General features: G+C 39.4%; 1 protein-coding gene across 1 annotated transcript; it reads right to left on the minus strand.

Moving 5' to 3' along the window:
- Window positions 1–59,696: 59,696 nt before the first annotated feature.
- LOC128664608 (keratin, type II cytoskeletal 2 epidermal-like) lies at window positions 59,697–112,508 on the minus strand. The gene is made up of 4 exons (XM_053719424.1): window positions 112,501–112,508; window positions 78,704–78,756; window positions 72,469–72,714; window positions 59,697–59,909 (listed from the first exon to the last, which is right to left on the minus strand). Exons 1-4 carry the CDS (start codon window positions 112,506–112,508, stop codon window positions 59,779–59,781), a joined length of 438 nt encoding a protein of 145 aa, XP_053575399.1. The 3' UTR covers window positions 59,697–59,778.
- Window positions 112,509–144,179: the final 31,671 nt, after the last annotated feature.

A 144,179-nucleotide genomic window follows, 5' to 3' on the forward strand; every position in this document is an offset into this window, starting at 1 on the left:
CGGCGATTTGCGGTCGGAAGATTAGGGGTTAATTATTTTAAGTAGCTTGCGGCGACGTTGTGGGGGGCAAGTTAGGGGTTAATAGATATAATACAGGGGTCGGCGGTGTTAGGGGCAGCAGATTAGGGGTACATAAGTATAACGTAGGTGGCGGTCGGCAGATTAGGGGTTAAAAATTTTAATCGAGTGGCGGCGATGTGGGGGGACCTCGGTTTAGGGGTACATAGGTAGTTTATGGGTGTTAGTGTACTTTAGGGTACAGTAGTTAAGAGCTTTATAAACCGGCGTTAGCCAGAAAGCTCTTAACTCCTGCTATTTTCAGGCGGCTGGAATCTTGTCGTTAGAGCTCTAACGCTCACTGCAGAAACGACTCTAAATACCGGCGTTAGGAAGATCCCATTGAAAAGATAGGCTACGCAAATGGCGTAGGGGGATCTGCGGTATGGAAAAGTCGCGGCTGAAAAGTGAGCGTTAGACCCTTTAATCACTGACTCCAAATACCAGCGGGCGGCCAAAACCAGCGTTAGGAGCCTCTAACGCTGGTTTTGACGGCTACCGCCGAACTCTAAATCTAGGCCTTAATGTTTTAGGATCAATACATTTCTGATATTTCTGTTATTGGGCATAAATTGTTCTAATAAAGTTGTCTGGTCTGTTTTAGGTCAAGATAAACTTATCAGGAGGGACTTTATGATTACTCCTATTATTACTCCTTTTATCCATTTTTCTTCGTTCTCTTGGCATCTTAGCAGGAATGCAAGCTTAGGTGTCAGCCCAATTTTAATTCAGCACCCTGGGTAGCAATTGCTGATTTGTGGGTACATTTAGCCACCAATCAGCAAGCGCTACCCAGGTGAAGAACTAAAAATGGACCGCCTCCTAAGCTTTACATTCCTGCTAAGATACCAAGAGAACGAAGAAAAATTGATAATAGGAGTAAATTAGAAAGTTGCTTAAAATTTCATGCTCTGACTCACGAAAGAAAAAAATTGGGTTCAGTGTCTTTTTAAGTAGCTGCAATCTTAAAAGAACACAAGTCAAAATTAAGCTTTTATGATTCCGATAGAGCACAATTTTAAACAGCTTTTAAATTCACTTCCAATATCAAAATGTGCACAATCTTTTATATCCACGCGTTCTAAATCACCGGCTCCTACTGAGCACTTCACAGTACATATGTTTATGCAGGGGGATGGAAAGTGGTATTAACTTTGAAATGTGTCAGAACAAAATCTACTACTCATTTGAAATTCAGACTAACCACTTTTGCATTGTCTTTTTTATTATATATATATATATATATACAGGGGTCAAATCCTACAACAAAAAGTGTGGGAACTCACCAAGACTTCTACCCTCCCCCTCACAATAAAATTGTTTTATATAGATAGATAGATAGATAGATAGATAGATAGATAGATAGATAGATAGATAGATAGATAGATAGATAGATACACACACACACACACACTGTATTTATATGTATATCATCTATACACTTTGGTTAATAAAAGCAAATTAAATCTAATGAAGTGTTGAATAGTTGCCTTTGGGCCGGAGAATCATCCTCTGTCTCAGAGTCTCAGAAGCAATAGTATTATTTCTGCTGAGGGGATCTAAATAACCCCAGAGCAAGCCACACAGAAATGTAAGCACCATATGTTCCCCACAGTGCAGGGTGATTGTACAGCAGAACCGCTAACAGGCTTGCATTTAGTGTACTGTAGGAAGTGTAACTGGCCATTACTAGAGGATCTCACTATCCAACTAACCAGACTGTGTTCCAGCTACTCCCACCAGCCGCAGGAGTGTTTACTGAAGTGTTCTCTGTCTAGAGGGAACTTAGTTCATCCTGCAAAAATAGTGCTGGAACTCCGTTCCCATGTGTTCCTGCTTGACTTGACCCCTGTGTGTATATATATATATATATATATATATATATATATATATAAAACAAGCGAATATAAGAAAAGCTCAGACCTCTCACTTAAATATATGCATAATCAGCAGTCTTGGTAGTATAAGCACAAGTCTTGATGCTATATGTAAATAATACTGTGTGATTTCAGGACTGATGTCAGTCACAGTTGCAACTGTATAGTTAACCCCCTTCGTTGTGGTAATTGTGAAGTCAAGGAGTAGATAAACGTCCGTGTCGAGACCGCAAATGCTGTAATGAATCGCAGGCAGACGTACTTCTCTGCTTCTCCGTGTCAAGCAGGTAATGCTGCGGGAGATGTGTTCCAATCAGCCAATAGAATGCAAGGTCAATCCTATTGGCTGATTGGATCAGCCAATCGGATTGAACTTCAATCCGATTGACTGATTACATCAGCCAATAGGATTTTTCCTACCTTAATTCCGATTGGCTGATAGGATTCTATCATCCATTCGGAATTCAAGGGACGCCATCTTGGATGACGTCATTTAAAGGAACCTTCATTCTTCGTTAGGACTTTGTTTGAAGGGGATGCTCCTCGTCGGCTGGAATGAAGATGGACCCGCTCCGCTCCGGAAGGATGAAGATAGAAGATGCCGCCTGGATGAAGCCTTCTGCCGTCTGGAGGACCTCTTCTGCCCCGATCGGATGAAGACTTCGGACCCTCTGGAGGACCACTTGTGCCCGGCTGGGTGAAGACGGCTCAAGGTTAGTGTTAGGTTTTTTTAAGGGGGGATTGGGTGGGTTTTAGAGTAAGGGTGTGTGGCTTGGTGGGTTGTAATGTTGGGGCGGTATTGCATTTTATTTTTACAGTTAAAAGAGCTGATTACGTTGGGGCAATGCCCCGCAAAAGGCCCTTTTAAGGGCTATTTGTAATTTAGTATAGGGTAGGGAAATTTTATTATTTTGGGGGGCTTTTTTTATTTTATTGGGGGGATTAGATTAGGTGTGATTAGTTTAAAATTCTTGTAAGTCTTTTTTTATTTTCTGTAATTTAGTGTTTGTTTTTTTTCCTAATTTAGTTTATTTCATTTAATTGTAATTAATTGTAGGTAGTTTAGGTAATTAGTTTAATTAGAGTGTAGTGTTAGGTGTAATTGTAACTTAGGTTAGGATTTATTTTACAGGTAATTTTGTACTTATTTTAGCTAGGTAGTTATTAAATAGTTAATAACTATTTAATAACTATTGTACTTAGTTAAAATAAATACAAAGTTGCCTGTAAAATTAAAATATATACTAAGATAGCTACAATGTAACTATTAGTTATATTGTAGCTAGTTTAGGGTTTATTTTATCGGTAAGTATTTAGTTTTAAATAGGATTAATTTATTTAATTATGTTAATTATTAATTATTATGTTTAATTTAAATTATATTTAAGTTAGGGGGGGTTAGACTTAGGTTTAGGGGTTAATAACTTTATTATAGTAGCTGCGACGTTGACGGCGGCAGATTGGGGTTAATAAATTTAATATAGTTGAGGTGACTTTGGGGGGGCAGATTAGGGGTTAATAACTATAATGTAGGTGTCGGCGATGTTGGGGGCAGCAGATTAGGGGTTCATAGGGATAATGTAGGTGGCAGCGGTATCCGGAGAGGCAGATTAGGGGTTAATAATATAATGTAGGTGTCGGCGATGTCGGGGGCGGCAGATTAGGGGTTAATAAGTGTAATATTAGGGGTGTTTAGACTCGGGGTTCATGTTAGGGTGTTAGGTGTAGACATATTTTTTATTTCCCCATAGGAAACAATGGGGCTGCGTTAGGAGCTGAACGCTGCTTTTTGCAGGTGTTAGGTTTTTTTTCAGCCCGCTCAGCCCCATTGTTTCCTATGGGGAAATCGTGCACGAGAACGTTTTGCCAGCTTACCGCTACCGTAAGCAACGCTGGTATCGAGATGAGATGTGGAGCTAAATTTTGCCCAGCACTCACTTTTCTGAGGCTAACGCCAGCTTGCAGAAAACTCGTAATACCAGCGTTGTTTAAAGGGAGCGGTAAGAAAAAAAGGAGCGTTAGCCCCGCAAGCCTTACTGACAAAAACTTGTAATCTAGCCGTATATTAGCAAATTTGACAGACATACGTTACTGAGAGGCACATACAAGAAGGATAATTTTAATACAAATCACAAAAACATTAGTGACAACCAACAGTCAGTATTTCTTGACAATATAGTTTTTTCTACTTCATATAGTCAGCAATACCAGGAAATCTGTGATATAGTACTTAAGTATTTATCTATCCTACAGAGTGATAATAAACTAAAGTCTATATCAAGGAAAAATATTAAATGTGTAGCCAAAAAGGCACCCACTAAATTGGAGACAAAATTAAGAAACATTTCTTTAACAAACCTGCACAATCTTCCCATTAGCTTTCAGCATCTAATGGTTTTTTTCAAATGTGGCCACATTTGCAAATGCTGCACCTATACCAGTAAAACTGATTATTTCATCTCTTCACAAACAGGTCTTAGCTACCATATCAGACACAGGATAGATTGCATTAGTGTCTTTGTGATCTATCTCGTCACCTGCCAGCAGTGTTCTTTTCAATACGTGGGGCTCACCTCCCCGACCACTTAAAGGGACAGTCTACACCAGAATTGTTATTGTTTTAAAAGATAGATAATCCCTTTTTTTTACCCATTCCCTAGTTTTGCATAACCAACACAGTTATATTTATATATTTTTTACCTCTGTGATTATCTTGTATCTAAGCCTCTGCAGACTGCCCCTTTATATCAGTTCTTTGACAGACTTGCAGTTTAGCTAATCAGTGATGGTTCCCAGGTAACTTCACGTGCACGAGCACAGTTTTATCTCTATGAAAAACATGAACTAACACCCTCTAGTGGTGAAAAAGCTGTTAAAATGCATTCTTAAGAGGCGGACTTCAAGGTCTAAGAAATTAGCATATGAACCTCCTAGGTTAAGCTTTCAACTAAGAATACCAAGAGAACAAAGAAAAATTGGTGATAAAAGTAAATTGGAAAATTGTTTAAAATTACATGCCCTGACTTCCGGTGGGTGGAGCTACAGTGTGGAAGCATCAGGACTGAGCTCCGTACATAACTTAATATAAAAGTGATATCTAACTTCCACACTGGCTCCCAAACTTCTCCTTGGCTATTATATCAACTAGCCTGGAAGTACCGCATACCCTGGATGTGGCTGTTTGAGAGGCGCACCATCTACCCTTGCCACTGGAAGAACTGCCTTGCAACTGCCGATCGCCATCTTGTCTGCCCACGTGGGGACCGCGATCTTATCTAGCTGCCATACTGCTCACCGCTGCGCTCTCAAAGTCCCTAGACCTTATCCCACAGAGGAGGGTGAGACCATCTCAAGTAGACAGGCGGTCTTGCCAAACAACTAACAGCCGGACGTCTGGGGGTGAACCGGAGGAGCAGGACTGTGCTCTGAAGTGGGCCTCTGCTATTTAGCGTGTCATACGGCTGCAGCTAACCCCAGAGGACTTGGGCAGCGCGGCGGAAACACACGCAGCGAGGACAGAGCCAGTACTCTACTGGTGAGTCTCCCGGATTCAAGGGGACCCTGACTAGTCAATTTAGTACCTTGCAGCCCCCACCCATAAGGCGAAACATAGGCCGCCACACTGCATCCTGACCCTGTTGCCGACTGAGCTGCATGAGACCCTGTCACAGATTCCGGAATCCCCAGCCCTTGTTTGTCCCCTAATTCTGCTCTGCTTACACACCCAGACAATACCTAAGACCGCTGCAGCATTGAAGCTAAAGCCCTGAAACCGCTATACGGTCACACACTACTGAACAGCCTATGTATTAGAGCACTGAAGAACCATAGCCAAGCATCACCCTGGGGCCTCTGCTTAGTTCACAACATACTTTTTGATGGGACCCATACTTTACATCTCTGCAAGCATATACTGCAGCTTACCAGACCACAACTCTTGATCTTTGATTTAACTTATATTTTGCATAGGCATTTTAACTTGCCTCTTATTGCTAACTGGAGTCTGCCTCATCTCACGGACTGTGATAACAAGTGACAGGACTTCTGGGGGCCCAGCGACAGTGTCTCCCCTCCCCCTTTCCCGCTCTGTGCCCTAGAGCGGGTCATAGCCTCCTTCCCTTTACCGTCAGTGTCCAGTGGTGACAATTTTCCTGAGGGGAGACACCCTACTGCCCACCAGCACACTGGCCTCCTTCTGACTGCCTTATTTATCTATATGGACAAATTTCTCATTGCCCCTAAAATGTCAAATAGGCACAAATCTCAACAGGAGAAGAAGCACAAACAACCCCCGGACGTGCACCAACATGTTTCCCCCACCCACTCTACTGCTGCCCAGGAGACTGAAACTGCCAACTCGGGAGAGCAACACTTGAACTCTTTATTACTGTCTAAACTGGACATTTTACAAAGAGGTATGGATAACCTCACATCTGAAGTGAAACAGTTTAACTCCAGATTGACAGGAGCGGAACAGAGAATATCTGACTTGGAGGACAATCACCACACCTCTTCTCTAAAGATCAAAGAGCTACTCCAAAAAACCAAGTATTTGAACCAAAAAGTGGATGATCTGGAGAATCGTTCACGCAGAAACAATGTGCGCCTGGTAGGGCTCCCGGAGTCTGTCCGGCCTTCAGAATTACTGTATTTTGTTGAGCATTCTCTCCCTAACCTCCTAGGTATCATGGCAGAACATATCTCGATGAAAGTAGAGAGAGCCCACCGAATTGGCGGGGATAGACCACTGAAGACGGGCAAAGATGCCCCCCCTCGTAGGGTGATGATTAAGTACCTTAACTTTCAATCTAAAATTCAGCTCCTTAAAGCATATCGAAAAGTGGAACTGTTACTATATGATGAAAAGAGACTCTATATCTTCCAAGATTATTCCTCAGAGGTTGCCAAGAAAAGGAAAGACTTTGCCCCATTGTGCAGCTCCCTGCATAAAGAAAAACGCCAAGCCGTCTTGCTATTTCCGGCACGTCTGAAACTACATACTCCGCAAAGATTCAAATTTTTTGATTCACCCAAGGAGGCGCAAGACTTCTTAGATCAGGAAAGAAATGTGCCTGACTGTCCTTCTCCAATCCGAAGAGACACCCCGGGTTGATCCGCCTGATATCTTAGCTGCCTAACTTCAGGCCGCTTACCCTGGGTACTGAGTCTGTACCATGGACTTTTCTTTTGAGGAACTCACCAAGATCCCAAAATGGATAGGTATTGTATTGCAGTGTTCAGGACTACTGTTCTTAATGTCCTGATTGTTATTTGCAGATTTGTTTTATTTTTGTTGTTTTTGATGTGTATGCTATTGCAATGCTATTGTGTCTCTCAAATACCACTAGGTATCAATGCTAACTCTTATCGAGTGTTTCTCTTCCCCCTCCCTGTTATAGCAACTCTTACAAGGATGATGTATCTGATACTGATGTGTCCATATCTTAACACCCTGAAACTGTTTTTTATTGCACTGTTCAGGACTACTATTCCTGGTGTCCTGATTGTTATTTGTAGATTTGTTTTATTCCTGATGTTTTGATGTATGTGTTATTGCTATGTATCTCCTAAACACCACTTGATACAAGTGCTAAATGTGATCGAGTATCTCTCCTCCCCCCCCCTGTTATAGCAACTTTTGTAGGGATGATGTACCTGATACTGATGTGCCCATATCTTTATGCCCTGAAATTGTCTCTGACATATACCTCATTGTTATGGGTCCTACATGTACCACTCTACACGAATGCTGAACTGTCTTACTTGGGGCTGATGTGTCTATGCCTAAATGTCTTGAAATTGTTATTGATGTATACCTTACTGTCAGGGGTCCCCCATACACCACTTAAAACGAAAGATGAGCTATGTCAACTATGCCCCCCCCCCCCCCTCTGCCATAACAAATGTCATAGACACGGTCTGTGTAGGGCTGACACACTTATGCTCTTTTAGGTTAGGAAGTAGGGTGCTAATAACTGACCTGAAGGATTGTCAACATGTCTCCCCATTAGACTTTAAATGTCCATAAAAATAGCTTCGTGGAACGTAGGAGGAATCAATTCCCCTATCAAAAGAAAAACTATATTAACCCATTTGAAAAAATCACAGGCTCATATCATGCTACTCCAAGAAACCCATCTGACAGTGGTAGAACATGATAAACTGAAAGTTAAGTGGGTCTCGAAGGTTCTTAGTGCCCCTTACAATAGTTCGAGTAGAGGGGTCGCCCTTCTAATACGACAGGGACTGGACTATGAGTTAGGGGATGTAATAGCGGATCCGGAGGGCAGGTTCCTTATTGTTAAAGTTAAATGGAAGGGAGACTGGTACACCTTATGCAAGGTGTATGGCCCAAACCACAGAGCACCCTCATTCTGGAATTCATTAACCTCCTTGCTGGTCCAACATTTAGACACTAAGCTTATCCTAGCGGGTGACTTTAACCTTACGCCAAACCCAGTTCTAGATAGATTCAGAGACCCAACTAGCCCCAGATTACCTCAGAAAAAGAGAGCCATGACAGCCTACCCTGTTAAGGTGTTTAACACTCTATACAACACTCTGGGGCTCCAAGATATATGGATGAGACATAACCCTGCATGCAGGGACTATACTTGTGCCTCGCGCGCGCATAATTCTCTATCGCGCATAGACCTTTTCCTCACCTCCTCCTCAATAGAATTTCTGATCACGGAAACCAAAATTGCCAATGTCACTGTTTCTGACCATGCACCTATTTATCTATCTCTTGCACCAACACCCCCCCCCCCCCCCGACAAATAAGAGACTATTCAGGTTCCCAACCCATCTTATAAAATCTCCTGACTTTGTAATGTACCTAACAAGACAATGGGATGACTTTCTAGTTAATAATGGAGAACACTTGTCAACTCCGAACCTATTCTGGGACATGGCTAAAGCGGTCCTCAGAGGGGACATTATCCCTTATTTAACCAAACAAAAAGGCTCCAAAATAGCAAGGACGAACACTATAACACCCAGCTAACTGACGCATATACTAAGTATTGCCAGGCCCCTACTGCACAGACTAGATCTTCTTACTTTGCGGCAAAGAAGGAGAGGGACACATTTCTGCTACAGAATACCATACGCAGAGACAATAGCAATCAGGGTTTTTATTTAAGGCATGGTAATAGGTCGGGCAGATTCTTGGCCTTGTTAATCAAAATCAAACATGCTAACAGGGAGGTACCGGTGATTACAACCCAGAACCACTTAACTAGTGATAGGACTGTTATAATCTCAGAGTTCACAAAATATTACACCACCCTATATCAGTCACACCCACCTCAGTTAGATGCCCAAAGTAAATTCTGGGAGGGACTAGTCCTTCCAAAAATCTCCAAGGAGCAACTTGACACCCTGAATGCCACCATAACCCCGCAAGAAGTAGCCCATACTATAAAATCTCTTGCCCTCGGGAAATCACCTGGTCCGGATGGGCTCCCAACCGAATTTTACAGGATGCTCTTGGACCAAACTGTCCCAGTGCTCACCAATCTATTTACCCACTATTTCACAGGCCAGGGTACCCCAGCGGCCAGCTTCTCGGCAGCTAACATTACAGTGATACATAAAGAAGGTAAAGACCCCACTAACCCTGCGTCATATAGACCGATATCCCTTTTAAACGTTAACTACAAAATTCTAACTAAGCTCCTGGCTAACCGTTTAAAACATATACTCTCTTACGTCCTACACCCAGATCAGACAGGCTTCACCCCTAAACGCTCCTCTGTCACGAACATCCGTAAGGTCCTCCATGCAGTGTCCCACCACTGGCTGGCTAGGCAGGAGGGGACTCTCTCGTCTCTCCCGGAGGCCTTCCTGCTATCCTTGGATGCAGAGAAGGCCTTTGATAGGGTGGAGTGGGCACATCTCTTTCACTCCATGGAAACTTTCGGTATCTCAGGCCGATTCACTGCCTTCCTCAAAGATATATATTCGAGCCCCGTAGCATATCTTATGGTCAATGGCCTTCATTCTCCCCGATTCCATTGCACAGGGGAACCCGTCAGGGTTGCCCCCTTTCTCCTCTTCTTTTTAATCTGGCGCTGGAGCCATTGGCAGCTCGCCTTAGAGACATCTTTCCGGGTATCTGTATTAACTGTCATAGACTCCAGATGTCTTTGTATGCGGATGATATGCTACTTTTTATTTCAGACCCCCAACTGCATGTCCCTAATATTTTAAGTATCATTGAGCTGTTTGGACAATTCTCGGGATATAAAATTAATATCTCGAAATCAGAAATATTATGGCTAAATTGTAAGTCTCCTGCCCACAGGGACTTATATCCCTTTCAAGCGGTAGACTCACACTTAACCTATTTGGGTGTTCACATCTCAAACCCACGACAATGGTATTCCCATAATTTTTCCCCGCTGGTTAGACAAATCAAGCAAGAGCTGACCACTTGGCAAAAGTTGCCGCTGTCCTTAATGGGCAGAGTCCACGTCATCAAGATGATGATTCTCCCCAAACTTCTGTACCCCTTACAGATGCTCCCCATACTGCTTAGACGGAAAGACCTGGCCTATTTGAATGCTTTGGTCCGAACCTCACTCTGGAAGGGTGGTAAACCGCGCATTGGAATTCATAAACTGTACCTCCCCTATTCGAGGGGGGGACTAGGCTTGCCAAACTTCTTATATTACAACTGGGCCTCTTTGGCAAAACTGGCACTAGACTGGAAGCTTAATACGCAACATTTCTCTGATGCTCACTTGGAGCAAGCCTCGCTGCCTCAGCTATCACCTGTCTTTCTGCCTCATGCCGCCCTATCCGAGCTGCCGGTGAGCGTACAGCATCATCCGATGTTTAGAGATGTGCTTTTGGGCTGCAGAGCCTTGGCCAAAGCTCTGGCCTGGGATCCTACCCACACAAAATATCTACCTATTGTTGGAAACTCGAGATTCCAACCTGGTGTGCTGTACTCCATCTTTAGCACTTGGAGAGACCGGGGCATAGACAATATTGACAAACTACTAGATTGTGCAACTAAGTCCGTCCTTCCTTTCGATGCTGTCTGCAGGCAATACCTAATTCCCTATACCAACAGATTCGCCTATTTTCAAGCCTGACACTACATTAGTCATATATTGCATAATTGCAAATCGTTTTGGTTACCCTCGCCCCTGACCCGCACTATTGCACACTTTCAGGCACATGACTTTGCAATTTTACCCATCTATCAGGAATTATTAAATATTAAGGCCTCTGTTATGCTCACCGCTCACCCCTTTAACAATTGGCATAGGAGACTGCTCGGCCTATCCTCAGGGAAAACTATATTAGAGAGCCTCACTCTCACCTGGACGGCGACACTAGCGGCTGACCTTAGAGAGTCGCAGATAAGAGTCATATATCAAGACTACATCACCCCTAGGAGACTGAGTAAATGGAGAACGCACTTCTCAAATGTCTGTGGTAAGTGTTCTTACCCAAACCCAGACTTCTTACATTACATTTGGTACTGTCCCAAGGTTCGCAAATTCTGGCATCAGGTTTCATTTTGGCTTTCCACAATCATAAAAACTCCTATTGCACTTACGCCTCTGCAGATATTATTTCTAAACCAATTGCCAGCTCCAACACACGATAAAAAGCACCTCATAAATATCATATTACCAGCCAGGAAATGTATTTTTAAAAAATGGCTTCAGAACACAGCACCATCTATTAGCTTTTTGAAACAGCTGCTATTGAAAATGCTGTTGTTTGAACAATATGACACTTTATATGATGTTGGGGAGAGAATAGCTCGCTTTATTAGGAAATGGAGACTCTTTCTAGAGACTTTAGATACCCCGACCCTAAGACAGATACTCTACCCATTCAAAAATACCATATACATGCTAGAGGCAAACCTTAGAGGCGAGTGGAATATCTGGTAGAGGGGGGGGGGGACAAGAGGCAGATGGGGATGGAGAGTTGGCTTCTCCCTCTCTTCTAAGCTGACTTGGCATCCTTAAAACTAGACCTATTGTTCGACATGACACATGGCACTGTTTGTTTTGATGTTCGTTTACTCTTCTTATCTTGCAGAATATTGTAAAAAGTGTTACCCTGGGACCTTTGTTAGACCCAGGTTTTCTGTTGTTTCGAAGGTTTTATGTAATAATTAAAAAAAAGTGACACAATGGGTACCAATGTTACTAACTGCACCCGTAAAGGGAAACGCCCTTCAGGGCCTTTATCTGACTGAACATATTTCATGTACCTTTGTAACTATGTAATTGAATTAAGATGAATATGTTGGTTGGAACATACTGTTATGTACCTGATGCTGAATAAAATAAAAGTTTTAAAAAAAAAATGACATGCCCTATCTGAATCATGAAATTTTTTTGGACTAGACTGTCCCATTAAGGATCGTATTAGAGAGCACCTGTTGTCTCTTGACGAGGACATCCCTAGGACACCGGTAGCTAGATATTTCTGCTCCCATGGCACCCACATAAAACGTCATTTTTTAATTTGTAGGTATAGATCATGTAAGGAAGGATATTAGAGGAGGAGATAGAATAGGTAAACTATTGAGACAAGAAGCGTTCTGGATTTTTACCTTACAAACAAAACATCCCAGGGGCATAAATAAGAGACAAGATTTAGACCTATTCATTGATTAGGTTCTCTGACTTCCCATTGCCCCTTTATTTTTCCCCTCCATTCTTTATTGTAATCAATATTAGTGTTACTATTTTCCACCCTCTTCTCACTCCCTATTTGAAGTAGTTCTTACCTTTTATGTTCAGTAGCTATGCAACTTCAGTTATGTAGGTACTTTCATTTCTTATCATATTTTACAGCATCACACGTTATTATCATATTGTGTTTTCTTATCATACATATGTGAATGTCTTTTGTTTTCCCTTTTTTTAGTTTTATGTATTTCAGTGTTCTTTTTAGATAGTTCTTATCTACACATGCTCTAGAATGTATATATTTTATATTTTCTTTTATCTTTATTCTTAATTGTCATCCGTATCAATTATTATTATTATTATTATTATTTGGGTTGCATATACATACACTTGTATTTATTACTTCAAGCATTTAACCCAATAAGTATTCATTTAATTACATTTAGTGCAACATATCTATACACCGGAATATATTTTAATGTTTAGTTCTTTTTACCTAGAGTTAATCTAGCAATATAAAGTATGTTGCATTTATACATAAGTCAGCATGAATAGATTTTCCTTAGCACCTATATTTGTTTTCACTTTAACTTTTTTTTTTTTATAATAATTTTTATTGGTTTTCAATACAATGGTAACATTTTTGAATTTGACAGGTTGATATACAATAAATGCATAAACTGAGTCATCTCATCATTAAAGAAGAGATTCTTTGTTATTATGTTATTGATACCTCAATTGAGTTCATATCGTATTCTCTTTATAGTCTTGAGTTTCGAAAGTCTCAAAGCAACAAGTGCACCCGGGTTGTTGTCACAATCCATTACGTTTTCTACAGAGCTTTCATATAGATTGATGAAACCATATAAAACTGAGTAACAATAACAAATTAACAATAACTTTGGTCAAATAAGTAGAATACATTGCAAGATTTAGCATGACTAACTTATAGTTAACAGTGTGGCATGCTCAGAGTTGAAGTAAAATGTAGAATTTAATCATAGTATGCCTCCCAGCTCTAGTGGTTTATCACTTCCGTCTATACCAGTGTGTATACATTCGCTCATTACCTTTTAAACGTTTATGTCGTCTGTATCTGTCGATTTATTTATTTATTGTTTCCCAGTAAAATTTCATATCCAGGAACATAGCTAATTGGTGTCTTTTGTAATAACCGTATTGTTCTAGGGGCAGGGTCTCAGAAATTCTCGAAAACCATTGTTGTTTAATGGGGATGTGGGATGATTTCCAATTTAAAGCTATTAGTGACCTAGCACTGTTGAGGCATGTTTGTAATAAATTTTGGCGAATTTTGCATCTACAATTTGAGGGGTGGTTTAATAATGCCGTTACAGTTGTGAGTACGAATTCTGTACCACCTATTTCCTGTAGTATCTGTTCAACTAACTTCCAGAATGGAACAATTTTGGGACAACTCCACCAAATATGTGCCATGGTTCCCGTTTCTCCGCAACCTCTCCAACATAGTGTTGTGGACGCGGGGTATATTCTATGAAGCCTATGCGGTGTTAGGTACCATTGCATCAAGATTTTAAAATTAATTTCTATTAACTTAGTGGATGTTGATGATTTAGAAGTGTTTTTAAAGATTTTTTTCCAGGCTTCTTCATCTAATTGAATGTCTAGGTCTTGCTGCCAATGAGACGTGAATGCCGGCAAACAAGCCGGTGTGGCTCTTTCCAATGCTTTCATGGCAATAGAGAGGGTTCCTTAGATGGGTGTTGTCATAAGGCATACATTTTCAAAGTTGGTAGGGGGCCTAGTTAAATCTTTACGATAGTGGATATTGTGTAGGAAGTGTGTAAGTTGGGAATATTTTAACCATGATGCAAAGGCACCATTCATTATATTTATCATATTCTGTTTGGACTTAAGTACTTGATTATCTAATAAATTAATGATTGGTATTGAGTCTGGTAATTCCCATGTGACTCTAGTATTCTGCAGAGGTTCATACCCTCCTGTGAGTTCCATGTTAGGCGAGATTGGGGTAAGTGGGGAGTATATTGAGGATAGCATCGGGTGTTTTTGGACTAGGTAATCCCACATCTCAAATATATGCTTATAGAAGTAAGAGGTGTGGCAGACTGTGGTTCTAAGGCTTTTACTAATCCAACATATGGAGCCTGGTTTTGGGGCCCTAATAATTTGAGAATCTAGAGATACCCAGGCTTTAGCATCTTTTTTCAGATGCCAATCTAGTATGTGTTGCAAAATTGTTGAGTGATAATAGGATTCAATTTTCGGAACACCCAAACCGCCTTCTCTGATTGATCTATGCATTGTGGCCGCATTAATACGTGGCTTAGTCTTGCCCCAAATGAAGGAATGTATGCTTCTTTGTAAGAGTGTGAGGAATATCTTAGGTAGGGTGATGGGAACTGTTTGGATGATATACATTATCTTTGGGAGAATCAACATTTTCAGTTCATTTACTTGGGGTGTATGCCAGAGGATCGGCGGTGCGCCCCCCCAGACAGAGGCAAAAACAGAGAGTAAAAATAGAAGTCACCGGAAGTGACATCAGATTGGAGTTTTCAAGGAATTGGAGTTCTCGATTGGTTTGGCTCTATAGACACACCTCTCACTGAAGCTGTATCCCTTGTCTCCAGTCTTCCCTCCACCAGAACTAACTACCTAGTGCTCTTCAGTTAGTTGCTCCACTAACCTACCCTTCTCTACCAGAATGGACTTTAGCTCCTCCCACAAACCGAACCGCAACTCGTGGTCAAACCTCTTTCAGCTGATTCTCCTTGCAGGATCTAAGACACCGGTGTCGAACGCTATAGCTCTCTGACACTGTTGACATGTACCTTTCTCCTTCAATATACAATTACCAGATGTTATCCACATTACTCTGTATATTTGACTTTCTTGCTACAGTTGAAACTCCTGTGAAACCAGCCACACAAGCACTACACTATGCATCTTCTTACAGCTCCTGCACACATTCAGTTTGTCTCACTGAAAATGTATTTAACCTAAACCAGTAGTTCTTACTTGTTGCTTTCAGTTCTGGTTAGATTTACACTTCTCATATTTTTTTTTTTTAAGAATTCTTGTGTACTCTGCTACCTATCACTGAGACATCCACATTGACTCAGCATAATATAGCAGATAAAAGCAAATTGCTACATAGTAGCTACCGTATTGACAGTTTGATTACTGGTTGCTCCCACATAGCTACATTTCATACTTCTTTTTCTGATAGTTATATAATAACTACCTTATTCTTTTACCCTGCATACATCCACTAACCTCAGCATATTACATTTACATGCAGAACTCTTATTAGCGAGATTATCAGCTCTCAAGCTAAATTTGCCTTTCTACAATTCTTTGTTGGGACTTGCAGTAGTGATGTGAGGTATTATACAATGTCGCCAGACCAGTTCTGCTTTTAACAAAGGAAAACTTTCTTGAAGCATATCAGTCTGATTCCGCCAAGTAAGGTCAGTCCAACACTGAAATACCCGGCAATTCTCCTTTGAACAAGGAACATGACAACCCAAGAAGATCATTTTGGTCTCCTATTGGCCTCATCAGTGAGGTGCAACCATATTCCTCCAAGCTTCACTGGGCAAGGAGTCCACGTCTGGTTTCCCCTATCAGCCTTAGGGAGACCTCCCCAGGGTCATTATTGAAATGCATACAAATGCCTATGTTTTGTATATGTAATATGACCCTGGGGATAGTTTCCCCAGGGGCGATGGGGGAAACCAGAGGTGTACTCCTTGCCCAATGTGCTTAAAGGGATATGGCTGCACCTCACTGACGCGGCCGAAACGATCGCCTGGGGTTGCCATTTTCCTTGTTCAGAGAAGAATTGCCTGGTATTTTGGTGCTGGACTGACCATGTCGAAGGGATCAGACTGATATACTAAAGGAAAGTTTTACTCTGTGAAAAGCACAATTGGGCAGAAAGAAGCTTCTTGGAAAAAAAGATTAAACTTCTTTCGCTATAAATCCAATAGCAGAGACCAGCACCACAGATGAACACTAGTTCCCTACAAAGTAGAAAAAAGATATTTAGAACAGTGAAAACAATAACTGTGGGCATCCCTATCATTTCCCTATCATTTTTTAAACGATCTTTTCTATATATATAATAGGATATAATTATCTCAAACATTTGACCTGCCCTTTAAGGCGCCCACAGTATTTGTTTTCACTGTTCCAGAAAGAAGCTACTCCCAGGTGGAAACCGGGCCATAGAACAAGCAATTAAGCTGCTGTTCATTCCTGGCAGATTGCTTCTCTTTCTGTTTTGCCTATGTAATATGACCATGGGGATAGATTCCTCAAGGGTGATGGGGGAAACCAGATGTGGACTCCTTGCCCAATGTGCTTAGAGGGATATAGCTGCACCACAATGACGAAGCCAAGAAAAGGCTGAAACAATTGTCTGGGGTTGCCGTTTTCCTTGTTCAGAGGAGAATTGCCTGGTATTTCGGGGCTGGACTGACCATGTTGGCGGGATCAGACTGATATACTACATGAAAGTTTTCCTCTGTTAAAAGCACAATTGGACAGAAAGAAGCTACTCCCAGGTGGTAACTGGGCCATAGAACATGCTATTGAGCTGCTGTTCGTTCCTGGCAGACTGCTCCTCTTTCTGTTTTGCATATGTAATATGATCCTGGGGATAGTTTCTCTAAGAGTGATGGGGGAAACCAGATGTGGACTCCTTGCCTAATGTGCTTAGAGCAATATGGCTGCACCTCACTGACGAGGCCCAGAGAAGGCCAAAACAATCATCTGGGGTTGCCGTTTTCCTTGTTCAGAGGAGAATTGCCTGGTATTTCGGGGCTGGACTGACCAAGCTATTGAGCTGCTGTTTGTTCCTGGCCAACTGCTTCTCTTTCTGTTTTTCACAAATAAACAAGGTCCCTCTGGCTAGCAAAAGGTATGGATAACTAGAGAGAGTCACAAGTGAACTGGCTTCCATAGAAGGTAATGAAGCCTTCTGGAATGCAGAATCTCACAGTGGACCAACAATGTGACAGAAATATTTTTTTGTAGCTCATGCAAGTCAAATTATGCTGTTTTCAGTGTAATTTACCTTGTATTCATTTTTTGTTTTGAAAACATGTCTTTTACATTTGGTTTAACAGGCACATTGCATATTTGTTTATATATATATATATATTTTATTAGGTTTTCATGTTACATATATTTGTGATATAAAGACAACAAACAGAATATTTGCAGATTATACATATGTAAAAAATTACAAAACAATGGTAAATACAGTAAGACTAGAAGCATTTGGTTAGATATCGTGGGTATATTCTCTGCGATCTTGATATATCATATGTCTTTTCAATCCATTGGATCATATCAGTCCAAAAAAATAGAATATGACAATGACTGGAATCATTAAGTAGATCTAACCTACAAGGTTTACGTTTTTGTAAATCTGAGCATAATAATTTATATTGTGACACTTTTATATCACGAAAATGTTTATGTTGATAAGGTAAGTAATAGAGAAGTAAGGATATAGGGTTGTATAAAGGAGATAAGCTGTGAATGATCCCTCACTATGTCTGAATCTTCGAGAGTAATTCAGTCTAAAGGGAAACATAAATAAAAGATATAAATATATATATATGTATAGAAAGGATATAAAAGTATATTAAAGAGAAGAATGTTGGTACAGTCTAAATGGTCATTGGACGAAGTAGAGAAGGAAAAAAAAATAAGGAAGGAGATGAGGGGGTTAAAGAAAATTGACAGAATAAGAAGATTCTGAAAGGATGTCACTTGACTATTGAAGCTTATGTACTTTAAATAGATATGTATATTGTCGCTGGCTGACCCTGGGAACCCTCCCACTGCATTGCCTCCAGGTCTTCCAACATAAGCAATGAAAAGATCTATTTTGCGTGAGTCGGCAAAGAGACCGCTTTCCATAGTTTCCAGGTATTCCAATGTAGTTATCACTTGACCCTATTTGGGGCACTGATATTTATACCAGTTCCTGGCAATGACCACTTTAACAGCCATAAATATATATAAATATATATATGTGCATAAGTTCATGACGTGTTTAGGGGTTGAATCTGGGAAAAAGTGAAATAGTCCCATATGGGAATTGACTGATCCAATGACTCAGTTTGGAGCAAAAGAAAAAGGCCAGGGACCACAATCTATGGATTTTGGGACATTCCCACCACATATGTAAAGGAGTACCAACTCTACCACAGCTTCAACAGCACAGTGGTTAATATACACTTGAAATTTGGAAAAGGCGGAATGGAATTAAATGCCATTGAGTATGTATTTTGAAGAAGAGTTACAAAATTGTTATACTATGGATTGTTTGCTTGGTTGTATTGATAGCCTTAGTTCACACCTCCATGGGGGCTTCAAAATGAAGCGTTGTCCACCATTGATGAATTTAAGCAAATTTTTAAAAAATGGGAAATTGCAGCACATCTCTGTAACAAGAAAAAGAGATTTTGAAGTTGGTGTACCTATAATCCATCCTGTTTGTTGTCGAATTGGGGAGTGAAGAAAACCCCAGGAATTTAGAAAACATTTTAGTCTGTGAAAATCGAATTGTAGTAGGGGGTTGTTGGGAATATTGTCTAGAATTGAGATAGGGTATACATAGAGCTTTGTGAGAAATGATCACTTATGGTTTCCACTCCTATTTCCATCCATAAGTTGGGGTGGGAATCATAAAGTGCAACTAGTAGTCCTCTAATGGAATGAATTGTAGAAGGGTGTGGTAAAACACCAAGCAAAGTCGAATTTTGTCCCAAAATTTAAGGTTAGAGGCAGCAATAAAGTTCTCTGCTAAGTTGTGTTTCATGGAGTGTTTAGGTATCCATATCAACTCCTTAAGCGGTATGTAAACAGATATAAAGGATTGCTCCAAGATTGCCCATTTACTTGTATGAGCGGGTGGAACCCATGACAAGATGTGTGCTAACCGGGAGGCATGGTAATATGCGGCATATAATATGATTTTCATGGCAACTCTAGGTTGCTTTATTTTCCATATGAATGCGTTGCACGCAGATTGGAAATGGGTTATTAATGCTTGGGAACCGAGGCGGCGTACTGGGAGGGGTAAACATCTAAATAAATATGTAAGTTTTAGGTAATAAGTTAATTTTAATAGACGCAAACCTGCCCCAAAACGAAAGGTTGGGGAAGACCCATTTGGACAAGCTTTGTTTAAATTTGCATACTAGAAGGTGAAAATTAGCAGAGATAATAGTATGAAGGTCATGGGAGAGAATAACTCCTAGATATTGAGTTGAGTAGAGGACCAGGTGAAAGGAAATTGGTGCTGCAACTCTGTGAAGGTGGCGTGTGGGATATTAATAAGAGCGTAGGCCTCAGTTTTCGTGAAGTTGAGTTTGTAGAAACTAATGGAACTGAATATATTTAATAGAGAAAACCACGCTGGCATAGAAGAGCATGGATTAGAAAGGCAAACAGTAAGGTCATCTGCGAACAACGCCACTTTATGGACGGAATTATGGAGGGAGATTCCCCCAATCAATGAGGAGTAATGGATTGCCTCTGCCAAAGGTTCCATTACTAGTATGAAAAGTAAGGGAGAGAGGGGGCCCCCCTGACAAGTGCCATTAGTGATTTGAAAAGAGGAGCAAGAGAAACCTAGACCTCTAACTACCGCTGAAGGATATGAATATAAACCCAGGACTTTGTATATTAAAGTGTGGGAAAAAACTAATTTATGAAGGACTTCCGTTATGTGCGACCAGTTGACTCAGTCAAACGCTTTCTCAATATCTAAATACAACAAGGTAAATGTGTGCTAAATGGAACCACAGCAGGCAAACAAGAATTGAGGTGTACCATTTTTGTTCTAATATATGCTTTTTTTGATTTTAGATATTTATTTTAGATATTAATTTTAATTCAGATATTTAATTCAATGTAGATATTAAATATGTTATTGTTTTATGAATGCTCCTTATCTATATATGTTCTATTAATTACATGTTCAAAATAAAGTTGTTGTTTTTTAATGGACGTCCCTTTAAGGACATGATTTAAAAGGACTTTATGTGACTGAACTTACTGAGCTTGATAAAGATATTGAAATGTGCTGCTCAATTCTTTGAGACTTCCATAGTGGAGCAAACCCGAAAGACCTCTGGTACTGTTTAGGAGTCTGTTTGTGGAGAGCCTGCCAGCTTATTGGTAACGTAGAAGATAAAGGTAGGCCCAGCACTCACTCCAAATTAGGGTGCACGCTGCAGGGGTCTCTGCACCAACCCCAAAGTAGACAATGTAGAAGCAAAGAGCAGCAGCACCACAGTTTAAAGTTTTTCAACTGCTTTTAATGAAGAAACATTCAAAAGGACAACGACGTTTCGGTCATCAACTGACCTTAATCATGTTGTATGAGAGAAGTAACTAAACACACTCCTTAAATAGCTATAAGGGGAGGGGTTACAATTACCTGTATAGGTGTGTGGACTTATAGGTAACACTTTCATGTACAATTCAAAATACAATTCTCAAGCTCCCTCTAGTGGGCAAAGATACTTCAATTTAAACTTCTATAGTGACCTGTAAGACACAATATAAATATATACATTACTAAAACATCTATATACAAGATGAATATGTTGCATAAGGAATATATATTATCACCTTATTTTTAACAACCTAATCAAATCCTTATATCTAAGAGTACAATTCATTTGTTGGAAAATCTTATTCATAATGTTACTTGCCAGTCTATTTTACTTACAGTTGATTTCTTGCAGCGTGACCTTGATGTGCAGAAAGAGGAGCTATTACGCCTGGAGACAGCCTTGAGAGCAATGATGTCCGTTGATGATATGGACAAATTACTACAGTCGGTGAATACCAACATTGCGGAGATGAAGAAAGTCATTGAGGCACGGAAACGCCAAAAGTTCCAGAGGGACGAAGATGATTACCGCAATGGTATGGTGTACAGATGGGCATCAGATCCAACCCACGACGATAGGAGGTGACAGGGATCGTCCAATTGGAGACGGCAATGTCGAATGCGCGACACGGGCGCATCACTTACGTCATCTACCAGCGACACGTCAGGGGACTCCGAAGGAGACACAGGGGCGGGCGGAAACACCGCCTGAAAAACTACGGACACCAGCATCAAGGAAGCCAGACCACAGAGGATGACACGGAACAAGAGCAAGCGGACCTAATGGTGAATATCTCCGCACACACCTTAACAGACACAGAGAAACAGGTAGTCAACAAAGGACTGTCATTCTGTCCCATATCAAAATGTGACTTTTTTCAGTTACAGAAGGAATTACATACTCTGTTTCGCAACATTAAATTAAAGACATACTTTGGACAATTACAGACAGTCCAAGGACGCAATATAAGTGCGGATATTGAATACGATAACAATTTATTGTCTTTAAAAAATTTGGGTCTCAGAGTTAAAAGCAATTTTAATCCCCATGTACACAATACCAGTATAGACACATTTATACAACTTTTTCTCAGGGATATTGATATACTGAGACATAAACAGATAGTCACAGATAGGGATAAGAAAGCCTTACAGAGTAATTTCACTGGATTAGAAAATAGTGCATTACTGAGTTTGAAGAACAACAGTAATATTATTTGTAAGCCAGCGGACAAGGGCGGAGCTGCCGTCATTCTTGATAGGGAGTATTATATTCAAGAAATCAGGGACCAACTACAAGATAGAGCAGTGTATAAGCCACTCAATAGAGATCCAACTTTTGAGGTACAACGTGAGTTGGTTAAATACATCAATAAGGCAATGTGTAATGGGGTGATAACTGATAAGGAACAGAAATTTCTATTGATTGAGGAGTTTGTTACACCTGTATTGTATACACTGCCAAAAATACACAAGAATAGAGATACTCCCCCTGGCCGCCCAATAGTGGCAAGCACTAATTCTATCATGACTAATGTCTCTAAATATCTTGATAGGCTACTTAGACCTTTGGCTATGGAATCTATGTCCTATATTAAGGACACTGGTGATTTTCTGGTGAAACTAGAGGAATTAAGTGTGCATAGTGAGAAATTCATCCTTTTTACCCTCAATGTAAATAGTCTTTATACATCTATCACCCACACTAGTGGTTTGGGGGCCATTAGACAGGCCATCCAAAGTAATGACAAATTTTCTAACATCCAATGTGAATTCATTCTAGGATTACTACAATTTATCCTCTACTGCAATTTCTTTCTTTTTCAAGACCAGTTTTACCTACAATGTCAAGGTACTGCAATGGGGTCTAATGTCGCCCCCACATATGCCAACATCTTTATGAATGTATATGAGGAGAGGTTTGTATACACTAGTAGGTTGTTTCAACAATATGGACTGTGTTGGTTCAGATATATAGATGATGTTTTTGGCATGTGGGGGGGCGACATTGACTCCCTGCAGGAATTTGTGGCTGATTTGAATGTGTCTACCAGACATATCAAATTTAAATTAACCTGGAGTGAGGAGTCAGTGGCTTTCCTGGATACGAAGGTTATTAAGGATGGGAGGGTGTTAAAAATTGATCTATATAGAAAAGAGAGTGATAGAAATAGCCTACTTAGGTATGAAAGTGCTCACCCCCCCCCCCACACACCTTATCAAAAGCCTTCCTAGGAGTCAACTCCTTAGGGTTAAGAAAATTGTCTCAGATGATGACATTGCACAGACCAGATTAATGGAAATGGGCAAACTATTTATGGAGAGAGGTTTTTCCAAACAACTTATTCAGCAACAAATAGAAGAAGTCAGCAAAATTCCCAGACATTCTATCCTGAGTGGGTATAAATCAAAGCAGAAACAAGATAATAACCGTATGGTCTTTGTCTCACAATACAACCCCCTTAGCAGGAATATCAACAGTATTATTAGAAAACATTGGTCTATTATTAAAGATCTTAATCCCTGAATTAAAGAATTTGAATTACCACCAATGCCAGCGTACAAAAGGTGTAAGAATTTGAGAGATAAGTTAGTAAGAGCAGACTTAGGTTCTGGAAAGAAACAGATGCAGACATATATATCTACACCTAAATTTGGATGTTTCCCTTGCTTAGGGTGCTGTAATTGTAATAGCATGATAAAAGGTGATTGTTTTTTGCATCCCCTAACCGGCAAGAAATATAATATCCCTGGTTACTTTACATGTAACTCGGAGTATGTGATTTATTTAATTAAATGTCCATGCTCAAAAATCTACATAGGTGAATCTACATGTAGAGTTAGGGATAGAATTGTTGAGCACAAATCTAACATACCATGTGGGAATAGGGATGCTCCAGTGTCCAATCATTTCTTGCAGGCAGGTCTCACAATTGAGATTCCAGGTCATTGAACAAATTAGGAGACCTAGGAGAGGTGGAGACAGACAGTCTATGCTTAGGAGTAGAGAGACATTTTGGATCTACACATTGCAAACACTTACCTCCTTAGGAATGAATAAGGAAATAGACTGGCAAGTAACATTATGAATAAGATTTTCCAACAAATGAATTTGATAAGGTTGTTAAAAATAAGGTGATAATATATATTCCTTATGCAACATATCCATCTTGTATATAGATGTTTTAGTAATGTATATATTTATATTGTGTCTTACAGGTCACTATAGAAGTTTAAATTGAAGTATCTTTGCCCACTAGAGGGAGCTTGAAAATTGTATTTTGAATTGTACATGAAAGTGTTACCTATAAGGCCACACACCTATACAGGTAATTGTAACCCCTCCCCTTATAGCTATTTAAGGAGTGTGTTTAGTTACTTCTCTCATACAACATGATTAAGGTCAGTTGATGACCGAAACGTTGTTGTCCTTTTGAATGTTTCTTCATTAAAAGCAGTTGAAAAACTTTAAACTGTGGTGCTGCTGCTCTTTGCTTCTACAGCTTATTGATAACACCAGGACCTGCAAAGAAATCACTGCGAGATAGCAGCAATTATCTAAGCTGAGGATGTCAAAAGCTTTGAGTAACAGCACACCGGTAGTGAGGTTACATGAACAGAACATCCTGTTGACAGTTTCAGGCGAATCTGCTTACTTTCATCTGAGTACGGATATGCTAATATTTCATATTCTGTGACACTGCCAAATGAGTTTTCCTTCTTCTCTGATTTACAGGGAAACGGCTCACAGTGGATTACCAATTACTCCAAGATCGTTGTTTGAGCTGGAGCCAAATGTTATTTTGTGTACTTGTAAGGAAGTTGAACACACGTAAGTGCAAATGTGTATACATATACCTACACATATCTACCAGTCACATGTGGAAAGACAATGTCAACAACACTCTGATAGGCTGATTATTGGAGAAGGGAAACATGTGAAACAAAAACTATGAACTTTTCATGTGATAATTTGGCTAATGTTATCAGGAGGCTAGACTGATCATATTATATAATAAGTGGGTATAGGCAGTCCGCATTCATAGGTGAGGGTTCATTGTGACTACGCTCATATTTGGCTGTAATGTGAGCAACATCTAGACACAACATTTAGAACTCTACTCCACTATCTCGGCTGCTGACAGCGGAGCAGTATCTTTTGCGATTAAAGCCCTACTTCACATTATGATATAGCCCATGCATAGTCAAAGTATATGTCACGGTTAAAACTTGAAGTTCAGCATCAGAGGTTATCCCTAATTAATAGTGTATAGAACTATTTAGGCAGAAAAGAACCCCAGTATGGGATACACTAAACCAAATTGCTACCCTTGAAACCCAACACAAACAGAACCTTGAAGATGATCTGATTAGTAGTGAGCATCTAAAAAAAAGACAAGATATGAATACACAATTACTGCATGTATATAAACAAAACACTTTATACCTTAATCCAAGAACGATCCACTGTGGTAAATTCGTAAAAAGTTTATTGTGTGTAAGGTGAGTAGCAAATCATACACCACCAACCAGTTAGGAAACACAGGATGTGTTGCTGTTGATACATTGTAGATCCTGTAGCAGTTGTTGCAGTCTGATATCGTACATTACGCTACTGGGTGTTGCTTATCACTGCTTGGACTCAAGTTGAGTTTACTGTAAGGTGGACTTATGATACTGTTTGCAACGGCAAGAGTTGTCTCCTTTTCTAGGCAGTGACATTATATGAGCAAGCGTTTTATGCCTTAGACAAATTTATTTTGATAGTGAAAATAAAAGTAGAAGATTCTAAGCCAGGAAACTACGTAGGCAAAACTAACAAAACATATATTATATCAATAAAAAATGCAAAAGGGCTTTAATGTTATAATACTTCCTCGATAGCTACAGCTTTTAGGGATTATTTTGAGGACCTATATAATTTGAAAGACACTGATCCCATAGCCTCTTCCCAAGCAAAAAATATACAAAATCATACCTCAAGATATTTAGCTAACCTTTGGATTCCACCACTTTCAAAGGAACAACAAGACCATCTCAACCATCCAATTCAAATGGAAGAAATAATTAATGTTATTAAACATTTACCTATCAGTAAAGCACCTGGTCCAGATGGATTCTCTAATTCTTACTTTCAGAAATTCCAAAAAGTGTTAGCCCCTCAGTTGTGTAATCTTTATAATGGGATAGATAAAAATAATCCTTTACTTTATCAAAGAAATATCAGACATGTCACATGCCATGGGAGACCAGCAGTCTCAGATAGTGGATCTAGAAAACAACATAGACGATATCGAAAATAGAACACGGAGAAATAATCTCCGCATACGAGGCATCCCAGAGTCAATAAAGAGTGAAGACATAGTGGAACACTTACAAAATTTATTCCAAGCACTGGCTATTTCAGATCAAAGAGTGATTGATTTAATACCAATTGAGAGGGCCCACAGATCTCTACGGCCCAATCCCAGTGATAATCAGCCTCCAAGGGATATTATTGTGTGCTTTTCAAGTTACAGAGACAGAGAAAAAATATTTCAGATGGCACGCACTCAGCCCACTTTTTCATTTATGGGCGCGAAAATTCAAATTTACCAAGATCTCTCTACTAGAACACTTCTGCTCAGGAAGGAATTTGCCCACTTCACCACCCATTTAAGATCTCTCAAGATCCCTTATAGATGGGGATTCCCTGTATCGATACAAATCATAAAGAATGGAAGACGTTATGAATGTTCTTCTACAGGGGATATAGCGGACTTTTGCCAACTTCTGGACATACCAGCTCCTGAGACAACGTTGTCTCCATCATCTAAACCTACTACACTCCCGCCAAAGCCTCAGAGAAGACTTTGGTCTGAAGTCATCAGCAAACAGCGCCTTAAAAAGCCCTGTATTGACAATACAGGAACTCTTGCAAAAAATGCGAACAGTTGAACCTGATCAATGGAGGTCGTGAGTATATAATTTTATGCATCTCCTAAATGGTGGCATTTATTGCCCACCAACATTGACTCTGATTACTACAGACCACCCTCAGCCACGAACGATAGACTCTTTCTAAAAATGATATTATGTACTGTTTAAAATATCTATAGATCTCGAAATAACTGCCCCTGGTTACCTGAGGGGGCCCCGTCGGGCCACATTTTTCCTCCTTTTTTCCTTTCTCTCTAGTTCTAACCTCACTTTAGCCTTTATCTTCTCCTACACAACCTACCTGTAAAGATTCTCCCACCCTCCCTTTCACCCTCCCCCTCTGGCTTTTTCTTCTGTTCTTTCCTGCACATTAGGATCTTAACGATTACTGTTGTTATTTGGTCCAAACACTGTTTAAAGGTATCTCATTTTTGCTTGTTGCAATTTACTTGTTGAATTGTTGTTGTTCTCCCCCCCCCCTTTTTTCTTTTTTTAGTTTTCAGGATATAACGCATTGTAATAGACCGCTAAGGTTACTTGCTGTTAACAGATTGAAAGTCATAACAATATGTCAGAGCATCCCCAGCCTAGCCAGTTTAAGCTCTCTACACAAAATGTTAAAGGTTTTCTCTCCCCACAGAAACGCTAAATAGCCTTCCATGATTTTTATTAAAAAAACATTGATATTATAATGATACAAGAGACCCATTTCAAAAAAACAAATGAACCCACCCTCTCTAGGCTCTATTATGACCAACACTTTTTAAGTTCAGGCCCGACAAGACATAATGGAGTCTGTATATCATTCAGAAAAGGTTCCTCCTTTGAATTATTAAACAAATACTCTGACAGGGAGGGTCGCTTCTTAATTATAGTGGGATTGTACTTTGGCAGGCCCATTACTCTAGTGAACGTATACGCTCCTAACTGCCCCAGACCCTCCTTTTTTCATACAGTGATTAACCACACTATAGACATTTCGAAAGGCCCAATACTCCTCAGTGGAGACCTAAATTTCCCTGTTAATCCTATGTTAGACACATCCTTGGGCAGGTCGTATATTAGGAACTCCCAGATTAGATCCAACTGGAGAGCAATAAGCACTCTCCCTCTCTTTGACACTTGGAGAACCACTCATCCAAATACCAGAGACTTCACTTTTTTCTCAAACCCCCAGCGCTCCTATACTTGCCTCGATTATATTTTTTGCGAACAGCAGTTACTTACTTCACTTATAGATTCACGGCTCCATCACACCTCCTGGTCAGACCATAGCATGGTTTGTTCCACGTTTTTGTGGTCCGCTAAACCGCGACATCAACACTGTTGGAAGCTTACTGACCAAATCTTATTAGACCCCTTGATAACCACTGATCTAGCCGAAAAAACTTCAGAATTCTTCTCATTTAATAATTCCACTGCTACCTCGGCTATTAATAACTGGGAAGCATATAAATGTTATATAAGGGGGTGATAATGGGTCACACACATAGACAACGCAAACAACGCTCAGCTATGCTTGATTCTCTATCAACTGCGTTTAAAACCTGCGAAGATGCACTAAAGAGTAACCCTAGATCAACACTACTGCTGCAGAAATCACAACAGGCTAGGGAAGACCTAAATCATTACTTAATTAAGAACGCGCATATGAGGGCGCTTACATCCAAATCAAAAATTTTTGTCGAAAACAATAAAGGGGGGAGTTTATTGGCGAGATCTTTGAAGAAGAAAAGATATAAAACCTACATACCTAAAATTATAGACTCCAAAGGTGTCACCCACACTGATAACGCAGCAATTGTTGACCAATTTGCAGCATACTATACCTCATTATATAACCTTCCGAACACACACTTGGAAAATAAACACAATAGTATAAATACATACTTGGAACAGACCCTGCTTCCAACATTATGAGACTCAGATAGAGCAGCACTAGACGCACAATTTTCAATTCAAGAGGTCCTGTTAGCCATAAAAGATCTCCCACAGGGCAAAGCCCCCGGCCCAGATGGCTTTACTCCCAAATATTACCATCTTTTCAAATCCCTTCTGGGCCCTCATTTGTTGGAGATGTATAATACCTTTGACCAATGTACGCACCTACCACCCACGCTTCTGGAAGCTACAATCTCCGTAATCCCCAAACCAGGTAAACCCCCAGATAAGGTCACTAATTACCGCCCTATTTCCCTAATCAATGTAGATATTAAATTATATGCTAAGCTATTGGCAGTGAGAATCAGTAAATATCTACCGTCCCTAGTAAATGCTGATCAAGTAGGCTTTATCCCAGGTAGAGAGGCTAAGGAGAACACCATCCGAGTATTACATACCCTATACTCTGCTACAAACTCTAACTCGCCCCTAGTCCTACTCTCCACGGATGCCGAGAAGGCCTTTGACAGAGTGGACTGGGACTTTCTCTGGTCCGCTCTGTCAAGGTTTGGATTCTCCCAAGTAATGATTTCACGTATTAAAGCCCTATATAGCAATCCCTCGGGAAAGGTTAATGCGAACAACACCCTTTCACAAAAGATTATAATAAACAATGGCACGCGGCAGGGATGCCCCCTTTCGCCCTTGTTATTTGCCCTGGTGGTAGAGGCACTTGCCACCAGGATAAGGAGTAACCCTCTTATACAGGGTGTCACATTTGGAGAGATCCATCAGAAGTGTCTGCTATATGCGGACGATATCATATTCACACTGAGCTCCCCCTGTACATCCCTAGCAGCCAACCTTGAAGAGCTGGAGGAGTATAGAAACATCTCCAACTTTTCAATAAATATGGAAAAATCAATGATACTCCCGGTACATTTAAACGCAGAAGACACATACTACATTAAAAACCACACCTCTTTTCAACTAACTTCAAAAATTAAATATTTAGGAATCGATATCTCTCCCACACATACAGAATTATTTAATCTTAACTATGTCCCACTTCAAATAGAAAGCGATAAATCATTGGAGTCCTGGCACAAGCAAGGCCATCTTTCATGGATGGGACGTATTAATGCATTAAAAATGAACATCCTTCCCAAATTCCTTTACTTATTTCAAGTTCTTCCCCTAGATCTTCCTATGCACTACCTGCTGAAACAACAGAGGAAGTTTGACCGATTTATTTGGTCATATAAAAGCCCCAGAGTTAACAGAAACACATTGTTTCTTAATAGAGTAGATGGGGGCCTAGGGTCCCCCAATCTGGTTAACTACTATAAGGCAACCCACCTGGCACGAATAGTCGGGGGGGTTGGACTTGTCAGAACAGTGCTGGACCCCACACAAAATGAGGTCCCCTGACATAGGGAGTAATTACTATACAATTGCCACGTTGCGTACATGGGATAAATCCCTAGTAGAAGATAGTCTGATTTCAACACCAATCTCTCCTCTTACCCCTCTGCTCAATGACCCCCTGCTACTACAAAACCATACCATTCAGACTCCGCGTATTGCAGGAGCCTCCTCCAATGTACCAACACACATGCTGATACACAATTGCTTGATGCGCCCGCAGGCTGAGGTAGGCCAATTAATAGGTTCCCCGTTCCACCTATGGTTTCCTTACTTGCAGGCTAGACACGCCATTTTCTCTAGTCCCCACAGACCAAACTTGATAAGGGCACTAACCCCATTTGAAACATTATGTGAAACCCCCTCCATGGCTAAAGCACATATCTCTATAATTTATAAACTACTAAGAGGATCTTTTCCCATTAAAAGACCTACATATATCGCCAAATGGGAGAGGGAGTTAGATATAGCATTGACAGATGAAAAAAGGGAGTGCATTTTTACTGAAACCAAAAAGTCGTCCCTATCATTAACTTTCGTAGAAACAAATTCCACACAGAATACACAGTATATTCCCCAACTCCTCTCCCCTGTGTTGGAGACACTGTGGCGAAGTCGGTACGCTTTCTCATATATGGTGGAAGTGCCCCCGTATTAAGCCATATTGGCACAGTATAAATGCACAAGTTAGCAAGATATTAGGTGAGCCCTTAGAGCTTTCCCCTAGCCTGATTCTATTAAACTTCCCAAATGTAGCCTGTTTGTATCGGAAAAAAATGCTACATGTTATGCTTACTTGCGCTAGGCGCCTTATACCAAGATTCTGGAAAAAGGCAGAAGTACCAACATATGGTATGTGGGTTAGAGAGGTGAAATATGTACTTGAACTTGAAAAAATACATTATATGAATGTAGGTAAGCTAAACTTTATTGCTGATGTGATATTCCTCTGGGAGCAAGGCGAATGAACTTAACACAAAAGCTTTGATTCAAATTAAAAGGTCCACTGCCTATTATCTTATTGTTTCTGTAACATCTGCTGTTGATTCAGTCTGGAAGATTGCTAGAACTGGTAATAATCTGCAATGTTAGCAAGTATTGTGATTTTAAGTGTTATTCCTGATTTAAATGTATTTGCTGTTAACACCTGACTACAGATTCATTTGTACACTGCATAAGATATATTCCTGTTTCTGGGTTTTTTTTTCATTAATTTGTTTGAAAACAATAAAAAGATATATTGGAAAAAAAAAAAAATCCTTTACTGTCTTAGACAATCGTTAGAGGCTATGATAGTTTTACTCCCTAAACCAGGAAAACCCACTGACCAGGTAATCAATTATAGACCCATCTAACTTCTGAATAGAGATTCAAAGATATTTTCTAAGATATTGGCCAACAGAAAATCCCCCCCTTCTACCACACCTTCTTCATGGTGATCAAGTCGGTTTAATCATGAACAGGGAAGCAAAAGAAAATACTGTGCGTACATTACATCTAATACAATACGGAGCCTTGGAAATAATATCTCTGGAAGGGGCCCACCAGCAAGAAGAGTACACAGAAACCACCGTTACCTTTACCATATAAACTGCTGCACAGCTGTAATGCTCGTGGGATATTCCACTATCAGACCAAACTTGGCCAGAAGTCTTCTTATCCTGGCATTAAGCTGAAATGATAGGGAATATCCCAGAGCAGAGAAAGTTCACAAACTGAGGTAAACGGTACTCACAATAGGCAGGGTAGTCTTTGGCGGCAACAGGTAGGGAATCCAGCATTATGGCAGTTCAAGGGTTAACCAATAGAAGGAATGGAAACAGGCAGGAATCGTCAACAAAAGGAATCCAATAATTACAGTTCAGGGATAAACCAATAGAATGGTCAGGCAGGCGGAGTTCGGTAACAGTATAGCAATCCAATGGTTCAAGGGTTAAACAGGCAGAGTAGTCAGACAGGCAGAGTTCAGCAACTGTATGGCAATCCAGTATTTTAAGGTTAAGCAAGCAGAGTAGTCAGACAGGCAGAGTTCAATAACAGTATGGCAATCCAGTACTTTAGGGGTTAAGCAAGCAGAGTAGTCAGACAGGCAGAGTTCAATAACATTATGGCCACCCAGTACTTTAGGGGTTAAGCAAGCAGAGTAGTCAGACAGGCAGAGTTCAATAATATAATAGCAATCCAGTACTTTAGGGGTTAAGCAAGCAGAGTAGTCAGAAAGGCAGAGTTCAATAACGTTATAGCAATCCAGTATACAGTAACATTCACACCCAGGAGCACACTAAGTAACACCTATACTTGGGCAGTGATAGGTAGAAAGTGAGCAACTTACATAGGCGTAGGATTAACACCACGGGAGATCATGACCGGCTTCAGAATGAAAGGAGCGTGCGGCGATTACGTCACTGCCGCACGCACATAGGAGCCGACTCTACCCTAGGCAACAAGCAGAACAACAGGCGCCGCGTCCCTAGCAACAGCTAGAGCCGCACGGCGTGACAACAGCGTGGCGACTACGGAGATGTCAAACGGCACACACACAACAATCTCTGGGAGGAAAGACTTATTAACATCAGTGATTCCAGCTTTCCATGGCACATCAAGTGAGCCTCAGCGAACGACAAGACATTATTTGCTGGCCACAGCCCTGTGGGGTTTTTGGGGGGGGCGGCATGGCATGACATAGCCCCCCCTCTCAAGGGTTTCTTCCGGGAACCAGAGTTGGCCTCAAAGGATTAGCAGCATGGAATCTAGAGACCAAAGATGGAGCATGCACATCACGGGCAGGAACCCGGATAGTCTAGGCTGAAGAACAAGCACTATAAAAGTTCACTGCTCCGCTTAATGCCTACAATCCCTGCAGCTGCCTACCGGAGACTTCCTACTCTATACACAGGTACCCTCAATTACCAGATATCCTCATAAGGTTGATTGATATATTTATACTGGGATCCCCTTTGACTTGAAACTCTCACATTAATGATGCACCATGAGACCTCCGGGTCTCCACCATGGCTGCAAACAAAGCCCTGGGGCTAAAAGGACATCCAGACTTTGATACCCTTGCTTTCCATTACGAATAGCTGTTAAAAGCAATAATGGTCCTAAATATGATACTATGATATATTTGAATGTTATAGCACTAATTTTTATTAGACTGAAGCGCCTGATAAGTTGATATATACATATTATATAGCTAGGATCAGGCGGCTCATTTCGGCACATTCAAATTTCCCTGCAAGGCAGAGAGTGATAAAACTATACTTTTAGCACTGATGTTAGTTATGCCTTTATAGTGAAATTCAACTGCACCCTGCTATACTCTGTTTAGTGTACCTTATTGTCATAGACACATACTGTAACTCATTAATAAATATACCTTTCAACCCTATGGTTATAAAATAATTAGAGCTCTCATAGGGAGAAATTAGATTTAATAATGTTAACAAGCAATAACTCCTTCCCAAATAATTAGTCTTATGCTTATTATATTTAAAGAGACAGAGTAGACGCAAATGTTTTCCAGACATCTCTTTCCTGACTTGGCAGCTTACGGCCGGAGCCGGAGAGAGGAAGATATGCTTAATCTTAGATGCAAGACACTGCCTCATGTCTAAATGTATAAAACATGTTTTTTATATATATGTTTATAGCAGCTGACTTTAATGCAAAGCTAAATCTCCACAGCAATAATAGGACCTGTAATATGCCTCATACGTATATTATAGTATACCCCTCAGTGGAGGGGTCTAACTATCTGTTATTCTGGTCCCCTGCATCATTGTGTGCTACCTAGATTACCAACCCTATCAAATCCATGCACTTAACTAATATATATTAGCTATATATTAGCTTGAAAGCTTCTTCCAGCCTATGATGGGTTCACTTAGTGGCCTTTAGATGGCCTTCTCAGCATGACGAATGAAACAAAATGATCTACTTGAGCTATAAACTACATCTCCTTTAGCATCTCACATCATTATACACCAAGAAGGTAAAGCACATGTTAGTTAATATACCTCTAATGTCCGCATCGATCAAATTTAACAGAATATATGCTCCCCCCTTTGTGTATAGTAAGACTTCTTACACTACAGGCGTGTCCGGTTGTAGCTTCAGCATCTTTATTTCTCATTTAATTGTAAAAATAGCCTTGATAATGAAGCAATTTTTCCTTTTGTTTAAGTATAACTATGTTTAATGTTAACCCCTGATCACATATTGTTCCTGCATAAAGGGTCCAAGAGTGACCTATATTGTTACATCAAGGGGATAAAAATATGAGGACTATAATTTCTATGGTACATATCAGAACTGCAATATAAGTCTGTACCTTATACTGTATGAAAGTATACTATTTTGTTCTCTATAAAACATTTAAAAATTAAATAAATATATATATATATATATATATATATATATATGTTACGTACCCCAACAAATATTGAAAAATTATGTATGTCACAATCTCCAATTTGACATATTTATCTATAATATACATTGTAACATAGTAGATGAGGTTGAAAAAAGTCAGAAGTCCATCAAGTTCAACCTATACAAATCTAAAATACTTACAAAAAGCACCAGTTAAGCTTAAATAATCCCACTAAAAGGTGACCCATTTAATACTAGCAATCATATCCATGAATTTTGTTTCTAGACAGAAATGTATCCAAACATGTTTTAAATGTAACTATCTAGGGTATTGGCATTCACTACCTCCTTTGGTAATGAGTTTCTCAATTTTATTGCTCTTACAGTAAAAGAATGTTTCAGTTGCAGAAGATTAAATCTCCTTTCCTCCAAGCTTAAATTGTGACCTCTTGCCACAAACAATTTTCTTGGAATAAACAGAGCTTCTGCCATCTCTGTATATGGGCCCTGAATATATTTATATAAAGTAATCATGTCACCTCTCAAGCGCCTTTTTTCTAAAGAAAACAGACCCAGTTTGGCTAGCCTCTCCTCATAGCTTAAATTCTCTATTCCCCTTATTAGCTTTGTGGCCCTTCTCTGAACTTTTTCTAGTTCTGCAATATCTTTTTTTGTGATTGATCCCCAGAACTGCACTCCATACTCAAGGTGAGGTATTACCAGGGATTTATATAGTGACTGAATTATGCTTTCCTCCCTTGAATCAATACCTCTTTTAATACATGCTAGTTTCTTATTAGTCTTTGTAGCCGCTGCCCTGCATTGTGCACCCATCTTTAGCTTGTTATCTATTACTACTCCCAAATCCCTCTCCTCCTCTGTTTGGCTAAGTCTTGTACCATTTAAATAATATGTTGCCTGCTTATTTTTACTTCCAAAATGTAGAACCTTGCATTTTCCTGTATTAAATCTCATTTTCCATTTACCTGCCCATACTTCTCATTTTTGCAGATCCCTTTATAATGAAAATTCATCCTGCTCTGACCTAATGACCTTACTTAACTTAGTATCATCTGTAAAAATAGAGATGTCGCTATTTAATCCTTGCTCCAAGTCATTTATAAAAATATTAAAAAGAACAGGGCGCAGTACTGATCCCTGGGGGACTCCACTGATTATATATAATATTCTACAACAGGTTTCACAAGGCACAGAACATCAATGTATAAAACGCTGAGAATAGGAATAAAATTTGGTATATCGCCAAGTGACGCAAGAAAATTATTAACAAGAACAATGAAGGCCTATATATATATATATATATATATATATATATATACACACACACAATACTGTGCAAAAGGCTTAGTCCACCATTAGGTTTGTTTTTTTATCAAAGTTTTAATGACCATCTACAGTATATTTATTTTTCGGTCTCTTTATTAAGATACAAACAAAAAATACAGGAAATATGTACACAAAATAAAAAAAACACAATTTTCATAACAAAATGGCTTCTTCCAGCAAAAGTCAATATTTAGTGTGGCCTCCCTTGACACTAAGCACATCTTGAACTCTTGGGGAAACTGTTCTGAAGTTTTCTGAAGTAATCTTCTGGTATATTAAACCAGGCTTCTTTCAGCACTTCCAAGAGTTCTACTATAGATTTAGGTTCTCTTGTATTTATTTCTCTGTCCAGGTGATCCCATACAGCTTTTATAATATTAAGGTCTGTACTTTGTGGAGGCTAATCTATGACTGTCAGTGTTTTATCAGCTGTTTTCTCTCCAAATATGATTTCACTGCATTAGCAGTGTGCTTGAGATCCTTATCATGCTGAAAAATAAAACCATGCCCAATCAGGTGCTTTCCAGAATGGCATGATGATTTAAAACCAAGGCCTCTGTGAGGGGTCAAAACGTTATGGGCTTCTATATGTTTGACATATCTCTGAGTGCCTGCTCATTTTTGAAGATTATATGGGATTTGCACCGGATCCTGATCCTCAAATACTTTCTCCTTGGATGTTTATAGCAGTGCACAGAGTGGTTGGTGATGTTGGTGAGTGCTGATAGTTTTGTATATATGTATATATATATTTATCTTATTGTATTTTTTTTATAAATATATAAATACACATATATAGATATAGATATATACACCATACACATATTTAGATATATACACCATACACATATTTAGACATATATGTATACAATATTGCCCTTTCATTAAATAACCTTGTCATATACACTCTCCACCCAGGCTCTCCATGCTGTTCCTGCACATTGCATGACCCTGACCATACCCACGGACCACCTTGACTCTACCTGGCCAGACCCATCCTGTCATAGAAAAGCTATGTAAACATAGTAGAATAAATAACGCTTACAGTGATAGATAGGAGACATAAATAATATGGGCTTTAGTATACAGAGAGATCAAAGATAATGAAGTATTTGTGTGTATAGAAAATGATAAAATAAGGTGTCTGGATTGGCTCCTCCAAATAAGGCACATGGTGGTCTATCCAGAAAGAAAAAACTTGAGATTATTCAATAAAGGGTTATCAATTGTGGCGTTATAATATTTATAAATTTATTATTAGGTTAGTATTTGTCAGGAGTTAGACATTCATATACTGTACATACGTATATAGAAGAGTTGCCCATGCTATTTAAATAAAAAATTAGATATGTAGTCGATGGAAACTTAGAAAAGCTTATTTTAACTTTCTATTATGTCATGCAATTGGACTACGTTTGAGTAGAATCCAAATAGAATTATCTATACGTCATGCAAATTGGTTAAAGCCTTATGAGGAAACTAAAGTATAGATTTAGCCTTTTGCATTCATGATATAGAACAAGCTGATTGGTCTGAGAGGAATATAAATTCTGTAAGTTCTTAGCTGAATTATAGTGGTAATTGTTATACTTGCTTATAATGATTAATAAATACATTTGTGTGAACTAATATTTTATTGTTTAATTCGTTGGGTAACCCAGATTAAATGTCTGAGGTTACAAGATAATTGGGGCATAACGTATAATTAAGGAAGGAATGTTCACAGTTTTTATTGTACTCTTCTTCCCTTTGAGCAGAATCATATTATCTGTTACTAATCACTCACCAAGTCCCTAGACTGAGAATTGTGGATAAAATTACACCAATTTGGAAAGCTATAGAAATATAAGGATATCAGGCTCAAAAGTAATTTTTGTAAGTAATACTTTAAATAGAGATGAACACAGTGATGTGCAGTCAGGGGAGACAGGCGAGGCACTGCCCTACCTGTCTTCATGGCAAAAAATCAACACCAGAACTTGAAATAAATAAAACAATCTCAATGCAATCTATGTAGAGAGGCAGGGAGCAGGTCTGCAACATGACTTTAGTGACTTTAGGAGCTCGGAGCGCTAGCGCCACCCACTGTCAAGCTCAGTCTTAGCACTGCTAATAAACCCCCAATGGAGGCAGCTCTCATAGCTGTCTTATGGGGGGGAGCCAAAGAAGTAACACTACACGGTCACGTTCATGGTTCACAACAGTGAACATGACCTTAGTGGAAGACCGAAGAGGCGGAGCAGCATAAGAGCCAGCAAAAGCAGCACTGTAAGATGGCTCAGTAGTGCTACACACTGTGAGATGGCTCAGTAGTGCTACATCCTGTGAGATGGCTCAGTGTATGCACAGTAGTGCTACACCCTGTGAGATGGCTCAATGTATATACAGTAGTGCTACATCCTGTGAGATGGCTCAGTGTATATACAGTAGCGCTACATCCTGTGAGATGGCTCAGTGTATGCACAGTAGTTCTACACTCTGTGAGATGGCTCAGTGTCTGCACAGTAATGCTACACTCTGTGAGATGGCTCAGTGTATATACAGTAGTGCTACATCCTGTGAGATGGCTCAATGTATATACAGTAGTGCTACATCCTGTGAGATGGCTCAATGTATATACAGTAGTGCTACATCCTGTGAGATGGCTCAGTGTATGCACAGTAGTTCTACACTCTGTGAGATGGCTCAGTGTATGCACAGTAATGCTACACTCTGTGAGATGGCTCAGTGTATATACAGTAGTGCTACATCCTGTGAGAGGGCTCAGTGTATGCACAGTAGTGCTACACTCTGTGAGATGGCTCAGTGTATGCACAGTAGTGCTACACTCTGTGAGATGGCTCAGTGTATATACAGTAGTGCTACATCCTGTGAGATGGCTCAGTGTATGCACAGTAGTGTTACATCCTGTGAGATGGCTCAGTGTATGCACAGTAGTGCTAAACTCTGTGAGATGGCTCAGTGTACGCACAGTAGTGCTACACTCTGTGAGATGGCTCAGTGTATGCACAGTAGTGCTACACTCTGTGAGATGGCTCAGTGTATGCACAGTAGTGCTACACTCTGTGAGATGGCTCAGTGTACGCACAGTAGTGCTACACTCTGTGAGATGGCTCAGTGTATATCCAGTAGTGCTACACCCTGTGAGATGGCTCAGTGTATATACAGTAGTGCTACATCCTGTGAGATGGCTCAGTGTATGCACAGTAGTGCTACACTCTGTGAGATGGCTCAGTGTATATACAGTAGTGCTACACTCTGTGAGATGGCTCAGTGTATGCACAGTAGTGCTACACTCTGTGAGATGGCTCAGTGTATATACAGTAGTGCTACACTCTGTGAGATGGCTCAGTGTATGTACAGTAGTGCTACACTCTGTGAGATGGCTCAGTGTATATACAGTAGTGCTACATCCGGTGGGTGTAACAAAATCTACGTAGGGCGCACTAAAAGGAAGATAAGAAGTAGACTGACAGAACATTTATACAATATAAAAGAAAAAGTCGATAATCACAGTGTACCAATACATTTTGCAGAACACCATGGGGGAGACCCTAGGTCTCTTAGAATACAAGCAATTGATTGGATACCTAACAGTTGTAGTAATAGGTTGATGAGCCTAAGGAAGCAAGAAACTTTTTGGATACAAAAACTTAATAGCTTACATCCAAAAGGATTGAATATAGATATCGACATAGCAGCTTTTATGTGATTTGTTCTAAATAGATTTAGGGTTCCTTAGTAGCACCTTTTGTATAATTTTTTCAATTTTTCCTTTTCATTTCTCCTCATTTTTAAATAAAGTTTTAAATAAAGTTTAAATAACCTCCAATTATTACATTTTAAATATAAAATGAATTTCTTAATAATATAGTGTTAGGTAATAATCATATTTTTAATACATACAATACAGTTTAAATGTTATCCCCAGAATGTTTTTCATGTATAGATAAATTTTGATTAACTTGCAGGGATTCAATTTCTTAATATGTGCATAAAACAGTTTGTATTAATTTTAAGTATTAATTTTACACATATCTCTTATAAAATTTTACCTAGTTAAAGGATTTTAATATTATTGCTACATACTTATGTTTTAGGATATTTATATTTGGTGCTAATTAATTGTTGTTTGCGGCATGTATTAATTTTAGATTTGTTGTTATTAAACCGTATATCTTTGTTATCAGGAAAAGTAACATAGCATTATGGATTTGGTCTCTAGGACCCAGAGCATATACTTTTTACCTGTAGAACATAGAGGAAATTTTAACCAATAGGATCTGCTATGAGGGTTTATATTGTGACGGATATCGCATACACCCAGCATTTGACTCTTCATCCTCTTGAGAAAGTCTGCACGATAGCAGAAGAAACGCGTAGAGGTATCATAGGATTGTACTTTGGCTCTTCAGAGGAGCCGTAGTTCTAGGAATAGAACGCTTTTTGTTTTTTGGACATTCAGGGCTACCATAGCCCCAGGAACAAAGATTTCCCATACACTGACAGTTCCGGTGAACAGCGGAAGGGAACGGACATTGGGAAAAAAAGAAAAAAAGACAACTAGGCTGTGAAAACAGACCGGAGCAGCTGAGTATTTGGATATTTTACCCTAAAGGAGAAAGCTGTGTTTTTAAACTGCTGTATTATTAATAAAACATTGTAAGTGCATATTTTTAAGAGCAGCAGCGTTTGTGTTATTTATTGCACTTGAGTCTCTCTTTGCGCTTTTTTCTTTTTCAGAGTGAAAGTATATACAGTAGTGCTACACTCTGTGAGATGGCTCAGTGTATGCACAGTAGTGCTATACTCTGTGAGATAGCTCAGTGTATGCACAGTAGTGCTACACTCTGTGAGATGGCTCAGTGTATATACAGTAGTGCTACATCCTGTGAGATGGCTCAGTGTATGCACAGTAGTGCTACACTCTGTGAGATGGCTCAGTGTATATACAGTAGTGCTACATCCTGTGAGATGGCTCAGTGTATGCACAGTAGTGCTACATCCTGTGAGATGGCTCAGTGTATATACAGTAGTGCTACATCCTGTGAGATGGCTCAGTGCATGCACAGTAGTTCTACACTCTGTGAGATGGCTCAGTGTATATACAGTAGTGCTACATCCTGTGAGATGGCTCAGTGTATGCACAGTAGTGCTACACTCTGTGAGATGACTCAGTGTATATACAGTAGTGCTACACTCTGTGAGATGGCTCAGTGTATGCACAGTAGTGCTATACTCTGTGAGATGGCTCAGTGTACGCACAGTAGTGCTACACTCTGTGAGATGGCTCAGTGTATGCACAGTAGTGCTATATCCTGTGAGATGGCTCAGTGTATGCACAGTAGTGCTACATCCTGTGAGATGGCTCAGTGTATATAAGTAGTGCTTTACTCTGTGAGATGGCTCAGTGTACGCACAGTAGTGCTACACTCTGTGAGATGGCTCAGTGTATATACAGTAGTGCTACACTCTGTGAGATGGCTCAGTGTATATACAGTAGTGCTACACTCTGTGAGATGGCTCAGTGTATGCACAGTAGTGCTATACTCTGTGAGATAGCTCAGTGTATGCACAGTAGTGCTACACTCTGTGAGATGGCTCAGTGTATATACAGTAGTGCTACATCCTGTGAGATGGCTCAGTGTATGCACAGTAGTGCTACACTCTGTGAGATGGCTCAGTGTATATACAGTAGTGCTACATCCTGTGAGATGGCTCAGTGTACGCACAGTAGTAATACACTTTGTGAGATGGCTCAGTGTATATACAGTAGTGCTACACTCTGTGAGATGGCTCAGTGTATATACAGTAGTGCTACACTCTGTAAGATGGCTCAGTGTATGCACAGTAGTGCTACACTCTGTGAGATGGCTCAGTGTATGCACAGTAGTGCTACACTCTGTGAGATGGCTCAGTGTATATACAGTAGTGCTACATCCTGTGAGATGGCTCAGTGTATGCACAGTAGTGCTACACTCTGTGAGATGGCTCAGTGTATATACAGTAGTGCTACATCCTGTGAGATGGCTCAGTGTATGCACAGTAGTGCTACTTCCTGTGAGATGGCTCAGTGTACGCACAGTAGTGCTACACTCTGTGAGATGGCTCAGTGTATATACAGTAGTGCTACACTCTGTGAGATGGCTCAGTGTATGCACAGTAGTGCTATACTCTGTGAGATGGCTCAGTGTATGCACAGTAGTGCTACACTCTGTGAGATGGCTCAGTGTATATACAGTAGTGCTACATCCTGTGAGATGGCTCAGTGTATGCACAGTAGTGCTACACTCTGTGAGATGGCTCAGTGTATATACAGTAGTGCTACATCCTGTGAGATGGCTCAGTGTATGCACAGTAGTGCTACACTCTGTGAGATGGCTCAGTGTATGCACAGTAGTGCTACACTCTGTGAGATGGCTCAGTGTATGCACAGTAGTGCTACATCCTGTGAGATGGCTCAGTGTATATACAGTAGTGCTACACTCTGTGAGATGGCTCAGTGTATATACAGTAATGCTACACTTTGTGATATGGCTCAGTGTATGCACAGTAGTGTTACATCCTGTGAGATGGCTCAGTGTATATACAGTAGTTCTACACTCTGTGAGATGGCTCAGTGTTAGGCTGACCATATTGCCGCTTTAAAAAGGGACACATATGAAAAATACATATGTCAGGGCTGTTTTCAGGGCTGTTTAAAGAAATGGTTTTGTATAAGAACCCTCACATATGTATTTTTCATATGTGTTCCTTCTTAAAGCGGCAATATGGTCAGCCTACTCAGTGTATATCCAGTAGTGCTACACCCTGTGAGATGGCTCAGTGTATATACAGTAGTGCTACATCCTGTGAGATGGCTCAGTGTATGCACAGTAGTGTTACACCCTGTGAGATGGCTCAGTGTATGCACAGTAGTGTTACACCCTGTGAGATGGCTCAGTGTATGCACAGTAGTGCTACACTCTGTGAGATGGCTCAGTGTATGCACAGTAGTGCTACACTCTGTGAGATGGCTCAGTGTATGCACAGTAGTTCTACACTCTGTGAGATGGCTCAGTGTATATACAGTAGTGCTACACTCTGTGAGATGGCTCAGTGTATGCACAGTAGTGCTACATCCTGTGAGATGGCTCAGTGTATGCACAGTAATGCTACACTCTGTGAGATGGCTCAGTGTATGCACAGTAGTGCTACACTCTGTGAGATGGCTCAGTGTATGCACAGTAGTGCTACATCCTGTGAGATGGCTCAGTGTATGCACAGTAGTGCTACATCCTGTGAGATGGCTCAGTGTATGCACAGTAGTGCTACATCCTGTGAGATGGCTCAGTGTATGCACAGTAGTGTTACACCCTGTGAGATGGCTCAGTGTATGCACAGTAGTGCTACACTCTGTGAGATGGCTCAGTGTATGCACAGTAGTGCTACACTCTGTGAGATGGCTCAGTGTATATACAGTAGTGCTACATCCTGTGAGATGGCTCAGTGTATGCACAGTAGTGCTACATCCTGTGAGATGGCTCAGTGTACGCACAGTAGTGCTACACTCTGTGAGATGGCTCAGTGTATACACAGTAGTGCTACACTCTGTGAGATGGCTCAGTGTATATACAGTAGTGCTACACTCTGTGAGATGGCTCAGTGTATGCACAGTAGTGCTACACTCTGTGGGATGGCTCAGTGTATATATAGTAGTGCTACATCCTGTGAGATGGCTCAGTGTATGCACAGTAGTGCTACACTCTGTGAGATGGCTCAGTGTATATACAGTAGTGCTACATCCTGTGAGATGGCTCAGTGTACGCACAGTAGTGCTACATTCTGTGAGATGGCTCAGTGTATGCACAGTAGTGCTACACTCTGTGAGATGGCTCAGTGTATGCACAGTAGTGCTACATCCTGTGAGATGGCTCAGTGTATATACAGTAGTGCTACACTCTGTGAGATGGCTCAGTGTATGCACAGTAGTGCTACACTCTGTGAGATGGCTCAGTGTATGCACAGTAGTGCTACACTCTGTGAGATGGCTTAGTGTATATACAGTAGTGCTACATGCTGTGAGATGGCTCAGTGTATGCATAGTAGTGCTACACTCTGTGAGATGGCTCAGTGTATATACAGTAGTGCTACATCCTGTGAGATGGCTCAGTGTATGCACAGTAGTGCTACATCCTGTGAGATGGCTCAGTGTATGCACAGTAGTGCTACACCCTGTGAGATGGCTCAATGTATATACAGTAGTGCTACATCCTGTGAGATGGCTCAGTGTATATACAGTAGTGCTACATCCTGTGAGATGGCTCAGTGTATATACAGTAGTGCTACATCCTGTGAGATGGCTCAGTGTATGCACAGTAGTTCTACACTCTGTGAGATGGCTCAGTGTATGCACAGTAATGCTACACTCTGTGAGATGGCTCAGTGTATATACAGTAGTGCTACATCCTGTGAGATGGCTCAATGTATATACAGTAGTGCTACATCCTGTGAGATGGCTCAGTGTATATACAGTAGTGCTACATCCTTTGAGATGGCTCAGTGTATGCACAGTAGTGTTACATCCTGTGAGATGGCTCAATGTATATACAGTAGTGCTACATCCTGTGAGATGGCTCAGTGTATATACAGTAGTGCTACATCCTGTGAGATGGCTCAGTGTATATACAGTAGTGCTACATCCTTTGAGATGGCTCAGTGTATGCACAGTAGTTCTACACTCTGTGAGATGGCTCAGTGTATGCACAGTAATGCTACACTCTGTGAGATGGCTCAGTGTATATACAGTAGTTCTACACTCTGTGAGATGGCTCAGTGTATGCACAGTAGTGCTACACTCTGTGAGATGGCTCAGTGTATATACAGTAGTGCTACATCCTGTGAGATGGCTCAGTGTATGCGCAGTAGTGTTACATCCTGTGAGATGGCTCAGTGTATGCACAGTAGTGCTACACTCTGTGAGATGGCTCAGTGTATATACAGTAGTGCTACACTCTGTGAGATGGCTCAGTGTATATACAGTAGTGCTACACTCTGTGAGATGGCTCAGTGTATGCACAGTAGTGCTACACTCTGTGAGATGGCTCAGTGTATGCACAGTAGTGCTACACTCTGTGAGATGGCTCAGTGTATATACAGTAGTGCTACATCCTGTGAGATGGCTCAGTGTATATACAGTAGTGCTACACCCTGTGAGATGGCTCAGTGTATATACAGTAGTGCTACATCCTGTGAGATGGCTCAGTGTATGCACAGTAGTGCTACATTCTGTGAGATGGCTCAGTGTATATAAGTAGTGCTACACTCTGTGAGATGGCTCAGTGTACGCACAGTAGTGCTACACTCTGTGAGATGGCTCAGTGTATATACAGTAGTGCTACACTCTGTGAGATGGCTCAGTGTATATACAGTAGTGCTACATCCTGTGAGATGGCTCAGTGTATGCACAGTAGTGCTACACTCTGTGAGATGGCTCAGTGTATGTACAGTAGTGCTACACTCTGTGAGATGGCTCAGTGTATATACAGTAGCGCTACATCCTGTGAGATGGCTCAGTGTATGCACAGAAGTGCTACACTCTGTGAGATGGCTCAGTGTATGCACAGTAGTGTTACACCCTGTGAGATGGCTCAGTGTATGCACAGTAGTGTTACACCCTGTGAGATGGCTCAGTGTATGCACAGTAGTGTTACATCCTGTGAGATGGCTCAGGGTATGCACAGTAGTGCTACATCCTGTGAGATGGCTCAGGGTATGCACAGTAGTGCTACACTCTGTGAGATGGCTCAGGGTATGCACAGTAGTGCTACACCCTTTGAGATGGCTCAGTGTACGCACAATAGTGCTACATCCTGTGAGATGGCTCAGTGTATATACAGTAGTGCTACATCCTGTGAGATGGCTCCGTGTAAGCACAGTAGTGCTACACCCTGTGAGATGGCTCAGTGTATGCACATTAGTGCTACATCCTGTGAGATGGCTCAGTGCATGCACAGTAGTGCTACACCCTGTGAGATGGCTCAGTGTATGCACATTAGTGCTACATCCTGTGAGATGGCTCAGTGTATGCACATTAGTGCTACATCCTGTGAGACGGCTCAGTGCATGCACAGTAGTGCTACACCCTGTTAGAAGGCTCAGTGTATGCACAGTAGTGCTGCATCCTATGAGATGGCTCAGTGTATGCACAGTAGTGCTACATCCTGTGAGTAATATAAAAAGAAATTCCTGAGGAGGAAAAACCTAAGAGGATGCGCTTAACACTTTAAGATAGGGTTTGTACCCGTATGCATAAATAGATATAAACAGCACATTGTTTGGTATGTGTGAAAAATTAATAATAATGACGAAAATAAATTGTGAGTAAAACAAGTGCTCAGGACAATTTGTGTATAATATTAGTGATACATTGAAATAATCAGATATCACAGATAAACAATGATATTTTTGACGATGAGTAAAATATATAAAAAGTACTTATCAATGTCCCAAAAAATGCTGAGATGTAAAAAATAAGTGTCCAATCCTAATATGTGAACGGTGATGTGTTCAGGTGTTTGGCGTGCTCCTCTTGTGTCCCGCGCTGCGATGGGTCAGGGTGTCTAGAATGGAAGATAAACAAGGGGCGCCAACATAGTGTGAATCATTAAAACAACAAATATAAAAGTGATGTGCAAAAAACTACTCACAAGGAAAGTGGCACCTTAAATGAATAAGGTGCGATAAAGCAGGCTGACATTCAAATTCCAGCAGTCAGTACGCTGGAGGTCTCACCCAGAGGACCTGTGGAATCCAGATAGGCGTCTAGAAAGTAGCACCCACGTTTTTTAGGGCCAATGGCCGGACCAGTATTTATTTTGCAACGCGTTTCTCAGTCTATTCCAGACCGTTTCATCAGGCATCATGAAACGGTCTGGAATAGACTGATGGAACGGTCTGGAATAGACTGAGAAACGCGTTGCAAAATAAATACTGTTTGTTTTATACCACGACCCAGTATTTTTGCTTCTTTCCACGATCCACTTGTTTTTGAAACAGGACTTTTACCACGGAACCTTTCATACACTGACACTGTCAGTTTTGGAGAAAAGTCTTGGTGGCGTGAGTGCAGCAGGAGAACACCTATCAGCTTGCAGCTCACCTGGTCCAGCCATTGGCCCTAAAAAACGTGGGTGCTACTTTCTAGATGCCTATCTGGATTCCACAGGTCCTCTGGGTGAGACCTCCAGCGTACTGACTGCTGGATTTTGAATGTCAGCCTGCTTTATCGCACCTTATTCATTTAAGGTGCCACTTTCCTTGTGAGTAGTTTTTTGCACATCACTTTTATATTTGTTGTTTTAACGATTCACACTATGTTGGCGCCCCTTGTTTATCTTCCATTCTACATCCTGTGAGATTGAATGCAAGGTTCCCCATTTATATTGGGGTACCTTGCATTCCTATTGGTTTGAACAGCCAATAGGATTTCAGTAGCTCTCATCCTATTGACTGATTTCAAAATTTTAGCCAATAGGAATGCAAGCTACCTAAATGGGGTACCTTGCATTCAATATTCAGTATGCGGCGGCGACCGCATGAAGAGAATCCTCCACGCCGGTCCTGCTCCTCCACGGTCACCTCCGCTCCATGATCACCTCCGCTCCGCGACGCCTTCGCTCCGAATGAAGATAGAAGATGTCCATGTGCTGGATGAAGGCCTTCACCGCCTGGAAGAAGACCTTCACGGCCGGACTTCAGGAACAAAATAGGTATTTTGGGGTTAGACTTAGGTTTTTTGTTTGTTTTTTTAGATTAGGAATTATTATTTTTTTATGGGCGCAAAAGAGCTGTTTGTAAAAGAGCTGGTTGCCCTTTTAAAGGCAATGCCCATGCAATGGGGCAATGGGTGGTTTGGGCTTTTTTAGACTTAGGTTTTTTTATTTTGGGGGGTTGGTTGGGTAGGGGGGTTTTACTGTTACGGGGTAATTGGTAAAAATGTTTACGTAAAAGAGCTGTTTATCTTAGGGCAATGCTCTACAAAAGACCCTTTTAAGGGCTATTGGTAGTTTAGTTTAGATTAGGTGGTGTTTTTATTTTTGGGGGGTTTATAGGCGTATTAGATTAGGTTTAATTTTTTGTTATTTTTGATAATTTTGTTTATTTTTTCAGTAACTTTAAATAGACTACCCTTTGGGCAGGCGTATCGCCCAGTACGTATATATAAATATACACAAATACACATAGGGGCAGATGTATCAAGCTCCGATTGGAGCTTGATGCCCCGTGTTTCTGGCGAGCCTGCAGGCTCGCCAGAAACTTCTTCTGTCTTGATAAAGGCCAGAAGTACATGGCCGAAACGCGTCGACTGATCTGAGTAAGCACATTACTGATATTTCTACTGAACAGTTTGCATATATTACAGTATTGTTTGTTTTTTCTTTACAGATTTTTTATAACCTAATTTGTTTTGTTTATATTGCATCAAAACTGAGCCACTTTTCTATTGCACAAGAAACCACCACATCACATTGGACACTTTGGATTATATTGTTACACACTTTTTGGAGGAATTTCACTTTTTATATTATTGCTTTATAACATCGAGTGAGCACATTTTTTAATTTTTTCACATTTTTTCATAATTTTTCTCAAGTATTGATATATTTTTTTATTTTTTTTTATTTTTTGAAATTGGACACTGACTAAAACACCATATTCTAGTCACCTAATTTTTTGTTCCCTTTGGATTAATACCAACCATACACAACCTTAGGAGCATCCACTACTTTCTGGACTTTACCAAGGTGCAACTTCTACAATAGGATATTAGGCCTATTAGGCCATTCCTTTATCATCAGTTTTTAAAGTTTATTAGCTTATTTTTTCTTTTTGTTTTTAATTCTATCGTATTTGATTGTTATTGTAACATGGATCCATGAGTTATCACTACTGTATATTATCTTATGATTAGTACACTGATATTTTAAACAATTGTTGTGGAATAAATTTCATAATTTTAAATTATTATTTTACTACATCATCTTTTTTACATCTCTGCAAACAATTTACTACTATCATTTATTCTCAGCCTAATTGGCGCTCCCTTCCCTATCCTCAGCCTATTTGGCGCTCACCTCCACTTCCTATCGATTCTTCTTTACACTGGGTACACTAGGGTACCCACTGAGGAGAGCTAGAGGTATCCCCTATCCCCTTTTCCTCAATCTGTCTTTTGCGCAGGATATGCACCTTATCTTCTTACGGTCACTGGAAATAGCATTGTCTCATCGCTGGCGGCGAGACTACGCTATTAGTAATGCAAACCCCATAGAAAGGGGTTAAAGGAATTAGAGTTACTTAGGTCCATCTTAAATTATTTAAACTCAAACAACTCTTCTATCAGAAGGGCAACAAAGCAGATTATATGTTAGTGAACAAATTGAGATTTAGGATGGGTGTAACACAGATTCCCTTCCTTCGCTATAATGGACATAGATTATACACATCAAAACTGATTGGCGAACTCTATACAACTTTACTAATGATGAAAGGTGCAGGCAATTAGATATTTCCTTCAGACCCTTGCAGCTCTGTTTTCTCTGAACACGCTTGGGTATGTTATTAAACACCTTAAACCTCACAAAGAGCCAGATCCTGATGGATATGCTGCACTTTTTTAATAAATCTTTTTTCACCCAGAATTACGTTCACTAATTCTAAGAGTTTTCCAGAATGCCAGTGTTTCCGGATGATTCTCTAGAGATTATCTAGAAGCCTCCATAGTCACAATCTCCAAACCAGGCAAAGGTATTTGAAAGCTATTGACCTATATCTTTGATCAATATACACATTAAAATATGCGCAAAAATTCTAACCAGACCCTTAACTCATCTCTCTTACTCGCTGATCATATTTGCTTCGCACTCCACAGTTTAAGTCCAGATAACACTTGGAGACTCCTGAATATATTCTTAGAATATTCAATAATTAGTCAGCCCTTCTTGGGAGTCGCTGTAGATGCTGAGAAAGCGTTTGACCGTGTGACGTGGGATTTTATGTGGAACCCTTCAAGTTTTTGGGTTCCCTACACAATGGTTCACCACTATTGTGGAATTGTATACTGCCCCATAAGCACCGGTTAGGGGCTTAGGTTCTTGTTCCCCTCCCTTTGAAATGACCAGTGGCACAAAACAAGGGTACCCCCTTTCACCTTTTGGTATTCAATTAGTAATTGGCTCTTTAGATGAATGCATGCATCAGAACTCTATCATTTCTGATATTCCCCTAGTACTACTCAAACAATTGCACTTTTTGCAGACATTATAACTATCTTTACCTCTAATCTTGTAAACACTCTTCCCCATTTATTCCAGACCCTCATAAATTATGGTGTAATCTCTTTGTATAAACTAAAATATAATAAGACAGAGGTGTTCATTTCGGGTTATCCCAAGCCATATAGAGATCAACTTACAGATGCCTATCCCTTTAAATGGTCTACCCATTCTCAAAACATTGAGGGATTTAGATTTCTAATGATACTTTGTGAGTTAAGACTACTACATAACAAATGGTATTTTACCTCAATTTCCTGTTTAGGCAAGATCACGAGAACTAACTTATTTGTTTTGCTGCCTACCTCTTAAAATTCACAAACAATTCTTATTACAGTTCCAGAGCCTTATGACTGAGTATATATGGAGGGGAAAGGGCCCACATGTGTCACATAAAATTTACCGTACCCTCATTACTTAGGGGGTGTGGCCTTGCATCCTCCGATATTATGAAAGCTGCCATGCTGACCCTTAGTTTGCGATAGGAAGACAAACAAAAATATAGCCATTGGCAGGAAATTGAACAAGCATCATTACCCTCTTAGATCGCCCTCACTGGCCTTCCCTGGATTCCACCTCAATGTCAAACGTAACATCAGAACTTAAACTATCCAACATATTAATCCTATGGGATTGTTTTCCTTACTAACCTCTTGTTGCCCCTCACCCTTTGACAATACACTCATGATATGGCCTTCTATATGGATTAGTCAGTTCTCATCCCATGTTGTTGAAAGAGATTGGAATCTCATTTATAGCTGACCTCTTAAATGATGATAGACTTAAGATTTTCCCTGAACTCTGTCTTGCTACTTCCTATCATAGAATTTTACAATTTGATTTTTTAAGGTTTAAAAGCCTCCTGATTCAGTAGAGCTTTGACTTTAATGTTAATCTCCCTTGTCCCCATTGGGTGCACAAATGACGTGAAGGTGGCCCATTGCGCAGACCTTTATGTTTAAGCTTTGTGGAAGGTGCTCAACCTCACAAGACATCTGGTCCATTTCTGGCCTGGGAACATATTATACAGATTAATCTCCCACTTTTAGAGTGGCAAAAAACTATCTTGATTAATAAAAAAGCCAAATGTATTATAGGAAAAATGTATTATAAATTTTTATCTTAGTGGTATGTGACTCCAGCTAAAAAACACCAATTTGACAACAGTTTTGCCCCTTTTTGTTGGAGTTATTCTGCTAATGGTGATTTTCTACACATGTGGTGGTCTGGTGCCTGTTTAATGGAACGCTTGCTTTAATTTATTGGCCATATTTCATATTGAAATTCTAGTTCACCAGAAAACTATGCTTCTTCACTGAGACACCATTTCCTTACCACATATCAGGGTTATTTCTGAATATATTTCTTTTTTTAAGTAAAAAGCCCAACTTCTCCTTCATGGAGTAGTGGAAATTACAGATTTCGTAAATTCCATGGACAGTTATTGCTTCCGCACCCTACATGTTACCCATATACTAAATAATTTTAAAGTGATGCAGCATATCTGTAAAAATCTGACTAGAAAATATCACATGACCATCTCTATGTAAAAAAGGAAGATATTTTACCTAAAAATCACTTCAGCTCACAAGTGTAAGTGCTCTGTCAGCCTCTCTTTTTACTGTCATCTGTATGGTTAAAAAAACAAAAGCAGCCTATCAGCATCATCGATACTGAGGTAAAACTTTACTTAACTGTAATCTTATGGAATTTCTCCATAATCTCACAAGATTTTATAGTAAACGTCTTTAATCTAAGATGAGAAGTAAGGTTACTGTGTCTACACATGCCAGATGCACCCTCCTTTGTAAGACCTGGGAAAAGCATGCGGATTGGATACTTACTGTCTCTTTACAGTGAGATATATCTTAATTTTTTACATAGAGATGTTAATGTTATATTTTCATCTTTTTACAGATATACTGCGAGATTTGGTTATTTTTGCTATGAATCCTGCTTATAAATAAAAAAAATAACAAATAGATAATAAACTTAATAAAATGCACATATTTTGACGTAGTTTGTGTTTTATCACGCTGTGCAGTTCATGTAAAAATAAATATGTATGACCAAAATAAATGCTGCAAATGTTTTATGTCCTTTTAAGAAGCTGCTTGTAGCAGGCCATTCTAGCAGCAGGTACAAAAAAAAGAGATTCCAATGGCACTACTTATTAAGTAAATGTAGACTTTTATCCAATAATAGAATACTTAGGTATTATTTAACCAAAGTTACGGATTAGGTGCTGTGTATATTAGAAATTACAAACTTGGGAGTTTGTGGAGAACAGAATTTCTGCACAACAAGTATACACTTATAGCACTCAAAAGTCTGTAAGAATAAATCACCCTTGGGTGATACTTTAAATCATAGATATGTCAAAATAATGGTTATTTTGGGTAAGATAGATAGAAAAAACTGAATTTAAAAATTAACTTTTATTAATCAATGTTAAAAGTATTCTCATACACACACAACACACAATTAAAACTACGTATAGAGGGAATGGACTAAACGTGCCCTTATAATCATAAAACGCTATAAATTTAGCGTAATACTTGTCATAGTCATATATTCATGGAAATAGGTTCAATGTATTAACTGGCTTGTAAATAATAGCCAGAAAAATTAAATGTAATACAGGAAATATATGACTAGACTTATAACTGGTGTAGACTCTTAATTAGTAAAGGACTGGGGTGAGCAAACACATTGCCCACGTTGGATAAGGTACTTGCGAATCAAGACACAAGCGGAAGCACATCGATACTCGCTGTGTTAGAAATTGTGCATGGAGGGCTGTGTGTTCAAAAATTCTGAGTGTAAAAAGCTGGCTAATAGTGATGTGTGTTAAACCAAAACGTTAATATCAGACTAAAGGTGTCTGTTTATTAGGTAAATACTACAACGTTTGAAGCCAGTTAATAGGTGTACAAATATGTCAAGAGCAGAATCGTCTCAAGTGGAACTTGTTACAGTGTATTTGTAACAGTGGATAAGATAAATATAGCTACAATATCTCCACATTATACATTCATTTATTGGTATTCGTGGTGTTACTGTTATACACTTGCTCTTCATTAAATGTTATTATGAGAACAGTTCACAGATTTCGTAACTAAATGAAACAATATTACCCTTAGTTGAATACACCAGTGATATGCTGCTTATATTTGAGCAACTATATTTGAACGATGATTAATAAATTTAAATTTGTGTAATAAACCACTATTCATAAAGGGGGTAACAAACTCATAAGAGGTCTTTAGTAACACATTAGAATTGCAGAATGTTTAAGCAAAAGCTATCGTATGCTTGTGTGAGTAGGGGTTAACTTGATAGAACTTCTAATATATAGCATATACTAATGGTTGCCAAGATTAATGGTGTTTAATATAACCATGAGAAATAATACAACCACACTTCAGTTATAGTTTTTAGGTTTTATTAGTTAACTCTCACAGGTTAATTTGCTGTGGTATTGCTCAGTATAAGAGCCGTATGTCAACTAGCAGTTATATGACATAAGTAAGCGGTTTCTTAAACGAATCTTATACACAGTTTGTTCAGTATGAGAGCCGTGTGTCAGCTGGCAGCTGTAAGAAATAATTAAGCAGTTTAACAACCGACTTCATGCACAGTTTGCTGTAATATTGCTTAGTATAAGAGCCGTATGTCATCTAGCAGCTATATTACATAAGTGAGCGGTTTAATAGTCGAATCTATACACAGTTTGTTCAGTATGGAAGCCGTAGGTCAGCTGGCAGCTGTGAGAAATAATTGAGCAGTTTATCAACTGACTCCATGTACAGTTTGATCAAGGCAGCAACATACAACCTAGGTCTGTGTTGTGTTGCTAGGCTTGAAGCTGGCTGTGGATTAAGTAGTAGCATACAGATTATGTCAGACAGCTGAGCGCTTGTGAAAGGTTGATGCCGAAAGTGAATAACACGGCTAGTATAAGTGATGCTATACCCCAGAGCTGTTAGCGTAAATAAGTTAAAGAGTTACTGAAAGGGACACGCTGGTCGTTCCCTACTATACGAATCCTAAAACACAGGAGCTCACTGGGCTCCTCACCAATGCCCTAATATGTTTCGCCGCTTATTGGCTTTATCAAAGGGTGCGCGCGCGGCGCGCAAAACTGGATTTAAATAGCCTAGATGTCTTATCGTGCAACCCCCTGAATGACATCGTGAATTACTGCTGAAGGAAGTACTGGGTCCTAAGCAGCATTATATTCTAATAGCTGTTATCATGGTGATAAAGATGTATAGCTTATGCGGGTGCAGGCTAACTGATATGTTAATAGTGCATAAGACACTAAAAGTCTAAATTTGGGACAAACAATGTGACAGATATTAAATTAGGTCATAGATGAAAAAAGGAAAAGGGAGATTTTTTCATGGTAATCGTATTATTGTGTGTATTACAAATACTGTGATACAAGTGAATCATTAATCTAAATTATATTAGAGTGGTAGTATACCCATTAACATTGAAATAATAAATATATAAAGGATGTGTGGTGTTCTATTCTATGTGTGAAAAATGTTTTAGAATAAGATATTATTAAGACTAATTGTGAATACCATAATTAAAAAAATGGTCATTATGTGCCAATATGTGATAATCAATATTTCAGTGAAGGAAACAGGGAGTGTTAAACGTAAGTGAGGAACAAAAGAAAATGGTTTTCACAATTGATAATACTAAGTGAAAGGTGTCACTGGTAAATTATTTAAGTCCCATAGTTGTTCAATATATTGTAATGCAAAGTCAACAGTTATACACTAAAACGTGTTCATTCCTGCGTTAAAAGGTACAGCATCAATAGAGATAACAGTGAAGGATATAATAAAAGGTATATAATAGAAAAACCTAAGGGGGTTGTAAGGATAAGGCACTAAATTATCTGAGTTTAAAGGAATGCAACGAAGTTGTTATTTTCGTTTAATCCAAATGGATGAATGGAATTCAATAAATAAATCCATCTACTCTCTGCTTTCAAAAGGGCTTGTTCCACATTGCCCCCACAAATTCCTAATTCTGCTTTCTGTATGCCCCAACATTGGAGGTCAGACTGTCTAGATTTATGTTTTTGCAAAAAGTGTCTGGCAACTGAGGTAATAGTTTTTCCAGCTTTGGTGTCATTAGCAGCATTTTTAATGTTTCTTAGGTGTTCTTGCAGTCTGATTCGTATTTTTCTGGTCGTCATACCAACGTAAAATTTCGGACATTTACATTGAAGGACATAAATAACTGCTTTATGAAAAAGACCAATCAAATTGAAGATCGATTTGGGAAAATCCACCAGATTAGAGCCCATATAAACTGTACCACAGAGGGAGTTATTTATGTCCTTCAATGTAAATGTCCGAAATTTTACGTTGGTATGACGACCAGAAAAATACGAATCAGACTGCAAGAACACCTAAGAAACATCAAAAATGCTGCTAATGACACAAAAGCTGGAAAAACTATTACCTCAGTTGCCAGACACTTTTTGCAAAAACATAAATCTAGACAGTCTGACCTCCAATGTTGGGGCATACAGAAAGCAGAATTAGGAATTTGTGGGGGCAATGTGGAACAAGCCCTTTTGAAAGCAGAGAGTAGATGGATTTATTTATTGAATTCCATTCATCCATTTGGATTAAACAAAAATAACAACTTTGTTGCATTCCTTTAAACTCAGATAATTTAGAGCCTTATCCTTACAACCCCCTTAGGTTTTTCTATTATATACCTTTTATTATATCCTTCACTGTTATCTCTATTGATGCTGTACCTTTTAACGCAGGAATGAACACGTTTTAGTGTATAACTGTTGACTTTGCATTACAATATATTGAACAACTATGGGACTTAAATAATTTACCAGTGACACCTTTCACTTAGTATTATCAATTGTGAAAACCATTTTCTTTTGTTCCTCACTTACGTTTAACACTCCCTGTTTCCTTCACTGAAATATTGATTATCAAGTATTGGCACGTAATGACCATTTTTTGAATTATGGTATTCACAATTAGTCTTAATAATATCTTATTCTAAAACATTTTTCACACATAGAATAGAACACCACACATCCTTTATATATTTATTATTTCAATGTTAATGGGTATACTACCACTCTAATATAATTTAGATTAATGATTCACTTGTATCACAGTATTTGTAATACACACAATAATACGATTACCATGACAAAATCTCCCTTTTCCTTTTTTCATCTATGACCTAATTTAATATCTGTCACATTGTTTGTCCCAAATTTAGACTTTTAGTGTCTTATGCACTATTAACATATCAGTTAGCCTGCACCCGCATAAGCTATACATCTTTATCACCATGATAACAGCTATTAGAATATAATGCTGCTTAGGACCCAGTACTTCCTTCAGCAGTAATTCACGACGTCATTCAGGGGGTTGCACGATAAGACATCTAGGCTATTTAAATCCAGTTTCGCGCGCCGCGCGCGCACCCTTTGATAAAGCCGATAAGCGGCGAAACATGTTAGGGCATTGGTTTGGTTGGTTGGTGTTTTAGGATTCGTATAGTAGTGAACGACCAGCGTGTCCCTTTCAGTAACTCTTTAACTTATTTACGCTAACAGCTCTGGGGTATAGCATCGCTTATACTATCCGTGTTATTCACTTTCGGCATCAACCTTTCACAAGCGCTCAGCTGTCTGACATAATCTGTATGCTACTACTTAATCCACAGCCAGCTTCAAGCCTAGCAACACAACACAGACCTAGGTTGTATGTTGCTGCCTTGAACAAACTGTGCGTGGAGTCGGTTGATAAACTGCTCAATTATTTCTCACAGCTGCCAGCTGACCTACGGCTTCCATACTGAACAAACTGTGTATAGATTCGACTATTAAACCGCTCACTTATGTCATATAGCTGCTAGATGACATACGGCTCTTATACTGAGCAATATTACAGCAAACTGTGCATGAAGTCAGTTGTTAAACTGCTTAATTATTTCTTACAGCTGCCAGCTGACACACGGCTCTCATACTGAACAAACTGTGTATAAGATTCGTTTAAGAAACCGCTTACTTATGTCATATAACTGCTAGTTGACATACGGCTCTTATACTGAGCAATACCACAGCAAATTAACCTGTGGGAGTTAACTAATAAAACCTAAAAACTATAACTGAAGTGTGGTTGTATTATTTCTCATGGTTATATTAAACACCATTAATCTTGGCAACCATTAGTATATGCTATATATTAGAAGTTCTATCAAGTTAACCCCTACTCACACAAGCATACGATAGCTTTTGCTTAAACATTTTGCAATTCTAATGTGTTACTAAAGACCTCTTATGAGTTTGTTACCCCCTTTATGAATAGTGGTTTATTACACAAATTTAAATTTATTAATCATCGTTCAAATATAGTTGCTCAAATATAAGCAGCATATCACTGGTGTATTCAACTAAGGGTAATATTGTTTCATTTAGTTACGAAATCTGTGAACTGTTCTCATAATAACATTTAATGAAGAGCAAGTGTATAACAGTAACACCACGAATACCAATAAATGAATGTATAATGTGGAGATATTGTAGCTATATTTAGCTTATCCACTGTTACAAATACACTGTAACAAGTTCCACTTGAGACGATTCTGCTCTTGACACATTTGTACACCTATTAACTGGCTTCAAACGTTGTAGTATTTACCTAATAAACAGACACCTTTAGTCTGATATTAACGTTTTGGTTTAACACACATCACTATTAGCCAGCTTTTTACACTCAGAATTTTTGAACACACAGCCCTCCATGCACAATTTCTAACACAGCAAGTATCGATGTGCTTCCGCTTGTGTCTTGATTCGCAAGTACCTTATCCAACGTGGGCAATGTGTTTGCTCACCCCAGTCCTTTACTAATTAAGAGTCTACACCAGTTATAAGTCTAGTCATATATTTCCTGTATTACATTTAATTTTTCTGGCTATTATTTACAAGCCAGTTAATACATTGAACCTATTTCCATGAATATATGACTATGACAAGTATTACGTTTTATGATTATAAGGGCACGCTTAGTCCATTCCCTCTATACGTAGTTTTAATTGTGTGTTGTGTGTGTATGAGAATACTTTTAACATTGATTAATAAAAGTTAATTTTTAAATTCAGTTTTTTCTATCTATCTTACCCAAAATAACCATTATTTTGACATATCTATGATTTAAAGTATCACCCAAGGGTGATTTATTCTTACAGACTTTTGAGTGCTATAAGTGTATACTTGTTGTGCAGAAATTCTGTTCTCCACAAACTCCCAACATTCTAGCAGCAGGGTCTACATCACCAATTAAAGGCTAGATTACAAGTGGAGAGCTAATTTAACGTGCGCCCGGACACAAGCGAATAAAAAAACGTGGGCGAACATTAGATAACCAGCCATAATAAGTGGCTGGTTAATGCTACCGTAAGCTTGCAGTAACAATTTACTCTCTGAAAATTAACCTGAGTTCAGACCTCTGGTTAATTTTAAAAATCCCCTCAAAAATAAAGTTTTGTTCCATTTTCTTAATAAATATAATAAGTATTTTTATTTCTTGAAGTATAACTGCACAAAGCAGTTTTAAGGGGTTAAAGTGTGCGGATGTGGGGTGTTAGAAAAAAACGGCACTGAAAAGAGTCTATGGGGACTTTGTTATTACTATAAATATATATGTATATGCTTATATACATATATATTTACATTTTAATATGTGTTTATACTGATATAAACACATAAATATATATGAATAGATTCATATAGATATATATTTAAACTTTGCTGCCCATCACTGAGCGACTTACCCCCTTCGCTGTGCTAGGTTCTCTGACTTGACTATCAGCATGAGAACGAGGTTCCCATTGGAGCCTATGGAATATGCGCAAAGCTTCCATGCAATGTACTTATAATACTAGTACACATTTGCGTGCGCTGGTATTACAATTGAAGCACAAATATTGCGCTCGCGAAAGTGCAATTTTGCGCTCTAATTTTAATCTAGCCCTAAATAGTCAAGAATTCTAGATTCATTGCTGTTTATTTAATTTTTTTTTAAAACAGTATACAGTATTTTTTTTTATTATTATCTTACTTATCTGGGAGTGGATATTAACTTGTGGTTACCTATCTGCTCAGTTATACTTAGTGGAGGCATTGGATCAGAACAAGTTGTCCTGATCTCCATGTCATAGTGGAGACTATAGATTCTTGTTAGTATCAGAAACTAATATAACTACCGCTCTCTCCTGTCCACCTCAGAGAGCAGGGATAAATGGGGTTGCAGATGGAGGCACTGCTGAGATACCTCAGGACCCAGTCAATAAAATCACATATTAGCTCTATAGAAGACACAGTTATACACAAAAACAAAATATTACAATACTTTTTATTATTTATATTTATTTTTTAGAGCATGAAATAAAAAAAAGATATAGAAAATTATCCCCATCAATTAGAATTCAATTCTACAGCAGTTAGCTGTGGTCCAGTCCATTTTAGCACACTGACAGTTACAGGTGTTACCATTAATAATAGTCCATGAGCCACAGCCCTTTCCACACGAACAAGATAATGGAATGTCTCCTGTGGGGAAAAAAAATGAGAGTAAAAGAAATAAATAAAAAATATTGAAGGTGATATTTAGGTTAGAATAAGTATAAGACAGAGGCTTTGATCCAATATACATTTCTTTAAAATTATAACGTAGAATATTTTTTGCTAATATTTGGCAATATGTTTGATGTTAGTTGATCTATTCCACGGGAAAATGTTGAAAATTATGAGTTTTTTCCTGCTATAGATTTATTTGAATTTCTTACTCAATATGATCTAAGACATCCAGTTTTTAAGGAGAAGATGGAATCAGGTGGTCTACTAAGGGTTTGTAGATTACTCATTAGGTTTGATATTTTTTTTTTTGTGTAATTAAATTATATCCCAGATCTAAATGTTCCATGCTGTCCTAAAAGTGCTGGGCTTTAACGCTATCAGGTCGGAATGGAACTTCCTAGCTTGTGCGATGCCCAGGTCCCCCTCTGTGAGAAAATGAGCCCCTGATCCAACGAAACTCAGACAGTCCCCCAGAATCGAATCAGTGCTTAAATACAGTGACAATGAGTCACTGATACAATGTGACAGCCAATGAGTGCAATCATTGGCTGTCAGCACTGTCTCTGTTTCCTCTCCTAAAGAATCCTAAAGAATCCCACAGTTCTTTACAGTTTTCATATAAAAAAATAAAATAACCCTTTCAGTGCTGATCACGGTATTATTGTTGATCAGTACTTCTGGGGTGTGATTTAATTTTTTAGTTACAATTTGGACCATTTTCTTATTTTTATTAATTTTTAACCTTTCCTGCTGTTTCTGATCACTGGCCAATGGGGTAGATTTAACAAGCAGCGGATGCTGCTTTCTATGCCTGCCGTAAGACCGCTGCTTCTTAACTTGTCCGCCACCTTTTAGGGACAATTGACACCTCTGTTAGCGGCCAATGTGCAGGGGTCAACATTGCACAAGCATTTCACAAGAAATGCTTGTGCAATGTTAAATGCCGACAGCGTATGCATTTAGCAATGTCGGGTGGACATGATACGCTACAGTGAATCATGTTTACCCGGGACTTTTTAAATCTACCCATTTGCCTGTAATCAGTCTGATCAGTGTTCTGTCTGTTAGTTTACTAAAAAAAAACTTTTCAGTGCTCTTTAGATTTTTTTAGGTGGTGTGCAGGATTCATTTTGTTGGATGGAAATGGGAATTGTGGGTGGGTTGAGGGAGGTAATGTTAGGTAGTAGTAAAAAAATAATAATATTTTTGTTTCCCCTTTTGCATCATGGTATCATACTATACCGCAGAAGCACCATTTTCGCGTGGGATTCAGAGAGTGATACCTTTGCTTTATCTGATAATGACACTCTAACAGCATCATATATAGAGCCCCTAAGTGAGACTGCTTATAATCGTCCAAAATTCTCAAATGAAAATTGGGTACCCCAAACTTAACAGCCCTTGAAATACCACTATTTACTCCTGTCATCACAACCAACATTTCAGGTTCAAGCCAATAAATTATTTTAACCGTTTTCTCACTGACATGTTTAAGAACATAGCTACTCAAACAAATGTATGTGCCAGCCAGTATCTGTCAGCAAATCCACTTGTCACCTCACTGACCTAACTGAAATTAAAATGTTTTTGACACTGACCTTGGTAATGGGTATAGTGGAAAAAAAACAGCATACGTTCCTACGGACACCAGCACTCAATCCTGGCTACCACTCTTTTTCCAAGAGATTATGAAGAGGGATAGATATAAACAGCTGCTGCGGTTTATACATTTTATTGATAATATCTAGTGCCCCCTTAGAAATGACCCCTTGCATGACAGCCTATACGAGGTAAGGCCCCTGATCAAACACCTGTCTGAAAAGTTTTCTGAAAATTATATCTCTGACCAGAACATCTGTGTTAATAAATCCCTCATGAATTTTAAGGGAATATTGCTTTTTAAGCAATACGTTCTATCTAAGCATTCATGCTATAGAATCAAATTTTATAAATTGTATGAATGCACTACAGTTTATACTTGGGAATTTTGCATTCATGAAGAGAAAGATAACTATCGTGATCCACCTGGTGGCCCAGGTGTTATTTGATGGACAATTACTATACCAGCAAAGATTTAAAAATGTTTTAAACCCTAGCTTGGGGCACAGTGTGCAAAAATCATACAGGTTTCCCCCAGAAACTCACATACGACAAATATTGTGGAGGCACAACTTGAAGTGCTGGCTCTTTGGTACACTGACAAAAAAAAGACGTGTACATGCTGTCCACAATGCATGATGAAAGTACAATGCCAGTGTCTGTCAGGGGAAGGATGCACAGATCCAAAAACCAAAGGGCATTGTTCAGTACAGAAAATAAATGTGGGGGGTAGATTTAGCTGATCAGTGCATACAACCATATTTGGTTCAGCACAGATAGCAGTCTAAAATTCATATGTGCTGTACAAAAAAAGCAGGCACAGGAATGTCATAAACTTTCCCAGAATATACGTTAAAGTTTTTATCAGATATTTTGTAGATATTTGCGTTTGTTTCCGCCGAATTTCGTTTTCGAATGCATCAGAATTTCTGAATCAACACCATAACTAAAATCCTGAAAAATTCCGAAAAAGAATAAATCAGTTTTCAAATTTTCTGATCCATTATTCATATTCAGAATTTTATATTGTTCTAATCCGACACTAACTAAGTCACTAAATAAAACTATTAACCCCTAAACCGCCGTTCCCCGACATCGTTGACTCCAACTAAATAAAGCTATTAACCCTGAAACTGCTGTTTCCAGACATCGCCAACACTAACTAAACCTATTAACCCCTAAACCGCAGTTCCCCGACATCGCCAACACTAGCTAAACCTATTAACCCCTAAACCACAGTTCCCCGACATCGCCGACACTAACTAAACCTATTAACCCCTAAACTGCCATTCCCAAACATCGCCAACACTAACTAAACCTATTAACCCCTAAACCGCAGTTCACCGACATGTAGTCACTAACTGAAACACTACATAAACCTCAGATATTTTTTTTTTTTTAGATTAGGGCTTTTATATTTTAATGGCCGAAAAAAAGCTAACACTAACCCCAAAATCAGTACTCACAGTTGCTGAAGTCTAGCAAAAGATCTTCATCCCAGCGGCGAAGCATCTTCATCCAGGCGGCTTCATCTGTATCCATCGAGGGACCGGCATCTTCTATATTCATCCCAGCGGAGCGGTTGGTGGATGCGCGGAGGCGGAGGTCCAGACAGAGGTCCATCGGTCCGACGTGGAGGTCCTCTTCATGCAATCGTCTGCCGCACACTGAGGATTCAATACAAGGTACCCTTTTTATGTTGGGATACCGTTGCATTCCTATTGGCTGAAAAATTTAAATCAGCCAATAGGAATGAGATACAAGTACAAAAAAATGAGCAGCACTAAATAACATACAGCGTGTTTCTTGGAGATGGATAGAAACCTTCCAGAGCAGAAATAACGGCTGAATCGAGCCAAATGATTGCGGCTGTACACAGATCCGTGGGTTCCTCCTCCACAGACAGATAACCGGATAACTGCAAGATAGAAAGGGAGATAGCGCAGTCCTCGATTCAAGGTAGTATTTATTGGATACAGTACACAACACGCTAGTAATAATACACTTACTAGACGAATAAAACAACAAGCCCCAAATCACAGATCCTAGGATAACATGAACAAGTCCGTGTCTGGTCCGTCAGCCTGACAATTCAGTTTGAAGCTCCCGGCTTACGGCACATGTGATCCAGCTGACGTTAGTCCAAACACTCTCCTACAGATTCTCGTCTGGGCCAAACTGAATTGTCAGGCTGTTTCTGAGTACGGATGCTGATGGGCCAGACACAGACTTGTTCCTGTTATCCTAGGATCTGGGATTTGGGGCTTGTTGTTTTATTCATCTAATAAGTGTATTATTATAGCGTGCTGTGTACTGTATCCATTAAATACTACCTTGAATCGAGGACTGTGCTGTCTCCCTTTCTATCTTGCATTAGGAATGAGAGCTGATTAAATCCTATTGACTGATTTAAACAGCCAATAGGATTTTAGCAGCTCTCATTCCTATTGGCTGATTTAAACAGCCAATAGGAATGTAACGGTACCCTAATATAAAAGGGGTACCTTGCATTGAATCCTCGTGCGGCCGACGATCACATGAAGAGGACCTCATTGTCGGACCAATGGAACTCCACCTGGACCTCCACCTCCACACATCCAGCGACCATTCCGCCTCTGCTGGGATGAATATAGAAGATACCGGTTCCGCGATGGATACAGATGGAGCTACCTGGATGAAGATGCTTCGCCGCTGGGATGAAGATCTTTCACCGCAGTTCAGCAACTATGAGTGGGGTTAGTGTTAGGTATTTTTTTTAATTTATTTTTTCTGGGGTGTTTTTTTTTAGGGGCAATGCCCATACAAATGCCCTTTTCAGGGCAATGGGTAGATTAGTTTTTTTTTAGTTAGGTTTTTTTAGGGGGTGTTTGTTGTATTTTTTTTAGCATAAGAGCTGTTAACTTTAGGGCAATTCTCTACAAAAGGCCCCTTTAAGGGCAATTGGTAGTTTATTATAGACTAGGGTTTTTTTATTTTGGGGTGGGTTTTTTTTTTTTAAACGGGGTATTAGAATAGGAATAATTTTTATTATTTTGGATAATTTTGTTTTATTTTTTTTGTAATGGGTTTTTATTTTTATTTTTTAGGGTGTTATTTTTTTTTAGGTTAGCATTTTTTATTTTTCATGGGCCGAAAAAGAGCTGAATGCCCTTTTAAGGGCAATGCCCATACAAATGCCCTTTTTGTAGGGTGACCATATTGCCGCTTTAAAAAGGGACACATATGAAAAATACATATGTCAGGGCTGTTTAAAGAAATGTTTTGTATAAGAACCCTGACATATGTATTTTTTATTTGTGTTCCTTCTTAAATCGGCAATATGGGCAGACTACCTTTTTTGGGGCAATGGGTAGATTAGGTTTATTTTTATTCTGTGAGTTTTGGGGGTGGTGGTTTGTAATGTTAGGGGGGTTTGTTTTTATATTTTTGCAAAAGAGCTGTTAACTTTAGGGCAATGCCCTACAAAAGGGCCCTTGGTAGTTTATTATAGATTAGAGTTTTTTTATTTATTTTTTTTTTTATTTTAAAACGGGGGTATTAGAATAGGAATAATTTTGTTATTCGTTTGTTATTTGTTGTAATGGTAGTTTTTTTATTTTTTGTAATTGTAGTGTTTGTATTTATTTTAACTAGGTAGTTAGTAATTAGTTATATTGTAGCTAGCTTAGGTTTTATTTTTTGTAATTGTAATTATAATTTTTTAGTAATGTTAGGTTTTTATATTTTTAGTAATGTTAGGTTTTATTAGTGTAAGCTTAGGTTTTATTTTTATTTCACAGGTAAGTTTGTATTTATTTTTAAATAGGTAGTTAGTTAATAATTGTAACTTTAATTTAGGTCTATTTTAAAGGGACATTCAACACCCGCTAGAACATAATTTCATGTTGTGTAAATTGAATCGAAAATTCGCCTGCACCACATCCCTGTTTTGTTTCTATATATAACGTCCAAGTAATCCTCATCGTTATAGCTTACCGTACTAACTAAATATGGCTGCCTAACTCCCCCCACCGTTACGTAGGGACCTTCTTTTTGAAAGGATCAGCCAATCATGATCCATTCCTCGGACTGAAAATTAAAGCATGTTCACGGACCTTAACGCATGCGTATTAGCACTGATATCTAGGAGTGTGCAATAGAAGACTCCTACAGCTCTTGTAATTGTGATTGTGCTCGGTTTTTAATAAATGCGCATGCGCAATGACGTAGGAAGAGCGTCACCTGAAAATAACATGAACGTGCCTGAAGGGGATGTGTGATGGGGAAGAAGCATGAATGGGAGGAGTTAGGCGGCCATATTTTGTTAGTACGGTAAGCTATAACGATGAGGATTACTTGGACGTTATATATAGAAACAAGGCAGGGATGTCGTGCAGGCGGATTTTGGATTCTGTTTACACAACATGAAATTATGTTATAGCGGGTGTTGAATGTCCCTTTAATTATGTTAAAGTTAGGGGGTGTTAGATTTAGGGGTTAATAGTTTAATTTAGGTTGTTGTGATGTGGGGGCCAGCGGTTTAGGGATTAATAGGTTTAGTTAGTGTTGGCCTTGTGGGTGTACAGCGGTTTAGGGGTTAATAGGTTTAGTTAGTGTTTTAGTTAGTGTTGGCGATGTGGGTGTACGGCGGTTTAGTTAGTATCGGCGATGTTGGGGAACTGCGGTTTAGAGGTTAATAGGTTTAGTTAGTATTGGCAACGTTTGGGAACTGCGGTTTAGTGGTTAATAGGTTTAGTTAGTGTTGGCGACGTTTGTGAACTGCGGTTTAGGGTTTAATAGGTTTAGTTAGTGTCAGCGAGGTTGGGGAATGCGGTTTAGGGGTTAATAGGTTTAGTTAGTGTCGGCGATGTCAGGGAACTGTGGTTTAGGGGTTAATAGCTTTATTTAGTGATTTAGTTAGTGTCGGCAATGTCTGGGAACTGCGGTTTAGGGGTTAATAGGTTTAGTTAGTGTTGGCGATGTTTGGGAACTGCGCTTTAGGGGTTAATAGGTTTAGTTAGTGTTGGCGACATTTGGGAACTGCGGTTTAGGGGTTAATCGGTTTAGTTAGTGTCGGCGATGTTTGGGAACGTGGTTTAGGAGTTAATAGGTTTAGTTAGTGTCGGCGAACTGTGGTTTAGGGGTTAATAGCTTTATTTAGTGATTTAGTTAGTGTCTGCGATGTCTGGGAACTGCGGTTTAGGGGTTAATAGGTTTAGTTAGTGTTGGCGACGTTTGGGAACTGCGGTTTAGGGGTTAATAGGTTTAGTTAGTGTTGGCGACGTTTGGGAACTGCGGTTTAGGGGTTAATAGGTTTAGTTAGTGTCGGCGATGTTTGGGAACGTGGTTTAGGGGTTAATAGGTTTAGTTAGTTCGGGGAATTGCGGTTTAGGGGTTATTAGCTTTATTTAGTAATTTAGTTAGTGTCGTCCATGTCTAGGAACTGCGGTTTAGGGGTTAATAGGTTTAGGTAATGTTGGCGATGTGGGGGTGGCGGTTTAGGGGTTAATAGTTTTAGTTAGTGTTGACTATGTGGGGAGACAGCGGTTTAGGGGTTAATAGCTTTATTTAGTGTCGGCAATGTGAGTGGCGGCGACAGTTTTAGTTAATTTTGTTATATTTATATTCTTTTCTGCATATTAGTTATGTTAAGTTAAATCGTTTTTTCGGTTTCCTTTTGTTTTTTTTGGATGCATTCTTTATTCGTATACATTATTCTATTCGAAACTTCAGAAAAGAATAATGCATATGAATAAAGAATGGATCTGGAAAAACGAACGGATCCAAAAAAACGATTTAACTTAACTAATTTGCAAAAACAAATTTTTTTTTTTAAACTTAACTAAACTAATTTTCCGAAACAAAATTATTTAACTAATGAAAACGAAACTAAACAAATTTTTTTAGCATTGCACATGTCTAATATTTTGTTTAACCAACTACTAAATCTTCCCACATTTGAATCGGCGAATGTCCATAGACTTTGTTGCAATCACCTTCCTTAAAGGATCCCTCCCCCCAGAGCCAGCAAAATGTCACCCAAGAAAAAGTGCAGAGTCTGTTACAAAAAAGGAGCTAGGAGGGGCAATAGCTACTATTCCTGACCATCTCTACTTGGCTTTTGTATTTCAGAGTCTTCCATACTAAGTTAAACTTCTGATTCAAATGTATGTTATTTTATTATTCTGTATTCCTGACCTCAGCTTGCTTGATTACTCTTTGTCCCATCTTATTCACCTGTTATACAGACTACTCTGACTTTATGGATCCCCTGACCGTGGCCTGTCCCTTTTTACGTTATGCCCAGCCACTCTAAGGTCAAGGTAAATTAGATACACAAAACAACTCAAAATACCCCATTTAGAATTCCTAGACTCCTAGACTCACCCCCAGATGGGCTATAATAATGGATCATCTGCTTTATATCTGATGAAACGACCCTTTGTTGGTTGAGAAACGCGTCATTAAAGTTTTTTTTATATTTTATTTGGAAGTTGTTCACCATTGTTTCATCTAGTGCCGCTAAATTCTAATAGTTACAACAACTTTTAAACAGTTACAACTATTATATATCTAGTTGTAACAATTAACAGACATTGATTTAACAAGCTAACCTGCACGGCTACAGCTGAAGACACTACATAGAGAGCCGTATACTCGAAAGAACAGAGAGGATACATTAACACACAGTATACTAGCCACTGTTAAGGTGCTAGCAGGCGAGACGGCACTGGTCATAGCACAGTGCAATTTCTTTTGGTTCACACACCTATGAGCTGAATCCTCAAAAAGACAAGGGATATCTGGAGAATTTATGCCGACACACAGTGTACTGGCCGCTGAATAAAGTGCCAGCAGGCGATATTGCACTGGTCAGAGTTCAGTGCAACTATTTCTGGTAAGCGCAATATTTTTGTGTTTAACACCACCTTGAAGCAAACCATATCACACTATTGGCACCCTCTTTCTTTTTATCTTTATATTAATGGGTCATATACAAAACATTTATGCAAAGAAAAATAGGCGTGTACAATGACCCTTTAACTGTATGTGTTTTTGCTACCTGTTGTGGATCTTAAAGGGACACTGAACCCAATTTTTTTCTTGCGCGATTCAGATAGAGAATGCAATTTTAAGCAACTTTCTAATTTTCTCCTATTATCAATTTTTCTTCGTTCTCTTGCTATCTTTATTTGAAAAAGAAGGAATCTAAGCTTTTTTTTTTGTTCAGAATTCTGGACAGCACTTTTTTATTGGTGGATGAATTTATCCACCAATCAGCAAGAACAACCCAGGTTGTTCACCAAAAATGGGCCGGCATCTAAACTTACTTTCTTGCATTTCAAATAAAGATACCAAGAGAATGAAGAACATTTTATAATAGGAGTAAATTAGAAAGTTGCTTAAAATTTCATGCTCTATGGGAATCACAAAAGAAAAAATTTGGGTTCAGTGTCCCTTTAACAATTTAATTGAGTCTAAACAATTATTTAATAATAGGATTATAAAACAGTGTGAGCATGATTAAGGTTTGGAATTACTAAAGATCAGGTCTTGCAAGAGTTAAAAAAAATGCAGTGGATCCTTCGGACCATGGACTGTATACTAGAGGTGTGCATACCAGACAACCCCTTCATCCTATTGCTGCATAACCTCCCTAAATTAAAAAATGAAGCCAAAGCACAGCTAATGGTTCTAATGCTGGCAAGCACTAAAAGCCCTATACCCAAGCACTGGAAAGCCACAGAATCTCCCACCAAGGCAGAACGTAAGACCTGAGTCACTAAAACCCTCCAGTTGGAAAAACTCCACTATTACAAAATAGATAAATTAGACACACATGAACTTACATGAATGCTCTAGCTGTGGAACAACAGACACTAAAAGCCCCACCCTACCTAAACACTAACCATACACTGTACTGCGTCGCCCTCACACTCTACGGATCAAACTAAAAAATCCCCCCTTTTCTTTCTTCTCTTTTTTCTTCCCCCTCATTTCTCCCCATCCTCCCTACCCCTTTACCCCTAGTCCCACGCCACTCGCATGCCTGAACAGTAAGCTACTTAAACAGTTAGGGCCTAACGTGCCTATCAAAACTCTTCAGTTCAGACCTGCACTATTAAATTATTAGTTCTTACAAGAATGGGACCTTATGTGCTGTATAAGGATATTGAGCATTGCTTTTGTCTTTGTTATTGAAACCCTTATGTTAAAACCCCTCATCACGCTAAGGAGTGATTCATCCTTCAATCACCAAGGACACTCTCTGCTCGTCTGACAACATTTGATTTCCTTAGACAATGTTTCAAAAACACTGGGCGCATAATCCCAGCTATTGGAACTCTCACTTTATTGTTATTATTGTTTTATACATGTCATCTAATATATTTATTATTCCTGATGTAAACCTGAATATCTATACTGTAATCGTGTTTGTAACGCGTCTGTCCGTCGCCGTCATCAGTTGCGCACACATCCTCAAATGAATGTTGGCTGTGCGAGGTAGCCAAAAGAATGTTGGCTGCATGTGCAGCCAAAAGAATCCACCTGAATGCAGCGTCGGCGAAATAACTAAAAAACATGTAACCGCCCGCAAGAAGAAAAAAAAAAACACGTAACCATCCGCACAGAGTATAACAAAAAAAAAACTAACCTCCCACACAAAGTATTAACAAACACCCAAACCACCAACCCCCACATCGCAAAACAAAGTATTAACCCCTAATCTGCAAATAACATAATTAAAATATTAATCCCTAAACCGCCAACTCCCCACATCGCAATAAACCTAATTAATCTATTAACCCCTAAGCCGCAAAACCTCCACATAGGCAATAAACCTATTAACTCTTAAACGCCAACTCCCCACATCGCAAGAAACCTAATAAACCTATTAACCCCTAAACCGCCAAACCCCCACATCGCAATAAACCTAATTAATATATTAACCCCTATACCGCCAACCCCCCACAACGCAAATAACTAATTTAATTAGTAAGCCCTCTAACCTAACACCCCATAAAGTAACCGCAATTACTACTAAATTTCAATAAAAATAAAAAATCCCAACATTAAATTACAAAAAATAAAGAAGTCTAACATTACAGAAAAAAAATAAACAAAATGATTAAAATTATTTTTTTTATACCTAATCCCTATGAAAATAAAAAATCCCCCCTCAAAATAAAAACACCCCCTAATCTAAACTACCAATAGCCCTTAAAAGGGGCTTTTGTAGGGCATTGCCCTAAGTTAAACAGCTCTTTTACATTTAAAAATTACTAAATCCTCCCTATCAGTAAAAACCCCCCACCCACCAAACCCCCCAAAATAAAAAAACTAAACTACCCATTGCTCCTAAAGGGGCATTTGTATGGGCATTGCCATTAAAAGGGCATTCAACTCTTTCACTGCCCTTAAAAGGGCAATAAGTTCTTTATCAAGGCCATTAAATCCCTAATCTTAAAAATAAAAATAAACTTAAAAAAAAATCCTAAAACTAAGCCCCAATAGGTACTCAACGTTCTTCCAGGCGGCTCCATCATCTTCTATCTTCATCCAGAGAGAAGGCGGTGCGGAGCGGAGATGCGGAGCTGGCTTCCCCGATGCACAGATCCTCAGCGACTGTCCTCCACGGGCGGCGGTCCTCAGTGGTGGCGGTCCTCTGCGACGTGGAGGCTCCTCTTCATGTGATCGTCCGTTGCACACTGAAGATTGAATGCAAGGTACCCCATATTTATTGGGGTACCTTGCATTCCTATTGGCTGAAATTTTGAAATCAGCCAATAGGATGAGAACTACTGAAATCTTATTGGCTGATTTGAACAGCCAATAGGATTTCTGTAGCTCTAATCCTATTGGCTGATTTCAAAATAGGAATGCAAGGTATCACAAATTGAATGCGGTACCTTGCATTCAATCTTCAGTGTACGATGGACATCGAATGGAGAGGAGCCTCCATGCCATCACTGACAGGCACCGAGGATGACTGCCGTCGTTGAGGACCACCGTAGAGGATCCACACATCAGGGAAGACAGCTTTGCACCTCCTCTCTGTGCCGCCTTTGTTCCGGATCAAGATAGAAGATGATGGAGACGCCTGGAAGAAGGCCTTTTTTGCCGGACTTCAGGAACAGTGAGTACCTAATTGGGGCTTAGTTTTAGGCTTTTTTATTTTAAATTTGGTTGTTTTTTTTTTAGATTAGGGTTTTTTTGGGCTTGAAAAGGAGCTGATTTCCCTTTTAAGGGGAGTAAAAGAGCTGAATGCCCTTTTAATGCCAATGCCAATACAAATGCCCCTTTAGGGGCAATGGGTAGTTTAGGGGTTTTTTTAGTGTTAGGTTTTTTTATTTTGGAGGGTTTTACTGTTAGGGAGTAATTGGCAATTTTTTAAGCAAAAGAGCTGTTTAACTTAGGACAATACCCTACAAAAGTCCCTTTTAAGGGCTATTGGTAGTTTAGTACTAGATAAGAGGGTGTAGTTAAGGTTTAGTTTTTTTTTATTTTGGATAGCTTTGTTTATTTTTTTCTGTAATTTTACTTTTTTCATTTTTTGTAACTTTAGCTTTGGGGTTCGTATTGTTTAAACATAGACTGCCCTCTGGGCAGGCTTATCGCCTAGTCATTCAATAAAGCTATTTGAGGGGGGGGGGGGGAATAAAAAAACTGCAGTCGACAAGAACAAAAATTTGGATTTTTTGCTATTTTTAACATAGAGTGGATTAGTAAATTTTATTCCCTCATTAGTAAACTATAGTGATATTTCAGTACGCTTCCAATGAGACCTCTTCAGTGTAGTGAGATGGGTTATAGGGAGTATTAAGGAATGCAATAGTTATAATAAATAAATAATAATAATGAAATTCATGTTGTATTGGCCTTGAAACCACAGGCTTATTTGTGAGTTGTATAAAGTAAATATAGATGTCAAAGATAAGGGAAGAAAACTGACCTTCAGGGCATCTGTAGCGATCTCCAGTTGCACTCTTTAGACTGCAAACTATCTTTCCAACACACTTAAGACACGGGGATTCTCCTCCAGGATTATAATTTCCTCCTGATTCTCTATCACCTCCACCTACTCTTCCATTATTATTACCTCCTCCAACATTATTACCTCCTCCAGTATTATAACCTCCTCCAGTATTATAACCTCCTCCAGAATGATGGTTTCCACCCCACCATGGGGGCTGTGCATCTGCAGAAAGGAATAGAGAGTCAGTCATAACAGGATAATGTGGATCCTAAATGAAATATATTGATCTTGGTATTTTGAAATAATATATTGAGGCCTATCTTCAGACTCGCCAGAAACATCAGTTATGAAGCAGTGGTCTAAAGACCACTGCTCCATAACCCTGTCCGCCTGCTCTGATAGGGCGGACAGGAATCGCCACAATTCAACCAGATCGAGTACGATCGGGTTGATTGACAACCCCCTGCTGGTGGCCCATTGGCCGCGAGTCTGGGGGGGGGGGGGGCGGCGTTGTACCAGCAGCTCTTGTGAGCGTATTGCTTTCCACATTCAGCGAGGTCTTGCGGACCTGATCCGCATTGTTGGATCAGGTCTGCAAGACCTTTAATAAATTGGCCGTATTCAGCATTGCACCAGCAGCTCACAAGAGCTGCTGGTGCAACACCGCCCCCCTGCAGACTCATGGCCAATTGGCCGCCAGCAGGGGGTTGATAGATAGGCCACATTGTCTTTCATGTGACCATTGGGTCTCTGAAAATAAACAGGAGAAAAAGAGACCAATTATCTGAAGTAAAATGATAATGAGTGAATTATACTAAAGTGAATAGTACTACATTTTGGTTAAAGGGACACTGTACCCAAAAAATTTCTTTCTTGATTCAGATTGAGCATGAAATTTTAAGCAACTTTCTAATTTACTCCTATTATCAAATTTTCTTCTTTCTCTTGGTATCTTTATTTGAAATGCAAGAATGTAAGTTTAGATGCCAGCCCATTTTTGGTCAACAACCTGGGTTGTCCTTGCTAATTGGTGGATAAATGCATCCACCAATAAAAAAGTGCTGTCCAAAGTACTGAAACCAAAAAAAGACTTAGATGCCTTCTTTTTCAAATAATGATAGCAAGAGAACGAAGAAAAATTGATAATAGGAGTAAATTAGAAAGTTGCTTAAAATTGCATGCTCTTTCTGAATTACATAAGAAATGTTTTGGGTACAGTGTCCCTTTAAAGGGACATAAAATTTAACAAATGTATTTAATGCAGGAAAAAGCATTATTTGATGTAATTTGTGTGTGTGAGATGTGTTTGAATGAAGAAGGTTATGTTAAAGCTCTTTATTTTACTCATTTGGTGCAGCCAACAGCATTACCTTTAAGTTGTGCAATGAAACATATCAGTATAGAAGATATATCAGTATAGAAGATAGATTGCATGGATATGAGTCTGAACTTACTAGGCAGGTTGACTCTTCAAATACATCTCAGATCCCTATATGTCTTATGCTACAATGTCGATTACAAACAAATTGACTTCCTAGACCTAAATATTTACAGAACTGACAACAAATTTGCTACCACTTCTAGACAGTAGTAGGGTAGTAATACTGCACTTATTTTTATTTTATACTGATTGCCAAGAATTGAGACAAAATATAACCAAATGGTGCCCCGAATCTTTGGCTAAGCTCCTTCTATAGCGGGAGCTAAATTACAGTTATCATTATCATTGCTACAGCTAAACTTCTTCTATAGGGGGAGCTAAATTACAGTTATCATTATGTTAACTACAGCTAAACTTCTTCTATAGGGGGAACTAAATTACAGTTATCATTATCTTAACTACAGCTAAGCTTCTTCTATAGCGGGAGCTAAATTACAGGTATTGGGGCATATGTATCAAGCTCCGAATGGAGCTTGAGGCCCCGTGTTTCTGTCGAGCCTGCAGGCTCCCCAGAAACAGCAGTTATGAAGCAGCGGTCACAAAGACCGCTGCTCCATAACCTGTCCGCCTGCTCTGAGCAGGCGAACAGACATCGCCAGAAATTAACCCGATCAGGTTGATTGACACCCCCTGCTGGCGGCCGATTGGCCGCGAGTCAGCAGGGGGCTGCGTTGCACCAGCAGCTCTTGTGAGCTGCTGGTGCAATGCTGAATACGGCGTATTGCTCGCCATATTCAGCGAGGTCTGGCGGACCTGATCTGCACTGTCGGATCAGGTCCGCCAGACCTTGATAAAAAAGGGCCATTATCTTAACTACAGCTAAGCTTCTATAGCGGGAGCTAAATTACAGTTATCATTATCATCGCCACAGCTAAGCTTCTTCTATAACGAGAGCTAAATTACAGTTATTATCTTAACTACAGCTAAGCTTCTTCTATAGCAGGAGCTAAATTACAGTTATCATTATCATCGCTACAGCTAAGCTTCTTCTATAACGGGAGCTAAATTACAGTTATTATCTTAACTACAGCTAAGCTTCTTCTATAGCGGGAGCTAAATTACAGTTATCATTATCATCGCTACAGCTAAGCTTCTTCTATAACGGGAGCTAAATTACAGATATCATTATCATCGCTACAGCTAAGCTTCTTCTATAACGGGAGCTAAATTACAGTTATTATCTTAACTACAGCTAAGCTTCTTCTATAGCGGGAGCTAAATTACAGTTATCATTATCATCGCTACAGCTAAGCTTCTACTATAACGGGAGCTAAATTACAGTTATTATCTTAACTACAACTAAGCTTCTATAGCGGGAGCTAAATTACAGTTATCATTATCATCGCTACAGCTAAGCTTCTTCTATAACGGGAGCTAAATTACAGTTATTATCTTAACTACAGCTAAGCTTCTTCTATAACGGGAGCTAAATTACAGTTAATGGGGGGTAGTTATCAAGCCGTCAACCTCAAATACGCTGGAATTCCGCAGCGTATTTGTGGTGAGGCTGATACGCCTTAGTTATCAAAGGCTCGAGACCGGCAAAAGTAGAATTTTGTGACGTAAGCTTCGATCCGCCGGACTCAGTCCGACACAGATCGATTCTTACGTCATTCCAGATGTTCCACACACAAGTGCGGCACATTCTCACTACTTTTGCTAGTTATCAAATGACTAGCAGGTACGCTCTGCACTTTTACGGCCCAGCGTACCTGGTTTTCAATCCGCCGCCCCTGGAGGCGGCGGATCCCATAGGAATCAATGGGAGTCTGACCATAGCGAAAGTACAAGTTCGCTGCTGCCAGACATCCCATAGATTTCTATGGGAGCTGTCTGCACCTAACACCCTAACATGTACCCCGAGTCTAAACACCACTAATCTGTCCCCCCTACACCGCCGCAACTAAATAAAGTTATTACCCCCTAAACCGCCGCTCCCGGAGCCCACCGCAAGCTACTCTATACATATTAACCCCTAAACCGCCGCTCCCGGAGCCCACCGCAACTATAATAAATGTATTAACCCCTAAACCGCCGCTCCCTGAACCCGCCGCAACCTATATTAAATGTATTAACCCCTATCCTGCCCCCCCTACACCGTCGCCACCTATAATAAATGTATTAACCCCTAATCTGCCCCCCCTACACCGTCGCCACCTATAATAAATTTATGAACCCCTATCCTGCCCCCCCTACACCGCCGCCACTGTAATAAAATTATTAACCCCTAAACCTAAGTCTAACACTAACCCTAACACCCCCCTAACTTAAATATTAATTAAATCTAAATAATATTTCTCTTATTAACTAAATTAATCCTATTTAAAACTAAATACTTACATTTAAAATAAACCCTAATATAGCTACAATATAAATAATAATTATATTGTAGCTATCTTAGGATTTATTTTTATTTTACAGGCAACTTTCAATTTATTTTAACTAGGTACAATAGCTATTAAATAGTTATTAACTATTTAATAGCTTACCTAGCTAAAATAAACTGAAATTTACCTGTAAAATAAATCCTAACCTAAGTTACAATTAAACCTAACACTGCACTATCATTAAATTAATTAAATAAATTACCTACAAATAACTACAATTAAATACAATTACATAAACTAACTAAAGTACAAAAAATAAAAAAAGCTAAGTTACAAAAAATAAAAAAATAAGTTACAAACATTTTACAAATATTACAAACATTTTAAGCTACTTACACCTAATCTAAGCCCCCTAATAAAATAACAAACCCCCCCAAAATAAAAAAATGCCCTACCCTATTCTAAATTAAATAAAGTTCAAAGCTCTTTTACCTTACCAGCCCTTAAAAGGGCCTTTTGTGGGGGCATGCCCCAAAGTTCAGCTCTTTTGCCTGTAAAAGAAGAATACAACCCCCCCAACATTAAAACCCACCACCCACATACCCCTAATCTAACCCAAACCCCCCTTAAAATAACCTAACACTAATCCCCTGAAGATCATCCTACCTTTAGTTGTCTTCACTCAGCCGAGCCACCGATGGAACTGAAGAGGACATCCGGACCGGCAGAAGTTATCCTCCAAGGGGCGCTGAAGAAATCTTCCATCCGATGAAGTGATTCTCCAAGCGGCGCTGAAGAAATCTTCCATCCGGGCGAGGTCATCTTCCAAGAGGCGCTGAAGAAGTCTTCTATCCGGGCGAGGTCATCGTCGAAGCCGGGTCTTGAATGTTCATCCCGCCGACGCGGAACATCCTCCTTTCCCGACGAACTACCGACGAATGAAGGCTCCTTTAAGGGACGTCATCCAAGATGGCGTCCCTTCAATTCCGATTGGCTGATAGGATTCTATCAGCCAATCGGAATTAAGGTAGGAAAAATCTGATTGGCTGATGGAATCAGCCAATCAGATTCAAGTTCAATCCGATTGGCTGATCCAATCAGCCAATCAGATTGAGCTCGCATTCTATTGTGAGCTGCTGGTGCAATGATGAATACGGCAAGCGTATTGCTCGCCATATTCAGCGAGATCTGGCGGACCTGATCTGCACTGTCGGATCAGGTCCGCCAGACCTTGATAAAAAAGGGCCATTATCTTAACTACAGCTAAGCTTCTATAGCGGGAGCTAAATTACAGTTATCATTATCATCGCCACAGCTAAGCTTCTTCTATAACGGGAGTTAAATTACAGTTATTATCTTAACTACAGCTAAGCTTCTTCTATAGCAGGAGCTAAATTACAGTTATCATTATCATCGCTACAGCTAAGCTTCTTCTATAACGGGAGCTAAATTACAGTTATTATCTTAACTACAGCTAAGCTTCTTCTATAGCGGGAGCTAAATTACAGTTATCATTATCATCGCTACAGCTAAGCTTCTTCTATAACGGGAGCTAAATTACAGATATCATTATCATCGCTACAGCTAAGCTTCTTCTATAACGGGAGCTAAATTACAGTTATTATCTTAACTACAGCTAAGCTTCTTCTATAGCGGGAGCTAAATTACAGTTATCATTATCATCGCCACAGCTAAGCTTCTTCTATAGCGGGAGCTAAATTACAGATATCATTATCATCACTACAGCTAAGCTCCTTCTATAACGGGAGCTAAATTACAGTTATTATCTTAACTACAGCTAAGCTTCTTCTATAGCGGGAGCTAAATTACAGATATCATTATCATCGCTACAGCTAAGCTTCTTCTATAACGGGAGCTAAATTACAGTTATTATCTTAACTACAGCTAAGCTTCTTCTATAGCGGGAGCTAAATTACAGATATCATTATCATCGATACAGCTAATCTCCTTCAATAGCGGGAGCTAATTTACCATTATCCCTACCAGTACCTATTAACATTAATCATTGTTTATCCGATTGCTTGAATAACATGAAAAAGTGCTGCTAGAGTAAGCAAATAAAAATATGAGAGAGAAACTCTGTAATTTTAAGACTACTAACCCAACACACCTCGAATTGTGTTTAACCACCATACTGCTGGTCCAGAGTGAAAACTGATGCTAATCCAGCAGCAGTAATTACACAGCTGGGTCGTGCTGGGTCGTGCGACTAGCACTGCTGATTGGATCATTGGCAGTTTCCGCTAGGGACCAGAAGTAATTCTACTATAACTTTAACCCTTTTGTTAAACACATAGAGGTGCAAGATCGCTAGTCTTAAAATTACATGCTGTATCAATTAGAGCAAGTCCTTTTTGACTATAATGGCCCTTTAAATTCATGCATACATTATTGGTTTTTAATGTATTAAGAGTTTACTTACTGATTGATGCTACCAACATGAGGCAGAAAACAATTGGCAATGGCGTCATCATTCTGCAAAAAGAACAATATAAAACAATGCTTTGTTAGAGATGAGCTTACTTGTACTTCTTGTAAAAACGGTGAACACAGATCTGTTTTTGCATAGCTATACTCACCACTAACTTGCTAAACTAATATAATTTAATCTTCAATGTGCCAGATCTCTGCTATATAGTAAATAATAATCAAACAGCACTGCAAACATCACACTCTCTCTTTTGACTCTGCGTATTCCTATAGTTCTTGCCCTTGATCATTCTGCTTACCTACTTCTGCAGTGTACAGGAACTAAATCAGTATTATGATTGCTATATTTTTATATACAATAGTCTCCCTCCTGCTCATAAGGAACACCCTATTTTTTTTTGCCTGAAGGTTTTCCTTGTGAATTTGTTTAATTGTATTTTAAGGTGTGGTGAGCACTCTCCCTCCTAATCCATAGGCAATCATCTGTCAGGTTTGGGAACGCAACCCACTTCTTATTTGGACTTGCGTATACTATGCATTTTTATCTTATTGCATTAATGGAAAACATTATGCAAGTTAAAGGGACAGTCTAGTCAAAATTCAACTTTCATGATTGAGATGGGGCATACAGTTTTACTTTTATCATCAAATTTCCTTTGTTCTCTTAGTATTCTTTGTGGAAAGCTAAACCTAGGTAGGTTCATATGCTAATTTATAAGCCGTTAAACTGTTTCTTATCTCAGTGCATTTTGACAGTTTTTTACAGTTAGAGACTGTTAGTTCATGTGCATCACATAGATAACATTGTGCTCACTCCTGTGGAGTTATTTAAAGGGACACTGAACCCAAATTTTTTCTTTCGTGATTCAGCTAGAGCATGCAATTTTAAGCAACTTTCTAATTTACTCCTATTATCAATTTTTCTTAATTCTCTTGGTATCTTTATTTGAAAAGTAAGTATGTAAGTTTAAATGCCAGCCCATTTTTGGTGAACAACCTGGGTTGTTCTTGCTGATTGGTGGATAAATTCAACCAACAATAAACAAGTGCTGTCCAGGGTTCTGATCCAACAATTGGCTGGCTCCTTAGCTTAGATGCCTTCTTTTTCAAATAAAGATAGCAAAAGAACGAAGAAAAATTGCTAATAGGAGTAAATTAGAAATTGCTTAAAATAGCATGCTCTATCTAAATCACGAAAGAAAAAATTTGTGTTCAGTGTCCCTTTAAGAGTCTCTGCTGATTGGCTAAAATGCATGTCTGTCAAAAAAACTGATATAAGGGGGCAGGCTGCAGAGGCTTAGAAGGTAAAAAGCGTATCAATTAAACAGTGTTGGTTATGCCAAACTGGGGAATGGTTAATAAGCAGACTGTCCCTTTAAATATTGGCTTAATATTGGTAATGAAATTACTTAAAATCTGAAGGATACACTTATATATTCTATACAGGGAGTGCAGAATTATTAGGCAAATTAGTATTTTGACCACATCATCCTCTTTATGCATGTTGTCTTACTCCAAGCTGTATAGGCTCGAAAGCCTACTACCAATTAAGCATATTAGGTGATGTGCATCTCTGTAATGAGAAGGGGTGTGGTCTAATGACATCAACACCCTATATCAGATGTGCATAATTATTAGGCAACTTCCTTTCCTTTGGCAAAATGGGTCAAAAGAAGGACTTGACAGGCTCAGAAAAGTCAAAAATAGTGAGATATCTTGCAGAGGGATGCAGCACTCTTAAAATTGCAAAGCTTCTGAAGCGTGATCATCGAACAATCAAGCGTTTCATTCAAAATAGTCAACAGGGTCGCAAGAAGCGTGTGGAAAAACCAAGGCGCAAAATAACTGCCCATGAACTGAGAAAAGTCAAGGGTGCAGCTGCCAAGATGCCACTTGCCACCAGTTTGGCCATATTTCAGCGCTGCAACATCACTGGAGTGCCCAAAAGCACAAGGTGTGCAATACTCAGAGACATGGCCAAGGTAAGAAAGGCTGAAAGACGACCACCACTGAACAAGACACACAAGCTGAAACGTCAAGACTGGGCCAAGAAATATCTCAAGACTGATTTTTCTAAGGTTTTATGGACTGATGAAATGAGAGTGAGTCTTGATGGGCCAGATGGATGGGCCCGTGGCTGGATTGGTAAAGGGCAGAGAGCGCCAGTCCGACTCAGACGCCAGCAAGGTGGAGGTGGAGTACTGGTTTGGGCTGGTATCATCAAAGATGAGCTTGTGGGGCCTTTTCGGGTTGAGGATGGAGTCAAGCTCAACTCCCAGTCCTACTGCCAGTTTCTGGAAGACACCTTCTTCAAGCAGTGGTACAGGAAGAAGTCTGCATCCTTCAAGAAAAACATGATTTTCATGCAGGACAATGCTCCATCACACGCGTCCAAGTACTCCACAGCATGGCTGGCAAGAAAGGGTATAAAAGAAGAAAATCTAATGACATGGCCTCCTTGTTCACCTGATCTGAACCCCATTGAGAACCTGTGGTCCATCATCAAATGTGAGATTTACAAGGAGGGAAAACAGTACACCTCTCTGAACAGTGTCTGGGAGGCTGTGGTTGCGGCTGCACCCAATGTTGATGGTGAACAGATCAAAACACTGACAGAATCCATGGATGGCAGGCTTTTGAGTGTCCTTGCAAAGAAAGGTGGCTATATTGGTCACTGATTTGTTTTTGTTTTGTTTTTGAATGTCAGAAATGTATATTTGTGAATGTTGAGATGTTATATTGGTTTCACTAGTAAAAATAAATAATTGAAATGGGTATATATTTGTTTTTTGTTAAGTTGCCTAATAATTATGCACAGTAATAGTCACCTGCACACACAGATATCCCCCTAAAATAGCTATAACTAAAAACAAACTAAAAACTACTTCCAAAACTATTCAGCTTTGATATTAATGAGTTTTTTGGGTTCATTGAGAACATGGTTGTTGTTCAATAATAAAATTAATCCTCAAAAATACAACTTGCCTAATAATTCTGCACTCCCTGTACTTTGTACTGTCAGAAATGTAAGTACCATCCATGCCACTAGCAAGCAACTTAACTTTAATTACAATGATGAGAACTGAGGGACAGATGATTTAAAGGGACAGTGAAGTAAAAATTAACCTTAAAGGGACATGGAACCCAAAATGTTTCTTTCATGATTCAGATAGAGATAATTTAAAAAAAGTTCCCAATTAAATTACATTATTACATTTGCTTTGTTCTTTTGTTATTCTTTGGTGAAGTTATATCTAGATAGGTAGCGTGCACCTGTCTGGAGCACTACATGACAGGAAATAGTGCTGCCATCTAGTGCTCTTGCTAAGGCATAGCATTGTTGCAGAGCTGCTGCCATATAGTAATGCAGACATGTGCACTTATCTTCTTGCTTTTTAACAAAGGATAACAAGAAAATGAATAAAAAAAATTGATTATAGAAGTTAATTGGAAAGTTGTTTTTATTAAAACCTTATGTTCTATCTGAATCATGAAAGAAAAAAAATTGAGTTGTATGTCCCTTTAAATGAATTGGAAAAAACTTTTCAATTTACTTATATTATCAATTTTTCTTGGTATCCTTTTTAAATGGTAATTCAAGATAAGCTCAGGAGCGTGCACATGCCTTTAGCCATCTGGAAACAGTGTTTACAACATTATTTATATATATAAACTCCTTTGTAGGATCCCAGGAATCAGCACTTGTCCCTAACAGGATATCACAAGGCAGGCACTCAAGGGTATATGAAAAAAATGCCGTTATTCCAAATCATTAAAAATCCATATTCCATAACATTTCAGCTCTTATCCAAGCCTTTGTCAAAGAAAAATCTTGTGCTTTGATACTAAGATAAGCCATTTAAATAACACACCAATTACCTCCTAATAGCCATCAGCCCGCAATCGTTACACAAAACTTGCGTCGCCACGTGTAACGCATGTTGACATCATCAATCAAAGCCACGGTAAAATAAACAATAACGTGCCACATAAATATAGCGATTCTTGCAAGAACGGTCCATCGGAAGGGCACTTTTAATATAGTGGTAATGAAAAAAACAAGCACTATAGTGGTTAGGGAATAACTGATTAGATTTTAGGGCTGCTAAAATCCTATTGGCTATTCAAATCAGCCAATAGGATTTAAGCAGTTCTCATTCTATTAGCTAGATTGAGTTTTATGTTACAGTTTTGTAGAGTAAAACTCATAACTACTGACTTTAGATGGCGGAACAGATCTTGTCCTTTTTAAGGCTGTAATGCTCACTTTTTAACCTCACCGCAAAACTCATAATACCGGCGCTATGGGAATCCCATAAAAAAACATAATTTTTATGTGTGCAGGACTGATGTTGCTGTACAGGCTAAAAGGTGTGTGGTTGTCAGGGTGCCAGGAATCAGACTGAGACGAGAAGTGCAAAAATAATCACACCTTTATTAATAACAAAAAAATAATAAAAAGTCCACAAGTCAAATAGCAAGCCAGGAGTCAAAACCAGAGCTGGTAGTCAGACGAGCCGAGTCAGGAGCCAAAGCGAATAGTCAGACGAGCCGGAATCAGGAACAAGGAAAACAGCAGATTCAGGAACAAGCCAGGGATCAGGAACCAGGAAGGACATCAGACAGCCAGGTAATACACAGGAACTCTCACAAACAGGTCTGAGACAACGCAAAGGCAAAGCATACTGAACAGAAGCCCTTTAAATAATAAGTGATGACATCACACTTCTGAGACTGCATCTTGTCTCACACAGATGATGCACACCAGTCTGGCCATAAAAGGAAGTGCAGGAAATGAGCAGCATCCCCTACAATGCACCATAGTCAGCAAGAAAGGTGAGTAAAATGGCTGCCAGCAGCACATGGCAAACAAAACAGGGAAAAAACCCTGACAGTGGTACAGCTATACCGACAACACTTGTAATAGCTGCGGTGCTGTTTTAACAATGAAAATGCCATATTTTCATTGTTACAAGCCGCAACGCAAAACTTGTAATCTAGCTGTTTATTCTTACTAACTCACAATTATTTCCAGTTTGAGGGAATTTTCTATCTCCAAAGATGCAGAACTGCTATGGGGGCCAAGTTTGCCCCTCTTATTTTAACCTATTTTTAGGTTGGTGGGAGCTGGCCCGCATCTTTGGAGATGGAAATCCCTTTGAACAGCACATCTGTTTTTACAGACGCTTTATAGATGATTTGCTGTTTTTCTGGTCTGGAACTAGAGAGCAGGCTAACTTGTTTGTAGATTGGCTGAATGACAACTGTGTGGGCTTGCGCTTTAACTTTTATCATCAAGTGTCTGTGATCAATTTTTTGGATGTAACCCTTACAGGTAGTAACGGGAGGGTTGTTTCAAGGGTATACCGCAAGCCCATATCTGGGAATACGCTGCTGCATGCAGTTAGCTGTCATCCCAAGCATGTCCCGTATGCAATTGCTAAGGGTCAGTTTGTGAGACTTAAAATGAATTGTACTAATCAGAGATATTTCATGAATGAGGCCAATTATTTGACAGAGAGATTACTAGATCGAGGATATTCGAAAAGAGATATCTACAAAGCCAGATCAGAAGTACAAAAAATTACCTAGAAGTATATTGCTTAATGACAAAAAAAAGAACACATATATAAGTACACCACAACCGGTTACTTTTGTAACTGCTCATAGCATGCAATATAACAATATTTGCAAGATTGTTCGCAAGCATTTTGGTTTGCTTGCGGCAGATTACACCAATGTGGTTAGAAAAGGCCTGAGATGTTCATATAGGAGAAGTCCGACCATAGGTAATTTGCTTTCTTCACAGATTAAACCTATACATAATAAACCTAGTTCCTGGCGAAGACACTGTGGAATGTATAGATATGGGCATACACGCTATAAACCTTGTGAATATGTACAAATTACTGAAACATTCAGATCAGCAGTCACTAACCAGAAGTTAACCAGCAGTTACTAACCAGAAGTTAACCAGAAGCAGAGCATTTAGCTCTGCTTCTTAGCAAAGAGATCAAACTACAAAAGGATTAAATACATAAGGATATTTGAGTTATTTCAGGAGTTATTCAGGGTTATTCAGGCTTATTCAGTAGAAAATAATACTTATATTTTTCTTATTGTTAAAGTGTTGCATAGTTTAAAATGTCTCAGATACAGTGCAATGGGTGTTTTGCACTTTTTAATCGTTCTACTTTTTGGAGATTTAGGGGCTGTCCTGTTTGTAAGCAGTTTTCCCTGTTAAGGGAGGAAATAGCTAAACTTCAAGCTAAGGTAAGTAACATACCTGTTACCTCTACAAAGCTGCCTCAGAAAGAAGCCCCTCTACCCCAGAGATCAGCAAGGAGAGGCAGATGGATCACTGTAGGCTCTGGAAGAATTAGAACAGTAGACCAGAAGCATTGCCCACAACCTCTGCCATTGCAAAACTCCTATGCTGCTCTTGCCGAATACACTTGTGATGAGGAGATTGCTGTTTCTGAGCCCTCTGAAGCTGTAACAGGTAATTTAAATCTATTGGCACCTGATTCTCCAGGTAACATAACACAGGAAAGAACTGCAGATGTGTTTTTGAGAAAAAGACTGTTAGTGGGTGACTCTATTTTGAGGAATGTGTATTTAGGTGAAAGTAAAGGAGAAACAAGGGAGGTTAGATGTCTTCCAGGAGCTACTGCTCACAGGGATAGGAATCGTATTTTGAGAATTGTTAAGGCAGCAGGAAAGGGAAGTGAGTTGGATGTGATTGTTCATTTAGGAACAAATGATCTGGCTAGTAATCATGTTGCTGCTGTTCAGAAAGAGTTTTGTGACCTAGGTAATCATTTAGAGACTGTGGCATCAACTCTATCATTTTCTGCTATTTTACCTGTGTATGACCAGGAAGCAGGAAAGATGGAGCGGATAACAACATTTAATTCTTGGTTAGATAAGTGGTGCAGGGAACGAGGATTTGGTTTTATTGGCCATTATAGCTCTGTTTGGAAAGATACTAGGTTATTTAGGAGAGATGGCTTGCATTTGGATGCTAAAGGAACAGAGTATCTGGGAGAGGAGTTCAAATACTTTATTAGAAATCATTTAAACTAATAAAGGGGGGTAGCATTAATATATCCACCTGCCCCCCACAGCATGCCAAAACTGTTAGTCCAAGTAACAATTCTAGAAATTCTAGTAGAAAAATTCTTCGTGCCATGAGCACAAATGCTCGCAGCTTAGGAAATAAATTACCTGAACTCATTTCAATAATGACTAGGGACAACTTGGATTTAGTAGCTATAACAGAAACATGGTACAATGATTTGCATGACTGGGACATAGTCATACCTGGATACAGGTTATTTAAAAAGAACAGAGTAGGAAAGAAAGGTGGAGGAGTTGCTTTGTATGTAAATGAAAATATAAAGGTTACTGAAATTGTAGGAACAAATGATGAGGTGGAAAGTATTTGGGTGACTTTGGAAATTGGAGATAAAAATGTTTTTAGAATAGGGGTTGTATATAGGCCTCCATTGCAGGATGAAAAACTGGACAATCTGTTATTAGATGAAATAACCAAAATGACCATGAAGGGTAAGGTTATAGTACTGGGGGACTTTAATTTGCCAGATATAGACTGGAAGATTCCTTCTGCTAGATCGGCTAGAAGCAGGTATATTCTTGAATCTCTGCTAGGGGAATCACTTGAACAATTAGTCAAGGAACCAACTCGTAAGGAAGCTATATTAGATCTAATACTTACAAACAGTGATACAGTTTCAGATGTGTCTGTAGGTGAGAACTTAGGATCCAGTGATCATCAATCTGTTTGGTTTAGTATTCATGTTCAGGAACTGTACACCCAGACTAAAACAAAAGTTTTAGACTTTAGGACGGCAGATTTTTCATTAATGGGAGAATACCTAAAAAACTATTTAAAGGGGAAAAATCTTATTACAGGGGTTCAAGAACAGTGGGAATTTGTGAAAGGTGCCATTTTAGATGCAACCGCACACTGTATTAGACATGTCTGTAAAAGTAAAAGAAAGCGGAAACCAATTTGGTTTTCCAAAGAAGTAGCACATGCTGTAAAGACAAAAAAGATAGCTTATAAAAATTACAGACACACACAAGCAGATGATGATATGAAAATATGGAGACTCCAACAAAAAAAGACTAAGCAGTTAATTAGGAAGGTTAAAGCTGATGCAGAAGAGAAGATAGCACAGTCAGTAAAACATGGGGACAAAACATTCTTTAGATATATCAGTGAAAGAAGAAAAAATAAGGTAGGAATAGTAAAATTGAAATCAGTTGATGGTAGAATAATAGAAGGAGATAAGCAGATTGCAGACTGTCTCAATGATTACTTCTGTTCTGTTTTCACTAAAGATTGTGAAGATACAATGTCTACATTAAGGGATGCTATGCAAAATAGAAACAAGCTTAACAGTAATCTTTTTACAGAGGATGAGGTTTTGTTAGCATTATCAAAAATAAATGTTACAAAGGCAGTGGGTCCTGATAATATTCATCCAAGGGTTTTAAAAGAACTTCGTTCAGTGCTAACTGTCCCATTAACTGATCTGTTTAATCAGTCACTATTAACAGGAGCTGTCCCAGATGATTGGAGAATAGCAAATGTAATACCTCTTCATAAAAAGGGCAGTAGAGAAGAATCTGGCAACTACAGGCCAGTTAGTTTAACTTCAGTAGTAGGGAAATTAATGGAAAGCCTCTTAAAGGAAAGAATTATGACTTACATAAAGACAAACAATTTAGAGGACCAAAATCAGCATGGTTTTACTTCAGGGAGATCATGTCAGACTAATCTAATTGACTTCTTTGATTATGTAACAAAAGTATTAGACAAGGGAGGAGCAGTTGATGTAGCATATCTAGATTTCAGCAAAGCATTTGACACCGTCCCACACAATAAACTTATTCACAAACTATATCTCCTTGGTCTAGATTCAAAAATTGTGAACTGGGTGGAATGCTGGCTTAAGGACAGAAAACAAAGTGTCTTAGTAAATGGAGTTCATTCAGCAGAGGGGGCTGTTACTAGTGGTGTTCCTCAGGGGTCAGTTCTGGGGCCTGTTTTGTTTAACATATTTATCTGCGATATCAGCAAAGGGCTACAGGGGAAAGTATGTCTCTTTGCAGATGATACAAAAATTTGCAACAGAGTGGATGTTCCAGGGGGGGTAGACAAAATGAGAAGTGATATACAACAATTGGAGGATTGGACAAACGACTGGGATCTAAAGTTTAACACAGCAAAGTGTAAAATAATGCATTTAGGGAAGAAAAATCCAAATGTTAATTACAGACTCAATGACACTTTACTGACTGTTACAGACGAGGAACAGGACTTGGGAATTATTATTTCAGATGATTTAAAACTTAGTAAACAATGTAGTAAGGCAGCGAGTAAGGCTAGCAGAATGCTTGGATGTATTGGTAGAGGTATTTGCAGCAGAAATAGTAAGGTTCTTATGCCACTTTATAGATCATTAGTTAGGCCTCATCTTGAGTATTGTGTGCAGTTCTGGAGGCCATATCTTCAGAAGGATATTAACAAACTTGAATCTGTGCAAAGGAGGGCTACCAAAATGGTACATGGTCTAAAAAATAAAACTTACCAGGATAGGCTCAATGACCTAAATATGTATAGCTTAGAGGAGAGAAGGGAAAGAGGTGATATGATAGCAACTTTCAAGTACATTAAAGGGTTTAGTAAAACTGAGGCTGTGGGTATTTTACATAAAATGGAAAATTCAAGAACAAGGGGTCATGAGCTCAAGCTAAAGGGTAGTAGATTCAGGAGTAATTTGAGGAAGCACTTCTTTACAGAAAGAGTGATTGATTTATGGAATAAACTTCCTCAAGAGGTAGTAGCAACAAACACTGTGGGGGACTTTAAAAATGCATGGGACAAGCATAGGGCTATCCTACGAACTAGATAAGTTTATACTGTTAGGTAAGGTGGGGCAGACTTGCTGGGCCTATGGCTCTTATCTGCCGTCAATATCTATGTTTCTATGTTTCTATGTCTTAAATGTAAAGCTTCTTACGTTATTTATCTTATTGTTTGTGACAACTGTCATCTCCAGTACGTAGGGTTAATCACTAGGGACGTATGCTCTAAAATGAAGGAACACTTCTCCACCATTAAGATTGGAAAAGCAACTACGCCTTTAGTTCAACATTTTTCAAGAACTCATACGGGAAACTTAAGTACATTCAAATGGTGTGCTATAGAAAAGGCTGTGCTATTATAGAGGGAAAACCAATGAGACTACTTGAGTAAAATGAACGTTCCCATATAATTGATTATAAAGTATTAAATAAATCACAAAAGGGGATGGTGTTTGTGCAAAAGGCTGTGCTGCCAGCTAGGGGAGGTGACCTTGATCAGCTTTTATCGAAGAGGGAAATGTTTTGGGTGTTCAAGTTAAAAACTATAATACCATTAGGACTTAACTCAAGCTATGATCTTATTAACTATTTTGAACACACCCAATTCTGATAAATTCTGATAAAATTAAGGTACCTGTGTTTTTTTGTTAAACTTAATTATGATGAACTAAATTTTATTAAATAACTAGAACAGTTTTGAATATAGATCACACAGATGTATATCAAAGTTGTGCATAAAGAATGACATGGATATGGCCTTAAACATTTGCATGTGCATTCTTGAGATCCATTTTCAATACCTCTGGTATCTTCGTCCTTTAAGTATTTTCCATATGAAATTTATATCTTCAGCCTACACTCCACAGTGGAATGTACATGATAATCTCTAAAATCTCTGTGGCGGATTATAGATAATAGTTGCTCAAATCCTAATATTAATATGAATTGTCTATATACATATATCATCTGTTTTTCTGCAAAGTGGATGTATATAATATGAACTTTTGTATTTTTGCGATATGACATGTTTGTATCATGGGGCTATGATGTTTCGCTAAGCTGACAGATGAAAGGGTTAATAAATTTGAGAGCGTACTCAGTACTTGGATTTTAACCAATTAAGTAGTAGATGTGTGTTTAAATACCTAGAGCAAGGTGTTTTGTACAGGCTGTGATTACGGATTTTCTGCTGAAACGCGTAAGCCTAGCAGCTACGCTCACTCTTTTTTAATTTGCTGTGCTCCTGATTTTATTATGGATTAATAAAGGACTTGCATTTATTCTATGGAGCTGGACTTTGTTTGTTTTCTTTCTCATACATGGCCCTATAGATATTGATATACAATGGGACTATGTTTGACCCCATCGCCGTGCTTAATAGCTGTAAATAAAAATCATATTCAAAACATAAGTAATTTTTCTCCAGACAGAATTCCATAAGGTATAACAAGTACTCAATCGGGGTTCCTCATACAATTATTTATTTTTCGAGAGTGCACCGGGAAGTTGGTTAAGAAAACTGTGTGCCAATCTGTAAATGGTCGTGTTGATTCTGGTTATAAGTGACTTGCACATAGGGGTTCCCATGAGCCTCTGCTCAAAAAATTCACATATATACAAGCCCTGGTGATCATTATTAACCATAGTGTTAATCTAGCTATAAAATTTTACAGTTTCTTCATGATGGTTTAGATAAAGGTTTGTCCGCAAGTTCCTTGAAAGGTCAAATCTCTGCTCTTTCTGTTCTTTTTCACAGAAAGATTGCTAATCTTCCTGATATTCATTGTTTTGTACAAGCCTTGGTTCGTATAAAACCTGTCATTAAGTCAATTTCTCCTCCTTGGAGTTTGAATTTGGTTCTGGGGGCTCTTCAAGCTCCTCCGTTTGAAACTATGCATTCATTGGACATTAAATTACTTTCTTGGAAAGTTTTGTTCCTTTTGGCCATCTCTTCTGCCAGAAGAGTCTCTGAATTGTCTGCTCTTTCTTGTGAGTCTCCTTTTCTGATTTTTCATCAGGATAAGGCAGTGTTGCGAACTTCTTTTGAATTTTTACCTAAGGTTGTGAATTCCAACAACATTAGTAGAGAAATTGTAGTTCCATCATTATGCCCTAATCCTAAGAATTCTAAGGAGAAATCATTGCATTCTTTGGATGTTGTTAGAGCTTTGAAATATTATGTTGAAGCTACTAAGACTTTCCGAAAGACTTCTAGTCTATTTGTCATCTTTTCCGGTTCTAGAAAAGGCCAGAAAGCTTCTGCCATTTCTTTGGCATCTTGGTTGAAATCTTTAATTCATCATGCCTATGTTGAGTCGGGTAAAACTCCACCTCAGAGGATTACAGCTCATTCTACTAGGTCAGTTTCTACTTCCTGGGCGTTTAGGAATGAAGCTTCGGTTGATCAGATTTGCAAAGCAGCAACTTGGTCTTCTTTGCATACTTTTACTAAATTCTACCATTTTGATGTGTTTTCTTCTTCTGAAGCAGTTTTTGGTAGAAAAGTACTTCAGGCAGCTGTTTCAGTTTGAATCTTCTGCTTATGTTTTCATTTAAACTTTATTTTGGGTGTGGATTATTTTCAGCAGGAATTGGCTGTCTTTATTTTATTCCTCCCTCTCTAGTGACTCTTGTGTGGAAAGATCCACATCTTGGGTAGTCATTATCCCATACGTCACTAGCTCATGGACTCTTGCTAATTACATGAAAGAAAACATAATTTATGTAAGAACTTACCTGATAAATTCATTTCTTTCATATTAGCAAGAGTCCATGAGGCCCACCCTTTTTTGTGGTGGTTATGATTTTTTTGTATAAAGCACAATTATTCCAATTCCTTATTTTTTATGCTTTCGCACTTTTTTCTTATCACCCCACTTCTTGGCTATTCATTAAACTGATTTGTGGGTGTGGTGAGGGGTGTATTTATAGGCATTTTGAGGTTTGGGAAACTTTGCCCCTCCTGGTAGGAATGTATATCCCATACGTCACTAGCTCATGGACTCTTGCTAATATGAAAGAAATGAATTTATCAGGTAAGTTCTTACATAAATTATGTTTTTTATGGCAATCCCAGATTCAGCTACTGAAAAAATCTTGCAGAGGTCTTTTTCAATTGCTTGCAAATTTTACTCTAGAAACTTTCAAACAACATCCTAGCAGTTCATTCTGTTCATGTATATTACTTTGATTACTTACATAAGTTAAATGGAATTAAACTGCATGGATGAGGCTTTACTTTAATCTGATAAGGGTTATATTGAATTAGAAGAATATACCATTCTTCCAGAATTGCTTCATGCATTTCATTTAAACCTAATCATAACCAGAGGTCAATGAACCACAAATTGTAATATTTATTCTTAGGGTTATCTTCAATCCACTTCTCCGTCCATGGTTTTAAATATTTCCTACCCAATTTTATTGTATAACTATTAAAAGTTATGTTTTAATTTATTTGTCCTTCATTTCTGCCTAGTAGTCAGGCCAGAGAGTGCTAGTTCGCATTCTTTAGTGGGAATTTTCTCTTTCATTCCCACATATTGTTTGAATGGTTCAGTTGTGCGAAGCACCCCTCCCTATAAAATTACAAATAACAGTACTAACTTAAATGAGATTTAATTAATTATATAAGGAGTTGGCCCCCCAGTGGTGCCATTGCTCTAAATCAATTAAATTCTACTCTAGTGCACAGAAAATACCCTCAGCACCAACTGCCATCCTTATAGTAGCTTTGAGGTAGAATTATGTATAACAATTTGTAGTTTTTAAATATAAAAGAAAATCGTTCTCCACAAATCATGTTTTAAACTGCTGCTTCATAACTACTGTTTCCGATGAGCCTGAAGGCTTGTGCGGAACAGGGGCATCAAACTCCATTCAGAGCTTGATAATTCAGACCCAATGGGGCCTATCTAGCAAGCTCCGGATGGAGCTTGACGGCCCGTGTTTCTGGCGAGTCTTCAGACTCGCCAGAAACACAAGTTATGGAGTAGCGGTCTAAAGACCGCTGCTCCATAATAACCCTGTCCGCCTGCTCTGAGCAGGCGGACAGGAATCGCCGCAATTCAACCAGATTGAATACGATCGGGTTGATTGAAACCCCCTGCTGGTGGCTGATTGGCCGCAAATCTGCAGGGGGCGGCGTTGCACCAGCAGCTCTTGTGAGTAAAAACTATTGTGCCAGCAAACTATAGGCTTGCTCGCAATGTTTAACATTGTAGAAAGATTACAGAACACTTTTACTGCATTGTGAAGCAATGCTTCTGCTCAGGAAAGAGCAAGGCAGGGCAGGTCACCCCTAGATCCATCTCTGGCCAGATGCGGTGACACAGTTGAACTCCACATTGAAAATGCTGGAACAGATGCTGGAGCAGCAAAGGGCTTTAAACCATAACATTGGGATGGTATGTGCATCTGGGAGGGACAAATAGGTGGTGATAGGTCAGGTTGTAGCAGTCCTTAAACCATTCAGGGATATGATAAAAAATCGCAGGCGGACAGGAGGACTATCCTATACAGACAGATTAACCTATCAGGTACATAAGCTGCAGGCCAAGAGAGGAAATCTGAGGGAAGCAAAAGGGGAATCATTTGAACCCAGGGGAATTTGTCTGCAGTAGTGGTAGTAGCTAACACTCTATCGGCTAGATTTAGAGTTTTGTCGGTAACGACCCGAAAAGCTAACGCCGGCTTTTTTCTAGCCGCACCATAAAAATAACTCTGGTATTGAGAGTCCACATAAAGGCTGCGTTAGGCTCCAAAAAAGGAGCGTAGAGCATATTTAACGCAGCTTCAACTCTCGATACCAGAGTTGCTTAGGCAAGCGGCCAGCCTCAAAAACGTGCTCGTGCACGATTCCCCCATAGAAAACAATGGGGCTGTTTGAGCTGAAAAAAAAAAACAAACACCTGCAAAAAAGCCGCGTTCAGCTCCTAACGCAGCCCCATTGTTTGCTATGGGGAAAACACTTCCTACGTCTGCACCTAACACTCTAATATGTACCCCGAGTCTAAACACCCCTAACCTTACACTTATTAACCCCTAATCTGCGGCCCCCGCTATCGCTGACCCCTGCATATTATTATTAACCCCTAATCTGCCGCTTCGTAAACCGCCGCTACTTACATTATCCATATGTACCCCTAATCTGCTGCCCTATCATCGCTGACCCCTATATTATATTTATTAACCCCTAATCTGCCGAGCGGACCGCACCGCTATTATTATAAAGTTATTAACCCCTAATCCGCCTCACTAACCCTATAATAAATAGTATTAACCCCTAATCTGCCCTCCCTAACATCGCCGACACCTAACTTCAATTATTAACCCCTAATCTGCCGACTTGAGCTCACCGCTATTCTAATAAATGTATTAACCCCTAAAGCTAAGTCTAACCCTAACACTAACACCCCCCTAAATTAAATATAATTTTAATCTAACGAAATTTATTAACTCTTATTAAATAAATTATTCCTATTTAAAGCTAAATACTTACCTGTAAAATAAATCCTAATATAGCTACAATATAAATTATAATTATATTATAGCTATTTTAGGATTAATATTTATTTTACAGGTAACTTTGTATTTATTTTAACCAGGTACAATAGCTATTAAATAGTTAAGAACTATTTAATAGCTAAAATAGTTAAAATAATAACAAATTTACCTGTAAAATAAATCCTAACCTAAGTTACAATTAAACCTAACACTACACTATCAATACATTAATTAAATACAATATCTACAAATAACTACAATGAAATAAACTAACTAAAGTACAAAAAATAAAAAAATATTTACAAACATAAGGAAAATCTTACAACAATGTTAAACTAATTACACCTACTCTAAGCCCCCTAATAAAATAACAAAGACCCCCAAAATAAAAAATGCCCTACCCTATTCTAAATTACTAAAGTTCAAAGCTCTTTTACCTTACCAGCCCTGAACAGGGCCCTTTGCACGGCATGCCCCAAGAAGTTCAGCTCTTTTGCTTGTAAAAAAAACCATACAATACCCCTCCCAACATTACAACCCACCACCCACATACCCCTAATCTAACCCAAACCCCCCTTAAATAAACCTAACACTAAGCCCCTGAAGATCATCCTACCTTGTCTTCACCTCACCGGGTATCACACCGATCCGTCCTGGCTCCGATATCTTCATCCAACCCAAGCGGGGGCTAGACATCCAATGAAGAAGTCCAGAAGAGGGTCCAAAGTCTACATCCTATCCGGGAAGAAGAGTAGATCTGGACCGGCAACCATCATCTTCCAAGCGGCATCTTCTATCTTCATCCGATGAGGACCAGCTCCATCCTGAAGACCTCCACCGCGGACCCATCTTCATCCGGCGACGTCCAACTGAAGAATGACGGTTCCTTTAAGGGACGTCATCCAAGATGGCGTCCCTCAAATTCCGATTGGCTGATAGGATTCTATCAGCCAATCGGAATTAAGGTAGGAATATTCTGATTGGCTGATGGAATCAGCCAATCAGAATCAAGTTCAATCCGATTGGCTGATCCAATCAGCCAATCAGATTGAGCTCGCATTCGATCAGCCAATAGAATGCAAGCTCAATCTGATTGGCTGATTGGCTGATATTCCTACCTTAATTCCGATTGGCTGATAGAATCCTATCAGCCAATCGGAATTCGAGGGACGCCATCTTGGATGACGTCACTTAAAGGAACCGTCATTCTTCAGTTGGACGTCGCCGGATGAAGATGGGTCCGCGGATGGAGCCGGTCCTCATCGGATGAAGATAGAAGATGCCGCTTGGAAGATGATGGTTGCCGGTCCGGATCTACTCTTCTTCCCTGATAGGATGAAGACTTTGGAGCCTCTTCTGGACCTCTTCAGCCGCCGGAAGATGGATCGCCAGCCCCCGCTTGGGTTGGATGAAGATTTTGGAGCCAGGACGGATCGGTGAACCTGGTATGGTGAAGACAAGGTAGGATGATCTTCAGGGGCTTAGTGTTAGGTTTATTTAAGGGGGGTTTGGGTTAGATTAGGGGTATGTGGGTGGTGGGTTGTAATGTTGGGGGGGGGTATTGTATGTTTTTTTTTACAGGCAAAAGAGCTGAATTCTCTGGGGCATGCCCCGCAAAGGGCCCTGTTCATGGCTGGTAAGGTAAAAGAGCTTTGAACTTTAGTAATTTAGAATAGGGTAGGGCATTTTTTTTATTTTGGGGGGCTTTGTTATTTTATTAGGGGGCTTAGAGTAGGTGTAATTAGTTTAAAATTGTTGTAATATTTTTCTTATGTTTGTAAATATTTTTTTATTTTTTGCAACTTAGTTCTTTTTTATTTTTTGTACTTTAGTTAGTTTATTTCATTGTAGTTATTTGTAGGTATTGTATTTAATTAATGTATTGATAGTGTAGTGTTAGGTTTAATTGTAGATAATTGTAGGTATTTTATTTAATTAATTTATTGATAGTGTAGTGTTAGGTTTAATTGTAACTTAGGTTAGGATTTATTTTACAGGTAAATTTGTAATTATTTTAACTATTTTAGCTATTAAATAGTTCTTAACTATTTAATAGCTATTGTACCTGGTTAAAATAAATACAAAGTTACCTGTAAAATAAATATTAATCCTAAAATAGCTATAATATAATTATAATTTATGTTGTAGCTATATTAGGATTTATTTTACAGGTAAGTATTTAGCTTTAAATAGGAATAATTTATTTAATAAGAGTTAATTAATTTCGTTAGATTAAAATTATATTTAATTTAGGGGGGTGTTAGTGTTAGGGTTAGCGTTAGCTTTAGGGGTTAATACATTTATTAGAATAGCGGCGAGATTCGGTCGGCAGATTAGGGGTTAATAATTGAAGTTAGGTGTCGGCGATGTTAGGGAGGGCAGGTTAGGGGTTAATAAATATAATATAGGGGTCGGCGGTGTTAGGGGCAGCAGATTAGGGGTACATAGCTATAATGTAGCTGGCGGCTCTTTGCGGTCGGCAGATTAGGGGTTAATTATTGTAGGTAGGTGGCGGCGACGTTGTGGGGGGCAGGTTAGGGGTTAATAAATATAATATAGGGGTCGGCGATGTTAGGGCAGCAGATTAGGGGTACATAGGGATAATGTAGCTGGCGGCGGCGTGCGGACGGCAGATTAGGGGTTAATAAGTGTAGGTAGCTGGCGGCGACGTTGTGGGGGGCAGATTAGGGGTTAATAAATATAATATAGGGGTCGGCGGTGTTAGGGGCAGCAGATTAGGGGTACATAAGGATAACGTAGTTGGCGGTCGGCAGATTAGGGGTTAAAAAATTTAATCGAGTTGCGGCGATGTGGGGGGACCTCGGTTTAGGGGTACGTAGGTAGTTTATGGGTGTTAGTGTACTTTAGAGTACAGTAGTTAAGAGCTTTATAAACCGGCGTTAGCCCAGAAAGCTCTTAACTACTGACTTTTTTCTGTGGCTGGAGTTTTGTCGTTAGAATTCTAACGCTCACTTCAGACACGACTCTAAATACCGGAGTTAGAAAAATCCCATTGAAAAGATAGGATACGCAATTTACGTAAGGGGATCTGCTGTATGGAAAAGTCGCGGCTGAAAAGTGAGCGTTAGACCCTTTTTTGAGTGACTCCAAATACCGGAGGTAGCCTAAAACCAGCGTTAGGAGCCTCTAACGCTGGTTTTCACGGCTACCGCCAAACTCTAAATCTAGGCCTAAGATTGCCTTTTTAAAGTGTAATCTTCCAAAGACGGGCTTTCCAACCTGCAATTTGGAGGCTGATTGAGTGAGCACTGGGGAGGGTAATGGGCAAGTGTCATTGACATTCCGTACAGGAAGTTAGGCCTACACCATTCTTTGATTTTGTTACCATATAAGGCACCATGTCCTGCTACTCCTCTGCTGCCATGTGTGCCCAACTGCTTATTTGTACTGCTGCTGTTGCTATAACTTGTGACAATGGGGTCAATTCCAATTGTTTCTGTTTATTGGCAGTTTTATAGCCCCCATCCATGTTTTCCAAGTTCTGAGTGATCACAATCCAATTAATAATAAAATGTCCATACTGGGAAAAGTTCTAATTGGATCCAAGCATATAACAGGAAAATCACCCATATGATGCATGAACAGCAATGGCAAGTGGACAAATTGGGATCGATTTATTAAGCAGTGGATGCGGCATCGATGCTCCATCATTTCAAGACCGCTGCGCCTTAACTTCCTTTTAGGTGGCGGACTGAAATCACCCCAATCCGATACGATTGGGATGATTGATGGCCCCTGCTAGCGACCGATTGGCTGCCAGTGAGCAGGGGGCGGCATTGCACAAGCATTTCACCAGCTGTCGGCATTTAGCGAGGTCGAGCGGATATGATTTGCTACAGCGAATCATGTCCGCTCGATTATTAATAAATCTACCCCATTGAATTCTATACACAAAGGGTGTTGATAAAATGCAAAGCTGGACTTTTCAAAATGTTTGACAGTATTCCAAGAATAATTGGAATAATTATATTATCTTGCATATGTGCAGTACACTCTGAAATGGTCACAGATCTTATATGTACATAATATATAGTCTAGATTCATTAAAACTATATTCAGCAGTATTGTATAGTCCATCAGTAGTGGGAAGGACAGACATTTTTACAAATGTATATGTATTTAAAGGGACAGTCAACACCAGAATTATTATTGTTTAAAAAGATAGATAATCCCTTTATTACCCATTCTCCAGTTTTGCATAACCAACACAGTTATATTAATATACTTTTTACCTCTGTGATTACCTTGTAGCTGAGCCTCTACAGGCTGCCCCCTTGTTTCAGTTGTTTTGACAGACTTGCATTTTAGCCAATCAGTGCTGACTCCTAGGTAACTCCATGGGCGTGAGCACAATGTTATCCATATGGCACACATGAATTAACGCCATCTAGTGTTGAAGAACGGTCAAAATGCATTCAGATAAGAGGCAGCCTGATTTGAATAGCCAAAAGGATTTCAGTAGCTCTCATCCTATTGGCTGATTTGAATTTCAAAAATCAGCCAATAGGAATGCAAGGGACGCCATTTTGAAAGGCTCCCTTGCATTGAAGATTCAGTATACGGTGGCGACCGTATGAAGAGGATGCTCCATGCCGGATGTCTTCAGGATGGACCTGCTCCGCACCGTTGGGATGAAGATAGAAGATGCCGCCTGGATGAACATTGAAGACTTTGCCGTCTGGATGAAGACTTCGCCGCCTGGATGTCCGGACTTCAGAAACTGTAAGTGGACCGTTGGGGGATAGTGTTAGTTTTTTTAAAACTTTTTTTGGGTGGGTTTTTTTTTAGATTAGGGTTTTGGGCTTTCTTAAAAGAGATAAATGCCCTTTTCAGGGCAAGAAAAAGAGCTGAATGCCCTTTTATGGGCAATGCCCATACAAATGCCCTTTTCAGAGCAATGGGTAGCTTAGGTTTTTGTTAGAGTTAGGTTTTTTATTTTGGGGGGTTGGTTGGATGGTGGGTTTTACTGTTGGGGTGGTCTTTGTATTTCTTTCAGGTAAAAGAGCGGATTTCTTTATGGCAATGCCCTACAAAAGGCCCTTTTAAGGGCTATTGGTAGTTTATTGTAGGCTAGATTTTTTTTTATTTTGGGGTGCTTTTTTATTTTTATAGGGCTATTAGATTAGGTGCAATTGTTTTTATTTTGGATAATTTCGTTTGTTATTTTTTGTAATTTAGTATTTTTTATTTTTTGTAATTTAGTATTTTTTATTTTCTCTTGTAAGGTGTATCCAGTCCACGGATTCATCCTTTACTTGTGGGATATTCTCCTTCCCAACAGGAAGTGGCAAAGAGAGCACACAGCAGAGCTGTCCATATAGCTCCCCCTCTAGCTCCACCCCCCTAGTCATTCTCTTTGCCGGCTCTAAGCAATCGGAAGGGTAAAGTGAATGTGGTGTTAGAAATGTAGTTTTTATTTTCTACAAGCAAAAGTTTGTTATTTTAAATGGTACCGGTGTGTACTATTTACTCTCTAGCAGAAAGTAGATGAAGAGTTCTGCAGGGAGGAAGATGATTTTAGCATGTTGTAACTAAAATCCACTGCTGTTCCCACATAGGACTGAGGAGTGCAAGAAAACTTCAGTTGGGGGGAACGGTTTGCAGGTTAGGCTGCAATAAGATATGTTCAGTCATTTATTTCTAGACAAGACTGTGATAATGCTAGAAAAGACTGATAATATCCCCATGAGGGAAGGGTAAGCTGTGTTCAGAGACTAAGTATGGAATTGCAAGCTTACATAACAGGGCTAGTTTATGCTGGTTGACACTACTTAATGCAAACGTTTTTTATTGAAAAATTTCATTTTTTGAGACACTTTGAAGGTTCCTTTGGGTTTCTTTCAGGGGTTGTTACCCACATGGCTATTATTAAAACACTTAGGAGTGTTTCTTTAGGCTTCACAGCACTGGAGTAAGGTGGGAGGGGCCTAATTTCACGCCTCAGATGCGCAGTTATATTTGACTAGAAGTTCAGTTTCACATGGAGGGTCCTGCTGCAGTTTGAGGGCCTATTAGAAGCTTTTTCCCCACAAATCTGGTTACTAAGGGAAGGTAGGGCCACAGCAGTGCTGTGGCAAGGTGCTGAACGTTTTTTAACCGGTCTTTTGGCTTACTGTCGATCCGGTTTGGGCATTAAGGGGTTAATCGTTTTTATTGCTAGTGGTGCAATCTTACTAATGCTTTAGGTACATACTGTAAAAATTTCGAAAAGTTTGCTGCATTTTTTCACTGTTTTACAAAATTGTGTGCCTTTTATCTCTTAAAGGCACAGTCTGTTAAACATGTCTGACACCAAGGAAAATCCTTGTTCAATGTGTTTAGAAGCCATGGTGGAACCCCCTCTTAGAATGTGTCCCACTTGTACTGATATGTCTATAAACTTTAAAGAACATATTGTTGCACTTAAAAATGCGGCCCAAGATGATTCTCAGACAGAAGGTAATGAGGTTAGCCCGTTAACCTCTCCCCAAGTGTCACAACCAGTTGTTACGCCCGCTCAAGCGACGCCTAGCACCTCTAGTGCATCTAACTCTTTTACCTTGCAAGACTTGGCGGCAGTTATGGATAATTCCCTCTCAGTGTTTTTATCTAAACTGCCCGTGTTACCTACAAAGCATGATAGCTCTGTTTTAAGAACAGATTCTGAGCATTCTGACGCTTTAGTTGCTGTATCCGATATACACTCATAACGCTCTGAAATGGGGGCGAGGGATGTGCTGTCTGAGGGAGAAATTTCCGATTCGGGAAAGGTTACTCCTCAGACAGACTCAGATACGTTTGCTTTTAAATTTAAACTAGAACACCTCCGCTCATTGCTCAGGGAGGTATTAGTTACTCTGGATGACTGCGACCCTTTGGTGGTTCCAGAGAAATTGTGTAAAAAGGAGTACCTAGAAGTTCCTGTTTACACTGATGTGTTCCCGGTCCCTAAGAGGATTGCGGATATCGTTACTAGGGAGTGGGATAGACCAGGTATTCCGTTTTTTCCCCCTCCTGTTTTTAAGAAAATGTTCCCCATATCTGACTCCAGGCGGGACTCGTGGCAGACGGTCCCTAAGGTGGAGGGGGCTGTTTCTTCACTTGCTAAACGCACAACCATACCAATTGAAGACAGTTGTGCTTTTAAAGACCCTATGGATAAAAAATTAGAGGGTTTACTTAAGAAAATTTTTGTTCTACAAGGTTTTCTTCTCCAACCTATTGCGTGCATTGTTCCTGTAACTACTGCAGCTGCTTTCTGGTTCGAGGTGCTGGAAGATGCGCTCCAGACGGAGACCTCTTATGAGGACATTATGGACAGAATTAAGGCTCTTAAGCTGGCTAATTCTTTTATCACAGATGCCGCTTTCCAAATAGCTAAGTTAGCGGCAAATAATTCAGGTTTCGCCATTTTAGCGCGCCTGGCGCTATGGCTAAAGTCCTGGTCGGCCGATGTGTCGTCAAAATCCAAACTCTTGAACATCCCTTTCAAAGCAAAGACCCTCTTCGGGCCTGAATTGAAAGAGATTATTTCAGAAATCACTGGTGGAAAAGGCCATGCTCTCCCTCAGGACAAGTCCTTTAAGATAAAGAACAAACAAAATAATTTTCGTTCCTTTCGGAATTTCAGGAGCGGCCTCGCTTCATCCTCCCCTGCTACAAAGCAAGAGGGTAATGCTTCACAACCCAGGCCAGCCTGGAAACCTTACCAGGGCTGGAACAAGGGTAAACAGGCCAAGAAGCCTGCAGCTGCCTCCAAGACAGCATGATGGGGTAGCCCCAGATCCGGGACCGGATGTAGTAGGGGGCAGACTCTCTCTCTTCGCTCAGGCCTGGGCAAGAGACGTACACGATCCCTGGGCCTTAGAGATTGTATCCCAGGGATATCTTCTAGAATTCAAGGACTCCCCTCCAAGGGGAAGGTTCCACATTTCTCGTTTGTCTACAGACCAGACAAAGAAAGAGGCGTTCTTACGCTGTGTAGAAGACCTACACACAATGGGAGTGATCCACCCAGTTCCAATTGCGGAACAAGGGCTGGCTGGGTTTTTACTCAAACCTGTTTGTGGTTCCCAAGAAAGAAGGAACTTTCAGACCAATCCTGGATCTCAAAATTCTAAACAAATTCCTCAGAGTCCCATCATTAAAGATGGAGACCATTCGGACAATCTTACCAATGATCCAGGAGGGTCAATATATGACTACCGTGGATCTAAAGGATGCGTATCTGCACATTCCTATCCACAAAGATCATCACCAGTTTCTCAGGTTCGCCTTTCTGGACAAACATTATCAGTTTGTGGCTATTCCTTTCGGGTTGGCCACTGCTCCCAGAATTTTCACAAAGGTGCTAGGGTCCCTTCTGGCGAAACTAAGACCGTGGGGCATAGCAGTTGCGCCTTATCTAGATGACATCTTAATTCAGGCGTCGACTTTCCAAAGAGCCAAGTCTCACACGGAAATTGTAGTGGCCTTTCTGAGGTCTCACGGGTGGAAGGTGAACATCAAAAAGAGTTCTCTCTCCCCCCTCACAAGAGTTCCCTTCCTAGGAACCCTAATAGACTCGGTAGAAATGAAAATATTTCTGACGGAGGTCAGAAAGTTAAAACTTTTAACTACTTGCCGAGCTCTTCATTCCATTCCTCGGCCATCTGTAGCTCAGTGCATGGAGACAATCGGACTAATGGTAGCGGCAATGGACATGGAATCCCATCAGAACACTAAACTTCCTCTTTACGGGTCCAGGTCCCGGGATCCCCAGGTGGTGCTGATAGATGCTCTAGCAGCGCCTTGGTCCTTCAATCTGGCCTATGTTTTTCCACCGTTTCCTCTCCTCCCTCGTCTGGTAGCCAGAATCAAGCAGCAGAGGGCTTCGGTGATTCTAATAGCGCCTGCGTGGCCATGCAGGACCTGGTATGCAGACCTAGTGGACATGTCATCTGTGCCACCATGGACACTACCAATGAGACAGGACCTTCTAATACAAGGTCCTTTCAAACATCCAAATCTAATTTCTCTGCGTCTGACTGCTTGGAGATTGAACGCCTAATTCTATCAAAGCGTGGTTTCTCTATTGATATCCTGATTCAGGCTAGAAAGCCTGTCACCAGGAAAATCTACCATAAGATTTGTCGAAAATATATTTTTTGGTGCGAATCCAAGGGTTACTCATGGAGTAAGAGTAGGATTCCCAGGATTTTGTCCTTTCTCCAAGACGGATTGGAGAAAGGATTGTCAGCTAGTTCCTTAAAGGGACAGATATCTGCTTTGTCTATTCTTTTTCACAAACGTCTGGCACAGGTACCAGACGTTCAAACGTTTAGTCAGGCTTTAGTCAGAATTAAGCCTGTTTATAGACCTGTGACTCCGCCATGGAGTCTGAATTTAGTTCTTTCAGTTCTGCAAGGGGTTCCGTTTGAACCTTTACATTCCATAGATATTAAGCTTTTATCTTGGAAAGTTTTGTTTTTGGTAGCTATCTCTTCTGCTCGAGGAGTTTCAGAGTTATCTGCTTTACAGTGTGATTCACCTTACCTGGTGTTCCATGCAGATAAGGTAGTTTTGCGTACCAAACCCGGTTTTCTTCCTAAGGTTGTGTCTAATAAGAATATTAACCAGGAAATTGTTGTTCCTTCTCTGTGTCCTAATCCTTCTTCGAAGAAGGAACGTCTGTTACACAATCTTGATGTGGTTCATGCTTTAAAGTTTTATTTACAAGCAACTAAGTATTTCAGACAAACACCTTCATTGTTTGTTATCTATTCTGGTAAGAGGAGAGGTCAGAAGGCGACTTCTACCTCTCTTTCCTTTTGGCTGAAAAGCATCATCCGTTTGGCCTATGAGACTGCTGGCCAGCAGCCTCCCGAAACAATTACTGCTCATTCTACCAGAGCAGTGGCTTCCATGTGGGCTTTTAAAAATGAGGCTTCTGTTGAACAGATTTGTAAGGCAGCGACTTGGTCTTCGCTGCATACTTTTTCCAAATTTTACAAATTCGATACTTTTGCTACTTCGGAGGCTATTTTTGGGAGAAAGGTTTTACAAGCAGTGGTGCCTTCCGTTTAAGGTACCTGTCTTGTTCCCTCCCTTCATCCGTGTCCTAAAGCTTTGGTATTGGTATCCCACAAGTAAAGGATGAATCCGTGGACTGGATACACCTTAAGAGAAAACAGAATTTATGCTTACCTGATAAATTACTTTCTCTTGTGGTGTATCCAGTCCACGGCCCGCCCTGTTATTTTAAGACAGGTGGTTTTTATTTTTAAACTACAGTCACCACTGCACCCTATGGTTTCTCCTTTTTCTTCCTAACCTTCAGTCGAATGACTGGGGGGTGGAGCTAGAGGGGGAGCTATATGGACAGCTCTGCTGTGTGCTCTCTTTGACACTTCCTGTTGGGAAGGAGAATATCACACAAGTAAAGGATGAATCCGTGGACTGGATACACCACAAGAGAAAGTAATTTATCAGGTAAGCATAAATTCTGTTTTTTGTAACTGTAGATTTTTTTTTTTTTAACAGTGTTAGTTTTTTTTAAAGGGACACTGAAGCCAAATTTTTTCTTTTGAGATTCAGATAGAGCATGCAATTTTATGCAACTTTCTAATTTAGTCCTATTATCAATTTTTCTTTGTTCACTTGCTATCTTTATTTGAAAAAGAAGGCATCTAAGCTTTTTGTTGTTCAGGACTTTGGACAGCACTTATTTTATTGGTAGATGAATTTATCCACCAATCAGCAAGGACAACCCAGGTTGTTCACCAAAAATGGGCCTGCATCTAAACTTACATTCTTGCATTTCAAATAAAGATACCAAGGCCTAGATTTAGAGTTGGGCGGTAGCCGTCAAAACCAGCGTTAGAGGCTCCTAACGCTGGTTTTTACCGCCCTCTGGTATTTGGAGTCAGTCATTAAAGGGTCTAACGCTCACTTTTCAGCCGCGACTTTTCCATACCGCAGATCCCCCTTACGTCAATTGCGTATCCTATCTTTTCAATGGGATCTTTCTAACTCCGGTATTTAGAGTCGTGGCTGAAGTGAGCGTTAGAAATCTAACGACAAAACTCCAGCCGCAGAAAAAAGTCAGTGGTTAAGAGCTTTCTGGGCTAACGCCGGTTTATAAAGCTCTTAACTACTGTGCTCTTAAGTACACTAACACCCATAAACTACCTATGTACCCCTAAACCGAGGTCCCCCCACAACGTCGCCACTCGATTAAATTTTTTTAACCCCTAATCTGCCGACCGCCACCTACGTTATACTTATGTACCCCTAATCTGCTGCCCCTAACACCGCCGACCCCTATATTATATTTATTAACCCCTAACCTGCCCCCCACAACGTCTCCGCCAGCTACCTACAATAATTAACCCCTAATCTGCCGACCGCCACCTACGTTATCCTTAGGTACCCCTAATCTGCTGCCCCTAACACCGCCGACCCCTATATTATATTTATTAGCCCCTAATCTGCCCCCCTCAACGTCGCCTCCACCTGCCTACACTTATTAACCCTTAATCTGCCGAGCGGATCTCACCGCTACTATAATAAAGTTATTAACCCCTAATCCGCCTCACTCCCGCCTCAATAACCCTATAATAAATAGTATTAACCCCTAATCTGCCCTCCCTAACATCGCCGACACCTAACTTCAATTATTAACCCCTAATCTGCCGACCAAATCTCGCTGCTACTGTAATAAATGGATTAACCCCTAAAGCTAAGTCTAACCCTAACACTAACACCCCCCCTAAGTTAAATATAATTTAAATCTAACGAAATAAATTAACTCTTATTAAATAAATTATTCCTATTTAAAGCTAAATACTTACCTGTAAAATAAACCCTAATATAGCTACAATATAAATTATAATTATATTATAGCTATTTTAGGATTTATATTTATTTTACAGGTAACTTTGTATTTATTTTAACCAGGTACAATAGCTATTAAATAGTTAAGAACTATTTAATAGCTAAAATAGTTAAAATAATTACAAAATAACCTGTAAAATAAATCCTAACCTAAGTTACAATTAAACCTAACACTACACTATCAATAAATTAATTAAATAAAATACCTACAATTACCTACAATTAAACCTAACACTACACTATCAATAAATTAATTAAATACAATATCTACATATAAATACAATGAAATAAACTAACTAAAGTACAAAAAATAAAAAAGAACTAAGTTACAAAAAATAAAAAAATATTTACAAACATCAGAAAAATATTACAACAATTTTAAACTAATTACACATACTCTAAGCCCCCTAATAAAATAACAAAGACCCCCCAAAATAAAAAAATGCCCTACCCTATTCTAAATTACAAAAGTTCAAAGCTCTTTTACCTTACCAGCCCTGAACAGGGCCCTTTGCGGGGCATGCCCCAAAGAATTCAGCTCTTTTGCCTGTAAAAAAACACATACAATACCCCCCCCCCCAACATTACAACCCACCACCCAGATACCCCTAATCTAACCCAAATCCCCCTTAAATAAACCTAACACTAAGCCCCTGAAGATCTTCCTACCTTATCTTCACCATACCAGGTTCACCGATCGATCCAGAAGAGCTCCTCCGATGTCTTGATCCAAGCCCAAGCGGGGGGCTGAAGATGTCCATGATCCGGCTGAAGTCTTCATCCAAGCGGGAGCTGAAGAGGTCCATGATCCGGCTGAAGTCTTCATCCAAGCGGGAGTTGAAGAGGTCCATGATCCGGCTGAAGTCTTCTATCAACGGCATCTTCAATCTTCTTTCTTCCGGATCCATGTTCATCCCGCCGACGCGGAACATCCATCTTCACCGACGACTTCCCGATGAATGACGGTTCTTTTAAGGGACGTCATCCAAGATGGCGTCCCTCGAATTCCGATTGGCTGATAGGATTCTATCAGCCAATCGGAATTAAGGTAGGAAAATTCTGATTGGCTGATGGAATCAGCCAATCAGAATCAAGTTCAATCCGATTGGCTGATCTGATCAGCCAATCAGATTGAGCTTGCATTCTATTGGCTGATCGGAACAGCCAATAGAATGCGAGCTCAATCTGATTGGCTGATTGAATCAGCCAATCGGATTGAACTTGATTCTGATTGGCTGATTCCATCAGCCAATCAGAATTTTCCTACCTTAATTCCGATTGGCTGATAGAATCCTATCAGCCAATCGGAATTCGAGGGACGCCATCTTGGATAACGTCCCTTAAAGGAACCGTCATTCATCGGGAAGTCGTCGGTGAAGATGGATGTTCCGCGTCGGCGGGATGAACATGGATCCGGAAGAAAGAAGATTGAAGATGCCGTTGATAGAAGACTTCAGCCCGATCATGGACCTCTTCAGCTCCCGCTTGGATGAAGACTTCAGCCCGATCATGGACCTCTTCAGCTCCCGCTTGGATGAAGACTTCAGTCGGATCATGGACATCTTCAGCCCCCCGCTTGGGCTTGGATCAAGACATCGGAGGAGCTCTTCTGGATCGATCGGTGAACCTGGTATGGTGAAGATAAGGTAGGAAGATCTTCAGGGGCTTAGTGTTAGGTTTATTTAAGGGGGGTTTGGGTTAGATTAGGGGTATGTGGGTGGTGGGTTGTAATGTTGTGGGGGGGTATTGTATGTGTTTTTTTTACAGGCAAAAGAGCTGAATTCTTTGGGGCATGCCCCGCAAAGGGCCCTGTTCAGGGCTGGTAAGGTAAAAGAGCTTTGAACTTTTGTCATTTAGAATAGAGTAGGGCATTTTTTTATTTTGGGGGTCTTTGTTATTTTATTAGGGGGCTTAGAGTAGGTGTAATTAGTTTAAAATTGTTGTAATATTTTTCTGATGTTTGTAAATATTTTTTTATTTTTTGTAACTTAGTTTTTTTTTTTTGTACTTTAGTTAGTTTATTTCATTGTATTTATTTGTAGATATTGTATTTAATTAATGTATTGATAGTGTAGTGTTAGGTTTAATTGTAGGTAATTGTAGGTATTTTATTTAATTAATTTATTGATAGTGTAGTGGTAGGTTTAATTGTAACTTAGGTTAGGATTTATTTTACAGGTAATTTTGTAATTATTTTAACTATTTTAGCTATTAAATAGTTCTTAACTATTTAATAGCTATTGTACCTGGTTAAAATAAATACAAAGTTACCTGTAAAATAAATATAAATCCTAAAATAGCTATAATATAATTATAATTTATATTGTAGCTATATTAGGATTTATTTTACAAGTAAGTATTTAGCTTTAAATAGGAATAATTTATTTAATAAGAGTTAATTTATTTCGTTAGATTTAAATTATATTTAATTTAGGGGGGTGTTAGTGTTAGGGTTAGACTTAGCTTTAGGGGTTAATACATTTATTAGAGCTCCAGTCGGCAGATTAGGGGTTAATGTTTGAAATTTGGTGTCGGCGATGTTAGGGAGGGCAGATTAGGGGTTAATACTATTTATTATAGGGTTATTGAGGCGGGAGTGAGGTGGATTAGGGGTTAATAACTTTATTATAATAGCGGTGCGGTCCGCTCGGCAGATTAGGGGTTAATAAGTGTAGGCAGGTGGAGGCGACGTTGTGGGGGGCAGATTAGGGGTTAATAAATATAATATAGGGGTCGGCGGTGTTAGGGGCAGCAGATTAGGGGTACATAGGGATAATGTAAGTAGCGGCGGTTTACGGAGCGGCAGATTAGGGGTTAAAAAAAAATATGCAGGTGTCAGCGATAGCGGGGGCGGCAGAATAGGGGTTAATAAGTGTAAGGTTAGGGGTGTTTAGACTCGGGGTACATGTTAGAGTGTTAGGTGCAGACGTAGGAAGTGTTTCCCCATAGCAAACAATGGGGCTGCGTTAGGAGCTGAACGCGGCTTTTTTGCAGGTGTTAGGTTTTTTTTCAGCTCAAACAGCCCCATTGTTTTCTATGGGGGAATCGTGCACGAGCACGTTTTTGAAGCTGGCCGTGTCCGTAAGCACCGTTGGTATCGAGAGTTGAAGTTGCGGTAAATATGCTCTACGCTCCTTTTTTGGAGCCTAACGCAGCCATTCTGTGAACTCTAAATACCAGCGGTATTTAAAAGGTGCGGCCAGAAAAAAGCCAGCGTAGCTAACGCACACCTTTGGCCGCAGAACTCTAAATCTAGGCGCAAGAGAATAAAGAAAATTTGATAATAGGAGTAAATTAGAAAGTTACTTAAAATATCATGCTTTATCTGAATCACAAAAGAAAAAAATTTGGGTTCAGTGTCCCTTTAATTTATTTAATTGATAGTTATTTTAATTTTAGTATAATAGTAATGCTAGTTTAATTTATAGTTTAAACTTAGTTGTTTTTAATTTCCCAGGTAAGTTTTTATTTATTTTAAGATAGGGATCTTGTCATTTTAATTTAAAGTTAGGGGTTTTTTAGGTTTTGGGGTTAATAGATTAATTTAGTTTTTTTTCGATGTGGGGGGCTGTCGGTTTAGGGGTTAATAGGTTTATTTAGTGGCAGTGATGTGGGAGGCCAGAGGTTTAGGGGTTAAAGGGACATTATACACTCTTTTTTTTTTTTTTTTTGCATAAATGTTTTGTAAATGATCTATTTATATAGCCCATAAAGTTTTTTTTTTTTAAATGTATAGTTTTGCTTATTTTTAAATAACATTGCTCTGATTTTCAGACTCCTAACCAAGCCCCAAAGTTTTATGTGAATACCGTCAGCTACCTTCTCCAGCTTGCTCCTGTTTGTGTAAAGGGACTTTTCATATGCAAAAGAAGAGGGAGGGAGGAGTGTTTTATTTCCCACTTGCAGCTACCTTTTCAACAGAGCTAAACTGAGAGCTTCTAACTAAGTTTTTAAACAGTTTTATACTGGATTTTTATATCAGTATCTACAAAACACACTGATTAAACAGCGCTAGCTGCCAGGGATGATTCAAAATTTCTATGATGTAAAGCAATAAACACAAATTCAGTGAAGTAGATAATAATAATAAAAATTAATAAAAAATAATAAATAAATAAAGTGGATTTGCGTATATTATTTGAGAGCCACTTATAATGAATGTCTACTTGTCTTTCTTAACAAGCATATATGAGCATATACATACAGCACATATAAAAATAGACCAAACAGACTAACAAAAGAAAATTCAAATACAAAAGGATAAAAGTAATAAACAACACATGAACTCCTGAAAACAAACAAATATCCTAAAGAGAAAACAAAAGACAAAAGACACAAAAAGTGCAAACAAATGCAACTATATAATAATGTTTATACGAGACCTGCTGCTGCAAAATGACGGTGTCCTGCGTGCCTCCCGGAGTAAAGTAGAATCCAGTGACGATACCGGCTTTCACATTGACGCTTCCAAACACAGCGTTCTTCTATCTGAGTCACTATTACGGACACTTGTTAAAGACGGACACTTTGGTTCCGGTATTCTCACTTGCAGAGACTTATGTTTTAAACTACCTTGTATGAACGATTTTTCTTGGACATCACATATTGTGTTAACAAACCGCCTGAATAAATAACAATCTTGTAAGTACAATTCAGAAAGTGTGGTGTGTTTGTTGTACCTACCTACACTTGAGTCTGTTTGCGCTTATATGTTTCAGAGATTTGGGATTATATCAGTATCTGTGCATCTTATTCTTTATAGTAGTGTATATTACATGCAGTTATATGAAAATGAGTGTATACTGTCCCTTTAATAACTTTATTTAGCGGCTGCGATGTCGGGGAGCGGCGGAATAGGGGTTAATATCTTTATTATAGTGTGGGTGAAGTTGGGGTGTGGGGGAATAGGGGTTAATAACTTTATTATAGTGGTCACGATGTCGGGGAGTGGCAGAATAGGGGTTAATACATTTTATTAGTGGCGGCGATGTCGGGAGCGGCAGTATCTGTGCATCTTATTCTTTATAGTAGTGTATATTACATGCAGTTATATGAAAATGAGTGTATACTGTCCCTTTAATAACTTTATTTATCGGCCACGATGTCGGGCAGCGGCGGAATAGGGGTTAATATCTTTATTATAGTGTAGGCGAAGTTGGGGTGTGGTTGAATAGGGGTTAAAAACTTTATTATAGGGTGGCGGAGCTAGCCACTGACCTGACTAGACGTGTGTGCATGGAGCTCCGCAGCTAACAAATTAAAAAAAAGTTAAATAGAGTCTCAATTATATTTGGCAAACACCTATTCAGTTGTTCACTTGAGTAGGTGGACATCTGCTTACTACAAAGTGACTTTTCTTGACCACTGGACCTATTTCAACAGCCAGTATTGGAAGATCTGCCCCTGTGTCACAGGCGGATGTTATTGTGACTACGGAGGACTAAGGCCACTACCAGATACACACCGGAGGACCGGGGTCTTATACTGGATCCTAACCTATATTGTGTCGCCAGAATCCAAACAGGAGTTGAACTCTGATTGCCTTACCACCGGTGGCTGCAGCTGTTCCCTTACTCCGGAGGGCCGGGGCTCCGCTCCGGAGTAGCTGTGGGCCTCCCTACCAGAAGCCGCCTGCCAATTGATCTAAGCAACCTGCATCGCTCCGGAGGGTCGGGGATCCGCTCCGGAGCATCCACTTACCACTGCTGCTGTGCGGAGAGGCCGATACCTGGTCGGGGCCTCTATCTGTCTGCTCGTGGGAGCATCAGTCGAGGTGGTACTTGGAGGAGGGTGCCTACTTTCCCCCCGCGCCTCTCCGGGTGGTTGACGAAACGGAGGACAGTTCCGGAGTCTCTGGGACCCAGTGTTGTGGCGATGATCGGGCCATACCTCCGTGTGGCGCAGATAAGAAGAAAAGAAAAAAGGCGCGAACGCGCACCATCTTGGGGCCTTCTCACTTTTACACTGAACCGGATCAGACGGCCGGCCACCGGAGAACCCCTTACTTCAGACCAGGGAGCCTTATTTCTGAAACCGGGTAAGCACCTACCTGCACATCTGACCCTTGCTCTGTGATAATATCCCCGGTGAGTCATTTACTTGAAATTAACACTTAAGGCTCTCACTGATATACACCTAAGGCCCTCTGAAGGAATACAACTGGCACACAGCTGTGGGGCACAACTACATTCCCCCTAGATTGGCGCAATCCCAACTGGCCCTTCTTCCAGCACCGGGGATTGAGAGATGAAAAAGTTAACAAATAAATAAGCACCACAAAACAAACGGAAAACAGCAGAAGCAGCTCAGCAGGCCCCCACTCATGTGGGGCAATACAGGTACTCTCTAGTTTCTTTTCACTGGGGCCATAGGGAGTCATGTTTTTTTTTTTTTACCAAGGGGCTGATAAACAGGGGACCTTATTTATACACGCACCAATCTGCCTCCTTCTCCACTCGGGAGGCTCACTGTCCCACTGCTTGTTTGGGAAACTTTTCTGTGCTGGGTACTCACCTGCCCATAGGCTACTTCCATAACTGATTGGCCTATCTCACACGATATAATTTGGCTTCTAAGGGCCACACAGGCAGACTGCTCACTTTTATAAATCCCTAACGTTGGCCTACTTGGGTCCTAAGCATCACTTAACTCTGTACCTCAAGTGGATATAAGAACCATCACCTGTGCAGGTTAACTACTTAGTATCCCCTAACCAAGGCCCAAACCAACACGCCTTCTTTCTATCTGGGATCTTTTTATCAAGATTGGTGTTGGGACAATTATAACACTTGTCCTTTTCAGTTTACCTTAGCTGCTGCAGACTTTTGTCAATACTGGCCTGCTCTGTGGAGTGAATATCAAAATACACGCAGCATTTATCTACAGCAGGTGGTTGCCTCAAATCGCCATACCCGCAGGGACTTTGTCATATTTTGAACATTATCATCTTATATCCCCTTCATAAGCTTGCAAATTTAGCTGCTGTGCCAGCTTGGGTACCTCTGGGCTCTCAACCTAGAGTGGAGTGTTATATTGTTTTACTGTCTGTTTAACCATTATATTATCCCTGACAGGTTCCAGGTCCTACATGATTAAGTGTATACTCAGGTGATAACCCCCTCAGTCTCCTCTGGTCACCTACACTCCCCCTTTCCCCTTCTTTGGGGTAGGAACCCCTTTCCCCGAGTCAAATATAATTCAGGTTTGAGTATTGCCCATTTGAGTAGTAATTTCTGCCCGCATTCTTATCTCAACCCCCTCATAGTGTTGTAGTCACGTCAGAAGCTGACGTATTGTTGGTCATTATAATACTAATTGAGCAGATCCAGAAGCTTTTGGCCACACTTATTTTGCTGCTGCAGGCAAGGGACCAATAGCTGGCCCCCCCTTTCCGATCCAGCTCGTCTGGGTTGGTCACTTCCCCTTTCCCTTTTCCTATCCTCCAGGTCGTATCCACTGTTCCTGGGCCAGCTAGAGGTGTTAAGGTTCTGAAACATTTATTCCGCTCAACCTGTGTGGGGGGGCTCTGGCCGACTCCTGCCCTTACGGGGTGATTTCCTCCACTTCCTTACTTGTAGATAAAATTCTGGTCTGATTGGGAACGGAAAGTATGGAGGGGTAGTCGTTGGCTGGAGCCTCTAGGCCTCACTCCTAAGATGTATGTTTATTCTTATTCTCGCTTGTAAATAAAACTGTTGTGTCTTAATGTAACATCACCAAACCCAGCACAATATATTAGTCTCTCATCATCTAATTTACTTAGCAAATTACCTAGGTTGCCCCTTCAGACGACAAGAAGACCGCTCAGTGAAGCAAACATGCCCCACACGATTAGAAGGCAGTCTAGGACCCCTGGGACTACTAAAAAAAAACGTCTTGGATCACTTCACACAGCCAGTCAGGAGACCGGCTGATGATTCACATGATGAACTAAGTGACCCAGACTCAGTTGCGGAGAGGTCCCAATCGGATGCTAACTCAATTCCTAGGTCCCAACATTATATCACAGAAGAAACACTAAAAAAAAATGTTTGAGCAGCAGACACGCTCTATTACAAAGGAAATTCAGAGGAGTCATGCTGAGCTCAAAAAAGATATTGGAGAAATTGGTGACAAGGTAGACTCATTAGAGAGGCGACAAGATGACATCACCACTGACCAAACAAATTTACTCGCATACTCTGAGTCGTTGGCTGATCAATTAAGTCAACTGGAATTCAAGTTGGCAGATGTCGAAGACCGTGCCAGACGGAACAATATCAGATCCCGGGGCATACCAGAAGAGGTTTCAAATGCGGACTTACAAGCCTACCTATCTGAACTCTTTGACAATTTACTGGATTCCACCGAAGGTATGACCACCACAATGGAAAGGGCCTACAGAGCCTTACGTCAAAGATCAGTCGCGCAAGACAAGCCTAGAGACGTTATTGTTTGCTTCCACAGCTTCCTTTTCAAAGATAAGCTAATGCAAGCTGCCTTCAGGAAACCACCAATTGCAGAAAAATTCCAGAATCTTCAACTTTTACCAGATCTATCAGCTCACACCCTGCAAAGCCGCAGACTCTATCAACCAGTCACCTCCAAGCTCAGAAAGGCAGGTCTTAAATACCGCTGGGGTTACCCCACCAAACTGATTGTCACTAAAGACAACCAAACCCATATTGTCTCATCCCTGACCCAGGGCACCACCTTACTAGCACAATGGGGCCTAATACAGGGTAGCACGATAGAACCAACTCCAGTCTAGGCGAAATTGAGAGCCACTGCACCTGATTGGCCCCCTGAAGATCAGCGGCCTAAAAGGCAGAAAACCCAAACAGCACGGGAGCCCCAGGGGTCTCCAGCGGTCCCACCTTGACTTTCCGGCAAAGATAAGAGACGTTGCTGATTCATATTCGACCATCTGATTTAATTCCTTTTCTTTCCAGCATCGCTAAAAAGGGGACCCCAATAGGGGTTGGGTCTGACTAGGCCTAATCATAAATATGACTCTACCTCCTGTCATAAACAGTTAAAAATAAGTTGTGGTTGTTACACAGACATTTTATTTGTTGTTGTTAATTTTCAAATTATAGGTCAGGTTGTACTAAAATGACAGAATGGGTCACCCTTCTGTCAGGTTGAGCATTTATACCCCGCTGGGGAGATATGGTTGATATTGTTACCAAAACTGTTGATGTTACAATATTTGTTGACTAATGTTTTATTGTTTCTGTTTATACTTGCAAGTTATTGTTCAGGGCACTTTTTAGGGGATGCCGTTGCACCATAGACACACTTAAGATTCATAATCCCTCAACTTCGCACAACTGACTAGACGCCCTCACACTATAATCACAAGCGAGATTTATCTTAATTTTAGATGGAGTGAGGCCGGACACCCCGGCCCATCCTTATATAGCTCCCCCCCCCAATAGGTAGCCCACACCAGGGTTCCATCTAGGTGGACTATTTCCACCTCATAAACTCAGCACAGCGCTTACTGACATAGGATTTATCCTGAGTCTCCTTCATATCCTCATCCCCAATATCCCTTCCCCCCCTCTCCTCCTGCACTAAAAACAATGGCGAACCATCTTAGATTTCTCACTCACAATGCGAGAGGTCTCAACTCCCCCCATAAACGAAGCCTCTTGGCTAGGGAACTCCAATTCTACAGTCCCGATGTTGTCTTCATACAAGAAACTCACTGGAAATTAGACTCCCCACAACGATTCTATTCCCGCTCCTATTGGATAGCTGACCACTCCCCTTTCACTAAGAAGGCCAGGGGCACGGCCATACTCCTACATCGCAGAGTAGCGTATGAACCCATCCAAACTATTAGGGACCCGCAAGCCAGGCATACCATCTTAGTTTGCAAACTGAATCATGTACTACACACATTGGTTTCCATTTACCTCCCTAATTCCCACCAGCCTGCATGCCTCCACAAAACTTTGCAACTAGTAGACCAGTATAGACAAGGCCGAGTTATCTTAGCAGGTGACTTTAACATGACCTGGGACCCCTCCTTGGACCGCAAAACCACAACCCCAGACAATATCAACCCCCAAACAAGCAGTATTTCTGCTAAATTCCGGAATGTGATGTCTCTCTACGGTTATTTTGACATTTGGAGATCTCTACACACTCGTGACAGGGACTACACTCACTACTCACACCCATATAAGACCTATTCCAGATTGGATCATATGTTCTGCCAAGCAGAGACCTTGGACTCTGTTACACGGTCAGAGATAGCTGTAAGCTCCTGGTCAGACCATGACTTACTATTAACCGACTTCCTCCCCATGGATAAGCCTCTTCCTCAGACAAGCTGGAGACTTCCGCAACATATCCTCACAGACATAGCCGTTAGGGAAGAATTGAGACGAGACTTGACCGAACTACTTAGACAAAATGATAATGGACAGATTCAAGACGATACTTTGTGGGGCGCCATCAAGGCAATGGCCAGGGGACTCATAATCCATAAACAGGGTCACATTAGAAAACTGGCTGGCCTAACGCTTGCGCAGGCGCATACTAGACTCAGACAACTAGAACTGAGCAACAGAACCTCTATTTCGATGGCAGAACAAATTAGAGATGTGAGGGATCATATCAACCAGTTGGAGTTGAAGCGGACTCAAATTGCCCTTTCTAAGCTAAAACAATTGTTTTACCATAAAGGAAACAAGGCTGATACACTTCTAGCCAATAAACTGAGAAACAAATATAGCGCTAGCCGCATATCTCAGATCCTGCATGAAAATAGGCTACACAAGAAACCATCTCTGATAGGCGAGAGCTTCGCAGACTTCTATTCTAAACTCTATAACATTGGCAATGAGGTGGACTTACATCCGTCCACTGTAGGTGCAATTAAACGGTACCTCTCTACCTTAAATCTGCCTGGGCTCACGTCAGAGCAGCAGACTGCGCTTACACAGCCATTTTCCCTGTCTGAAATCAAGCACACCATTAAGCGCATGAAACCATTTAAGGCTCCTGGGCCAGATGGGTTTCCTGCTCAGTTCTATAAGCAATATATTCACGAACTGGCTCCGTACTTGCTCAGGTTTTTTGGCTTGGCGAGCAGCACCGGGTCATTTAAAGAAGAATTTCTTCAAGCTGCCATCATTACCATACCCAAACCGGACAAAGATCCCTCTCTCTGTTTAAACTACAGACCGATTTCCCTGATTAACATCGATATTAAGATCTATTCCAAGATCTTGGCTACTCGTATTGGTAGGATGTTGCCAGACCTAATTCATCCTGATCAAGTTGGGTTCATTTACAATAGGGAGGGCCCAGACAACACCAGGCGTCTCATTAACATCATGAGTGAGTCAACCAGGATGAAAAAACCCTTCTCAGTCGTCTCCTTAGATGCTGAGAAGGCTTTTGACCGAGTTCGGTGGGATTACCTGTGGGAAACGCTCCAAGCCTTTCAATTCCCCCCTGAAATTTGTGTGGCAATCAAAGCCCTGTATTCGGCCCCAACGGCGTTTGTCAGAGGTCTGGGTTTCCAAACCGCACCGTTTAATATTTCGAATGGCACTAGACAAGGGTGTCCCCTTTCACCCCTGTTGTTCGCTTTGGCGATTGAACCTCTCGCTGCGAAAATTCGGTCGGACGCGTCTCTGCCAGGAGTTAGACTCTCGGGCACGTTACATAAAATTGCACTGTTTGCAGATGACGTTACCGTTTTCACCACAGATCCCGCCAAAGCCATCCCTCGACTGTTGGAGATTCTGAGCGTGTTTGGTGATCTCTCCTATTATAAACTCAACACAAATAAAACAGAAGTTTACTGGTGGGGATATCCACAATCCTACATCCGCGATCTGCAAGACAAACACCACTTCAAGTGATTGACAGAACGGATAACCCACTTGGGAATTAAACTGTCTCCTAGTGCCCAACAAATGATAAAAGACAATTACTCTCCCCTTTTAGCAGAGCTAAGACGGTTAAAAAACACGTGGGATCATAAGTCCATATCGTGGATAGGAAGAATTACATCACTCAAAATGTCTTTCCTTCCTAAGCTAACATACTTATTTCGCTGCTTGCCGATCAGAGTCCCAATGCACCTCCTTCTCCAATTTCAGAGTGAGTTTACGAAGTTCGTTTGGCAATGCAAGGTCCCCCGAATCGCTCACAAGACCTTGCAACTCCCTGTTCCCTCAGGTGGACTCGCATCCCCGTCGGTGGTGAAATATTATGAGGGAGCCATGCTGACACATATCTCCCAATGGGGGGTAATCCAGGCCCAGGACAGGTGGAGAGAACTCGAGCAGGCATCATTGCCGCCCAACGTTCTTCTTCGGGATGTTATTTGGATCCCACACCACAGTCGTAGAATGCTGAGCATAAACAATCTGGTTATTCTGGAGTGTCTATCAGTTTGGGATAAGCTTCGACATCGTCAACTTATTGCTCCTCATCCCTCCCCCATTACTTCAGTAGCTGGCCTACTTGCGAACTTACCTGATACCCACCCGAACACGTGGGCTCGATTAGGAGTCATTAAAGTTTCTGATTTCTGGTCCACCACAAAACCAGACGAGTTCATAACATTACCACAACTAAATCAGCAGCCAACCGTTCCTCAGTTTCTCAACTTTGAACTTTGCAGGATTCAGAGTTTCCTAAGAAGTTGGAATTTTTTTCCACATGCTTCCCGCCCCCTCACTCCATGGGAGTCTGTCTGGCAAGGCGGGCGCAAGCTTATCCTACCTTTGTCAAGGCATTACGTCCTCTTAGATGGCACCTCACCACCGACTGTGGCTCCTCATCTCTTGAGATGGGATACTCTCCTGGGCACTGATACCTCCAGTGAAACGTGGCAACGGGCCATCCAGTTAACCAAAAAGACTCTTCATTGTGTAACAATATTTGAAACGTTTTACAAGGTGCTCTCTCACTGGTACTTTGTCCCCACACGACTGTCTAGGATGTTTCCTGGATCGTCCCCGTTGTGCTGGAGAGGCTGCGGTCTACGCGGTAGCTTGCTACACATCTGGTGGGAATGCCCCGTCATTAAACCACTATGGGAAAGAGGAATACGTATCCTTCTAAATTATGGCATTAGAGTTTCTGCTGATCCGGCACTCGCCCTCCTTCACTTAAATTTACACAGCTTACCTAGACACCAGAGTCTTTTTAGTGTCTATCTCCTGGCCTCAATCAAGACCAACATAGCTAAAGCTTGGAAAAGGGTTGTCCCTCCTAGCTGGCAGGATATTACCCATACAATGGCCTACCTATACACCATGGAAAAGCCAATCTACTTTGACCTCAATAAGTCTGACCTATTTGAGATGGCCTGGGCCGACTGGAAGAACGACCATGACACTTTGTGGCACCCACAGGCTCTGACGACTGACGCCTAACCTGACAGCTAACATTCTGACTACTCTAGCTAATGTGTTTAGTGCACAAATGACTAGAAACATTGACAATAGTACATTTCTCCCCCCCCCCTTCCACATATATGAACCCCCCCTCCCCCTCCCCTCACCTTTGTTTTTCTACACTCAAAACATACCAACTATAGTGCCCTGCTGTGTTCTTATTTATTTATTTTTTGCATTTCAAATGTGCGGAACTTTCTGTGATGGGTTCTATGACCCAACAATCTGTTCATTTCCAGTACTGAAAAAAGGGGTCCTGCGAGTCCCCGATTGTTATGTTATATATTTGCAAAACCTTTAATAAAAACAATTTAAAAAAAAACAAAAAACTTTATTATAGTGGTCACGATGTCGGGGAGTGGCAGAATAGGTGTTAATACATTTTATTAGTGCCAGCGATGTCGGGAGCGGCAGTATCTTTGCATCTTATTCTTTATAATAGTGTATATTACATGCAGTTATATGAAAATGAGTGTATGCTGTCCCTTTAATAACTTTATTTAGCTGCCTCGATGTCGGGGAGCGGTGGAATAGGGGTTAATATCGTTATTATAATGTGGGCGAAGTTGGGGTGTGGGGGAATAGGGGTTAATAACTTTATTATAGTGGTCACGATGTTGGGGAGTGGCAGAATAGGGGTTAATACATTTTATTAGTGGCGGCGATGTCGGGAGCTGCGGATTAGGGCTTAATAAGTTTATTAGAGAGGTTTGCGATGCGGGAGGGCCTCGGTTTAGGTGTTAATAGGTAGTTTATGGGTGTTAGTGTACTTTGTAACACTTTAGTTATGAGTTTTGTGTAACAGTTTTTTGGTGCAAAACTCATAACTACTGGTCTCAGATTGCGGAACAGATCGTGTCGGTATAGGCTGTAATGCAAGCTTTTTAGCCTCACCGCAAAACTTGTAATGGCAGCGCTATGGAAATCCCACGCAAAAACATAATTTTTTTGAGTGTGGGACTGAAGTTGCATTACAGGCTAAAATGCTTGTGGTACAGCTATACCGACAAGACTCGTAATGACTGCGTTCCGGTTTTAACGCTAAAATTACCATTTTTTCAGCGTTAAAACACAAACGCAAAACTCGTAATCTAGATGTTAGTATCCTTTTGTTGAATGAGCATTAATGCTCTACTGTGAGTTAGCTAAAGCCAATGACAAGAGGGATATATGTACAGCCACCAATCAGCAGCTCCTGAGCATACCTATGTATTCTATACAACAAAGTATACAAAGAGAATGAAAGACATTAGAAAAAGAAACAAATTGGAAAGGTATTTAAAATTGTATGTTCCGTCTGAATCATGAAAGAAAAAGTTTGAGTTTTCATGTCCCTTTAACAATGTCAGCGGTGTTTGACTCTGTAAAATTGTAACCACTTTCTTACTAAAAAAACCCCAGCCTTTCACGCTTTTTCCAACAGAAAAACAAATTAAAGATTGGAATCATCAATATTAGACAACATTCTGATTTTGTATCCGTGATTTTGTATCCATGGTGTGAGGCCAATACCTTACTGTGCCTTTGTTAAAGGGACATTAAACCCAAGAAAATGATTTCATGATTCAGACAGAGAATACAATTCTAAACAACATTACAATTTACTTCTATTATCTAATTTGCTTCATTATTTAGATATCCTTTATTAAAGAAATAGCAATGCACATGGGTGAGCCAATCACATGAGGCATCTATGTGCAGCCACCAATCAGCAGCTACTGTGCCTATCTAGATATGCTTTTCAGGACAGAATATCAAGAGAATGAAGCAAATTAGATAATAGAAGTAAATCAGAAACTTGTTTTAAATGGAATTCTCTATCTGAATCATGAAAGAAAAAATTAGGGTTTAATGTCCCTTTAACATATATATACACATATCCATGTCCTGTTGCCATGGGTGCCTACCCGCCCATTTATACTTCTGCTGCTCCAGCTTTTGACAATTTTAAAGAACACACTGACACTGGTGACCCCCACACCTTGCTGTAACTTTGTTGACCAATATAAATCAGTCTATATCCAGCTGCCCTGGGTGTCTCCCTATCACGTTTTACTGCTGCTGTTGCTCCAATTAATGACAATAATATACAAGATTCTGATGCTGTGTGCATGGTTTTCAACATTGTTGTTGCTTTGTTGACATATACCACCATGTCCTGCTGCATATTTCATGTTTGTGCGCATGCTTGTTGACTACAATTTGAGACTGTCTGATCAAAATTGAAATATTCTGTCAAACTAATGCACGGACTCATGTACTGCTTGCACAGCAATTTGTTTACAATTTAGGTCAATTATATTGTGCAAGTGTTGTAAGGTATCAGCTTTCATTTAGTGACATGATTAAATGATTGGGTGTTTTACTTTAGCGAGCTGGTATATTTACATTGTAATAAACACATTCAATAACATAGTAACTGGCTGATCAAGTTCAGCTTATCATACAAGTATATATGAACCTGATCAAAGTAAAATAAACTTTAAATTAAGTAATCTTTTCATTGCAGAGCATTCACAATTTTGTACGATCAATACACTTCTGATTTTTCTATTCATGGGCATACATTGTTCTAATAAAGGTTGTCTGGACTGTTTTAGGTCCAGATAAACATATCAGAAGGGACTTTATGATTTGATGCATGGGACCCCATTTACGAAGATGTTAACACAGCTTCGGAGACACAGTGCTAAATTACAAGTGGAACGCTAATTAATTGCCAGTTTATGGGCGCGTAATAAATAACTAGCCATTACAAGTGGCTGGTTATTGCTACTGCGAGCTTGCGGTAACAATTAGCGCTCCAAACATTAACCAGAGGCCAGACCTCTGGTTAATTTTCAAAATGTCCCCCAATTGCCCCCAAAATTTAGTGTAGTGTGCTATTTAAAAAAAATTAAATGTAGCATTTTTGTTTAAATTATTTAATAACTGCAGGAGGCCGTTTTAAGGAGTTAAAAGTGGCGGTTGTGGCGTGTAGAATCCCTTTATATTGCAGTGTTTTTCAAGTAAATATATATGTATATGTTATATACATATATATATTTATGTGTTAATATGTGTATAGACATATATATATTTGCTGCCCATCACTGTGCGACTTACCCCCTTTGTTGTGCTAGTTGTCATGCAGTGTCTGATTGCATTGCATGTAACACCAGCACACATTAGTGTGAGAACCGCGCTCTCATTGCACCTCACTTGTAATGCCAGCACACATTTGTGTTCACTGGTATTACTAAGTTGAGTGTAAATATTGCTTTCGCAGAAGCGCTATTTTGCGCTGAACTTGTATTATAGCCCACAGTGTTTCAGGCTTGCTCAAGTGGGCCTAAAACGCTAGTTAAGTAGCTGCAGTCTTAAAAGTCAAAATTAAGCTTTCATGATTCAGACAGAGCACACAATTTTAAACAACTTTTTGATTCACTTCCAATATCAAAATGTGCACAATCTTTTTTTTTTTTTTTGCTTCTACTGAGCATGGGCAACAATTTCTCAGTATATACGTATATGCAGAATGAAAAGTGGAACTAACTTTGAAATGTGTCAGAACAAAATCTTCTAATCATTTGAAATTCAGACTAAACACTTTTGCATTATCTTTTTATTGTGTACTAGGTGATAAGCCTGTCCAGAGGGCAGTCTATTTAAAAAAAAATATAAACCCCAAAGGTAATAATACAAAAAATAAAACATGTAAAATTACAGAAAAAAATAAACAAAGCTATCCAAAATAAAAAAATAAACCTAAACTAATACCACTATAAAAATAAAAAATCCCACCCAAAATAAAAACACCCCCTAATCTAATACTAAACTACCAATAGCCCTTAAAAGGGCCTTTCATAGGGCATAGCCCTAAGTTAAACAGCTCTTTTACTTTAAAAAATTACCAATTACCCCTAACAGTAAAACCCCCCACCCAACCAACCCCCCAAAATAAAAACAAAAAACAAATAGGTACTCATCGTTCCTGAATTCCAGATGGCTCCATCATCTTCTATCTATCTGGAGCGAAGGCGGCATAGAGTGGAGGTGCGGAGCGGTCTTCCACGATACGCGGACCCAGAGTGGCGGTCCTCAGCGGCGGTCTTCAGTTGCAGAGGTCTTCAGCAGCATGGAGGCTCCTCTTCATCCGATCTCCGTCGTACACTAAAATTTGAATTGAAGGTACGGCATTGAATTTGGGGTACCTTGCATTCCTATTGGCTGAAATTTTGAAATCGGCTAATAGGATTAGAGCTATTGAAATCCTATTGGCTGTTCAAAATTAGATTTGCATTCCATCTTCAGTGTGCGGCGACGAACGTACGAAGAGGATCTCCATGCTCGATGGCTCTGTGGTCACCGTTCTTCTGTTCCGCGGTCACCTCCGCTCCGCACTGGATGAAGATAGAAGAGGTCGCCGCGCTGGAAGATATCGCCGCTTTCAAGAAGACTTCAACGCCTGGAAGAAGACCTTCTCAGCCGGACTTCAGGAACGGTGAGTACCTATTTAGGGGTTAGATTTAGGTTTTTTTTTATTTTTGGGTTTTTTTTATTTTTAAGATTAGGGATTTAATAGGCTTGCAAAAGAGCTGAATGCCCTTTTAAGGGCAGTAAAAGAGCTGAATGCCCTTTTAAGGGCAATGCCCATACAAATGCCCCTTTAGGGGCAATGGGTAGTTTAGGTTTTTTAAGTGTTAGGTTTTTTATTTTGGGGGGTTTGGTTGATTGAGGGCTTTTTACTGTTAGGGGGGACTTTTAAGGGCTATTGGTAGTTTAGATTAGGGGGTGTTTTTATTTTGAGGGGCTTTTTTTATTTTCATAGGTTTTATTTTTAAATTAATGTTAGGATTTTTTATATTAATTGTAACTTAGTTTATGTAACTGGGGTTATTTAGGGGGTGTTAGGTTAGGGGGCTTCGTAATCAAATACGTTTTTTGCATTGTGGGGGGTTGGCGGATTAGGAGTTAATAGGTTAATTTGGTTTATGGTGATGTGGGGGTTTGGCGGTTTAGGGGTTAATAAGTTAATTAGGTTTATTGTAATGTGGGGGTTGGCGGTTTAGGGGTTAATAGGTTTATTAGATTTATTGTGATGTGGGGGGTTGGTGGTTTAGGGGTTAATAGGTTAATTAGGTTTATTGCAATGTAGGGGGTTGGCGGTTTGGGGTTAATATTTTAATTATAATATTTGCGTTGTTTAATTTGCGGATTAGGGTTTAGTTACTTTAATATTTTGCGATGTGAGGGTTGGCGGTTTAGTTGTTTGTTAATACTTCGTGCGGGAGGTTAGTTTTTTTTTTTGTTATACTTTGTGTGTGCGGTTAAGTTTTTAATTATTTCGTGCGGGCAGTTCTTTTTTTTATTTCTTGCGGGCAGTTACGCTGCATCCAGGTGGATTCTGAAAATGACAGAGTGGTGAAAGAATCCACCTGCGGTGGATTCTTTCATCACTCTGTCATTTTCGGAATCCACCTGGATGCATTTGGCTGCACGCGCAGCCAACATTCTTTTGGCTGCCTCGCACAGCCAACATTCTTTTGATGATGTGTATGCAACTGAAATTTGTTGTAAGAGCAGCACGTTTTTACTAAACAGTGTGCTGTCATTTGGTACCAATCCTGAGAATAAAAGTGAGTCCCTTGCACACAGATTTCATATATGAGACCAGAAATAATAATTGGAAACTAATCAAAAGCAAATTTGATTAACAGAAGTAAATTGGACAGTTGCTTAAAATTGCATGCTCTATCTAAATCATGAAAGTTTAATTTTGACTTTACTGTCCCTTTAATATCTTTACTTCAGTGCAGGCAGCCTTTAGAAGGAATGTCTAGTAGGATGTGTTTCTTCTGACTTAGATATTGGATTTGTTTCTGCTCCATCCATGTTTTTTAAATGGTTATGTTTGGTAATAACCAGTGGTAGGATTCATTTCTCACCAGTTCTTAAGACCCTGTTCCTAAAATTTACCAGGTGCACGAGAACCGGTGGGTGTATTAACTGCACATGAGTATGGTACACTAATTATTACATACACATAGGTGCCGGTTTACCGCTGCTTCTTAACTTCCCCTTCAGGCGGACCTGAAGCGGAGTGGGTCGGAAGCCGCATCCCCTGTTTCATAAATCGACCCCTTAGAATTGGAGGTTAGAGAACCTGTTACTAAAATTTCTGAATCCCACCACTGTAATTTTAGACTTTTTTATTTCTTGTAATTTTAGATAATTTTTTTGTAATTCAATGTTAGGTTTTATTTTTAAATGAATGTTAGGATTTTTTTATTTTATTTGTAAATTAGTTTATGTAATTGGGGTTAATTTAGGGGGTGTTAGGGGGCTTAGTAATTAAATTAGTTATTTGCATTGTGGGGGTTGGCGGTTTAGGAGTTAATAGGTTAATTAGGTTTATTGTGATGTGGGGGTTTGGCGGTTTAGGGGTTAATAGGTTAATTACTTTTATTGCAATGAGGTAGTTGGCGGTTTAGGGGTTCATAGGTTAATAATTAGATTTATTGTGATGTGGGGGGTTGCTGTTTTAGGGGTTAATATTTTAATTATGTTATTTGATTTGTTTGATTTTCAGATTAGGGTTTAATTACTTGAATATTTTGCGATGTGGGGTTTGGCGGTGTAGTTGTTTGTTGAAACTTTGTGCGGGAGGTTAGTTTTTTTTATATATATACTTCGTGCGGGCGGTTAGGTTTTTTATTATTTTATGTGGCGGTTCATTTTTTTTTAAGTTCTTGCGCGAGGTTATGCTGCATCCAGGTGGAATCAGAAAATGGCAGGGTGGTGAAAGAATCCACCGCGCAGCCAACATTCTTTTGGCTGCTTTGCACAGCCAATATTCCTTTGAGGGTGCGTGCGCAACTGGAATTTGTTGTAAGAGCAGCACGTTTTTACTAAACAGTGTGCCGTCATTTGGTACCAATCTTGAGATTAAAAGTGAGTCCCTTGCACACAGATTTCATATATGAGACCTGAAATAATTATTGGAAACTAAAAAGGAAAACAGAAAGATTACCATATTTATTCAAAATTATAGTCCTAAAAAGGGACCGAAATCTGCCAGAACTACCAATTTGATTGGTGCTTCTCATCACTTATTATTATTAAAAAGTCTTGTTTTTTAAGGTTTGTTACAGAGTTATAACTTCATCAGGGATTTATAAAACTTTAGTTGAGCTATTATGGAAGGGAACCATATTGTCTTTCCTGCATATTTAAAAAAAAAATGGATTTATATAAAGGGACAATAAAGTCACAATTAAACTTTCATGATTCGGTTAGAGCATGCAATTCTAAACAACTTTCCAATTTACTTCTGTTATCAAATTTGCTTTGTTCTCTTGGTATCATTTATTGAAGAGTAAAACTAGGTAGGGTCATAAGAGCTCAGGAGTGTGCACGTATCTTTAGTACTCTTTGGCAGCAGTTTTGCTTTGTTGTACAATGTTGCAAAACACTGCTGCCATAGAGTACTAACGACACATGCACACTCTTATGAGCCTAATTTGTTTTACTATTCACTAACAGATACCAAGAGAACAAAGCCAATTTAATTAACAGAACTAAATTGGCAAGTTGCTTAAAATTGCATGCTCTATCTGAATCATGAAAGTTTAATTTTGACTTTACTGTCTATTTAATATATTTACTTCAGTGCAGGCAGCCTTTAGAAGGAATGTCTTGTAGGATGTGTTTCTTCTGACTTAGATATTGGATTTGCTACTGCTTCATCCACGTTTTTCTAAATGGTTATGTTTAGTAATAACCAGTGGTAGGATTCAGTTCTCACCAGTTCTTAAGAACCTGTTCCTAAAATTTCCCAGGTGCACAAGAACCGGTGGGTGTATTAACTGCACATGAGTATGGTACACTGATTATTACATACACATAGGGGCCGATTTACCATTGTGCGGGCAGACATGATCCGCTGTAGCGGATGATGGAGGAGCCTGAATATATATAAGGAAGTTTATTCAAATCTAAGTACTACATTTTACAAAACAAATGTCAAAGTTAAAGGGACATTAAACACTAAATACATGCTAGATAGAATGATGCATTCAACGAAAAGATTAGTCCATGACTAACATGTAGATGTATTTTTTTAAAGTTTCATTAGTTGTTTAAAAAGTGACAAAATAAGTGTAAAGTTTTAGTGTCTATAAAACACTGGGAGCTGCCATGTTGTAACTTGTGTTACCTTCTCTGCTGTGGCCAATTAGGGTTAGTTATAAATAGGTCACTAGAGTGTGCAGCCAATGGCATACTTGCCAACTGTCCCGTTTTTGCCGGGACAGTCCCGGAATTTGGGACCGTGTCACGGCCATTTAAATGTCCCGGACTGTCCCGGCAAGAGTAGCAGGCTGCAGCGCTTTTTGAGTTAGCTAGCGCAATCGTGCCACTCTGAGGCCCTCCTCCTTTGAATTTTTAATTCTCCAATATCGAGCGGTCAGCAGCAGCGACGAGCAGAGGTGACGTCACCAGGCATCTCATGTGACCACCCCGCGTTGCCGCTCACTAGACTCAGTGTAAGTTCTCAACATGCGGCAGCAGGCAGGAGGGACACAGTACTGTCTGACAGAGCAGGTGAGAGTGTAACTACTGTCGCACACACGCCCGGGGCCTAATCCTCTGACTTGAGCCGATCTGGACCAGAGAGGTGAGACTCAGCCCTGCATAAATGAACCGGCTCAGCTCAGGCTGCAATAAAAAGTTTTAGCCAGCTCAGCTGCTGCTAATACCGACTGTAACACCAAAATTATTTAAAAAAATATTAATAACATTTTTTTTTACTTCGTTTTATTTGTCAGACTGAAACACCAATTAATTATTTAAAACAATATTAATAACATTTTTTGTGACTTAAGTTTTATTTGTCAGACTTAGTCTGTTATGCTAGGAAAAAAGGGTAATAAAATGACAAATTATAAACTAACTGTAACAACCAGCAAGTAGATAATTCGCAAATCTGAGGGGTAATTAAAAAAGAGTAAAGCTTCTTAATTTTTTAATTACCCTGACTGATATTAGCAAATGATCTGCCACTGTTATATGCATTTTATTTGTTATATCTGCTGGTAGAGATATTTTTCAGTAAAGCTTCTTAATTTTTGAATTACCCTGGCTGATATTAGCAAATGATCTGCCACTGTTATAATATACAGAGTTTATTTGTTATCTAATCTGTTGGTTCTGTAAGTACAGATGTAGTAAAGCTTCTGAAGCTTTACTACAAAATATCTGTACTTACAGAACCAACAGATTAGATAACAAATAAACTCTGTATATTATAACAGTGGCAGATCATTTGCTAATAATATAGCCAAGGTAATAAAAAAATGAAGAAACTTTACTGAAAAATATCTCTACCAGCAGATATAACAAATAAAATAACAGCTGAGTGGTAGATTATTTGCTAACAGTATTGAGATAGGCATTCCATGTCCCCCCCTACATAATATATAGCCCCCATGTGTCACCCAGCATATAATATATAGCCCCATCCCCCCTTCATAATATTTTGCCCCTTAGTGCTAACCCTGCATAAATATCTGCCACCCATGTGCCCCCTCTACATAATATCTGCCCCCCATGTGCCCCCTGCATGCTATCGGTTCCCCATGTGCCCCCCTGCATAATGTCTGGCCCCCATATGCCCCCCCCCTGCATAATATATGGTCCCTAATGTGCCCCTTGCAAAATGTTTGTCCCCTATGTTCCCCCCTGCATAATTGCGGGTCCCCATGATGTGCTACCTTCCTAATATCTGGTCCCCATGTGACATGGCCCCTGCATATTATCTGGTCCCCATGTGTGTCCCCAGCACAATGTCTGGACCCAATGTTCCCCCTGCATAATATCTTATATCTTGTCCCCATATGCCCACCTCCACAGTGTCTGGCCCCTATGTGCCCCCCTGCATAACATATGGCCCACTTGAGCCTCGTATCACACAACTAAAAATCCCACACTCTGCAAAATGTCGGCACTTCCTGCAGCAGAGGGCAGGAAAATGTGTATAGCCAGAATGCCAGCTGTTTGTACAGGGTGTATATGACCAGTCTGCTGGTGATATAACTCCTTATTAGCTGATCTAGATTTCTCCCTGTAGTATGAATGTATATAGAAACAAATGCTACATATAATCAGTTGTCTCTTTATAACACACCGTGCTATAAATATTCATGTTATAGTTTTGCTTATTATGACCACCTCTTCTCTCAGGGCATTTTGACAGTGTTTCACCACTAGAGGGTGTTAGTTCATGTGTGTCATATAGATAACACTGTGCTCACGCACGTGGAGTTCCAGGGAGCCAGCTCTGATTGGCTAAAATTGATGTCAGTCAAAAGAACTGAAATAAGGGGGCAGTTTGCTGAAGCTTAGATACCAGGTATTTACAGAAGTAAAACGTGTATTTTTATAACTGTGTTGGTTATGCAAAACTAGGGAATTGGTAATAAAGGGATTATCTATCTTTTAAAACAATACAAGTTCTGGTGTACACAGAATTGGAATGTTTTCAACACAATGAGATAGCAGTAGAATATGATGCATGGGCCATTTATTTAATTAATTCCATTCTGTACATTCTACTTCTATTTTCATGTTTTAATTATATATATATATATATATATATATATATATATTCTGCACCATAGAAAAATAGGTGGAGCTAAATTATGCTAATTATGTGGGTTTGGCAAAGTGGGTGGGGCTTTAGGGCAGGGGGTGTGGTTAAACATTTCATGTAGGTAATTGATAGCTGCAAAGTGTCCCTGGAAATTTTTTTCAAATGTTGGCAACTATGCAATGGTTGTGCTGGATTTAACAGTGTTCTGCACTTCCATTTCTAACAGGAACTGAAAAGCTCACAATTTCAGAATGGAATCACAGGCAAAGAGGACAAAATAAATAATGAAAGTATACTGCAGAGTTGTTTTATTATATACAATTTATCATTTTATATTACCATCTCAAATTGTTTAATGTCCCTTTAATGACATTTTTCTTCCTAATGCATCATGTGACAAACATCAGCCAATCCAAAAATGCATATACTTTTATCCTTTGGTACACATAGATGAAGCATGTTTTATCATTACAGTCATGCAGATAGACACAAGCACAGAGAGAGAAATAAAACAAAATTCCTTGACAAAAACAGTCACACTGAAAGCAACATCACAAACATAGCATTAAATTGTAATGTATGTTTCTCTTATTTACATGCAGAATCCTGATTAGCGAGATAAACAGCTCTCAAGCTAAATTCGCCTTTCTACAATTCTTTGTTGGGCCTTGCAGTAGTGGTGAGAGTTATTACACAATCTCGCCAGACCAGAAAGCTTTAGAGAATCGGACCCACTGAGACAGAGATGGCCAAAAAAGTAATATATGCCCATAGGGGGCATATTTATCAAGCTCTGTATGGAGCTTGATGCCCCTTGTTTGTCTAAAGACCGCTGCTCCATAACTTGTCCGCCTGCTGTGAGGCCGCGGACAGAAATCCACCCGGGTTAATTGACACCCACTGCTAGCAGCCGATTGGCCGCGAATCTGCAGGGGGCGGTATTGCACCAGAAGTTCACAAGAACTGCTGGTGCAATGATAAATGCCGTTATCGATGTGCGGAGGACATGATACGCTACTTTGTATATTGTCCGCTCGCACATTGATAAATATGCCCTATAGAAGCAAGGTTACAGCCATAGAAAGACACATACAGACCTCTATTCAGATAAACAAGGGCCCTCTGGCTAGCACCTGCAAGTCAAATTATGCTGTTTTCAGTGTTATTTACCTTGTATTCATTTTTAGTTTCGAAAACATGTCTTTTACATTTGGCTAATTAAAGGGACATTAAACACTAAATAAATGCTAGATAGAATGATGCATTTAAAGAAAAGATTAGTCTGAGAATAACATGTAGATGTAGTTTTTAAAGTTTAATTAGTTGTTAAAATATTGACAAAATAAGTGTAAAGTTTAGTGTCTATATAACATGTTGTAACTAAGGTTACCATCTCTGCTATGGCCAATTAGGGACAGTTATAAATAGGTCATTAGAGTGTGCAGCCAATGGCTGTGTGGAATATAACAGTGTTCTGCACTTCCATTTCTAACAAATTGAAAAACTCACAATTTCAGAATGGAATTACAGGAAAAGTGGACAAAATATATAATAAAAGAAAGGGGTGACAATCAACCCAATCGTATTCGATCGGGGTTGATTTCTGTTGATTCTGTCCGCCGCCTCAGAGAACTTTTTAGACAATTTCCCTGAGTGGCCAACTTTAGAAAACTGGGCCAATAGGCAGAAAAACACAAGGAGCTCACATAATTATCTGTAAATATTCTGCCTTAGCCCTTGCTACACACATACCATGCCTGTGGTCTTTTATTGTTTCATTAAAAGAAAAATGCATTGCACAGTAAAATTATACAGGGGAGAGAATGATTAGGTTGCAGGTAGAGTGTAACATGTCCCATGTCATATTACATGTCCATTGTGCTAACAAATCCTGTGTATCTGGGATATGAGAAGAGTGGTTGTTGTGAGTAATGCATTACAAATAGCCACCTTCATGCAAAATAAAACATAATTGTCTAGTAAATGATATATTTAGTAAGGCTTATATTTGAGCCAATAAAAAGCAACCCCCCCAAAAGAGTCATATAGCCTGAGTCCAAATCTTTAAAGGGACATACAACAAGTTTGGATAAAGACAAAATATAATAATATGATAAGGAGTTGGCTTCTCCAGCCAGGCAGCTTAGCTATGTAATTCATTTAGCTTATTTTTGAAAATTATTTTAAAACGATTGCCAGCAATTTTTAAACATTTTTTTTGCAAAATATTTTAATGAATTAGCCCTTTTAGGATTTGCACAGATCTCAACCTGTTTTGTGTCCCTTTTAAATGGGAAGCAGTGTATCTAACTGCTTTCTTGAGTGAAGATCAATATGGAACTCTCATTCTTCCAGTTTCTCATTAGAAACCTCTTACAAATAAGCCTGTAACAGGACTTAGGTACATACTGTAAATCCTCACAAAATTAATGGAGAATTTGTTAAAATAAAATTAAAAAAAGTTAATTAGCTGAACTTGAATAATATCTGCATCATGCTGATAACATATTTTGTGAAAACTTTCCAAACATAAAAAAGCAGAATTTGGCTTACTGTATTATTGCAGATGCAAAATGACAGATTACATGGTTTATAGTTATTTATGTTTCTATATAACAAATCATACAGCAAATTGTAATATAATACTTTGCAATCTATGTTGAAGCTTATTATTTAATATAGAAAAAGCAAAACTATCATGAAACCATTTTATTTTTATATTTGTTCTTTATTGACCAAATATATTAAACATCATACAGACAATATTATAAAACATTGTACAAAGGTATACAATTCTTATACAAAAAGAGTTTGATCTGTATTTTTTATAACTGTAAACATTTACAAAAACAATAACAAAAATTGTACTCATCATAACAACATTATATAATCAGATACTTAAAATACATCTGCTATAGTATTCATGAAATATTACACTTTATATTTCCCAGTTAACGTAAGTAATATAATTTCTTCTGAAATTTAGAAGCAAGATAGGACTCCAATATAAACATAAGATTATGAAAAACGTCACTACGTCTGGTCTTAAGGTAATGGAATTCTTCTAATCTTAATATTTTACTACAAGTATTTATCCATATAGCAACATTAGGTATTTCTATAGACTTCTACTATCCTCTGAGTATAACATATTTTGCTGCATTTCATAATGTATTAAAGGGATACTAAACCCAAAAAAATTCTTTAATGATTCAGATAGAGCATGCAATTTTAAGTAACTTTCTAATTTACTCCTACTATCAATTTTTATTCTTTCTCTTGCTATCTTTATTTAAAAATTAGGAATTTAAAGCTTTAGGAGCAAGCCAATTTTAGGTTCAGCACCATGGATAGCGCTTGCTTATTGGTGGATACAGTTAGCAAACCAATAAGCAAGCATAACCCAAGGTTCTCAACCAAAAATGGTCCGGCTCTTAAGCTTTACATTCCTGCTTTTTAAATAAAGATAGCAAAAGAATGAAGAAAAATGTATAATAGGAGTAAATTAGAAAGTTGCTTAAAATTGCATGCTCTATCTGAATCATTAAAGAAAAAAATTGGGTTTAGTGTCCCTTTAAGTAATTTCTTTTACATAGCTGGGAGTGAGAAAGGAAAAACATGATAAAGACAAATATTTGGGTCAATGGTAATATGTTTGTTTAACCCCTTAAGGACCACAGCACTTTTCCATTTTCTGTCCGTTTGGGACCAAGGCTATTTTTACATTTCTGCAGTGTTTGTGTTTAGCTGTAATTTTCCTCTTACTCATTTACTGTACCCACACATATTATATACCGTTTTTCTCGCCATTAAATGGACTTTCTAAAGATACCATTATTTTCATCATATCTTATAATTTACTATAAAAAATTTATAAAATATTAGGAAAAAAATGGAAAAAAACACACTTTTTCTAACTTTGAACCCCAAAATCTGTTACACATCTACAACCACCAAAAAACACCCATGCTAAATAGTTTCTAAATTTTGTCCTGAGTTTAGAAATACCCAATGTTTACATGTTCTTTGGTTTTTTTTTGCAAGTTATAGGGAAATAAATACAAGTAGCACTTTGCTATTTCCAAACCACTTTTTTTCAAAATTAGCGCTAGTTACATTGGGACACTGATATCTTTCAGGAATACCTGAATATCCCTTGACATGTATATATTTTTTTTAGAAGACATCCCAAAGTATTGATCTAGGCCCATTTTAGTATATTTCATGCAACCATCTCACTACCAAATGCGATCAAATAAAAAAAATTGTTCACTTTTTCACAAATTGTTTCACAAACTTTAGGTTTCTCACTGAAATTATTTACAAACAACTTGTGCAATTATGGCATAAATGGTTGTAAATGCTTCTCTGGGATCCCCTTTGTCAGAAATAGCAGACATATATGGCTTTGGCATTGCTTTTTGGTATTTAGAAGGCCGCTAAATGCCACTGCGCACCACACGTGTATTATGCCCAGCATTGAAGGGGTTAATTAGGGAGCTTGTAGGGAGCTTGTAGGGTTAATTTTAGCTTTAGTATAATGTAGTAGACAACCCAAAGTATTGATCTAGGTCCATTTTGGTATATTTCATGCCACCATTTCACCGCCAAATGCGAACAAATAAAAAAAAGCGTTACATTTTTCACAATTTTAGGTTTCTCACTGAAATTATTTACAAACAGCTTGTGCAATTATGGCATAAATTGTTGTAAAAGCTTCTCTGGGATCCCCTTTGTTCAGAAATAGCAGACATATATGGCTTTGGCTTTGCTTTTTGGTAATTAGAAGGCCGCTAAATGCCACTGCGCACCACACGTGTATAATGCCCAGCATTGAAGGGGTTAATTAGGGAGCTTGTAGGGTTAATTTTAGCTTTAGTGTAGGTATCAACCTCCCACATGACACATCACACCCCCTGATCCCTCCCAAACAGCTCTCTTCCCTCCCCCACCCCACAATTGTCCCCGCCATCTTAAGTACTGGCAGTAAGTCTGCCAGTACTAAAATAAGAGTTTTTTGGGGATTTAAAAAAAAAAATAATAATAATTCTGCTCTGTAGGATCCCCCCCTTAGCCCCCAACCTCCATGATCCCCCCCAAACAGCTCTCTAACCCCCCTCTCTGCCTTATTATGCGCCATATTGGGTACTGGCAGCTGTCTGCCGGTACCCAGTTTGAAATCAAATGTTTTTTATCAAATGTTTTATTTTATTATTTTAAAACTACTATTTTCTGTAGTGTAGCTGCCCCCCCCTCAACCCCCAACCTCCCACCCTCCCAGATCGTTAAAATGTATAATGTTCCCACCCTCTCTCCCACCAAGTACCACCTTACTTGTTGTTCCATAGTGTAGGGTTCCCACTCCCGCGCGCACACACGCTCACGTGCACGCGCGCGCACCCGCGCACGCGCGCGCACTCGATCCCGCCCCCCTTCCCACCGATGGCCACCCACCCGCCTCCCTGGATCAGCTCCCACCCACCAACGAACATAGCCATTGATGGCCGATGCAGGAGGGCCACAGGGTGGCTCTCTCTGCATCGGACGGCTAAAAAATGTTATAGCAGGATGCCTCAATATCGAGGCATCACTGCTATAACATGAAAGCAGTTGGAAGTGATCAGGATCGCTTCCACTGCTTTCAAAGACCAGCGACGTACGGGGTACGTCCTTGGTCATTAACTGCATTTTTTTGCAGGACGTACCCCATACGTCGTTGGTCGTTAAGGGGTTAATACTATAGATCTACAAAAACAAGAGGAGACAGATGCGCCACATGGCCCAATATTGTTTGATCCCAAGCAGATTGATTTGCATATAAGGAGTAAACTCACATTTGTGAAAGCACCTCAGTCAGTGCTGTAGAGACAGTCTGGGCTCTATTACAGTCACCCAGAAGACCAACCTCCCGCAAAGATGTAGTATCTGTATCTAAACGATAAGAAAAACAAAGGTGCCTATATGGCATAGTATAGCTGAGACAATGGTGAATCAATGCCAATGATAAGAGTGGTACTCACAATAGTTGTAGCATCTCCCTTGATGCTATAGGAGCAGGATGGGGTCAATACAGTCACCCACCGGACTTGGTATTAGGCACTCAGGACAATGTGGAGATCCAGAAGTCAGCAGTGATCGGGAAAATCCCAAAAAAACTCTCAACAGGAGAGACAAATCACAAAATGATGGTAGCAAGTGTTCAAAGTAAAAAGTTACTTTATTAAAATATTAAAAACAAAGACGACGCGTTTCTCAGCAAAGGGCTGTTTCATCAGGCTTCCCCTGTTTTTCCTAATACTATAGATGTTTCTGATGCTATAGCTTGCCAAAATGTGTCATATCCCCTATGTTACCTTCACATCTCGAACAAAATATTTTTTTTGTTGGATACATTTTTTTCAGTCTACTTGGAGCTAAGTACCAGTGATTTGAATATTTTATAATTCATCTCTAGGGGGTCAATTTATTAAAGTCTGGTAGACATTATACACTGTAGCGTATCATGTCCGCCAGACATCGCTGAGTGCGGACAGCATACGCTGTCCGTATTTAGCATTGCACAAGCAGTTCTAGTGAACTGCTTGTGCAATACCACCCCCTGCAGATTTGTGGCCAAGCCGCTAGCAGGGGGCGTCAATCAGCCCGATCGTATAGGATTGGGCAGATTGCTTTACGCAGTCTTAGAAGTGGCGTATGAATTAAGGAGCAGCGGTCTATAGACCGCTGCTTCTTAACTCCTGTTTCCGGCAAGCCTAAAGGCTTGTGCGGAAACACAGTGAATTGGCCCAATTCGGCCAATAATAAATTGACCCCCAGGAGTTTACAAGAGATGGAGGATTTATTTATATTGGTGAAAATAAAGATTCAGCGTGACTATAGTCTGGATTCAGTTCCTTACCCCATGTATATAAGTATTGTGGGATATAGCCAGGGATTGGTTGTTGTAATATATTCTAAATCAAAGAAAGAGTATGTCTTGGTGTATCATGAGATATACATAATTTTTTCAAAAGCAGTTAAAGGCCTGAGAAGGTTAAAGGGACATTATGGACTCATATTTTCTGCCATGTATTCGATTCAGCTAATTATGTGTATTTATTGTAGCCCTCCTGACCTTTATGAACCTGAAAGGAAAAGAAGTTATTAGCATGTCAACACTATAACATTAGTAATACTTACCAAGCCCAGACCGTAAATTTTGGACCAGTAGGTGTTTAGATGATTATTCTTTTTAATAAATATTTGTATATGTTAGTCTTTTTTTTATTTTATAAACTCAGCATTTATAAATGGTATTTTAATACAACACAAATTTGTCGTTATAATGTGTAAAATTTTAAAATGATAATATATTACAGCATAGCACTGCTCAATAAAGCATTCGTTTTAATTATTATAAAAGAATGTAATAGACTCAATTGAATTGAAAAGATAATTTATCCTTTTTTTTTTCAATTCAAGGTGTAGACATGTCTGGCAGCACTTTTACAGACCAGCTTTAGATTTGTAAATGAATTAGATGAGTAATAGAATTCCTTTTGTTTGTTCCATCGTTCCATTTCTGAAAAACACGTATAACATACATAAAGGGACAATACAAAGATTATGACAAAGGGCTCTTTGACTATATAAGTTATTTAGAAATTAAATTATTCTAAACTACAATACACTGTCTCAAAAGTCATTCACACATTTTGATTCAAATTTTTAATAAAAAAAATATATGGCACATTACAAATGTATAATATATATATGTGTGTATATAGAGAGAAGATAGTGTGTATTTATTGAATTTATAATTATTCTAATACTAATATCCATGTTTAATGACTTTTTAGAGTACGTACAAGAGCAGAATTTGGTTTGAACGTGATTATTACTTCATAGAAGATCAACAACAAGTCATCAATATACAGTAAGTGTATAATATCTCTTACTTTCACTAGATTTTTAACAATGGGAAGTAGTGTATATATATATATATATATACACACACACACATACTGTACATACCGATTTGATTACGTTTGTAATAATCAAACCGGTACACAGAAACCACTACAGATGAGCATGAGACACAAATACCTCTACCCCATGCACAGGTCTTTGTAAAGATTTGATTATGTGTTTAAACTCCCTTCAGGGCTTATTATAACATTTCCTAATAAAACCCTGCAGAGAGTTAAACACATAATCAAACCGGTACACAGAAACCACTACAGATGAGCATGAGACACAAATACCTCTACCCCATGCACAGGTCTTTGTAAAGATTTGATTATGTGTTTAAACTCCCTTCAGGGCTTATTATAACATTTCCTAATAAAACCCTGCAGAGAGTTAAACACATAATCAAACCGGTACACAGAAACCACTACAGATGAGCATGAGACACAAATACCTCTACCCCATGCACAGGTCTTTGTAAAGATTTGATTATGTGTTTAAACTCCCTTCAGGGCTTATTATAACATTTCCTAATAAAACCCTGCAGAGAGTTAAACACATAATCAAACCGGTACACAGAAACCACTACAGATGAGCATGAGACACAAATACCTCTACCCCATGCAGATTTCTTTGTAAAGATTTGATTATGTGTTTAAACTCCCTTCAGGACTTATAACATTTCCTAATAAAACCCTGCAGAGAGTTAAACACATAATCAAACCGGTACACAGAAACCACTACAGATGAGCATGAGACACAAATACCTCTACCCCATGCAGATTTCTTTGTAAAGATTTGATTATGTGTTTAAACTCCCTTCAGGGCTTATTATAACATTTCCAAATAAAACCCTGCAGAGAGTTAAACACATAATCAAACCTTCGACAAACATATACAAAACCAATTTTCATTGTATCATGTATCATTTTAAAAATTAAATCTAAATATGGCACATATATATAGATGTGTATTGAATATTGTGTTTAATTATGTGATATATTTAATTATATTGAATTATTTTTTACAGTACGTACAAGAAGAGGGTTTCTTTAGAACTGGAATATTACTTTATTGAAGAACAACTACAGGTCATCAATATACAGTAAGTGCATAATAGATCTTAACTTTAATTTTGTTTTTTATATCATCCTGATATGTCCAAAACACATCCACAAAATAAAGTTACAATATCTCACTGCATTTATGAACCATGATTGTTTGAAAAGTTTTTCTCTCTCTCACTCACGCTCTCACCCACACTCACACTCTCCCTCTTTTACTCTCCCTCTCTTACTCTCCCTCTCTCACTCTCCATCTCTCACTCACTCTCCCTCCCTCACACTCTCCTCTCACTCACACTCCCTCTGTCTCTCACTCACACTGTTTACCACACTCACTTCCTCTCTCTCTTTATCTCTCCCTATCTCACTCACACTCACACTCTCATGCACACTCTCCCTCTTTCTCCCTCCCTCTCTCACTCACACTCACCCACTCTCTCTATCAATTTTTGACAGTACCTTGACAATTTTTTATTTATCACCTTGAAGGGGGGTATTTTTCGCTTTCACAGAGTGTCAACATAAAAACTATTATCTTAATACTATGTTAGTTTCTTTTTATGAAATCGTTGTCTTTCATGAAATTGTAATTAGACACAGTTATTGTCATTATTGTTCCTGCTGTTAATTTACATATAAATGTTATTTGTAAATATAAATTGTATAAAATTATATATTTGATTTGTTTAAAGATGCCACATTGTTTTGTAATTGGTTGCCCTACAAAACAAAGGAAGGGGAAAAAAACAGGAGAGATCTCTCTGCATTGCTTCCCTATAGTGCCAGACAGAATAAGGGCGTGGATACTGAGTACAGGACAAGCTATGGAGGACATGGATCTCCTTGTTGAAAGAGTAATTGAAAGAAATTCTTTATTCAGGATGTGTTCTAGGCATTTCAACGAAACGGATTATGAAACGATTGGAGTAAGAAAATACCTCAAAAAGGACTCCATACCTACAAAGTTTCTCAATCGTTCAACCAACCCTGACTCTTCAAATGTCAACAAATCCCAATGCACAGCAACTGCTACTTCTGCACCAAAAAAAACCTGAATCTATTTACACAGAACTAGGCACACTACTACACAGGGACTGATTACATCGAGGTCTATAGGAACATGGACCGGTCCGATTTCTGAACTTTTTGAAGAACTATCATTGGAATTACAAAAACCAACAAACTATAATCCTATAACAACACAGAAAAATTTAGGAATTTTGACCAATACTCCCATTAAAGCCAAAGACTGTCAACCAACATTAACTAGTACACCTCAAAGTAGTGTACTTCTCATTTCAACGTTGCCTAGCCCCATTAAAAGTGTAATTGACCAAGATTGTGAATTAGATAGTAATTGTACTGTTTCTCGGATTTCAATGATTCAAGATAAAACAATGGAAACCATGGTTGCAGACACAACTTATAATGATATGATAATACTTATGTTCCACTAGAGTCATCTTCGTCCACAGCGGATGTCACCATGGAATCTACAGATGACAGGGAAGATCTTGTGCATCAAAGAAAATTTATAGTTTTTGAATCATGCCTAGACGATTTGCTTAGAAAGTTGAACTGCAATCATCATGGAGTTTGCCAAGTCTACATGTTTTTGTATTATCATGAAACCTTTAATTAAGAGAGGGTGAGGTTACTTATAATTACAGCTAGATGTATGGCAAACGAAGGGTGTGAATGTGTGTGAGGGGAAGGCTAGAACTGTTGTCTTCCCTTTTTCTATAGCTGTACTGTTTAAACATGTTCTGATAAGGTGTGATCAGATAGCTGACAATGCTACTTCTAATTTACTTTGAATAAATGACCTAAGTTCCTATCAGCTAGATTACAAGTCTGTGCGTTAAAACAGCAACACAGCCATTACGAGTCTTATCGGTATAGGTGTACCGCAAGCCTTTTAGCCTGTAACGCAACGTCAGTACCGCACTCTTAAAAATTATGTTTTTTAATGGGATTCCCATAGCGCTGGTATTACGAGTTTTGCGTTCTGGCTAAAAAAACGGCGTTACAGCCTAAAACGACAAGATCCGTAACGCCATCTAAAAGCAGTAGTTATGAGTTTTACGCTACAAATCTGTAACAAAATAACTCATGACTAAACTGCTATAAAGTACACTAAACACCCATAAACTACCTATTAACCCCTAAACCGAGGCCCTCCCGCATCGCAAACACTTTATTAAATTTATTAACCCCTAATCTGCCGCTCCCGACATCGCCGCCACTAAAAAATTTTATTAACCCCTATTCCGCCGATCCCCAACATCGTCAGCACTATGATAAACGTATTAACCCCTAAACAGCCACCCCCGCATCGCAAACACTATTTAAATATTATTAACCCCTAATCTGTTGTCCGCCCACATCGCCCCCACTATACTAAAGTTATAAAGCCCTACACCGCCGCCACTATAATAAACCTATTAACCCCTAAACCGCAAGCCCCCAACAATGAAATATATTAAAGTAAACTATTAACCCCTAAACCGAAAGCCCCCAACATCGCAATAAACTAAATTAAACTAGAAACCCCTAAACCTAATGATTCATCATCCAATAGAATGAGAGCTGCTTAAATCCTATTGGCTGATTTGAAGAGTCAATACATTTTAGCAACTCTAATTCCTATTGGCTGATTCAAATTTTTCAGCCAATAGGAATCCAAGGGACTCCATCTTGAATTGCCTACCTTGCATTGAAAATTCAGTGTACGGCGGCGACCATATGAAGAGGATGCTCCGCGCCGGATGTCTTCAGGATGGACCCGCTCCGCGCTGCCAGGATCAAGATAGAAGATGCCGCCTGGAGGAAGATTGAAGAGGCCGCCTGGATGAAAACTTCTCGCCGCCTGGTGGAAGATCATTCAAGCGGGACTTCAAAAACTGTAAGTGGATCTTCGGGGGTTAGTGATAGGTTTTTTTTGGGTGTTTTTTTGGGGGCATGTAAAAGAGCTTAATGCCCTTTTAAGGGCAATGCCCACTCAAATGCCCTTTTCAGGGCAATGGGTAGCTTAGGTTTTTTAGATAGTTTTTTTTATTTTGTGGGTTTGGGGGGTGGGATTTGTAATGTTAGTGGGTATTTGTATTTTTTTTTACACAAAAAGCGCTGATATCTTTAGGGCAATGCCCTACAAAAGGCCCTTTTAATGGCCATTGGTAGTTTATTTTAGATTAGGTTTTTTATTTTGGGGTGTTTTATTTTTAATGGGTATTAGAATAGGAATATTTTTTATTATTTTTGATAATTTGTTATTTTTTTAGGGTATGTTTTTTTTGTAGCAAAAGAGCTGTTTAACTTATGGCAATGCCCTACAAAAGGCCCTTTTAAGGGCCCTTGGTAGTTTGGGGGGTGGGGGTTTGTATACTGTTAGGGGGGGTTTGTTTGTTTTTGTAGCAAAAGAGCTGTTTAACTTAGAGCAATGTCCTACAAAAGGCCCCTTTAAGGGCCCCAAAAGGCCCTTTAAAGGGCCCTTGGTAGTTTATTCTAGATTAGTCTTTTTTATTTTGGGGGGTTTTATTTTTTTTAAAGGGCATTAGAATACGAATATTTTTTATTTTTTTGGATAATTTCGTTTTTTTGTAATTGCAGGTTTTTTTATTTTTTGTGATTTTAGTTTTTTTTTTTTTGTAATGTTAGGTTTTAATGTAAGGTAGCTTAAGGGACACTGAACCCAAATTTTTTCTTTCGTGTTTCAGATAGAGCATGCAATTTTAAGCAACTTTCTAATTTACTCCCATTATCAATTTTTCTTCGTTCTCTTGCTATCTTTATTTGAAAAAGAAGGCATCTAAGCTTTTTTTGTTGGTTCAGTACTCTGGACAGCACTTTTTTATTTGTGGATGAATTTATCCACCAATCAGCAAGAACAACCCAGGTTGTTCACTAAAAATGGGATGGCATCTAAACTTACATTCTTGCATTTCAAATAAAGATACCAAGAGAATGAAGAAAATTTGATAATAGGAGTAAATTAGAAAGTTGCTTAAAATGTCATGCTCTATCTGAATCACGAAAAAGAACATTTTGGGTTCAGTATCACTTTAGGTTTTATTTCACAGGTAAGTTTGTATTTATTTTAACTAGGTAGTTAGTAAAAAGTTAATAACTATTTACTAACTAGTCTACCTAGTTAAAATAAATACAAACTTACCTGTGAAATAAAAATAAAACCTAAGCTAGCTACAATGTAACTATTAGTTATATTGTAGCTAGCTTAGGTTTTATTTTACAGGTAAGTATGTATTTAGTTTTAAATAGGTATTATTTAGTTAATAATTGTAAATTTAATTTAGATCTATTTTAATTATGTTAAAGTTAGGGGGGGTTAGGGTTAGGTTTAGGGGTAGGTGTAGGGGTTAATAGTTTAATTTAGGTTGTTGCGATGTGGGGGGCTGGCAGTTTAGGGGTTAATAGGTTTATTTAGTGGTAATGATGTGGGAGGCCAGAGGTTTAGGGGCTAATAATTTTATTTAGTTGCCGCTATGTTGGGTAGCGGCGGAATAGAGGTTAATAACTTTAATATAGTGGCAGCGATGTTGGGGTGCGGCGGAATAGGGGTTAATAACTTTAGTATATTTGCGGCGATATCGGAAGTGGCAGATTTGGGGTTAATAACTTTATTTAGGTGGCGGCGATATCCGGAGTGGCAGATTAGGGGTTAATAACTGTAGGTAGGTGTCGGCGATGTCGGGGGCGGCAGATTAGCGGGGTTTAGACGTAGGGTTTATGTTAGGGTGTTAGGTTTAAATGTTATTTTCTTTTTCCCCATAGACATCAATGGGGCTGCGTTACGGAGCTTTTCTTTCCGCGATCGCAGGTGTTAGACTTTTTTTTTGCTGCAGTATGGAGCTTAAAAGTACCATATCGCCCGCACAAGCCCGGGTTTTGAAAAACTTGTAGTGGCAGCGCTATAGGGGATTAAATAACGCAACTTTTGTCGCGTTCGTTAATTTTACTATAGCGCTCAAAATTCGCAATCTAGCTGTATATTATTTGTATGTAGCACTATTAAAGGGAATAAACTGAGGCTTTCGGAGTATGGCATTTTTACTACAGGTACAAAACCCTTTATTCAAACTATTTATTCAACCCCCTCTGAGGAAGCGTTCTTGTAAAACGCGC

The sequence above is a fragment of the Bombina bombina genome, chromosome 6 (genome assembly GCF_027579735.1).
Source record: "Bombina bombina isolate aBomBom1 chromosome 6, aBomBom1.pri, whole genome shotgun sequence".
Lineage (NCBI taxonomy): Eukaryota > Metazoa > Chordata > Amphibia > Anura > Bombinatoridae > Bombina > Bombina bombina.

Bases quoted from the DNA above. Each gene is read 5' to 3' on its own strand.
- LOC128664608 (XM_053719424.1), bottom strand. The intron at 72,715-78,703 runs GTAAGTAAACTC...TCCTTTCTGCAG, and splicing joins CATGTTGGTAGCATCAATCA to ATGCACAGCCCCCATGGTGG. The intron at 59,910-72,468 runs GTCAGTTTTCTT...TTTTCCCCACAG, and splicing joins TCGCTACAGATGCCCTGAAG to GAGACATTCCATTATCTTGT.